This window comes from Coenobita brevimanus, chromosome 14 (assembly GCF_032717465.1).
Source record: "Coenobita brevimanus isolate Jiangsu-jjx chromosome 14, ASM3271746v2, whole genome shotgun sequence".
In the NCBI taxonomy this organism is placed as follows: domain Eukaryota; kingdom Metazoa; phylum Arthropoda; class Malacostraca; order Decapoda; family Coenobitidae; genus Coenobita; species Coenobita brevimanus.
In genome coordinates, this window is record NC_136967.1 from 23,154,289 (window position 1) to 23,298,467 (window position 144,179).

At 40.2% G+C, this 144,179-nt stretch overlaps 1 protein-coding gene across 1 annotated transcript; it reads right to left on the minus strand.

The window, feature by feature from the left end:
* Window positions 1–3,165: 3,165 nt before the first annotated feature.
* Window positions 3,166–109,194, minus strand: axo (axotactin). The gene is given in 42 exon segments (XM_080265183.1): window positions 3,166–4,326; window positions 10,891–11,330; window positions 11,388–11,994; window positions 14,589–15,188; window positions 15,977–16,140; window positions 17,529–17,610; window positions 20,470–20,522; window positions 21,712–21,814; window positions 26,799–26,971; window positions 30,880–31,033; window positions 32,861–33,053; window positions 37,059–37,212; window positions 41,309–41,455; window positions 42,333–42,471; window positions 44,102–44,328; window positions 46,686–46,955; window positions 49,259–49,502; window positions 50,714–50,949; window positions 53,649–53,825; window positions 57,320–57,517; window positions 59,253–59,373; window positions 60,538–60,648; window positions 61,614–61,789; window positions 65,119–65,239; window positions 66,568–66,677; window positions 68,557–68,686; window positions 69,453–69,548; window positions 71,354–71,518; window positions 72,231–72,379; window positions 78,179–78,358; window positions 80,650–80,758; window positions 84,328–84,531; window positions 85,440–85,546; window positions 86,662–86,780; window positions 91,663–91,834; window positions 92,678–92,854; window positions 93,895–94,015; window positions 99,225–99,294; window positions 99,877–100,000; window positions 100,881–101,069; window positions 105,927–106,253; window positions 108,816–109,194. Coding segments are annotated over 42 exon segments (8,979 nt in total).
* Between the last annotated feature and the right edge of the window lie 34,985 nt (window positions 109,195–144,179).

Genomic DNA, 144,179 nt, shown 5'->3' on the forward strand with positions numbered 1-144,179 from the left:
GGCACAGGGCGAGACTGGCCACCCTCTGCAGCTAGAGAAGGAGTGGACTCAACAACGTCCACTTCAGCCGAGGAGTCTGCTGACACCTCCTCGGCCATTGAGATGGAGTCAGGAGAGTCCTGCCCCTCCTCATGTACAGACGACTGATGGTGGTCAGTAGGTTTGAGAGTCTAGGTCATGGCCTATTCAGGAGCCAGGTTATTTTCCTGGTGGCAGTTGCTCCAGTTCAGTAACGTTTCCAGCCACAGCCACTTCTGTTGTGTCTGGCGGGGGACAGTAGGCTGTGGCTTTTGGGCCCGATGCTCTCGATGATGGGAAGCGGATTGTATGTCACAGGCAAAGTACTCAGGGATGACAAGGTGAGGCAGCCCATCCCCCTCAGAGACCTTGGGGAGAAGAACGCACAACGCCCCCTAATTGTCTCCCCCCGCAAAAAGCCTTCGCCGTCATAATGCACATCTCAGTGATGGCGCTAAACTCATCAGGAGTACCAGGGACCCTGGCTTAGTGTCGCTGGGCAGGTCGATGCTGTTGCGCATGGACAGAACCCCGCACGAGCGCCCCCCCGGCCCATTAATGTCCAGTGCCTCAGAGCCCTTAGGGGTCCCAAAGACGGAAAACTCCACTATTTCACCATCCCCAAGAGATTGCTGGAGGTGCCATGGAGTGGGAGAAACTATAGCCTGGCAGTGAACGAAAACATCAGCACCCGTGTCATGGCGCTTGATGAATCCATACCTTGCCCCACAGTTAAACCAAACCACGGTTTCTCGAATCAGCGATGTTAGCATGTTGACTGAAAAAAGACCCCCCCTCAATGGGTCGAAGGCAAGAGAGCATGAAGACATGCACTCTGGGACGGCTGGTCACGTTCCTCCATGGGGTATATAAAGTATGTGCAATACAAACAAGATCTGAAGACCCTAAACTAACTTCGTGTGTAACCACCAAGATCTGAAGACAAATGTGTTGAAGAAAGCATACGTAAATTGTATGTTTGTCTCAATAACTGGCTAACTGTATACTTAACTGAAGCCATAATTCTTTCAAATCATAAGAGGGGCCACAACTATATATATGGAGAGTTACAGCTTTCAAGCTTTCGTGGTTTTCTCTAAAACATGTTGGAAAGAAAAAACTGAGCAGAGTTGAATTCGGTACTTTCCACTAGGATAAATGGTAAAATGTTCAGCTAGAATTATTCAGCAACCATTTTTACCATAGGATTTTCAATCAAACAGCTGCATCTATATTAGAGTTTGAGATATTTCAATTTCAAATATGCAGTTTTTAGAACAAAATGAATATATTATGACCTTTAAAAGGAGGTGAAGGCCATTTATATTTCGCACAACGTCTTGGGATCCCCTACGGTACCTTCATGTATAACATCATCAAGATCGTAGAAAAAAAAAGGTGGGGGGGGGGCAAAGAAAAAAAGTAATTAGTTACCTACTCTAGTTGGGTAGTCACAGCGAGGATTCTTCACCATTAAACGTGTATGGTATATAAGGTATGTTTAATATAAACAAGATCTGAAGACCCTAATGTAATTTCTTGTGTAACATCTGTTCATTTCGATTTGTTTGGAAACATTTCATTGAACTCAAAAGACTGGAGGTTAGAAGCTGAGAGAAATGACGTGATTCATTTATCTGGTGCCATCATTTCTCGCAAATACTAGGGACTCTTCCAAGCTTTCTTATACAAAGCTTCCTCTATATCAGTATGTCACGTATAATAGTCAGGTATAGATGATTTTTCGTGTCTTTGTAAGCTCTTCATCATCAACAAAAGCCCGTCAGATGAAGTTGAAGTCTGACAGCCTGGACTCCTGGGAGCATTCTGAGAGTATACAATTTAAAAGATTATTCCTTATGCCAGTTCTGTGCCTGATTCGATATCTGAGTCCAGGTCTATAAGGCTTGTTAGATACGTTAATACCAAGCGAACTGGCAATGCCTTGCAGCGTGGTACAGTAGATGTAAAAGAAAATAATAACAATAAATTAACAAAAATGCCCATAACAGTACCAGCTTCAAATTATTTTCGCTTCAGCAACTCTGCTAACAAAACCATCCATATTTTTGATGGTCTACATTATACTTTCTTTGGGGTGTTCAGAGTGTTTTTATGGCCTCCAAGAATATTTACCTGTCTTATGACATCTTTCCGGTACGTGGGGTCGTCCTTTTTTCTGGTTACTTAATGAAGTGGTGACTACAATGGGTGACAGGCCAAACAGTTTACTGCTATCCAGGAAACCATTTACTATATTGAATGGCAACCATTTAACCAAATGGCTTCTGGTGGTCTTGTGGGCTAAAGGCGCTCTAACCTGGTACTGGACTCAAGGGCTTACATCTGAAGAGTGGTTGAGAGTTATTGTTCACAAAACTTCACTCGGGAGAGTGATGTTGGTCACCTTCATCTTAAATATTGGGACTGAACAACATAGCCCCGGCCCCTACAGTCCCGGTGAGGCGAAAAAGGACTGAATGATGGCTGGACAGATGATCGTTTATAACCTTTATTTAGTATTTATCCCAGTGAAAGCATATTTACATATTTCCAAAGTTAGGAAATTTCTTTAGAAAAAGAAATATTCTATAAATTATTATGATGGAGGTATATACGTCCCCATTAACATCAATGGATGACTTAAGTTTTTTATGTCCGTTATTAAAGTGACCTATGAACATTTTGGCAGTCAATTGATGTTATAAACTGTCAGCAAAATGGTACCTTCTACTGTATACTACGACTGATCAGCAGAACAAAGAGAAACATTTAAAGATCATAATTTCCTTAAGCACGTACTTTAATCCTATCTAAGTAATGACAATACATAAGTGAACACACCACCTGAAGTGGCTTCAGGAAATACACACCTGAACACAGATAAACTAGTTTTTTTTTTTTTTTTTTCTGCTGTATTCTTATAAACTCATGTCGAGCATATCTCAGTCCTCTAATAATTTAACTAATAACAAAAACAACTTCAAGTTGCTCCGTTTCATTGTACTAGGAAAGAATGATTAATTTTCTTTGTCATCCATCCAAACCTAATCATAAAGCATAATCAAACATTACAAGTAGGGTTGATTTAACTGTCACAGACATGGAGGTAAAAGTTAAAATTATATCGCACACAAAAAAAGACACTTAATCCAGTGATGCAGTAGAAACCACACTGTCATTCCTCTTCCTGCCCTCTCTTTCTGTCTCTTCGTAGTCTATGCTGGGTCCGCCGAGGTAACTGACTGGATTGCTGAAGGTCCTCACGCTTTCAGACAGATATATGGGGCTCTGTTTGTCCTTCCTAATATGGCCTTTCTTAGTTTGCAAGGGCATATCATCCGTAGGACTTTTTGCTGGAAAATCTTTCTGACTGTCATCCAGAGATGCTTCATCGGTGGAGCTTTCACTTTCATCAACATCTGAAGCATTCTTCTCCAGCTTTTTATAATTAGCAGAAGCTCCTTCTTCATCAGAATGTGAGAGATCATCATACTGTGAGAGACTGTCAGTAGTTGAATCATCTCCTATCGCATTAAGGTCGATCATGCCGGAGGAAAGTTTGGATTTGAGGAGGTTTCGTGAACTGTCCTTCTCCTCGACTTCGCTCTCGTCCTCCTCACTGATCGGCTCGAGGGGTGTATGTTCCCCCTCTCTTGTAAGCTCTATGATGCTTGGGTGGTGAAGTGGGTCTTCCAAGCTGGCATCACCATCACTGACAAAATTTAGGTAGGTCGGAGAATCACTGTCTTTCGTTTCCCTCCAGTCACCCTCTGGAGTCGCCTCGCGGTGGAACTCTTCACCTTCACTGCTTTCTCGACGTGCCAGAGGGAGCTGCTGCATTAGTGTCAGATCCTCCTCAGACAAATCTTCGGGTAGCGTGCCTTGTCCTGGGTCGTCTGGATCTTCTTGCTCTTGAACATCGTCATCCTGGGATGTTGTCGACTGAGAGTCATGATCCTCTTCTTCGTCCGGCTCACTAATGACGATTCTTGGCATCACTTGATTCTGAAGATCGTTTTCACTTTCTTTCTGCATTTTTGAATGTTCTAAAGTTTGGGGAACAAAAGTTGATTCTTCACTTTTCTCTGGATCGTGGTCTCTTCTCATTCCATTATCATTACCTACTTTATTTGAACCTGCCATTGACTTTGCTTCAATCTCTTCACTAGATTGTTTGTCATGGGTAGCGTCGTTTTTTCTACCCTCGTCATCTTCACAAACTTCCACGCCTCTTACATTTCCTTCATCGTCCAAACACTTGTTGTGGGACTGAGATGGTTTGTCTACATCGCTTTGTTGCAATGTCTGCCAAGAGAGGTGATTCAAGGTCACTAGAGGGGCATCAGAGGGGCACCATTGAGCTGTTATTAGTTAGGCTGGAATAAGAGAGGGGAATGCAGTTAGGTCACACACACATACACACGGAAACAGTCACAAGCTAATGTTAGTTCCAGTGCTTAATTATTAGGAGATGAGAGTAATTAGTTCGTACGAAAAAGTATGCAATATAAGCAATGCATTACTCTTGGTGCAGATATCTCTTGGGATGGAGATAGAAAAAGCTTGTATAGATTAATACTTTCGCTTGCCATGTAAGTTGTTGGGGAATGGATGGGAAGGGATATGGATATGAAAGATGTGCACATTGGCCTACTCGTAGGAAGAAAGTTGAGTTCCTGATGTCTGCAAGTTAGGTATAGCAGTTTTATTAAACAAAAGAACAAAGGAAAGAGAAGTGTGTAGCAATTATAGGGATATTTGTCTTCATAGAGTAATAGGAAAGATTGGTTATATGGCAGGATACATACCAACAGAGTTAGGGAGGTAACTGTGGAATTAGGTGGTGAGGAATAAAGGCGTTTTAGGAAAGAGAGGGGAAATACAGACTAACTATTCCAGGATTTTTAATGGAAAATAATTTAGAGTAAGGAAGATGGTTATCTGTTGCTTTCATCGATATGAAGAACGCATATGACACTGAAAACAGACAAGGAATGTGGAGGGTGATGAAAGTATAATTATGCAGTAGATGAGAAATTATCAAAGGAATGTATCCGGTCGCACGGGTCACAGTGCGTGTGGAAATTGAACTTAGTGAGTTCTTTTATGAATGTTGACTAAAATATCGATGTGTCATACCACTATGATTGTAAAATGTATATATGGATGGTATTATACGAGATATACAGGGTAGGGCAGTGGATGTTAGAGTGTTCTCAGTGAGAGATGGTAGGGTTTGGAAACTGTCTGCACTGTAGTTTGGGGATTATGCTATATTGTTAAATGCACGTGTGTGGAAGTTACAAGGCTTTGTGAATGGGTTTGGAGAGAAAATAAAAAAAATAGCTGTGTTCTTATGAGAAATAAATTTACGGAGTACTCCGTGAGGCTTGATAGTCAAATAACTTGATACTTCGATTGCCTTAAAGTTTTAGGTAATTTGTAAGTTTAGAGGATTAAGTGGATGACGGGGATAGTAGGGTGGCTGGTTCACTATGAATAGTGATAAGGAATAGGGAAGTAGGGAAAAAAAAAAAAATCCCTGCATGACAGTACTAAGATCCTCACTGTAATATAGAGACGTGAAGCTTGGCCATTGTTGGAAGGAGGAAAGTCAACAGTGAGAGTAATAGAAATGAGTTATCCAAGAGTAGCATATAGAGCTACGTGGAGAGACATGCAAAACAATGAGGAAGTGAAGGAACGTTGTGGTGTTGCTGCGGATGTATGATAAATAGTTGGAAGTACTTAGAGATGGTTTAAACATATGTAGAGAATATATAAGGGGAGACTGACTGGGAGAGTGTATTTGAGTGAGGTGGAAGGGGGTGAGAGGGAGACCAAGGGTGAGATATGGACGGATAAAGCGCAAAGTTATATGGAAAAGCGGGTGTGAGTTGGAAAGAGGGTGACCTGATGGCAGAGTATAGGGTGATATGGAGCGATTCGCTTGTGGCCACCATTTCCGGGTTTGAGGAGTCTTGCTATAAAAAGCTTCCTAAAGACGCATCAAGTTGTTTTAGTCAGACCTCTGCAATAGCTCACTGGTTAGTGTTCTTCGAAGCTGCCAGCCTGTTAGCGCCCGGGATCGAATCCTGGTGTGGACAGCTAGTGCGGCTCATATCTGGTGTCCATCTATTTATTTATTTATTTTTTTGACAGAAGATGAACGGCGGAAGGAAAAACAGACTAGATGTAAAAAAATCCATACACCAGATTACAGGTGTCCTCTGCTCAAAGGAAAAAAAAATAAATCTGTAACGGTTAAACTTGAACGGCAGTAGGTTGACATTAGCGGGGAACTAATCTGGGGAAGCAAGTTCCAAAGAGGAGTTCTGGGAGTAACTGAAATTTTGATAGGCAGAAGTTCTTCAATATAGCACTGTGACAGCCAAGTCATTATGCTCTACAAGTTGCCCGAGTATTAGGGGGGAAGGCGTGGAGAGGTGGCACAATGACTGCACCTTCATCTGGGCATTTGCCATTAAGCATCTGTAAATTGAAACAAGGGAGGCAATGTTTTGTGTTAATTTATAAGGGGGGGGGGTTGTTCATTTATAATTGCTGGGTTATTAGCTATTCTTACAGCTTTCCTCTAAATTTTTTCTCTATTGTTTGATTGCAGCCTCTTCACATCCACTCCACTAGGTTGGGCAATATTCGAGCCGAGGGCACACATGGCTCTTGTAAATTACAGCTAACTACTCATCTGTGAAGAAGTTACGGATTCTGTACAATGATCCAAGTTTCTCTGAGGCAGTTTTAACAAATGATCTATTATAAGAAGTCCAACTGAAGATATTTTTAAGGGAAGCACCAAGAATTTCAATACTTTTAGAGACAAGAATATTGGTTGTACTGAAAGTGCTATAGGAATCAGACAATACATGTCAATTAGTACACTTGTTATATTTTGTATTCTAGCAATAAATGAGGCTATGTTATTTGTCCCCATTCAGTGATCTTAGATAAGTCTTGATTTAAGGAGATCGGTGTGCTGAGTTGGGAGTTAGAGATATCAAACTTTGTGAATGTGTATTTAAAGTGTGAAGGAACTGAAAAGCGTTAACTCGTCCCCATATGAGTGAATGAAAATATAGGTGACAAACTAGAGATCATTATTATGAACGAGGAACAGGGTTTTACTGATCCTTGTGGCATACCGGCATAACTGCATGGCAATTGGAATTTACATCATCTACCTTTACTCAAATCTTTTTGTTGTTGAGATATGAGGAAATCATTTGGACAACAGATGATAGGCCGTAGCAAAGAAGCCTGGATTATTGGGAACGGTGCCACACACTGTTAAAAGCTTTAGAAATATCAAGGGCTACTGCATGGGTGTCTACATGTTGGTCACATGACTGATGGATGGTATGAGTAAAGAGGTTGAATATCAACAATGGATCTTTTGTGGGGAAAACCATACTGTTTGTCACTAATTAAGTTGTTGAATTCAATGTGCTTAACTATGTACTTCTTACTGACAAGCTCAACAAGTTTTCCAAGAGATATCATAGTTACTGGTCTGTAATCAGAGGGATCAGACGAATTCTTTTCTTTGGAATTGGGGTGATGTTGGCTTCGTTCAAAGAATTAGGAAATGCAAATGAGTATATTCTTAAACTGAATAATTTCCTAGAACAGGACCAATTTCTGAGAAACATTTTTCAAAGCGACTGGAGGAATTTCATCTGGACCTGGAAAGCTGTTGGTTGGTAAATTATCTTGGATAGATTTTATGTATCCAGTTTGTATCTGTTGTGGAGCAGTTTCCGGAGAGTTAAGTTCTAGTAAAAGAATATTTTGACTGGCTTCCTCTACGGTAGAATTTTTGTGAAACGTACTGGCAAGAATGTTAGTTTTTCCACATGAGCCATTTATGGTGTTTCCGCCTGAAGATATTAGTACGGGAATGGGTGATGGCTTGTTACCGTTACTACTGTATGAACTGAGAGCTGACCAGATTATTCTATTGTCATTAGGATTATTTAATAGTTTGGATTCTTGGTCGTAAAGAAAGTTTGAGTTAGCGAGATTTAATACTGCTTTTGCATGGTCTCTAGCAATTGTAAAGTGACTGAGGGATTCGGTTGTCTTCGACTTTATAGCCTTTCGGGTCGTTGCTCTAGCAGAATTGCTGTCGAACCATTTTTGGGAGTCAGATCTTTTAGTGAATCGTCGAAAGGGTATGAACAGTTTCATACCAACTTCTATTAAGTCATTAATGCTGGACTGGGTAGAACCGATGTCAGCTGAGAAGATAGACTGCCATGAAATATCAACTAGATAATTTGTAAATCCATTCTAGTCTACCGTATCAAAGTGCCATCTGGTCACCCTGATGGTTGAGAGGGGAGAGGTTTGGGGAAACTGACGAGTGTGGCTTTGATGAGATTGTAGTCAGAGGATCTAAGTGGTGATAGTACCTCTATCCTGTATTGTTCTGGATTATTTGTCAGGAATAGGTCCAAGAGACAGGTACCTTCGTCAAGATTATCTTGTATTCTGGTTGGTTGTTTTACCAGTTACGTAAGATAAAATGATTCTGCAAGCAGTTGGCACTCTTAACCAGTTCCATCATCCTATTGTACATTATGGACGTTAAAATCGACCAACACTGAATTTCAGAATTAAAGATGAGGTTAAGGTTGTCAACTGTGTTCATATAGAGTCAAATATGCTACGTTCTGATGAGGCATGGGGACAGCGATAAACTATACACTTATATTTGGCTGTATTAAGGTATTTAGTTTCTAAAATGAGTAATCAAATTTGGTAGAAGTGGAGTTAATTTTTGTGTCAATTGCGTATTCTGATTTTATATAGCAACAAGTTTCACCCTTGTTACGAAAGTTTGTGAGGTGATGAGTTGATAGGTAAAATGGGTACCTAGGATAACACCTCGAGGAGGTAATTGTGGTACCCGGATGATACAGTCGCCTTGGATCTCAAGGTAGTTGGTCATAGGCTCAAAAGTCTATGCTAATATGATAAGCACCCCGGGTAGGCGTTCCATGGCGTCTGTCCCCGCCTTCACTTATTTTTTTTCTTTGCTCAGATACTTCTTACCTGCATAAAATGCCCTGGATTTATCATTAATAAAACTTTCAAATGAATCTATGGCGACGAAAGTGTTAATACATACTGCTTTGATATTTGGGATTTTTTTAAGAATGAAAAGGCTACCCTTTACCATTATGAAGACCAAAGAAAGGAATAAACGCAGTATTAGGCAAAAATAATAAGCGTATGAAAAACAGTGAACTCAAAGACGTTATGATTTAGTCAGCTGGAATAATTCAGGTCAACATATTATTATTTTTTCTTTATCTGATAATGCATAATATCATAGTACCTTACTATATTCCCCCTCATTGACGAAGAGAGTTTATGTGAGTGAGGTGGAGGGGGGAAGAGGGAGGGGGAGGCCGAGGATGAGATGGAGGGATGGGGTGGAGAGGTATATGAGAGAAGGGGGTGTGAGTTGGGAGCAGGGCAGTGAAATGGCGGGGGGCAGGGCGACGTGGAGGCGATTTGTTTGTGGCCACCCCAAACGGGATTGAGGCGTCTGGCAATAAAATAGATAGATAGAGAATGGTTTATGGTAGTAACCTATCGGTTAGATTCCACAAGTTTTTTCGCAGCACACTGTTGCTGAACGGATTAGAAGCACGCACATATATTGCAAATGGTCGACGCGCAACAACACAAACAATCCCGAAGAAAAACAGAATATGTACATTCCATGCGTATATTACAGCTGTCAAAATGTTACAAAATAATCATAACAATGCTCTGGAAGTAACAAGTATATACAAAGAATGTAAAATAATTATAAACAAAATAAAAAAAAGATCTTCCAGAAAGCAAAAAAGGGAGCATCAGAAGCTATAACAACAATTATAGTTTGCCTTTTCCGAATATAATCATGCAACACACAATCAACACAACGAAGGAATATAGTGTACAGAAACAAATCTAACATCGGCTGAGGATGGCCTCTCTCGCCAAATGGACTACGTTAATATTTTGTTCAGGAGTAATGATAGACGTCGAATGGTGTCGTTAGATTTATTTCTGTTAAAGCAAAGTAGCAAAGTTCATAGGTAGAGGTCACGTTAATTTTACCAAAAGGTTTGTTTAGAAGTATTTTACAGAATATAAAGAATAAACAGTAATAAGCGAACAAGAGGCTTCGAGAGCAATACGTATTGTTCATGACAACACTGGCAAGAAAAGCAGTTGTTTACATTTCTGTAGCAATGATAAGTATATGGCCATATCAGCTGCAATTAATGTTTAAGTATTTCATAAGATCTTTCCATGAGATGTTTAACGAGCCAAAACACTGATATTAAACTCCATGTAATGACTCCTGCTAAATAAAAGGATGATCAGGATACCAAATTAATTCAGAAGGCAACTAACTAGTAAAAAGTAATTAATAGCTACAGTCATGTACAGGAACATTAGAAAAATCATTGCGCTCATTATCGAAGAAAATAGCAAAAGTGTCTGATAAGAACGATAATTGGTGGCCTCCATTCAAACTCACTCATCCGTATGTTGATATGATAGTTAACAGTAAATAATGTAAACTTAGTATTGCACTGAGTTGGGATATATTCCAAATACTGTACGTGAGGACATGAGCATCAGCTGCTCTCAAATGAACAGCTTTATTAAGATCTTACGCTGTTTCACTTGCAACGCGAAGAAATTTGCCGAATGTACTAGATGACATATAAATGAATGATGGATGTTGTTGTGTTCTGAAACAAGCATTATATAAAAATAATACCATAAACAAATACTTATCAGTTATTTGTGATGCTTCTCCTTGGGAGGGAGTGCAGGTGGAACAGAACTCTTTTTCTTAAGGTAGTATTTCTGTAAATCAATGCGATTCTCAGCCTCAGAAACAAAGTCCTTCCCTTCTGACTGCCGAGAGAAGCTACTGCCCCCCTGAGCTGTGGCCAAGACGGAGTTACCACTAGACTCTTGGAACGTTACCTGTGAGGTCATCCTACGGGCGTCCTGAATGTTCTCTTTCTCAGGCCGCAACTCGATAAACTCTTCGTCGGTGTCGGAGGAAGACGTTTGTACGGTTGCCAGTTCTTTTGGTGTGGCTGCTGGTTCTGCTGGTGAGGTCTCTGTCGGTGTAACTTTTGCCCCTTCGGCTGGTGAGGTCTCTGTCGGTGTATCTTTTGCCCCTTCGGCTGTTGTCTCAGGTGGAGGTGGTGGAGGTGGCAAATCTGAAATGTCCGTGAAATTATCCTCTGCCCCATTGCTTTCGGAGTCAACTGCTGGTGGAGGAGGAGGGGGTAAATGTTGTGTTTCTTTCTCCTCCTCATCGGAACTGACAATTTTGTCTTCAGATTTCGTAACTTCTCGTGTAGTGTTTTTTTCTTCATCCTGTGGTTGCTTGTGTGATGGCGATTCTGTTTCATCCTCAGCTTTAATGTCTTGTGATTTCTGCTCTGCAAGCTTTGGAGAGCTTTCTGCGTGAATTTCAGCCTCGGTTACTGCTTTTGGTTGGCTTTCCTCTGTTTGCTGCACCTGGGCTTCTTCATCGGGTTCAGTCTCTTTCTTTTCTAAATCTGCAGTTTCTTCATCACTTTTTGGCTTTGTGTCTTGTTCATTACTCTCACTAGTCTCTTGTTCGTCATCTACAATAACATACTCGTTTTCGTCATCACTCATAACTATCTTCTGGACTTCTCCCTCCTCGAGTTTGGTCATCTTTTCATCCCCCTCTGAGCTTCGTGTTTGAGCTTCGACCTCGCCCTTCACTTCACCTTCACTGAATTCTGCTTCAGGCAGAAGCTCGTATTTGATAAGCTTGGGATCACTGCCCTCTTCTTGCTCGATGTCAACGTCCTCGTCAATGTAGAGCATTGTGTTGGATCCCCGTTGGACCCTGGTCGAAGATGGGGATGACTCCGCCATGGACGGGTTGTCCTGCAACTGAACAAAAATAGAATGTTGACGGAAACTGCCTGTGATCTGCATTCCAGGGTGTGTAAAGAATTTCTACTTTGTTCTTTCACATACTTGGGTACTGTCTGTTACTGGGAAGTCAAAAGAACATGTATAATGGAACACAAATGTCTAAAAAGAATGGCAAGAAAAAATTATGTCCATTTGCACAGTGACATTTTGAATAAGAACAAAATTTGAAGCACCAGTTCTGTTGCCGTCATGCTATTTTACGTGTAGATAATGGTTCTATAGCCACAGAGCCTATAACCATACACGAATCTCTACTGTTTGTCAATGCATATAGATCTGGTAAGTCCAGTGACGTAAAATGTATGAAAATAGCCGAAATATTAATGTTCAGCTTGATTTAAAATTTTCAACAGGAAATCATGATGAGCCTTTCAAATAATCAATAACCAGGAACCAGCTCCATACAACTTTTACATTAGACAACCGAGATACTGTTGTGTTTACTGGCTCATATCTGAAGTCTACATTTTTTGTGTATCCTTTCTGTACTTTCCATATGAAGATCAAGGATATATTTGCTTTCTTTCTCCGCTGACGTGGTAATAAAATGGGGATTCTTTTCCAGTTAGTTGGTTATTCAAACAAAGAAGTTTCATGTTTACTTTATTCATATGAAAAGTAACAGACAAGTCAAATGAGATTTGAATCAGGTGATCAAAAAAGCTACAAAAATACAATCGTTACAATATTGAATATATCAGAGTTAAAAGCTCCTCAGATCATAGTATAATAATCACTCCTATCAATTTAGATACTTAAAAATCATATAGCAGTAGTAACTGTGAGCTCTGTGGGCAAAAGACGAATGTACTTTACGTTGAAAGATGTTGGTTAGCATTGCATGTTGCTTCTGACAACAGCCGTTACTTACAGTATTAAACTTGAGCGTAATGTAAAAAATAATAATTTCTTTGCCAGCTCTGAGTGAAGTAGAAAAATTATTTTTCACAGTGTGATGTAAAGTGAAGGAAGTTGCTGGGTCTTACCAACCACTATAATAACTGATAAAACACTTGCCATTAAGGTATCAGGTAAGTTAATACTAATAATTCTCTCTCTCGGTAATGTGGTACTGATTTGACTGTTCATGTAAAAACAGAATATATATATATATATATATATATATATATATATACAGCTTTCTAAGAAAGTATTCCATAGTAGAAAAATAAATATAGGCCCAATCAATGCTATAACATCAGATAAGGCTAAACTCAATCACATTTTGGAAATGACTGATAACTTAGTAATACTAATACTGCTGTATAATACTTTACAACTTTGTTCCGTGGGTATCATAAAAGTTCCAGTATTCCAAGAAGGATGACTGAAAGGCCAACAAGTAACAACAGGAAAAGACTCTCTTTTAACATCCTTGATATAGGCTGGTTGTATGGAACAGAGGGAGAGGGGGAAAGCGTTGAGGTGAAAGTTAGTGTGAAATGGAGAGGTGGGAGAGGAAGAAGCAATCGCTAAGCAACACAAAAGATGTGTAGAAGATGGCTCAAGAGAATGCTATATCTGCAGCCTGAACTATGCTTACTAGATATGCTGCGTGCCTTCACTTACCACAGCATTATCAACATTACTTAGTGGTTTATTTAGGACTGTGGAAAGGATGGGTTCAATAAATGGACATCGTTGACCCCAGAGACTAAAAAAGCAGGGGGCAGAAGAGTATGATACTGGTGTATGGGATTCATTGCAGGTCTTCTGCCAGTTCTCATTCATATTATTATTATCATCATCATCATCATCATCTAATCCTGTGTTGCCCCATGAAGAAAGTAGGAGCCCGGGGCTAGGCAAGTTGGTCCTGACTAAATTAGAGTGACCAGCGTCACTCATCCCTGAGTGGCATTACTTGAGCAATAAACCCCTACCATCCCTTGGATATAAACCTACACAGGTTCAATCCGGCTGGAGCGCCTTATTTACCCACTAAACCACCAGGTGCCATAATTTGGTTATATGGTTACCATCCAGCATAGTAAATGGTTTCCTGATGTACAGGAAACCATTTGGCTTGTTACTCAATGTTGAGTCACCCGTAGACAGAAGGAAGAGGAAAGAATGAAGGAAGGAATGACAGAAGTGGAAGGAAAGAAAGAAGGAAGGAAGAGAGGAAAGGGCAGTCACCCGAGAGCAGCACTACATCGAGTGAGTAAATTGTGAGCGCCCCCACCTACCACTCCATATTATTATTGTTAATGTTTTTTCCAAACACTGGATTGAGTTATCACAATATTGCATGTTATTTCCTTTGAAAAGGAGAAAGAGGTGGAGGCAGGAGTCCTGGCAAAGTAAACGAAACCATGGTTATATCTATGTTATCGTAAGCGTTGAGTACGGTAAATTTTGTAAAGAAAACATGGGGCCTCATTGATATAATTGATTCCAGTAAAGGAAAATCAAAATAGTTTTCTGTTACTCCATTATACGCGTTGTAGCTGCATTAAATTGTGCTTTGGGCTCAGGATGCAACTTTGTATAAGGCCAGGATATATTTGAAGTTGTTTTTTTATTCAGCATTAACTTTCTTCTGATACTTTATCATGGCTGTCTTTGCATTCTCGAGCTTCATCTTCATCGTTACTGTTAATATCAGTGGGGATACTGCCATCATTTTCTGTCTGTTCCTCTGGGCTTAAAGAAAAGTGAGTAATTGTAAAGCTATTACTCCTGCTTGACAAATTGTCAATGCTTGGGACAATGCGAATGTCTACCTTCCGATTAAGCACGTCCAAGTCGATACTTTCGTTGTCAGAGGATGCATACATATCACCATTAAGAATCACATAACTACTTGGGATATCTTGATCGACTTCAAAAGTATCTCCACTGAACCTGATCCCTTCTGAAAAATCGTTTTCATCCAGCTGACTGACATTAATAGTGCCTGTGCGACAGCATTCTTTTTCCAGGCAATGAGAACAGTTCTTTCCTAGCCAGTGTGACTCTGTCCGTGTCCCCGCCAGCATTCCACTGCCCGCGCGGCCGTGCTGACTACACTCTGACACAAACGGGGACAAGGGAGGGCTTACCGAGGGTCTGTGAGAGGAGCTGGGCGAGTGGTTAAATTCTGCAGTGGCCTCCAGCGAGCTTTCAGAGCTGGTATCTGACGCCTTTTGGTCAGTTTCTGTCTCACCCTGCAGTGAAAAAGATAAACGATTTACTTGAAGCCTAAGTAATTATTAAACACATTTTGTTTAATGATAAAATATAAAACATGTCTAGTTTTCTGCATCTTGAAATAAATTTCTCTGGTCTGATTTACTTAACTGTTCGAGCAAGCAAACGAAGCGAGCGAGTGCGAACACCAAAATTATTCCAGTTTGGACCTCTGACATATGTACCCGAGCGACAGACTTCGCATCAACAAGAAATGGGGTCAGGGGTCGAGAGGAAAACTCTATAGTAGGCTACAGTAGCGAACTTTTTTGGATATCAGCCAGTTAGGTTACAAGAAAGATAGACACCAGTTTAAAAATCACATAAAAATCCTCAATTATTTTCATTTCATAGACAACCCGTAATTCACAAAAGTTTTTCCGTAAATCGAGAAAACAATTTTTTTTTTTTTTTTTTTTATAAGGCAGATTAGCGTAATAGCCGGCTGCTCAAGAAGTAACGGTCTAATGTTGCGTGAGTAGCGCAGCAGTATTTTCCGACGCTTGCTGAGAGCAACCAGGTTTTGCCTTTTCAAAACAAATAATACCTTCTGTTTGGCTTTTTTGGACATTGTTCAGGTCATGAAATCAGAGGAAGATTATGAGCCACATGAGACAATATTCAGCACTGCCTGACTTGTTCGCTCGCTCGCTCGAACACGTTTCACACTTTCAGTGCGGACGCCTATCACATGTTATTTTAAGAAATTCATAAAACGACAGAGAGAGAGAGAGAGAGAGAGAGAGAGAGAGAGAGAATTACCCACCTGACTCCCAATGGTGAGTGGAAGGTTGTCTGCAGACTTGTCCCATGAGAGAGGTCTGTCCCCACCCTCGCCAGCCTCTCCAGGTTGCCTCACCTCCACTTCCTCAGCTCCATCCTTAGGTGCCTGCCCTTGTGGGGTTTCAGCAGTACGTATCTCCTCATTACCTGTTGCACAGAACCACAGAAGTTAGACCATTCACATCAAGATGTGTCTTCTTAGCTGAAAAATGCTGTGTGGCTGAAGCAAAAAAGACAAGGTGCAGAGTGTGTTCTCTGGGCCTTGTTAACAACGAAAATAACGACATTATTGCAAGGAAGTCGTTAGTGAATATTGTTTCTGAGTCTTCACCACAAGAGGTCACCCCTAAGGTGAATAAAGTTACCTGACCGAAGCTTAAATATTAGAAAAGACGTCATCATACAGATTGGTTTAACTCCTCTGCCCCAACGAACATTTATGTACAGGGGTGACCGGGGACATTGTGTCAGGGAATAGGCAGGTAAATTTTCGCTTCTCCTGCCGATTTTAAAAGTTAGATGGTTCTAGTTTCCATGGGGGACGTTCTCACATTCTTAACGTTCCTCATCTTGCCACTGTTCATCGACCACCCTCATGTGTTTTCAGAGGCAACAGTGTGTCTGGTGTCTTTGCTCCACAATCGGTAAATTGGAGGACAGAGAACTAAGAAATACATTAAAAATGAGTTATGCAAAAGTTAGAGAATTTTTCATAAATTTGAATTTTGTCAATTATAAGGTAGTTTGTGAACATAAACTTGGGTGATATAGTGACAGAATGCGTATCAGTCCATATTTACATGTTTCACATGAACTAGTGGTGGTAGAGGGGGACACCTTCGCATGATTGCACTGATAAAACTAGGCAATAGAAATGTCTGGTCGTGCGCACATCTTTCAACTTTCTCTCTATCCTCAGAAAGAAGAATGTTGGAAAACAAAAGGGCAACTTCAGCCTAAAGTTCACCAGGTTCATATCTTGACGAACCTGGAGTCTCACAACGATGACAACACCCTGAACCAGTGGTGCTTCAACATATTCGGCAATGGTTTTTATGGTGCTTTGATTTTTGTTTCTTTATGTGTTCGACTTTTGGCATAGGCATCTCAGTCTGTCCCCAAGGATCATTATTCATCCTACATACCATACACCTCCATCTATCATCATTTCGGTGCTAACTCTCACCATCCAGATTGAGTACATGCTAGACCTGTCTCATGCAGGACTCATGTGTTGGTATTAGAGGGGGTATTTTTATTAAATGTCAGTGAGTCTTGTGGTAGATCAGTAAAGTCTACTTTTATGAAATTCAAATCTACGAACTGTTCCCGAACCCCTACCCCAGAAGGGATTTAGACCTTGGCACATTACTTTAGGACTGCAGGCCACCTTTCTACCAATTCAGACACTGCCTCCCTTTTATTATTATGCAATTACTACACACTCAGAGCAATAATACAATGAAATTAGTGTATGTACGAGTGTACAGGGCAATGGCTACAACAACAAAACAGCAACGGCAACAGTGACCAACCTTGCTTGACGCCATCTGGTGCTGACATGAGGGGTACCATCTCGCTCTTGGCTCTTTCATTTACACGCATGTAATTGGACCTCTGTCGATGAAAGTCATGAAATTAAAAGTGACGTAACTGAATACATGAAGTTATTTTTGCACGTTACTGAATAAATGACCTTTTGGCATTAGTTAAACCGGATAAAACCATCATAAATGCGTTCACTAGCCTGTATGAATATCTCTTTGTACAGTACTTTGGAAACAAATATCCCTATGGCATTACTTCTTCCCTCATGAAAGATGCAAAGCCACAGGGATATTTGGCCATGTGGATACTGGACAGCATCAAGTTATACCGTATTTGTACTTAATGATAGGGAACATACTTCGGTGATAAATGAGCGAAATTAGATCAATTTGTACCTCATAGCTTGAATTCACACACACACACACACACACACACACACACACACACACACACACACACACACACACACACACACACACACACACACACACACACACACACACACACACACACACACACACACACACACACACACACACACACACACACACACACACACACACACACACACACACACACACACACACACACACACACACACACACACACACACACACACACACACACACACACACACACACACACACACACACACACACACACACACACACACACACACACACACACACACACACACACACACACACACACACACACACACACACACACACACACACACACACACACACACACACACACACACACACACACACACACACACACACACACACACACACACACACACACACACACACACACACACACACACACACACACACACACACACACACACACACACACACACACACACACACACACACACACACACACACACACACACACACACACACACACACACACACACACACACACACACACACACACACACACACACACACACACACACACACACACACACACACACACACACACACACACACACACACACACACACACACGTCTAGAATCAGTTCAGTGTCTAAATTAAAATATATTTTAACAGAATGGGCAAAGAGAAGGAGCTGCAGTCTTCCCATATCACTTTTTCTTCCATTAAAAAGCCACCACGGGTATTACTCATGTTTGCTGGTGAATCTAGAAGCGAAACTATTGTAAAAATTTACCATTCAGCCCAGTGACGTCATTTGTATATTATTCATGCTACTTCCAGCCAATTTTAGTTTACTTAGGGAAGACCTCTCGTGCTGCAAGGGCTAATGAGTACATCTAACCCCTCCAGTTCCACAAATCTTTTGAAAGCATAGTTAAATCGTTTGGAGATGGTATGAATATAATACAAATGGCGTACTCTGGTTGAACGGTTGAAGTACTATAACATCTGGCAGCCATAATGCAGGCCGAGATGTAACAGCAAGTTAATATCTGTTACCAGTCATAACTGTGATTTGTTTTTACGAAAAAGACAGGGAGAGTGTATTATGTTTTCTTGGCTGCTGTCCTTTACACAGAAACAGATTTTAGTGAGAAGAGGATAATTATCATTGCCATTTTTTTTTCCACGCCGGTGAAAGACAATAGAGAGCAGAAACTTCATGGAAATAAAAAAAAATTAGTTACTATCTATCTCTATACCTAGGCTGCTTCCCCCATGGAATGGGAGGTAGCCGAGACAGGACGACACACTCCCAATTTACTCATCCACTCAGACGCATTCATTCGCATCTTAGCCCCAAAGGGGAGAAGGGACAGATCCTCACCGCAGCACACCGCACGAGGGTCAACTGCGAAGTGCAATCAGTGACATCCGCAGCAGGGCCCGACAGCAAAGTTGGTTTACCCGTGCCACATCAATATAGACCCATTCCCTTACCCGATATAGACTTAATTATACGTGTATTTGATTCTTGGCCCAGTATGACACAAGAATAAAACTTTCATCAGCACCAGAAATCATCTCCTCTATCTCCTGTTGCTGTAAAAAAAAAAAAAAAATGTAAATCCTGTAGGTACGCAGAAAACTTAAGAGCAAGTTGTCTACCTTAACTTTCTCAGTATGGTGAGGTTTTTCATTACACCCATACCACCGCCAGAAGATTTTATTCAGTTTAGGAAAGCCTTACAGAGACGAAGGGGTTATATAAAGACAATATCTATCTCCTCCCGATTGAAAAGTCACTTCTGAGCTAAGTAAAATTGTTTGGTGGTGGCAAGAACACACACACACACACACACACACACACACACACCGTGTCAAAGTGGTTATGATCTTGGATCAAACTCAGTACCAGTTTTACAGTCATTTCCGTTTATAATCTAGATTTGTCTTTTGCAGGAAGATCCAAGAGGGGAAGATTATGTAATCTCCATTCCAAAGTCTTCCTGAAAAAATAAATCCTAGTCAGATTGTGCAGTTGAACACCTGTGTGTGTGTGTGTGTGTGTGTGTGTGTGTGTGTGTGTGTGTGTGTGTGTGTGAGTGTGTGTGTGTGTGTACATCCCAGCACTTAGGTCGGATTCAAGTACTAACCTACAATCAATAATTCCATTTTGTTCATATTTTCGTATGCAGGAGGAATAAGAAGTAATAAGTTTTTGCACTCCCTTTTCGGGAACTCTTCTGCAAGCTTATAAAAAAGTTCATGATAATCTTCTACTCGTAACTAAGATCTGATTTTGCCTAAAGAATAAAGGACATGAAAGGACACAACAGCCTCCTTGTGCTCCCGGCAAAAGTTAGGTATAGCAGGGAACTGATCTTAAATATGTTTGTGAAACCCTTCCTGTGTTGTCCCCTCACCGTGTTTCTGGTGCCATTGTAGAGACGCACGTTTCTGTTTTGCTTCTCCATCTCCTCCTTCTTTTTCTTTTCGTCCTTCTTCTTCTTCATCCAAATGCTGAAGCCGAAGACCACCAGGATAACCGCCACCACGAGGAAAATTGCCCCACCGACAGCAGGCACCACTGTGAGGGCGAAAAACAAGAAAATGAAGGCCTAGGTTTATGACTACCAAGTGGAAATCATAATTGTTCATTAACTTTGGAGCTGACTTACACTACAGCATTTTCCTTATTTGTTGATAATTTGTCATTTTTTGTACTATAAAAATTATTAAGCATTTTATATAACACAAATATTGTATATATTCAGAAAGATTAATATATGGTTACCATAACCTAAATTATGAATCTAGTAATCAAATGTTCTGTCCCTGTATTTGATGATGAATGTACGTAAAGCACTTATATATATATATATATATATATATATATATATATATATATATATATATATATATATATATATATATATATATATATATATATATTACCTAGTTTTAAAGAATGTAGTTAACCAATAGTTATATACTGTTATATGTAATAAGGTATTTTGAAATAAGATATTTTATATATTACATATCTTGCTTATTAAAGCTATTGATGATTACTAACGTAGTATTCCACCCGCGTTTTGCGTTATATAGCATGATTAATATCGACGCTCGAGGAAGCTAGGGCAAGAGAGTATAAATATTGTTTCTTTGGCCAAAAGGTCATAATGCAATGCCAGGGGCCGCATTCATACACTTTTACGAATTTATGTACAGTACAATAGTCTGGTTATACTGTAATCTTTACAGCGACATGACACGTCGCGACCGAAGTCGAATTATGTACTATCCACCAGTATGACTTCGGAAAATATTCACTTTGCGACGACACAATATAACCAGAAAATATTTATTCGCTTCACTCCGATAAAATATTATTCAATTCGTCCTTGCAACCTTTAGACGATTTTTTTATTATATATATATATATATATATATATATATATATATATATATATATATATATATATATATATATATATACTTATTTATTTATTTTTTATTTTTTAGGAGGGACCTTTCGAACTGGATAAGTTAGATACAGTGTTTACGTGCTCCTTCGTTTCTAGAAGGCTCTCCTAACCTCAACAAAATCGTTAAGAAACAAAAAACGCAAGCAAACAAATAAAACAGACATTATCAGATTTAAAGGACGAATTGTACAACACACAGTGTGATTTTAGGGGAATTACTATCCGTTACTTGTACTTGTTCATCGAAAAAAATAGGCAACACTCTTTATGAAAGTTTGGCCAGCATACCATCGTCCATGGGTGTGTCTCTCTCAGGGTGTGTGGAAGCCGCGGCCACAGTCTCAAAGTGTGCTCGTTCTGCAGGTAAGTAGACCCATTCGGACCCCATCACCTGTATCAAAAAAGGTCAACATCATTACCCTCTGTAGCACACATTTTATGCTATCATCATTTAATAATTATGAGTGTAATAATGCAACACTCGGAAGTCTGCCTTACTGACGTCCTTTCATATTGTATTTTTGCTACCTACAGTCGATTATTAGTATTATTTTATGTTTATGGGACATTTTTAGTTGTCAACGAGTTAATGAAGTGCAGAACTGAGTTCCCACCTCTACTGGTTGTAAACTCACTCCAAAGCTAATTGAATTCGTCAGTCGATAACATGATAAAAAAAAAAATGTCATCAGGATGAAGTAGATAGATACAAGACTGAGAAGCTGCACACCTTGGCTTCTCCGTGTGAAGACAGCCAACCTCCACAACAGATTAAATCTACGGGATCATAATACAACAGTTAAAGAGAATCATAGAAAACTAACATTTTAAAAGACAGACTATAATATACTCCTCCTCAAATGCAGTATGTCTATGGCTACATGTGCGTGAACATATACATAATATGTATAGTTATATACGTGTATGTATGTGTGCATATGTGCCTCTCTCTGCATATGTATGTACATACGTGTGTATCTATGTGCCACTTTAATCATCTCAAAACATGTAGTGATAATTTCTCTAGCAACTTTGTACTGTGTATGTATCTTTGTATGTTTTCGTTTATTATTGTGCTTGTAATGATAATTACTTCTATACCTTCTATGCCCTAAGATACTGATTCTGTTTTCCTCATGCACCCCTCCCTGCTTGGCCTTCAGGGACAGTGTTCCCCAGAGTGTTGGGGCTTGTACTGAATGGTAAATAAAGAACCTTAAAAAAAAAAAAAATGACGAATAGCTTTATGAGTCCCAGAGCTTGGTCTATGGTCTTAATCCCATCTACATTCTATCCTTTTCTAGTAACTTAACTTGACTGAGAAGCACACACACACACACACACACACACACACACACACACACACACACACACACACACACGTCGATCTGTTTAAATGAAGTCTAATAATGATGTATCCTCCTTTTACAGGTTGTTTCATACTCTTATAGAAATATAATGCGTTTCTTTAGTAGTGTTTTTGCAGTAAAGCTAATGATTTTTTAACCTATGCTGACATGTGATAATGAATTAAACTATTTAGTAGTTGCTGCCTATTAATGATGGGTATCATCTTTATTCGTGCTATTCATATTAACCATGTTGTACACAGTATAATCAAATAGTGTTAGCGAATGCTGCCTCCGCAGTGCAAAAGTATGTTCTGTTTTTTTCTTTTATTTACTCCAGCCTTCTCTTTTGCCCTGGAATAAGATTAAATGTAATCTTACAACAGCTAAGTCTGCAAGCTGTATAACATCAAACGAGTAACACAAGGGTTCACTAGTTTAGTCTGCAATGGGAAAGGTTTAACACAATGGCGCAGTGCATTATTATAGTGTAAGGATTGTAATTTGAGCTACCGCAGTGATAAGAGTGTGTCACGGTAAGGCAGCACGATCAGTGGTACAGTAAGTTATGAGAGTGTGTCACGGGAAGGTAGCACGATCAGTGGTACAGTAAACTATGAGGGTGTGTCACGGTAAGGTAGCACGATCAGTGGTACAGTAAGCTATTATCATCATCATCACCATCACCATCACCATCACCATCATCATCATCATCATGAGAGCGCTTAACTTCACTCACCCTCCGACTCCACTTACGATGGGTCCCTTCGTTCAGCTCTCCAGGCAGTGACTCTTCCCCCTCAAATTATCACTCTTTAGGAGTAATCGCCCTGCTCCAGCCATGAGTTCTTTCCCCTTGGTCTCCTTCACTTTGGATTAACTCTTTCAGAGATTATCCACTAAACAGAAACAACCTCAGGAAAACGGGCCCCGTGCTCATTACTGAAGTAGACACTGACGTACTATGTGGGTAACAGGAATCGACTGAGTCTTCCGGAATAGTTGATTGTTAGGTATCCAGTTGTACCTGCGATATACCATGGTCTTGCAAAGAAATACCAAAGAAGTCAGTTCGCCATTTCAAGTCACTGTTTTAAAAGCTCATGTCTCACATCTATAGAGCAAGACAGGGAGCACCAGTACCTTGAAGATACTTTTCTACAGAAATAACGACAGTGCCAAATACCCAAGTTGGGTGAATTCAAAACCACGTAGGAGAAACTGATGTGACGAGAAATCCCTTCATCTGACCTACCGCAATTATGGACCACACTAACAAGATAGGTGAATATTACCAAGACTTCCACTTACTCATCATATGCTTGGACTGACTGAACTGCTTCATCCAACAAGCCACCTAATGCCTGGACCTTAGTCTTGTTCAAAGAGACGTTTAATCTCAGTGGATTCCCATTCTTGTGAAATTCTTCGAGGAAACTCAATTGCATTTCCAGCAACTTCACTAGGATAACTGCATCATCAGCAAAGTCAAGGTCAGTTACACTGAAACTGCCAACTGATACTCCACTGTGACTTTGATTCATAGCCAGGGCAAGTACCCAATCCATCCACATGTTGAAATGTGTGGGAGCAAGGAGACATCCCTGTCTTGCACCAATAGTTACTGGGAAGAAGTTGGGTGTTCCCCCTTCACACTTAACAGCATTCTTAGCGTTTGAATACAGGCCAACAATCAGTCAGATTATCTCAGTGGGGATCCAACGGAGTCGGAGAAGTTCCCATAGTACCTCCCGATTTACTGAGTCAAATACCTTCTTATGATCCCCATAGGCTGCAAGCAGAAACTTATCGATATTCAAGGTGGTGTTCCACAAAAACTCGAAGAGCTAGGATACAGTCAACTATAGACTTCTTATGTATGAATCAGAATTTATCAGGGGTCTGAAGCTTTAGCAAATGGTCCCCGCCTACGCATCAGGAGTGTGAGCAAGAACCTTGCCTGGCATACTGAGCACTGTAATACCACTGCAGTTACTACAGTCACACTAGTCTCCTTTCGCTTCACAGATAGGGGTGACCAAACCCTTTGTCCAGTCAGGAGGAATGATAAAAGTCTGTCAGATGGCCTCTATGACTGCATACAATGCACTGATCATGGTTTCACCCCCAGCTTTGATAAGTTCCGATGGGATTCCACAATCAGCAGCTGCTCTTCCACTTTTTAGTGTAACCACTGCCTTCTTAATTTCTTCTAGCGAAGGCACGATATCATCGGTTGATGGGAAGGCGGCCTATGGTTGTACATCAGCCGACAGAAGCTTCCACTGGGTGGTTCAAAATAGTGAACCTTCCAAGTCCTATGTAACTGGCCCCCAACATGAGCCTGCATCAGCTGTCCGAACAGTTACCCTGAGAAGTGGGTCTGGAGTGGAGCTTCTCCAGGGCTCAGTAAGCAGGTCAAAGGTCATGTGTTTGCAAGCAGCCTTCTACCTCCTCAGCAGTTTCCCAGACAGCAAAACTCGCCCCTGTCTAGACAAAAGTCAGTGCTAATCCTGATCCCCAGCCAGTCAGGCAGCACGACTCTCCTCAGTCGTTGCCAATATTCCTGACGAGACAAAACTCCTCTTTGATCTTGGGCACTCTCCATCACACTCATTCGCCACTGCCAGGGTAGCACGCTTAGAAGTACTTCATTGTTCAACAAGGTCCTCATCAGAATTAAGCACCTCAGACTGATTTGAAAGTGCCACTGCATACTAATTAGCACACTCCTCATCCCGAATATTTCAAGATGGAACTCTTTTTGGTGGCATATGAAGCTTCTCTCAGTTTTAATTTGTAGCCTTGGGACCGCAACAACAGGTCTGTGATCAGCAGCAAAGAACTCTGTACTCCCCCAAACCCTGCAGTTATGAAGGATCCTCCGGCGAGTACCAACAAGCGTATGCTCAGTCTCCTTTGCAATCCCTCCATTAATGGAAAACCAAGTCTACTGGTGACGATCTGGTCACTGGAAACAGGATCCAACAATTCTACTTGAATTTCTGGTCCCAGAGCAATGGGAGCCTACACATTTCTTGAAACTTTCCCTGTCAGTGACAGTAACTGTAATGAAGTCACCCAGACCAAAAGTGTTTCTCGCGAAGGGCACTGTTTCGTGAGTCAAGTTTGACGTAGAACAGTTTTTTCACTTCAAGATCACTCATCTCATTTGGCGTGTACACTACAATAAGAGAAATGAAACCCAATGAGTGCTTCAACCTCAACAGCATTATACACTCATCAACCAGAGTAACCCGGAATTGCCACAGCATCTCCTCTAACTTGGGAACCATTATCACAACAAGACCAGTAGTATATGTGTGTAACCATTCCTGCTGATCTCGCTATACCCAGGTCGTCTCACCTCAGACAGTAGAGTTATGCCAATCCCAAACTGCCCGAACTCTCGTGGCAACAAAGCTATAGTTGGCTTGTTTTTACCTGACGGAACTGGGCCACTCGCTCAGCTTGAACACTAAGTAACAGATGCGTAAACTTCGATAAGTCTTAAGTATGAAGCAGGAAAGACTGCCCACCTAATTTTGACGGAGATTTTCGTCCCTTCGCAGCTTATTTCCCGAAGTTCAGTGGCAGAATATGAAATATTTTGGCTCTATATCCCTCCCATAGCAATTCTCCGTGACCAGCGTTAACATCTCTCTTTATCTTAGTAATCATGTTGGAGACATGGCAACTTTATATCAAGTTAATTTGGTAAGAGTATATTTAAATCTACCCTCCAATATAACTATTCCAGGCTATCAACTAAAAAAAAAGTGCTATACTCAGTGTGAGAATGCTGACATTAGTGGAGAAGTTAAGAGTGTCGCTGTGAGCCAGGACAATCACAGGTACAGCATGCTATATTCGGTTTGTTATGAGGTAAGACCGAGTCTCCTTGGTGGCTAGCCCAATCGATCCTCCAATTTGACTATTCTTGCACATCAAGTGACTTGGAATGGGTTAAAGATCTTCATTAGTTTAGAAAAATGCGCTATAGTTCATGAGAAAAGGTGGACTTACTGCTGAGATGTTGAGGGTGTCGCGGTACTCCAGCACGATGCCCGGCGAGGCCATGGCGGGAAAGCCAGCGCAGGAGTCCAACCCTGGAAGCCCCTTGTTCCTTAGGTGACGGTCGTTCTCACTGTACTCTTGTAATGGTACTGCCTCGCCCACGGGGTTCCTCACACGCACATCTGCAGGATATACGTAGATACACAGATACAGAGACCCGACACACATTTGCAGCTTGAACAAAAACGGATATTCAGAGATCACACGTACAGTCGTGGCCATAAATAATCACCTATCCTCTTGTGCCCCGTGCCTCAGGCTGGCTCCCTTACGCACGGCAAGTCACACGAGAGTAAGAGGGGCTGAGAGGGAGGGGCCAGAGAGAGAAGGGAAGGTGGGTGGGGGGACGAGTGATGGTGGTTAGGTGGAGTGAGGGAGGGGAGGGAGGGGAGGTATGGCAGGGAGAATGAAATGCAAAGTTGTGGCCACATGATTTGTCTATTTTCTTTCATTCAGGGCATCATATAAAGGAGTTACTATTCGGTAGATAAAGCTGCCTTACACCTTGTATAGCGGCGCCAGATAACAAGCTTTAGATAGGTGGTGATATCAAGGGCTGGCTTGTGAGAAAAATATACTGACGTGAGAGATCAATTATTAGGGTAGAGCCATCGAGATTGCGTGGGTCAATGCGTGGACAAGGCGACAGACTCCCGCCTTTAGGCAGGACAGGCACGCTTTTTTTTTTTTTTTTTTTAACCTCTGTCCCGCTTTTTTACTTGTGACTAAAATGTCCTGCTTTTTGTGCAAATTATCTAAAATGTCCCGTTTTTAGAAAATTACTATTACATTAGATATATCATGACCTTTTATGAAATTATGGTGAATGAGTAAAATTATGCATTATCCAAACCAAATGAAATACCAAATTGTTAATATAAAATCTGTAATACTAACTGGTAACTTTGGTCGGCCCATTCACCGTACCGTACTGTAAAGGTCATTGGAGTTCGTTTGAGTTGTTAGTGTTTGATTAGCAGCCTCTGGGTGAGGTGTTGCGTAGAAGTCGTCACTTACACTCGCATGTCACTCTCTCTCTCTCTCTCTCTCTCTCTCTATATATATATATATATATATATATATATATATATATATATATATATATATACACACACACACACGTGACAATGTCCCGCTTTTCTATCTATCTATTGCCAGAAGCCATAATCACGTAAGAGGTGACCATTTGACTTTGAGTTATTTTGCTTTTAACTCCAATAAATCTGGTCACTTTACGCGTGGAAGCCAGAGAACGACAGGACACTGGCCCGCCTCCTCCAGCACACCAAAGACGAGTGGCAGCTGTTCAAATGAAACCAGCAAACCATCAACAACATTGTTTCCCCGGTGCCTCGACGCCTGCTTGAGGTTTTTAGGGCATGAGGCCACTGGCCTAGTTATTAAGGCTTCTCTGGTTGCTTTGGCTTGACCAGTGTCAGTAAACATTGACATAGATATATTTTGGGAGTTTGGGTAGGATTTTGTTTCATTTTCCCTCTAACAGATTATGAGGGATACCGTTACCATAGCCACCCACGAGCACAGACATCAAATTTATTTACCTTTTATGCACAATAATTTTAAATAGCCTTTTCATATAGAGAATGTCATTAAATAATTATTGAACTGACATGATGGTGAATGTATAGAGGGGGTGTATACTGCGAGGGTGATCATATTTACTGTGGACAGAGCTATGTCAAAGGTTGCATATAATATTTTGTTCCAAATATTAATTACATGTAAGGGTAGAAGACGTTTCTTACACAAACATTACTGAAGTCAAAGCCATCTAGATTCCATTCTGCGTCTGAAGTCAAAATACACGTATAAACACAAATATCTGGCTCCGCACAAATGTTTGATCTGTCACGTCAGTATTTTTCTCTCATGAGCCAGGCCTTGATATCACCACCTATCTAAAGCTTGTTATCTGACGCCGCTATACAAGATGAAATGCAGCATTATCTACCGAATAGTAACTCCTTTATATGATGCCCTGAATGAAAGAAAATAGACAAATTATGTGGCCACAACTTCGCATTTCATTCTCCCTCCCCTACCTACCCCCCTTCCCTCCCTCACTCCATCCCAGCACCATCGCTCTTCCTCCCACCCGCCTTCCCTTCTCTCTCTGGCCCCCTCCCTCTCATCCCTTCTTACTCCAGTGTGACTTGCCGCGCATAAGGGAGCCAGTCTGAGGAACGGGGTACAGGATGATAGGTGATTATTTATGGCCACAACTGTACATCTGCAGTTTGGACGTGGACATAGATGCACAGGTCACATAGACTACACGTCGGTCTGCAGGTTACACACAGACATAGATACACAGAACATACAGACCACCCGGATTTCCGAAGTTTACGGATATATGCACAGACCATAAAGACCACGTGTACGTAAACAGGGTACACATACACACCGATGGAATGACCTTACAGATCACACGCATGTCTGCAGAGTACATGTTATTACTGTACAATGATTCTTGCAGGTTTTCCAACACCTCTCTCTCTCTCTTTCCTTCTGAGACCTGATCTTTTTTATTACACTTTCTGCGCTGTTATCCTTTTTTCACTTTAAACTCTTCGAATAGATGCCTTAGCTATAATCTACCCAGTAACAAGTGTCCTTGAAGAGATCCAAAAATTATAATGCAATGAAGAAATAACCAAAGACTAGACAACAGCAGAGTTGTTAAAACACACACACACACACACACACACACACACACACACACACACACACACACACACACACACACACACACACACACACACACACACACACACACACACACACACACACACACACACACACACACACACACACACACACACACACACACACACACACACACACACACACACACACACACACACACACACACACACACACACACACACACACACACACACACACACACACACACACACACACACACACACACACACACACACACACACACACACACACACACACACACACACACACACACACACACACACACACACACACACACACACACACACACACACACACACACACACACACACACACACACACACACACACACACACACACACACACACACACACACACACACACACACACACACACACACACACACACACACACACACACACACACACACACACACACACACACACACACACACACACACACACACACACACACACACACACACACACACACACACACACACACACACACACACACACACACACACACACACACACACACACACACACACACACACACACACACACACACACACACACACACACACACACACACACACACACACACACACACACACACACACACACACACACACACACACACACACACACACACACACACACACACACACACACAGGAGCTTTGAAAGTATTTCTTGTGATAGAGTTCCCACTATGGTATACATATCAACCTGCTACATTAACCCTTTCACTTCGATACTTTCTCTTAACGTTATTCTTGTTGCTCAGGAATATTTTGTTCAGCTTGGGAGGGGCTTTTTGAACTGGAAGGGATACTGTAGACGAAGCCTTCATTCATCTCTTCACCCCTAGATGTCTTTCCAATGTTGAATGAAAAATCGACTAATCAGACCTTGAAGCCTGATGACGAAAATTTCGTTTTATTATTGCTCTTAAATTCAGGGTAAATTTCTCAACAGGACGGCTTAGCTATACCCTTCATAAGCCCCCTGTTTACTGAGTACTCTCTTAAGCAGAATAAAATCGCCTGACTGCAGCAAAAGCTAAGTGAGATTAAATATTACGGCTGAACGGGACAAAATGAAAAGTACGTCATCGTAGCGAAGGGGCTAATTCACTTGGAGGAAGTGAAGAAGAGAATGAGAGAAGGGGGAAGTTTGAGAATGAGAGATGAAAAAAGGGAGAAAGTGGAGTGATTGATGGAAGGAGAGAGAGAGAGAGAGAGAGAGAGAGAGAGAGAGAGAGAGAGAATAAAGGAGGAAGGAAGCGACTGATGAACTGACTGGAGATGCATCCGTGGAAGCTGTGGTAGTGATCGAAGCGGCTGTCGATGCCCTGCTCTATGCCCCCCAGGTAGAGGCCAGTCGGGGTGGTGGTCACTGCAGGGAAGGGTTCTATCGTTCTTAGTGTCTCCACCTCGTGAGCCTCCCTGTCCACCTGTAAACGCAATAAGTTTCAAGATTTATAAACATCAGAGAGTCAAATAGTAAGTGTGTGATGACCAGTCGATAAAAACACCCAGGAAAGCTGTGAAGAGGAAAAGTTTTATATAATTCTCAGTGGTAGCATCCGTCGAGTCTCCCTGTCCATCTGAAACACAAATATATATCAGTTTTTGCATGATAGCAAAATACAAAGAGGATCAAACAATGTGATGTCTTATCCTCACTGACTTCTACCAAACTTCCTTGTTCACACTTTATAAATTAAATTTTAACAGGCCCGTAGCCAGACTATTTGAAGTGGGGGGGGGGTAGGGCTTTTCTGCTGAATCTGGACTTGCATAACAGCCGGCTGGTCAAAGGTCTGCTGCATGCTTGCTATGGGAGTCTGAGTGTAAGCATAAACGACGTTGAGAAGCAGCACAAAACTTCTGAACATCGGAGGGTGACTCTTTTTGCAGTGATTTTAAGAAAGACCGTGAAACAGTGAACCATTAGGCAGGTGGGGCGGGAGGCGTCCGACCCTCTCGACCCCTTCCCTGGCTACGGGCCTGTTTAACTCACACGGGGATGTTAATAAATAAAATCAAGATAGGTACAGATTAATGATCTGCAGTGAGAATTGGTATTGCACATATTCATTTCACTCTTTAGTCCTACATATCCGTATACTATAGATGAACTGAAAAGAAGACCCAGCAACGTGATCCAGTACATAATGTCTAGGGAAATACTATGGTCTTGGTGGAAGAGCATGCTGGACCGAGAAGTTTGTGTACTCAGAATGGTGGTAAGCACTTTCAGCACTCCATATAAGGTGGTAGCTGCTGTAGTTCTAAGAATATATTTCTTTTAAAACGGAGTTCAGTCAGGCATCTTTTAGATGGAGAGACTAGAATGCAATGATCATAGCGATACACAAGTGCGATCTCGCACTTGCTCCTGTGGAGGGCTCTCGCGCTGTGCACTCGCTTTTTCGTGCTTCGCAGTCGTTTCCTCGTGCTTCTCACTCGATTCCTCGCGCTTCGCTCGCCCGTTGCGATCATTTCAGGTAATCCGAGTCACGTTTATTTAAAGCCATCAAAAACTACTGTGAACGCAACCCTAATTTCACGCACTCACGCTGGGAGCGGCTTTTTTGGTCAAACTTTCATCGCTCATTAAATACAGTAAAAGTTTTTCAATCGTGATGGGACCAAGGTTTTTAACATCAGCGAATTTTTTACGATTTTTGTGTCAATTTTGGTGCGATTTGAATGTGTAGTTTCGGCTTCCCAGAATACACACACACATAGACACACACACGGCTAGTGCTATAGTATATTAGATAAGACTTGAGTGTCATCAACGTAGAATTCATCACATAAGAGTGTCATTACAATACGCTTCATTACATAGAGTGCCAACATCTGACTTCATCACATAAGTCTGCCATCACTGCAGTCTTCATTTCAAAAGACTGCCATCATCATTGATTTCATCGCAGAAAACTGCCAGCATAAGACAGCCATCATCGTAACTTTCATCACATAAGGTTTCCATCATCGTAACCTTCAGCACATAAGACTGCCATCGTCGTAGCTTTCGCCACATCAGACTCACATGAAGGTAACCACTGCCACATAAGACTTGACTACTAAAATCGTAGCCTTCACCACAGTCATGCTAGACTGCCATAATCTTAGCATTCACCAAATAAGATTAAGCTTCCATAATCCAAACTTTACCTTAACCCTTAGCTCACCTTCAGTCCACATAGGAATACAGAGTACCTTAACTGCAGCTCATTTCCCAGCAGACTATACTTTCATATTACCCTTACCTTAACCCTCAGCTCTCCCTCGGTCCACTGAATGACAACGTAATGGCGGAGACCATTGTAGGCGGACATTCCCTTGATGCCCGGCGTGACCCTCACCCCCAGCACGTTCTCAGTGTCTAGGTCCTCCAGCTGCGCCTCCACTAGGATGGCTCCGGTAGGTTCCACGGCAACCAGCATATAGTCGAAGGGCTTTCTGTAGGATGAACCAGTTGCTCTCGCTTCACATTCCGCTTTTTGTAATGATTAGTGCTATCAGAAGAAATTAAACATCACTTCATTATTATCGTCTTCACCTCTATAATCATCGTCTTTATTGTTTTATAGTTCTAGGTCATGAATCGTTTGCTCATACTTCACATCTCGCTTTTTTAAGTCATTACTGCTGTCAAAATAAACATTATCATCGTCACAATCTGTGGGATGAACTGATTGTTCTTTTTCGACATATTATACATATACCGGTAAACATATATATATATATATATATATATATATATATATATATATATATATATATATATATATATATATATATATATATATATATATATATATATATAATCATCATCATCATCATCATCAGCCATAACTAGTCCACTGCTGAACAAAGGCCTCCCCCAGCCTTTTCCACGAATTCCTTGACTGAGCCAATCTTTGCCACGTTTTCCCTGCAAATTTCTCCATCTCATCTCTCCATATCATGTCTGGCCTTTTTCTGCTCCGCTTGCATTCTCTTGGTGTCCAGTTCTTCAGCCTCTTACTCCTTCGGTTATCCCTTATAGTCCAGGCCCTTAGGGAGTTATGAGGAGGGTTTTGTGCAGATTTGTCTACAAGTACCAAATTTGGCTCAGATGTAGACCAGAACGTACTTTTTTCATTTTTGGAGAGCGCCAAACCCAGCGGTCACTCGGGCCGCCATGTTGGCCAAATCCAAAATGGCTGCCAGCCAATACATGATTGTATCACAACTTCGTAACCAAAAGTCGTAGAATCATGAATGAACTCAATGACGATACCTAGATTAGAATCAATTAGATCTTGCAGCAGTGATGTTTTCTTATAGTTCCTATGTGATTGGTGCTCAGCACCCTTGTAACACACTTGTGCAGTAGCATTCTCGCAAGTGCCCACATTTATGTTGTTCACATCAAAAGGTAAAGGCCTCCAAAATTGAAATCAGTCTGTTCTGGTCTACATCTGGCCCAAATTTAGTGCTTGGAGACAAATCTGCCATATAGGGCCTGGAGTATTTCGGGAGTTGAACATTAAATGATTTAAATAAAACTTTGTGTTTACTTGGCTTAGTTTTGATCTCATTTGACGTTTTATATGCCATTGGGGGGTTATAATGACCAAGAATGTCAAAACAGAGGTCAAATTTGGAATCCTTGAGGTCAAAAACCTATAAAAAGTGAGTTCATTCATGATTCTACGACTTTTGGTTACGAAGTTGTGATACAATCATGTATCGGCTGGCAGCCATTTTGGATTTGGCCAACATGGCGGCCCGAGTGAGCGCTGGGCTTGGCGCTCTCCAAAAATGAAATAAGTATGTTCTGGTCTACATCTGAGCCAAATTTGGTGCTTGTAGACAAATCTGCACAATTTAGTCCCTAAGGGCCTGGACTATTATTCTTGCTACGAGTATATGGCCTGCCGACCTCCATTTCTGTTCTTTTATAACTTCTATAATATCTTTGACTTTAGTCTGTTCTCTCACCCAAGTTGATCTTTTCCTGTCTCGTAAAGATATTCCCAACATTGACCTTTCCATTGCTGTCTGAGAAAGGATTAATTTATTTTCCATTGATTTTGTCAGTTTCCAGGTCTCACAACCATACGTCATAGCTGGAATTATACATTCGTTATATACTTTTCGTTTCATACAAACAGGCAAGCTACTTTTCATAATGTCTCTATGTTTACCGAAAGCTTTCCATCCAATTGTAATGCGTCATTTTATTTCGCTATCATGATCTTTCGTTAATTTTAGTCTTTGTCCCAAGTAGTTGTACTCCTTAACTTCTTGAAGAAATTCTTCGCAGATTCTGATAACGTTCTTTGGTGTTTGTGGGTTAAACATTACTTCGGTTCTTCTTTAGTCCTACTTTCAGACTTTCTCTGTTCAGGTCATTTAACATTTCTTGCAATGCCTCCGCTGTTTCGGAGATTAGGACAATATCATCTGCAAATCTTAAGTGGTTTAGCTTTTCTCCATCAATGTTCACTCCTTTGTTTTCCCAGTCTAGCTTTCTGAAAATACTTTCTAGGCATGCTGTAAATAATTTTGGTGAAATTGTATCTCCATGACGCACGCCCTTCTCAATCTTAATTTTTTCTGAGTCCTTATGTAATTTAACTGTAGCAGTTCCCTCTTTATATATGTTTTCGAGCAGGTTTACAATGTTCTCATTCACTCCTAGTTCTCGCAATGAATTTATAATTGCTATGTGCTCCACTGAGTCGAAAGCCTTTTCGTAATCAACAAAACCTAGGCAAAGTGGTTTATTATATTCTATAGTTTTCTCAATTAGCTGGTTCATTGTATGTAGATGATCAGTGGTCGAATAGCCTACCCGCTTCGGAATCCTGCCTGTTCACGAGGTTGGTTTTCCTCCAAAATTGTTGTTATTCTGTTCGTAAGGACTTTAGTGAAGAGTTTGTAAATGACTGATAATAAGTTAATGGGTCGATAGTTACTAAGATCTTTTGAGTCACCTTTCTTGTAGAGTAAAATAACTATTGCATTACAACATGTTTTGGGAATTTTCTTCTGTTTTATACAGTGGGTAAATAAGTGAGCAAGCCTATTTTGTACTTCTACTCCGGCATCCAACAGTAAATCTGTTACTATTCCATCTTCTCCCGGAGCCTTCCCACTTTTCATATTTTTAAGACAAATATTTACTTCGTCTGGTGTTACCTCAGGTATTTCGCTTGTGTCAACTGAAAAGTTAGCTATTGGTACTAGTGTCTTTGATGCATACAGTTCTCTGTAAAATTCTTCAACTCTCTTCACCATCTTATCTCTGCATTCAATTATTTCACCTTTTTTTTTCTTTCAGTGATGTCATTTGTTGCTTTCCTAGTGCCATTTTACTTCGGACCTGTATATATATATATATATATATATATATATATATATATATATATATATATATATATATATATATATATATATATATATATATATATATATATATATATATTGTCAAGTAAGGCAAAGTAAAAGTATTAGTGACGTGTGATGATACCTCTGCTCGTATTCGACATCTTGTTTTTGAGACTGATAGGCATTGTCAGAGTAAAGTAATCATTGTTTCATCATTATCATCTATATGTTCATCGTGCAAATCATCATGAACGTTGCCATTCGCATCATCTTATGCAAATATCATCATCATCATCATCATCACAATTATTATCATATTGGTAACCTAAGTGTTTCTCTATTTTATATAACTTAGGCAGGATTCAATAGGTGCTAAGGAAAGCCACTTTCATGTGGTGGCATCGATATAACTGGGCGGCTCAACTGCTTGTTCATACAGATGTCATCTGATTATTTTTCTATTCTCCCAAAGGAAGTCAACAATAATAAACATTTTTTACAATAGAAGCAGGAAAGCATGACAGGCACATCATCTATCAGCTAAGTGCCCAGTGATGTAACACACACACACACACACACACACACACACCGAACTCCACTCCTCCCTTGTAAGGCGCAGGAACCCAGTGTTAGGCTATTTCAACCTATGGTAACATTACGATAGAAACTCCAGTCGCCTCTCTGTGACTCGAACCCCGACTGTTGCCCTACACCAGTAGACTACCAGGCTTTCTTCAATCATGCAAATTTTAAGTATACAACTGAAGAAAAGGACGTCTACAAAACTTAAAAGACAGTAGGCTACAATTCTTGAAAATTTATCTCGTTCATCACAGTACAATGACCGCCATCACTCATTTACTGTCTGAGCTGTTGGATTGGTGAAGGTCGAAGAGAACTGTCCCTGATACCTCAAAATCTACTAACACCGATTGTTATTGTCTCACTGGCGAAAAACAGGGTCATCATGATGGTGGTGAAGAGGACGATAGTATTAATAAACGAGAGAGAGAGAGAGAGAGAGAGAGTTCAACTCGTAAAACTAAATCTCCTATCTGTTCAACCCATCATGAAGAGCAGACTTACTCTTTGTCGGTGGATCTGAGTAGTGCCACGAGCTGCGGCTGTTGGTGTCGCTTGGATGCTGAGAAGGCCAGCTCCATCGTGACCTCCTCCATGATGGGCGACACTGTGGCGTAACGGCTGATCCACTCACGACCAGAGAACGTGTACGCAATCTCTGAAGGGGAATAATATATAGACAAGTGAATCAGTAGATTAATGAAATCATAAAACGAGATGAATAAACGAATCGAAATAAAATATTAATCGTTTTAATCTTAGCCCCTGGCCTTTGGTTCCTTCTTCTTGCATTAAAAAAAAAGAAGAAAAAAGCAGCATCATTTACTCCCTCTGTCCGTCAGCTGTTGTATACAAAAGTTTGCACTGAAGCAAACTGAAACATCTACATGCACGCACCGCTGACCACTGAAGTTTACCTAAGATATATCACTTCTTGTCTGTTTAAGAGTACTGACAGAGAGTTAAGCCCGGGTCACACGAGCACTTTTTTCGGCAATAAATAATCGGCAATATACAGCCAAGCCGATTTTGTGAGAATATGAAGCCGAGTCTGGTCACACGTAGTTAGCCAGGTTTGTTCCTGATTTCGGCTCAACTGTTTATTCGGTGCCAGACCGAGTCGTACGTGCACAATAACAAGCTAAAGCAGGTCTGTTTGATTTGACTGGAGGGGGTAGACAACAACATCACAGATATGGATGATAATATAGCTGCTTATGCTATGTTATTACTTCTGAAGAAAAAGAAGCAAAAGAAGAAAGGAAGGAAGCGTCTGTGGAGTCGTGAGTGGCTACAGAGAAGGAAAGAAGAGAGTATGGCTTTCAGACTGATGAGGGAGCTAAGAGAAGAAGATCCAGCCAGCCTGAGAAACTGGATTAGGCTAGACCAGGCGCAGTTCCAAGAGCTCCTTACCTTGGTCACTCCAGTAATTGAAAAGCAGAATACCAACATGCATGAAGCAGTGACTGCCAACGAACGCCTAACCTTGACACTTTGTTATTTAGCATCAGGTAAGTTTGTCTGGTACCTTGTTGGGCAGCCCAATTAAGAAGTTTTGGTGTCAACTTCAATTTTTGGGTGAACATTTGTGTGTGTGGGTGGGTGTGTGATTCAGGGATAATACTGATTTCTATTAAAAAAAAAAAATCTAACCAACTGAATAACCTATCCTTGAACTGAATCTGAAAGTCATTTCATACAGTGACTGCCCTGGTAATTTATGATGGTTGCTGTTGAAAAAGGGGTATTTACCATTTGACACTAAAACTTCTTAAATACTCATCCACATCTAGGCCTATTAAAGAAACCCATATGAAGTATTTCCAAATTTTGGTATTTTTGTATATTATGTCCACCTGCAATAATGTGGACTAAGAGCAGATTTTGCAAAATTACGTATTTCCAATACAAAAATGGGAAGAAAAAAATTACTCATCAAAATACACCAGAAAGTGTTGTGGAAGGGGGGCAAGGGGTGTACTGGCTACTTGTAAAAGTTTACCATCCAAGCTACCTTCTTTATGATAAACATAATAGTAAATACAGGTAACTACAGTCTTAGATACTATGAAATATTTTCATATGTAAATTGTTCTCACCTCCATTTAGCTGTGAGAGTTCTGGGTATTCTTCCATGATAGTGGCTGCAATATTTTTGAAAATCTCCTGCCTCAGCTTGGTTTTGTGATAAAGAGGATCTCTTGGGTCCCACAGACATGGATTCTGCCTCACATATGGAAGTAATGAGGCCTCAGAAGACCGACACCAAGCCATTTTCTTCTTTATGTTTGCCATCACGAATTGTTTTGAAGAGATGTTCACTTGGAGTTTGCTGCACGCTGGTACACCTTTGTTTTTCGTACTGTGACTGTCTTGCTTTCAGCTTAAACAATAGATTGTATAATATTTGGATACTGTGCCTGTACTTGAATCAATAGCTGACAAAATAGCATTTTTAAACAAATTTTTTTTATTCTCACACAACAGGTCTCTATGATTGTCTTCTCACAATACTGTACAGAGGTCAAGACAGTACTCACTATGTCTGCCACCCTCACATATATATAATATAACTTTTTAATGAGCATTGGCTTGATTAATCATATATAAAAGCTTCACAAATTTCTCAGGTGAAGCATCAGTTGTCAATTCTGCTCCGTAGTATTGCCGAAAATCGGCAATAAAAGACGGACACGACCGACTCACCAAAATATCGGCAATTCTAGCCGAGTTTCAGCCGAGTTTGTGTTGCCGGCTATTTATTGCCGAAAAAAGTGCTCGTGTGACCCGGGCTTTATAATCTCATAGTCTACTTCATTCCAAGTTGCTCTGTTCCAGTCATGCCTCTCACTTTCCTGAGTGATTAGACTACGTTTAATATCTTTTTCACACCATCCTTTCATCTCTTCATCGGTCTCCCTCTTCCTCTCACTCTGACAATTTCCAGTATATATATATATATATATATATATATATATATATATATATATATATATATATATCATCTCATCATCCGTTTGAGTATCCACTGCAGGGCAGGCCTAACCCGACCGAAGTCGGGACGATACAGCCAAAGTATCTCTACCAAGTGGCTTAGGCTGTCTTGTAGAGATTGTATGTAGGGTTAGAAGTGCTTGCAAGTGTAACTGTAGTGTTGGAGTGGCTTTGGATGTGTGTGTAGTCTGTGAACCAAGTATATTCGGCCCGCGCAAGCCGACTGGGTGCAAGCATACTTTATATTATGCGACACTGGTTCAACCACAGCACCCCTTATGTTCGCCAAAGTAGTACATGGCCAGAAGAACGCTCCCAAAGTTTATTACCCTGGCGGGGCGCGAACCCTCGTTCTTCATTGTACGAAACGCACACTTTACCACTGTACCACAGAGGTGTGTGTATATATATATATATATATATATATATATATATATATATATATATATATATATATATAAATACCTCCGACTCCTCCCCATACTACCATTATAAGTCCTGGTCAGCTCTTTCCATGGTGATGAAATGATCAAAGAAAATGAAACATATCATCATCATCATTCCAGCCCCTCCTTTCCTCCAATATTAATACTGGAAGGTAGGGGAGAAATGTGGGTTGTAGGGTTACGTGGCTGCGGCTGGGGGGGTGGGGGTTGAGGTGTGAGAAGGATGCGTCAGTAGCCTAAGGCAATAGGGTTAGTTTGTCAGATTCAAGAGACTCCTTACCAAATGCTTTAGGTAGATGGTGGCGTCCATCTTCCTCTCACATGCTATAGTGCAGCCTACTTCTTCCTTCCCCTTCCTCATTCTGTCTCTGTGTCTTCCCTCCTCTCTTCCTTCTTCTCCCTTTCCTTCCTGTCATATTTTAATACTCATCATTCCACTTCAGGTGGCTCTACACTACGGGACAAGCCTCATGGTTTCTTGTAACTTAGGAAACCGCTCTCATCGTTGGACGGTAGCTATATAAATAAACTACGGAGTGAAGTGGAGTCTGCTATAGTGCCCCTGTTAACTGGGGGGGAAAGGCAAATGTGGCGTCCATCCAGGAATCTCCACACTTTTCCCTGTGCCTAGCTGTAGCGAGGCGCTGTTTGCCGCAAAAGAACACCCATTCACCACACGGGATGGCCCTGCGGGGGCATTTGCGTGCCTGAGCTTGTTGTGTCTGCTCGGCCAGACAGACTGGGGTTGATCAACAACAACAACAACAATATGGTAATCCCTTCCTTACCAAGACATCTTTCTAGTTTTAGTCAGGTCACCAAAAGACAATATGATTAAAAATAAGGGGGATCCCTTGTAGTGATGGTGTTACTAGAGATTGTAACACCTAACCTGTCCAGTATAAAAAGTGTCTCGAAGGGTATATAAAATCGCCTAGAGATCGCAAAAATAAGATAAATCGAAGTCATCGGAGTAAAGACGTTTATGTTTTGCACGAGGAAGAAATTAGTGGTGTATAGTGAGAAAGAATATTAATTATGATAAAAAGTGAAATATTATTAGGAGATTGTTTCTAATTCCTTCAATATGGTCACTCTCCGGCACAGAATTCAAATGTCTGGTGGATGCAAGAATGAAATACAGTGTCGTAATTTTGCCGGAATGGAAATGCAAAAAGAAAAAAAAAAAGGAGGGGTTGCTGTATTTTCTTTATCCTTTACTACAGGGCGCTATCAACAACGGAATAATTTCGTGTGATAGTTGCAAAAATAAAATACAGAGTTATTATCATGCTCCAGAGGAGCAAAACTCACCTGAACTGCATATGGGGCCGGTGTAGGAGGTGCCGGAGCAATCACAGTGGAAGTTATTGAAGTACTGGAAGTCCTCAGTGCATTTGCCCCCATTCAGACAAGGCTTCAGGTCACACGCCATGCTGCAGGTGTTCTTCACACTCTCCACTGCACAACCACAAGGAAGAACATCATTGTCGTAAGCTAACATCATGCTAATGCATAATAAAAGACACTGAGTAGTTGCAGTTGTCTTTCACATCTTCTACACTGCCTAAGGTAGGGAACAATGGATTAGGCGGTGCCACGAAAACTAGTAACAAACTCGCTCATCCATTGTATACCTACATAATGACAGTCCATTACAATGATAAACGGGTGGATCCATAAACTGTATACCTATGTAGGAGAAACAAGATGCTCCTGCCTAGTTCACCCACAACACTTTGCCTTAGACGAACAGTGATGTCAAGACTCATACCATTATCATTTGAAGCTAGTTCATAAATTCTTTAATTAAGTACATTTCGGTCTAATATGAATTTCATATGACTTAATAATTCCCTGCCGTAACAAGGATTGCTATTACAAGGAAACAAGAGATTTCAAAAGGTTCTGTGTCCCCCCACCCCCTCCGTGTTGTTTAGTTATCCGTAAATCAACTGGCTGGAACCGGATGCAAGACTTATTCCAGCCGAACGACTGGAATTGGGCCTGGATTTACGAACAAACTTTAAATTCCCAGCCATTATTACCGTTTGCTTTTACAGGAATTACAAGGAAATGAGAATGCAGAATCTTCTCATCTCTATTCTTCCTCTTAAAGAATATATATATATATATATATATATATATATATATATATATATATATATATACACGACAAAAATTACTGTAGGTTCGTCATGAAGACAATGGAAAAGATAATACAGAAATCCTCCCTGTGTCTTGTTCTTCCTGAATGAACAAATAAAAGTTGTGACATGTAAGCAATTGTAAATGTCTGTGAGTTCCACTGCTGGACTGCTGTGAGACGTTCACTAACCTGAAAAGTCGGATTTGGCCAATAAGTTGCTGAAGGAGATGATCCTTGAGCCGATCTTGAGGCCTCTGACGCAGCCTACCAGGCCCATGATGGAGGACCTGACGTCGTAGAGGTAGTCATTGGCCGAACCCAGGTATATCTGCAACACAACACGCGCCACAGGACAGTCGTTCATAAATGATGGTAGAAATAAGGATGTTTGGATTGTGTTATACATCTAAAACTAACCTTTCTCTTGATTAAGGCACTTTACTTATTAGTGCCAAAGTAAGAATAATGAATAAAATTTTGAGGCAATATATTTTGATCCATGCATCCATCTATTCGTCTTCCTAACCCATATTTCTATTTTCAAATTATATTCGGAGATGAACACGCTCAATAATCGCCCCAAAACATAGGTTAGAAACCCTGCTGTCGGAGGCCCAACAGTGCTTTCATGTGCCAGTAGATGGCACCACGAATGTTCATGTCACCGGCGGTACGAACTGAGTTATGCAAGGGATATCTCATTCAGGTCTGGTGTGGTGGTAATGACTGGTATGTTGTTTTAAAGTTTGTCGAGGGTCATGGAATAGAAGACTGACGAAATTCGGATCCTTAAGCTATTTCCTGCCACAGTTAGGACTAAACCCATATGCCTGCAGACCATAGTTCGCTCCACTGACCTCCCCTTATTATCATCATCCTCATACTGTATATCATACGTTTTGCAAACTATAGAAGGTAAGAACTGTTCACTACCATTATATGTTCATAAGCCATTTCTGTCGCCTCTTTGAACCAAAAGTTATGCATTGTTGTCATATACTGGGGCTGCTTATTGTCAGATGATAATATCATCATCATCATCATCAGCTAATCTTGTGTTGCCCCATAAGGAGGGTAGGAGCCCGGAGCTAGACAAGTTGATCCTGACATTTTAGATGACAGTGACCAGCCTCACTCATCATTGAGTGGCATTATGTGAACAATAAACCCCAACTACCCCTTGGACATAAACCTGTCCTGGCTCAATCCGACTGGAGCTGCTTGATTACCTACTAAACCCCCAGGTGCCATAGTCTGGTTATATAGTAACCACCCAGCGTAGTAACTGGTTTCTTGGTGTACAGAAAACCATTTGGCTTGTCACTCAGTGCAGAGTCACCCGCAGACAGAAGGAAGAGGAAAGAATGAAGGAAAGAAAGATAGAAGTGGAAGAAAGGAAAGAAGGAAGGAAGACAGGAAACGGCAGTCACCCAAGAGCAGCACTACATAGAGTGGGTGGATGGTGAGCCCCCCCCCCACCTACCACTTAAATAGTTCAAATAGAGCTATGACATTTTCTGGAACAGTGCCAAACGATCGATACTAAATTTAGTTTTTATATTATTTTGTGGTAGATATAAAAACATCAAAAGGATAAAGGGATATTATATAGAGGGATGTTCCAGTAAAGGAGAAAAACAGAAACTGCACGGCAAGAGGGGAAAGGAATAGAAGAATGTTATGGTAAAAGGGAAAAACAGAAGGATGTTATGGTAAAAGGGAAACATGATGGATTTTAAGCTAAAACGGGAAAAAGGAATAATGATACGGTAAAGTGGAACAAAGAATATAGAAGGATGTTACGGTAAAATGGAAGGATAGAAGGACGCAACGGTAAAAAAAAAAAAAAGGATAAGAGAAAGAAATATAAGGATGTTAAGGTAATATGCAAAAAAAGATGTTACGGTAAAATGGAAAAACAGAAGGATGTTACGATAAAACGGACAGAGGGATGTTACCTGAAAATATGGATGAGGTTTTGTGACGGAGTGAGGGTAGTAGACCATCTCAGGCACAGGCTGGCTCTGGCCGAAGGGGAACTGCTCGTAGTCCTCCTCCTGCAGCAGCAGGATACCAGCGTCGACGGAGGCGTTGAAGAAGGAGCCTTTTGTGTAGACGTGCATGCTCGAAGAAAACTCGGTCCGCTCAACGACAATCTGCACTGACTGCCCTTCGTTGAACACCACTGCAAATACGAATTAGATCAGGGTCAATGAGAACAAAGAAAGTACACATGGAAATTATGTGAGATGCACAGAAATCCACCATTAACCCTTTCGATGCCACGAACACATTTAGATATCTTATTCAGGCTAAATCCAAACTGTTTTATTCAGACAGTCCAAGAGTATATTCAGATAATTAAGAATCATTTGGTCACTAGAATTTCCCTCAGCTGGACAAAATCATTTTGTGGTAGCCTAAGATAGAGAACTCAGTGCGTCTACAGATGACACAAGTATTGTTGTGTGCTTACTGTACAATACGCACATACAACAATATACAGTATATCTAAACACTGACTAGATATAATGCATGTTACTAGCTATGATTTTGGACCGATATACTCAAATCACTGAAAATTTTTTGCTATAAGTAACTCTTTTACTGCACTAGCGCTCGCAAAGCTTTGCGAGCGCTAGTGCAGTAAAAGATAACTAGCGATAGGTTTTGATCAGTCTCTCTCTCTCTCTCTCTCTCTCTCTCTCTCTGTATGCAAAATAATTGAAACAGTTTCTATCCCGTAACCGAACTTAGAAAAAATGGTTCAAGGACAGCCAGTGAGTAAGCCAGTTGATACTGACAAAATAGGTTAAAGGTCAGGGTCACGGGGTTTGGTCAAACGATGACTCAAAGAAATCAAAGTAAAAAATTTATTATCCAATTCAGACCGAACTATGGGGAAAGGCTGTGGGTAACACAAACGTGAAATGACAATTTTGAAAGCAATCAGTCAAGGTCAAGGTCAAAGTTCGACCTGTGTGTTTGTGTGTTAACAAAATAACTTAAACAGTTCTGATTCGATTCTAACTAAACTTGGTGGAATAACAGAGGATCAGTCAAGCAGTAAACATTTTTTTTTTTTTTTAACAGTAACTCAATGATCACGATGACAGAGAAGGTCAACTTAAACTGTTTTTATCCTATTGAGAATTAACTTCGGGGAGGGGCTGAAAATAAGGCAATAATAAAAGAGTCGATTTTGAGAACAATCAGTCAAAGAGCAAGGTCACAGAGAATGGTCAGAGTTTAAGGCCACAGGGCAAAGTCAGCTCAGACGCATCTGATCTGGGCTTAATCGAACTAGGTGACAGTCTTAAGAGGCAAGCAGTAACAAAGGGATTCAGTTTTTAAGACAACCAGTCAAAGGTCAAAATCACAGGGCAAAGTCAATGTCCGATCCACTTGTCTGTGTGTGAACAAAATAACTTAAACAGTTTTGATCCGATCTGGATCAAAGTTGGTGGATGGGTTGAAGATCACGTAAGAGGCTGACCTGTTGATTTACAGAACAAGAGTTCAAAAGTCAAGCTCACATGACAAGGTCAGTTTTTACACTTTTTTATCCGATTTTAGACTAAACTTTGCTCTAGGGTTCAAGGTAAAACAAGGATAAAGAGATTGAATTTTGAGAACAGTCAATCAGGTCAAGGTCTCAAGGAAAGGTCAAATGTCACTGTCACTGGGCGAGGTCATCTCAAACAATTTCTATATGATTTGAACCAATGTTGTTTGAAGCGTTATGGGTTAGACAAGAATGAAGTAATTCGATTTTAGAGTAAGTAGTCAAAGATCTAGATCGCAGGGAATGTCAAATATACAACCCTTAGACCAGCTGGTGAGCCAGGTGTTGCACTCTCTGAGTGCTTCTTCTTGTGGGTAAATGATTTTTTCAAGTAAATAATATAATTATTTAACGTTAACCAAAAAATAAGATATTAGGTATTCTACAGCTATTGAAAATGTTAACTGTGGTAGGTCTGCATCATTCCGTTTGTATGGATCTCTCTCGTTCCCTCACGTGAAAAAAAAAAAAAAAAAAAAAAAAAAACAGTAGGTATAAGTCAGAAAGGAATTGCTATCAGTTCCATGACAACTACAGTTTCAGCCCATTCACAGTGATGGCCTGTTAGTTTAATTCATTCTTGCTACCTACCACCAAACAATCATATTCATATTTGCAAGGTTTACTCACAACTGAAAAGTTTAATGAATTATCTAACCCCTTCACTTCGAACTATCTCTACTGAGCTTTATAAAATCGTCTAGAGATATAAGGAATAAAAAAAAAAAAAACATCATCAGAGTCATGTGGTTAACACTTTCGCTACCATAAACGCGCTTGGGTATTGTATTCAGCTTTATTTCAGATCATTTAATTAAACTGTGGAGTTTCTAACACCCTAAAGTGTAACTGACTACTAGCTTTCTTCCGGCTGAATAAAGTCATTCAGTGGTAACCTGAGAAAAATGACTTAATGCGATCATAGAAGACGAAAGGGAGAGAGTTCGTCCGCAACTTTGGTCATCTGGTTCCCTTACCTTCGTCGGTGGCCACAACGCTCAGTTTCTCAAAGTCCTTCCCAGAGTTGAACAGGAGTACCAGTTCATTGGGCGCGGCCAGATGCAGTTGCAGGAAGTTGTGGAGGTAGTCGTGGGCGAAGAGGATCATGCCTTCGTGGGAGTGGGAGCGGAAGTTGAAGAGAAAGCTGTTGTTGAGCAAGTTATTCTCACCGAGGCTCTCAGTGTCGTTAACGAAGTACCTGAGTCTGGAGTCCTCGTGTGTGAAGGTAACGGCGTCTGCGTTGATGTCTGGCAAGTTGGAATAAATGGCGAGATGATAATTTCACATGCCATAAGGAATTCATTGCTAATATCTGGAACAAAAGATGAAATACTGAACTCGTATACCAAAAAACTGAGTAAAGATGGAATAAACTTGAAACTGAATATAATGGCGTCAATGTTGATGTCAGGTAAGGTGAAGTAAAAGGTGAAATGATAAACCTGAGTGGCAAAAAGGTGTCTGTGCTGGAAACTGAAAGCTGGAAGAAAAGACAAAATGTTAAATTTGAACACCAGAACGACGTTTGTATCAAGCTGTTGTCTAGAAAAGTAAAGTGCAATATTATATCATAACTAGAGTACCAGGAAAACATCTCTGTTGAGAAAGGTTGGAGTAAACAGTTAGATGATAAACTCATGTACCAAAAAGGCGATTTATTCAGATCTTGCTAGATTCAAGTACCAGAAAAGTGTGTGTTTATAACTGGTGTCGGAAACGGTAAAGTAGAATGTGAAATGTTAAACCCGAGTACGACAATTACGTCTCAGACAATGTCTGGAAAGTTGGAATAAAAACTGAAGTACTAAACTCTTGTACGAAAAAGGCTGCTTTATTGAAAACTTGAAAACTGGGACAAAAGGTAAGATGCGAAACTCATCTGCCAAACCAGACGCTGTGTTTATGTCCGGAAAGGTGAAACAGAAGATAAAATGCTCACTGAATTACCAGAAGACATCTGTTAAATGACTTCGATTCGCAGTTCTCGCCAAGAGAAAGCGTACGTTATGCTTTATTCAACGTGTGTGTGTGTGTGTGTGTGTGTGTGTGTGTGTGTGTGTGTGTGTGTGTGTGTGTGTGTGTGTGTGTGTGTGTGTGTGTGTGTGTGTGTGTGTGTGTGTGTGTGTGTGTGTGTGTGTGTGTGTGTGTGTGTGTGTGTGTGTGTGTGTGTGTGTGTGTGTGTGTGTGTGTGTGTGTGTGTGTGTGTGTGTGTGTGTGTGTGTGTGTGTGTGTGTGTGTGTGTGTGTGTGTGTGTGTGTGTGTGTGTGTGTGTGTGTGTGTGTGTGTGTGTGTGTGTGTGTGTGTGTGTGTGTGTGTGTGTGTGTGTGTGTGTGTGTGTGTGTGTGTGTGTGTGTGTGTGTGTGTGTGTGTGTGTGTGTGTGTGTGTGTGTGTGTGTGTGTGTGTGTGTGTGTGTGTGTGTGTGTGTGTGTGTGTGTGTGTGTGTGTGTGTGTGTGTGTGTGTGTGTGTGTGTGTGTGTGTGTGTGTGTGTGTGTGTGTGTGTGTGTGTGTGTGTGTGTGTGTGTGTGTGTGTGTGTGTGTGTGTGTGTGTGTGTGTGTGTGTGTGTGTGTGTGTGTGTGTGTGTGTGTGTGTGTGTGTGTGCAAAACAACTCAAATAGGTTTTATCCGAGTTAAACAACTCACACAGCTTTTATCCGATTTTAACCAAGCATGATGGAGATGCTAACGGTCAGGCAAGGGGTTTACCACCTGTCGATTAGAACAGGGCTAGATCAAAGTATGACCATGCAAGGTCATCTTAAACAGTTTTTATCCAGTTTATATCAAACTCTGGGGAAAATCTGAGAGTAAGGCAAGAAAGAGGTCCTCGATTTTGAGAATACCCGGTAATAAAGATCAAGGTCACAGGGCAAGGCTAAAGACTGAGCCGTGTGTCTGCGAGCTAAATAAACAGTTTTCATCTGATTTTTAACCAGACGAGGTGGAAGTGTTGAGAATCACACAAATGACTGACGTATTGCTTTTCAAGTCATAGGTTAAGACAGTTTACATGACAAGGTCAGCTTAAACAATACTTTCCCTTAAGATCTGCCTCAGTGGAGGGCTTCAGAGGTTACCAAGGCAAAAAGGATTAGATTTTAAGAACAATCAGTCAAACGTCGAGGTCACAGGGAAAGATCAAATGTCAAGGTCAGAGGACAAGGTCAGCTCAAATACTCTTGATTTAATTTAGACCAAATCTGATGAAAGCGTTCCGGGTCAGGTAAGGGTGAAGTAATTGTGTTTGAAATCGGTTGCAGGTCTCACTTGGCAGAATCAAATATTAGCCCCTTAGACCAAGACCAATTGGTGGCGCGGGTGTTGCGCTCTCTCAGTGCTCCTTCTTATACTGGACTTGTGCTTGAAGTTTTTCAGCTTGTCTGTATTAGCTGCAAAATTCGATAAATGACTAAGGGGATGTCACAGCCATGTCAAGGAAAAAATCCAGAACCGTTTACCTACATTGTTCACAGTTCTTGCCGAAGCGGGCAAAGGAGATAAATGTAACATGTAAAAAAAAAAAAAAAATCTATATTTGAGCTTTACTTACTATGTTCACAGTTCTTGCCCGAATGAGCGAAAGGATTCTCGCAGACACACTCGTAGGACCCCCACATCTCTATACACGCGGCCCCGTTCTTGCACGGGTTGGGATCGCAGGAGGGTTCGCAGTGGGCGCCCACCCCGCGAGGTGCCCCCCTGATGTACCGGGTCAAGTCCATCACCTCGTCGTTTAGGGTCAGGCCTCGGATGCAACCCACCAGAGTCTCCAGCTCCTCCTGCTCCTGCTCCTCCTCCTCGGCCAAATGTTGTCTAATGAATAAATTCAAGATGAATATTCTGATCATGCTGGAATTTTGTCATTTCAAAATGCAGTGAATTTTTCGAATGGAAGAATTATACTCATATCTGGATAAGTTCCTTGTGAGAAGATGTAACTGCCGTATATTCTCAGTAAAGAACATATCCATTTGTGGGTATTTTTATGCAGGTATAAATGAAATGACGTAACACTTTTAAATGATTCCTAATTACCAGACATACTAAATGATAAAAAGAAACATCACTCGTGCCGACCTTTTGGTAACTTAGAATTGCAGAATACATTAATGATCACGCGATTCCCGTGCAATGGTAAACCTAACAACAAAATGGATGATCCATATGTAGTACACATGTTTCGGTTATAAGGTCTACAGATAGTTGTCATTGCCAAAACCAAGTTGCCTACTAATAAGAAATGGGCAAAATGAGCTATATAAAGGTTCATGTATGTCTCTCAAGTTCTAAGCATCCTTGTGAATGTTGATTCACCGAGTATATTAAACAAAGAATGATTAGCATCTCTTGTAGAATAAATAATATTGTAAAGAACTTTCACTCATCTTGTGTGGCACTGTGGGGAAATATATTATCTCCCTAATATTATCTGAGAATTTTTTGATATAGTAAAACAACCAATTTTCACTGGGCTATGGCTTATCTTAGATGGTACGATTTTACTTTGATACCTTCACCAAACCTTAGGAAGATAACCTCGCCAAATGATTTTGCAGTAACGTGTCTGTGCATGAAAACATGATACTGACGTGTTCAAAAACTTGGAAATGCATGCCTGAGAGATAATACCAAGGGATAACATAACTCATTTACTTCAAGCATTTGGTGGAAGGGCTTGATTTACTGATTCTAAGTTACTGCTTCCAAATATAGGTTGAAAATTACAAAAAAATAAGCCTGCATAAACTTCAATGTGAGGAGTCTCCCAGTATGTAAATACAGTCGTTTATCGGTCGTTAGCAGGTACAAAGACTAAAACAAAAGCACAACATAATATCTAAGAAGTCAGTGGAGATTATTTTCAACCCTTTTGTTAAAAAGTTATCTCTTATCATTATTAAAATCGCTTGGCTGTGTCAAGGATGATTGGAGAAAAAGTATTCTTACTGTCTTACTGAAAATATTGAAAACCAGAACGATAGTACAATGAATATTTCTGATCAGCAGTGATTACTCACGGAGGAACACCACCCAGGAACAAGGACCCGTCGAGTACGCCCAGATTAGCGTCCTTGTCTATATCGATTAATTTCTGCTCCGAGTTGACGACGAGGCGCACCTGGTGATCGTGAATGTCGATGAGTACCTGTTGCCAGCTGCCCGTGTTGAGGCGGCGGGAGGTGGCCAGGGTGTGCCGGTGTGTGATCCCATGGAACCTGTACATGAATTCCACTTCTCTGTCTGTGAAGGGGAGGTCCAGCAGCAAGTTAAGTATTTCAATGCAACTTTTGGGGGAAGAAAAATATATGGCTAAAGCTATAAGGCATTAATAACGTGGCGATGCTTTAGGAGACATTCACATACATTTGTATGTGGACTTCACCCCTGTCTAGCGGGGGGGGGGGGTCAGACACTAGGTTCAGTACTGCAAACTCAGAGATGAGGATTATCGTAGGCGTCACTATTATCACTGTGTAATACAAGACACTACCACAGCATACACACATTTCACACTTCACATTGCCACACCTTGCACTTCACACTGCAAAACCTCACACACACACACACACACACACACACACACACACACACACACACACACACACACACACACACACACACACACACACACACACCTCACAGCCGTAACTAACATTTCACGCAATCCATTACACAGATTTTTAAAACATACTTTACTATTATAGAGTGATGAAATGATTTGTATTCTTTCATGATTTTGTTCGGGGATATCTTCATCATTAAATTGTATTTTACAGCTCATGACATGTTGTTATCCTCGTTTTCAGATGTATGAAAAAAAAAAAAAAATAGCTAAAATACTGCATCACGTCTCACTTTTTAACTGTTTTGGTGGCAGTTTACATGGAAACAGGGGCGTACCTAGAGATTTGGGACCCCGGGGGGCTAGGTTCTTTGCGGGGCCCCCAAAAAGCTAGGGCCAGCCATAGGTATACTGTAAGAAAATTGTGGGCAGGCTTTATAGTGTAAGTTTAACATTCGTAATCCTTGCCATAACTGGTTTTTAATTGCCAAAGTACATTTTTCAGGTGTGTTTTACAGTGTTATTAAGGAAACTGGTAGAAATTTTTTATGCTGATGTTACGATGTAGCAAACCACCTAACCTCACCCTACCCAGCCTAACCTAATCTAAGGTAAACCTAACTCATCAGCACCAAAAACAATTATCAGTTTCATTAAAGCATTAATAATATTGTAAAACACATCAGGAAAATGTATTTTGGTCATTAAAAACCAGTTATGGCAACTTCTAAATATTGTCCCGTAATCCTCTCAACTCTATAAAATTACAAAAACGAGAAATATATATATGTTTATATACGCTATTACAGTAGAAAGTATATCCAATTATAATTTATACTCACAGTTAGTCGTAGACAGTACTGTTGTTTGTTATAAAAGCCAATTTTCAAGAGCCGGCGGCGTTGCACCCACCGGTTTCAATGTCAGGTGACGACTGAGACGTGTCTCGAATGTATCGGAACTTCGGAAGGTTTAGGCCTACAGCTTGGCTACAAGTTGCAGATATCTCATTCTCAAAAGTTATCTAATATCTCAGCCGGGATTGTCGGGATGATAAATATATATATTTTTAAATATTAATAAAAAGCTTATAATTTTTAAGGCTTTTGGGGCCCCCCTCAATTGGGGGCCCGGGGGGCAGTTTCAAACAGCCCCTCCCCCCCCCTCAGGTACGCCACTGCATGGAAATTATTGGAGGTAATATGTACAGTCACTCATAAAAGAAAAGACCCCCCCTGCCTTAGAGGCAATATAACTCGGGGTATTCAGTGTTGGTAACAGTGTATTTGACGTCAGCCATCTGGGGGGATGAGGAGGGGTGTTTGAGAGGAGGGCGGAGTTAATCTGCACGAAACACTGCTTCAATCCACATTTCGAGTCAAATATACTTTATATCTGACTTGTTATGTTGTCCTTCACACATATTAACTTTATGCTACAAGATCAACGAACTTTCAGGCGATAACACAATCCCATACCCGAACATTTATGCATTAATGCCGCACATGATGCAAATGAAACCCCCGGCCTCAGGGGTTAAATGAATGGGCTCGACACACTTAGAATGAACTTTGAACTTCCCCCAAACGCAGCTTCACACCCCCACACCTGACGTCATTTACAGTGTTACCAGGACCGATATCATATTGGTTGAAAGGTGTCTTGGCCGGGGGGGTCGTTTCTTTTATGAGTGACTGTACATGTCTAGTATAGCTCTGAAACATACATAAAAGTGTGCGTGCGCACTGTGATTGTAATGAAGATCAGTGTATACTGAATGAGTGCTAATTGTATGATTGCATTCAAACAATCAATAATGATGATATTGATTGAAGTAACAGTACAGTATGTTTCATCTTACAGACATGTATGCCTCTTACAAATGAGTTCAAAAACTGGAAAGATGTCTACACACATATTTTCTTTTCTGGTAACACTCTTGCTTTAGGCCAGTAAACACGCAGATATTCTAATAATTCACACCTGCTGAAGATTCATAGCATAAGAATAAGTCTACATTCATTGTTTTCCTTTCAATCACACTTTATTGTGTTCCTTGTGCGTTAAGTTTAAGATGGGGGTCTTTGGTGTGGAATCGCAATTGGGTCTGGAAGCAACAAAGAATCCTTGATATTTTGCAGTAAGTTACAGATAGAACTTTTTGTTAATTTTCATTTCAGTGTGGTTCATAAAAACACCAAATACTTCTACTTCTTCTTGTGTATGTTAATACTGTAAGATAATAATTCTTTTCAGAGTGACAGAGAAGGCAAGTTTATGTTCTTTTACACTTTCAGCTTAACAGTGTAGGTATTCAAGAAGGCTAGGAGAAACTGCCCTACAAAATTAGTCCTTCCCATCTTCACATCTCCCTTACCTCCAACCAGCGTGATCCTGAAGGTGGCGTGGCTGGGGTGGTATGCTGGCTGGTAGGCGACGACGGCCCTGCCCTGCCTGTTGGTCTTGAAGCTGAGGAACAGATTGCCCTCACGCCACGCAGGCACCTCCAGGAAGCTCCCAGGCTGACTGAAGCTTACTGTCAGGCCCGCTTTGACTAGAGGAGAGGTAAATATATATATATATATATATATATATATATATATATATATATATATATATATATATATATATATATATATACAAATATATATATATATATATATATATATATATATATATATATATATATATATATATATATATATATATCATCACTAGCCGTTGAGGTCCACTGCAGGACCGGCCTATCCCTACCAAAGCAGGGACGAAACAGCCAATGTATCTATGTATCTTTACTCAGTGGCTTAGGCTGTCTGGCAGAGACTGTATGTAGGGCGAGAAGTGCTTATGAGTGTAATTGTAGTGTTGTAATGGCTTTAGATGTGTGTGTAGTCTGTGAACCAAGTGTAATCGGCCCGCCTTAAGCCGATTGGGTGCAAGCATACTATACTCAGTTTTTTTTTATCGAGGCAAAGATGCACTTGAAAGATTGGTGGTTATTGGCTGAATGCAACATTACTTCATAATCTAGCATTATTAACTGACAACAAATATCTGAGAGGGAAATTTGGGTTAGTAAATATTTTTTGGACATGTTGCATTCAGTCAATCGTCATCAACCTGTCAAGTGCATCTTCGCCTCAATAAAAAAACGGAGTATAGTATGCGAAATTGGTTCAACCACAGCACCCGTTGTGTCCGCCAAAATAGCATGTGGCCTGGTGAACGCTTCCCAAAGTTTTTACAACTCTGGCGGGAGACGAACCCGCGCTCAGAAGTGTGCGAAACGCACACTCTATCACTGTACCACAGAGGCTATATATATATATATATATATATATATATATATATATATATATATATATATATATATATATATATATATATATATATATATATATATATATATATATATATATATATATATACATATGTGTGTGTGTGTGTGTGTGTGTGTTAAGTAAAATTAGCAGCCAGAAAAAAATAACCATATGTATTTCTTTTGCCTGGTTATGTATGCATGTACTGTAGTGTTGTAGAGATGGAGAGAGAAAATACAAGAGTGAATTTTTCAATTGGTTAAAGGATTGTGTGGGAAAGACTGAAAGTTAGATTACGGACGTGGGCGATTGTGTGTGTGTATGCCCCAACGCAAGATCGTGCAAGCAGAGTGAGAGAATAGTTCTGGGCAAATAAGGAACGATACATGGAAAAGTCCGAGAGTGAGAGGAATGAGAGAGTGTTTTTGATTGGAGATATGAATGGAAAATAGGGAATATGAAGGTGGATGGAGTAGTTGGTGAGTGTGGTGTGCCTGAAAAAGTGGATGAGAATGGTAGTGCTCTAGAGGGAATTTGTATGGGGAGAGGGATGGTGATACCTAAGACCCTCCTCAGGCACAAAACGGTCGACAGGTATACGTGCTGAAAGATGAGATGGGTGGTTTGTGAAGTGAGTGAACGGAAGGCAATGATTGATTACGTGTGTGTGGATGAGAGAATGAGAAGGTCTGTAATGGATGCAAGAGCCTACAGAGGTTAGGGGAGTGAACTTTCGTGCCACCACTTGGTGATGGCGAAAGTCAAGGTTGACGTGAGATTAAGTAATAACGGGAGGGAAGGACGGGAGGAAGTAGTCCGACATGGCGGGAAGAAAGGTTGCAAGAGAATGAAAACAAAAATGCAGAATATAAGAGAGAAGTGGAGAAGCGATTGGGCAAATATGATATGGAGTAGATGGGGGAGGTGGAAGGTGTGTGCAAGATATTCACAGATGAAATCTTTTTGGCACGTAAATGGCATGTGAGGTGGTGTGTGGGGTGAAGAGAAGACGAAAGGGGGTGAAATGAACAACATGGTGGGATGAAGAGGTGAGACAAGCTGTGGCCCAAAAGAAAAAAGCATATAGTGTGTGGATGGGAAGCAGAGGCATGAAGGAAGTAGACAGATGGAAGAGACAGTTATAAATAGAAAGGAAGATAGCTATGAAAAGATTAGTAAAAGAGAGTAAGAAGAGAGTGGTTGAGGAATTTGAAAGGAATCTGAGTGTAAAGTGGAGGGAATGTAAGAAAAAGTTCTGGAAGGAGGTAAAGAGAGTTAAATAGGGTGGTAGAAAAGTTTGCCGGGGAGTGAAAGATAAAAATGGCAGATTGATTGTAGAGAACGGAGAAAAAGTGAGCAGATGGAGAGAACACTTTCAGGAACTGTTAAACATAGAGAACGAAAGTAATTTGAGTATAAATGGCTGGGGAACGGCTGGGAGAAGGAGAGAGATGAGAAGGGGGGGAGAGATCAGTAGGATGGAAGCAGTGGAAGCACTGAAGAAAGTCAAACTTGGGAAAGTCCCAGGGATTAATGAAGTGTGTGGTGAAATGCTGAAGCATGGGGGAGAGATAGAAGTAGCATGGATATGGAAGATGTGCAGATTGGCCTGGGAGGAAGGGAGAGTCCCGGAGGATTGGAAGTCAGGTAAAAATATTCCCCTGTACAAGGAAAGAAGGAGACAAGAGGTGTGTGGTAATCACAGGGGCATTTGTCTTTGACCACTTCTTACGGGATTGAGGCGTCTGGCAATAGACAGATGGGCAGTTTTAACAAATATGTTCTCATCCACAGGCTCGTAACCTGGAGCAAATGGCAACTCATGTCAGTGCTACCAACCGTCCATATGACGCAAAGCAGAACGCACCAAAACTCTAGCCTTTTAGCAGATGTTTTCTTCAAATTTTAGGACACGACTTCTGTCTTTGTACATAATCGTTCGACACAGTCCACCAACACTCCACTTCCAACACTCCACTTCCAACACTTTACCACTAACACTCCACCCCAGCACCCACCACTCATATTCCATCCAAACACCCACCTCTAACACCTCCAACACCGCACTTCCAACACTCCACCTCCAACACCCCACCCCCAACACTCCATCATCAACATTCCACCCTTCACACTCCATCTCAATACCCACCCCTTTCATTACACCCTAACACCCCTCCTCTCACACTCCACCTTCAACACTCAACCCCTAACACTCCACCCTAACACCCACCCCTCACACTCCATCTCCAACACTCCACCCCTCACACTCCAACCCAACACCCACCCCTCTCGCTCCAACCCAACACTCCACCTACCCCTAACACTCCACCTCTAACACTTCACCTCTAATTCTCCACCCCTAATATTCCTCCTCTAACACTCCTCCTCCAACAATCCTCCTTCAAGACTCCACTCCTAACACTCCAGCTCTAACACTCCACCCCTAACACTTCAATCCTAATATTCCTCCTCCAATACTCCTCCAACACTCCACCCCTAACACACTCAACCTCTAACACTCCAGCTCCAACACTCCATCTCTGACACTCCATCTCTGACACTCCACCACTAACACTCCACCTCTTACACTCCACTCTTACCAATCCACTGACACCATCTCTACTACCCCTAGCACCCCACCTTCAATACTCCACCTTTGATAATCAGCTCCAAACTCTCCCTGCCAAATACCCAACCGGAACACTCCACTCCCAACACTCCACCATACCTTCCCTCTCGCACTTGAGTGGGCCGAGAGTGATCCTTCCTTCGCTGTCCTCGGCCTCGCTCTTCCTGTCTTGAATGAAGACCATGGAGGTGAAGGGGATGAGCTTGGGGTTCTTCATGATAGTGACGTCTGACCTGGGAAGCCCGTCAGCCACGTCGCAGTTACAAGCCACGTCGTACTCGTCGCAGGCGTTCACTTCTGCGGTGTGAGGGAGAGGGATTAGAAGTGGGTGGTGGTGGTGATGTTGATGATGATGATGATGGTTAAGTAAACTCAACAGGCTTGAGGTATGGAAAAAAAAATTGTGGTTACGGTGGCGTGTTTTATATTATTCTTGCAACTGGTCGCAGCCTTTTTTTCTGGTACATGGAGGAGGAGTTAGAAATGGGAAGTGGGTTAAACATAACTGGGCATGGAATGGTGAAATCTGTTATAAGCTGAAGAATATTATGCTGAGTATCCGAAATGACGCAGAAAAATCGTTCGTCGTAGTGAAGGGTAAGGGTTACAGTTAGAGGTTTGGGGGCTTGAGTACCGAAATTAAACGAGTTGAATAAATTACTAATTACACTTCAAATAACGACTTATCAGTTTTATTCTGGTTAACGCCACATCATTTAACGTACAATTTAACAACTCCTGAGGGCTGAGAGTTAGTGAGACTAAGTAAAGATTACAAACTAACTGAGTTAAAAGATTAAAGAGGCTGAGCAAAGAAGGTAAAGATAGATCAGCGTCTTCAAAATTAAAGGACACTTTTTATTATACTCTAGGCATATGTTGGTGATATTCTTAAGGTCATGAAATACTTCAAGCTGGAAGGGTTAGTAGAAAGTATAAAGGGGTCAGGTTTAGAGTTTAAAGGGGTTGGTTGAAGACTTTGAAGGGAATGAATATAGAAGTTAAAGAGGTTCAGTAAAGAGTTTACAAAGGCTCAGCAATAAATGAGTAAAGATTTTTAGAGTGAAAAAAAAAAAATCTGAAACAGACTGAGCACAGAATTTAAAGAACCGAATGAAATATTAAATGGGTTTAGTATGGAATATGAGTTACATTAAATGATGAGCATGTTAGCCATGTTATGGAAGCAGTTTTTCATTTCAACAGATTCACGTCCACTGGAGGGGAATGCCACTGAGTTGACAATGGGATAAGTTTTTCAGCTATAAAAATTAATGTATGAGGTCGTTATGCCTTACCATTGTTAGCCTACATATGGATTACTGTTCAGTGTTATTGATTAGACTGCATGAGGAGCTTTTATAACATCTTCCTCAGCGAATTACTTTACAGACAATATTACACCTAATATCCTCGTGTTTGCTACAAATAGGTATATGTCGATACTGAAAAGAAACATATTGCATACAAGAGAATTTTAAGGGGTAATAAGCTCAACAAATGGCTAAAAGGAAGTGTTACTAAGTCCCTTCAGCCAACGAGAATACGGTCGACGGTAAAACAGTTTAACTACTAAATTCCATGTCTATGGCAGAAGAAAAGTGAGGTTCATTAATTTGGGCTGTCTAGGTTTTATTTTGCTGTTTTTCTGTCTTCATAGTGGCTGTAATTCTGTGAGTTAATGCATTAACATTTTTCTGAAAAATTTACAAAGCGCGACCAGGATGCTGAACAGCAAGATTTCAGTCATTATATTATAATAAAAAAATAAGGAACAAAAGGACTGGGGAAAGTCCCCTATACTGTGTTCACTTTCACTTGACCTAAAACAACCATCTCTCCGTCCTGCATGTTGAAAGGGAGCAAGAAACGAACACTAGTAATTGATCATAGCCAATTAGTGCTACAGAGAGGGTGCAGTCGTAGAATTATTCTGCTACTAAACTATATAATATAAAGAAACCCCAAAAGAACGAAATTCTCCTCCAAGTTAAGATGGACGAACTGAAGTGTTGTTGTTGACGTGACTGACCTCTGCAGCGGCACATCCCAGGCTTCTCTGAGCTGAAGCTGTAGACCCTGGGTGTTGATGGGGAGGAGAACCAGGTCCGCGTGGAAATGGCCAGAGGAGAGCGTCGGCAGTCATATTTCGCCTAAGAAAAGGTGAACAGCGAGTTGGCTTTGGAAGCATTTTAAGAACAAGCTGAAATGTATTAGATGTGGGAACATCAAGGATCCTAACATAAGGCTTTCCTACATACTGCAGGAGCTAAGCACCTCGTTGCCGAAAGGCTTTAGTAAGTGACTGACGGATAGCCTCATTTCTAGAGATGCTTCCTTATTTAAAAATTCGGTATGTTCAAGGATAGTCAGGAGGTGGGAGAGTTTAGGATTTTAAGAGACCTGAGCTTCAAGGATTGGATAAGTTATGAAGACTTAGCCCTTATGCCCCGGTTAACAGATTATCTGCCCTACTCTGAACAACGCCAGATTGTTTCACTAGCCACCGGAAAACATCCTGAGATCTAGCGGTTATACTAGATATGCATGGTAATTTAATATATGTGCATAGAGTTAGTCAACATCTAGTAAATATGGTGCAGTGTTATATCCTGCTGTTATTTTGCATCGCCATTGACATAAATTTTCAAACTATTCAACATTAAAATGAAATGGCCAGCCAAACTCAGTTAATGAAGAGTAATTTTGCTACAATGTGCTTTAGGATATACTATTTTTTAAAATATTACAATCGATTATTTTGGTTAACATATTTTAGCACATTCGTGTCGTCATCTTCAGGCATCGATTTTGTAGACTAAGGAAAGTTCGCGTAATGGTGGCTTTGATTATGAAAAACAAGGAAAGGCAATATAAAGATGGAATTAATGATGAAGACCAAGGAACATCAGCGTGAATATGGATCTAATTATGAAAACCAAGGAAAGTCAACGCAATTATGGATCCAATTATAAAGATCAAGGAAAGTCAGCATAATAACGGCCATAATTATGAAGGTATAAGAAAATCAAAATAAACAAATATTTGTAATAAAAGACTGGCAGCTCCTTAATCGTAGACGGCAAACGCGTATCTAGGAAGTAAACACGTCCCTCGACCCCCTCCTGTCACCCGAAAGGAGGATGATGGACAACAGTAAAAGAGATACTTCAATCTGCAGTCCACCGGGTTTACGTCCAGATGAACCTGGGTTAAACCAACAAACACTGAAACAATGGTAATAACAACGACGGCGACAACGACAACAAATAACAAAAAGCAACACACGAAAAACAAACATTAACAACAACAAATACCTCCTGATAGCAGACGTCGGACTGTACAATGAGAGACTTCAGCATGTCGTCGTTGAAGTCCCGGTACTGTACGTCAATCTTCAAGTCGTCCATGTCCGGCCGGCGCACCAGCTGCAATACGGCGGGTCACGGCATCAGTTAAGGCCTTCAACAAGATGATAAATACATATATCTCACTTTACTTAGGTTAACAACATACGTTTTAACTAAATTTCATAAAGGGCCTCTGGTAGTGAAGAGGATAATGAAGGCTCTAATTTATCTAATCCATCCAGTTTGAAAAGTCTGCCCTTTAATTAAATGAATTGCCTGGAGGTAGCAAGAATTAAGAATATTCCTACGTACTCGAGGTTGCATCGAGTGACTCCCTTCAGTCCAAGAACGTTTTCCACACTCAGCCATTTCCCTTCCGTTGACTAAGACGGATGACTAAGTTTCCATTATTGACTTTTTCCCATCCACACATCATAGAACACTTCCTTTTCCACCTACCAATCTCTCTTGCACTGGCTTTCACTTTCCTCTACACTCTACCACAGGCCACTATCTTCCACTGCCCCTATTGAACCACGTGTCTTTCACTACCCTCTGATTTTTTCCAGCATCATCAGTTCACTGCTTTTGCCTGTTTTCACCCATCGCAAAACTCACCTACCCATCAATATCTCTTTCACTGTTTACCGTTAACCCTAACTTCTCCTCTATCATGGACCACTTCTTTCCACTTTCCCTCCTCCATTCCACTGTCCGCTGCTTCCTCTCAGTTCATCACAAGTTCTTTCCCTTTCACCCACTAGTCTTTCTACCACTGTTTATCCCTTCTCTTCCACACTCTCCACTTCCGTTTTCTTTTAAGCCACCAATTCCGCTTCCACACAATGCCATGGCTGTCTCTCTTCCAATTGTCTATCACAGTCATTCATCATTATTTCCCCTTAAACACGACACGATAATGGTCTCTGTCTTTCTGTTTGTCTGTCTCATTCAGATCAGATCAATCTATCTATCAGCCTACTTGCATGTGTCTAACCATCTGTCTACTTATCTATCTGTCTCTCCCATTTGCCTCCACCCACCAGTTTCTCCGGCACATTGTTCTCCACTACAGTCAGTGTCTCTCCCGTGAGCTGGTTGAACTGGCATTTGACAAAACCTGGCGGAAGGGGTCCGTTGCCGTCCACGTCGATCTTGTAGATGCCCGTGGTGTTGTACCCGATCTGACGATACTGCTCACATGACCGCTTGTACAGGGCTGGGATATATGAAGAAGGTAAAATGAGCAAGTAGCAAGATAGGGGACTGGGTTAAATGGAGTTTTTGTAAGAGCGGGTGGCATTCACAAAGTAAAATGAATTGACAAAAAAGATAAGATAGCAGTGTTATATGCGATCTGACGATACTCTCGCATGATCATATGTACTGGGCTTAAGGGGGGGGAGGAGAAGGAATAAAATAAAAATTATGAAAGGGGAGAGGTTGTCATGGAGTCTGTATACTACTTAACAGGCAAGAACGAAACGAAATGAGTGGACTAGAGATAGAGGAGTGGTAGTATAGCCAGTCTGCATGCATGATTTCTTACATAGGGCTGAGGAAGAGATACATAAAACGAGCGGACAAGAAGACAAGGGAGAGACTGAAGTGGAGTTTGTATAGGGCTGTGATACACAAATAAAGGAAATGAGGAGGTGGCTGAATTGGTAGACAGGTGATCTGCAGACCTAATGGACCCAGGTTCGAATCCCAGCTGGAGCAGGAAACAGTTTAAGAATTTTAATTCCATAAATGCTGACTTTACTATCTACCAGACGTCCCGCCATGTAAAAATATCCCAGCTAATACCAGTACACCAGTCCTGTATGAGACAACCCTAGCATGTATTCAAAATGGACGGTGGGTGTTGGGACCGAAGTGGTGACATGTGAAGGTGTATGGTATGTATGTAGGAGGACTACTTGGCCTTTACAGGAGGCTGTGAAACCTATGGAAGTGTTGTACACATAAAAGAAAATGAGTAGGTAAATGAATATGAGAGAGAATGAAATGGAGTAGTTTACAAAGAAGTGACAGTTAGAATAAAATAGGGTAAGAGAAAGAAACGGAGTAGTCTACAGAGAGAGAAAAAATAATGAAACTAACTCGTTCACTGCTTTGAAGTTTTCTTTTTTATTCTTCACTACTTTGATGCTTCCTTTTTTATTCTTGCCATCCAGAAACTTTTTTTCGCATCTTGACTGGGTTTTCAAACTGGACAAGGTAAATACAAATATCCTTCATTAACCCCCTCAGTAAGAGAGGACTCTACCTAGTTAATGGAAATCATCCGTAAGTACCAAGAATATACCAATTTATTACATCATCTGTTTGAAAGGGTCAAGATATCTTATCACCTCAGAGGACAATATTCAAACCATACATGACAGCTGCCTCTCCCAAGGTGGACAAACATATATAGAGCAAGCAAGAATATAGTTACAATATCATGCTCTCAGTGGACTACGACTGAGCGTTGCACATAAAATGATATTAGTAATAATATGATAAAATCAACAAAGGACTACTTTGGCGTACATAGAAGAAAAAGTATAGCAGTTCTTATGGACTCAGTTCTAACCTTGAGGTACAGGCCTACATGTGGTATGGAATTTGGAAGAGTCAGATTAAGGGAAATCGTACGCTTCTAACATAGGAAAACCCGCGGATACCGTAGGTTTGTTATAAAAACATTGACAGAAGGAGCAGAGGTGGGCCAAGAATTAGATAAAAAGAGAAAACTCTGTTAGATTAAGCAAAAGTGGACTTCGATGGAATCAAGGTTTATCGTTTAGCCAAAGTGAATCATTATGGACTGGTGGATGGAATGACATACTGAATTCCGCCCACCTTAACTTAGTGGAGGTTTATGTCATTTCGCAGCTCCATGCAGAACAGTGGTAGAATAGACAATACCGTGGCTCTACATCTATTCCATAGCGCTTATTCTTAACAAGCATCGTAATGTAATATTAACGTCTTGTTACAGTTTAGGAGACAAGATGAAGACACAAGAAGTTTCAGGCAAGTTAAAGAGGCAGGAATATGGCAGATGGCGTATGGAAGAAAATGAAAGAATGACGGATGAACTTATAACTTGCTGGATGAACTGCAGTACTGATGAATCAACTAGCAGGTACAACGATGGTGTGACACACTCATGAAACAATCTATCTTTCTCATACAGATGGTGGTAGGTGGTGGTGACCATCATCCACTCACTTGATGTAGTGCTACCTACTTCTTCCTTCACCTTTTACGTTATTTTGGTTTTTGTCTGCCCTCCTCTTTTCCCATTTCTCCCTTTCCTTCCTGTTCCTTTTTTACTACCCTTCTTTCCATTTCAGGTGGCTCTACACTGAGTGGCAAACTTAATGGTTTCCTCTAACTCAGGAAATTATTTACAGTGCTGGATGGTAACCATATAACTAGATCACGGTGTGATGTGGAGAGCCTACTGTGATGCACCCTGTTATCTGGATGGAGAGACGCAAATACGACATCCACCCAGGAACCAAACCTCCCCACATTTCCCAGCACCTTGCTGTGGTGAGGCGCTTTCTACTGCAAAGGAAGAACATCGGTTAACTGCAAGGATGGCCCTGCAGGGGTGGTTGCTTGCCTGGGGTTGATGTTTTTCTCATCAAGAAAGACCGGCGCAAATCATCATCAACAACAGCAGATAAATTCAACATGATCACGAACTTAATCCAAACCTTAATATGACTGGATTCGGTAGAATCCAAAAACAAAGAGAACATAAAAGCAGGAGAACTGTCAACAGCATGCCCGATGATGTGGGTCACAAAATCATTCACATTTTTTTAAAGCTTTCGATATTCTGGCAACACCTCACAGGCATAATCATTTGCGCAAATGTTGCTATATTTGTTTCTAGCCATGGACTTCACACTTGGAAGGGAAACTCTGTCTATATCTCCCGCAGAAAGAGACGGACATGCCAAAGTAAAAATCAAGAAGAAGCAGCAGATGCCCAAGTCGGAGATGAAGCACTTACTGTCCGTAGGTCCAATGCCAGAGCATTAACAGGCTACCCAGCTGACAAGAAGACAGCCCACCCCTGTTTATATAAACAAACACCTTTTAACTGTATTCTGGCTATCTACAGATTCCTTTATTTACCATATCAGAGACGTTTCAAAGTGAACAGATTAGAAACAGTCTTCATTAACACCTTCACAACCATAGATCTCCCCTAAACTGAATTAACTCGTATGGAGAAAGCAGATATATATAAATAAACAGATAATAATAACAATAATAATAATAATAATAATAATCATGACTCCTGGCCTGAATGGGTTAAGGATATGAAGACAGCTTAGTATTCTGTATATTCCAGCTCACGCGAACAACACTTTCTGGCAATATACCAGTACCAGGGCTGTCATAGACTACCCCATCTCCAGTGAGGATGACATTCCAGCACTCATTTATCCATATCGTCTCTCTCTCTCTCTCTCTCTCTCTCTCTCTCTCTCTCTCTCTAAGCCATGCATTAAAAACTTAAGATACTGTCTAACTCACAAAAGAAACATTTGCTGCCCGTATATCCCGTGCCAGAGCAGTCACAGGAAACCCCGTCGTCAGTCTCTGTGCAGGTGGCTCCATGCTCACAGGCCCCGGGTCGCTCACAAGGCCGCAGCATCTGGGGGAACACCGAAAAGAATGGGTTACTAATCAGTCACAATTTAGGGGACTGATTATCTTCACATCAGTACTGTTAAGAGACTTTGTTTTACTGAAAGACTGGTTATTTTCAACATATTTTTAAGAAACTATTTTCCAAAAGTATCACTGTTTTCGTCTTCAGTATGATGGCCTCTTTTTATGTTATTTTTTTAACACTCCAGTTATATTCAGTTTATGAGAGATTTCCATGTTAACTTGCTGGACACTCATTAACACCATTATTACTCCTTAACACCTTTACGACTACGGTAACAGTTAGGAGACTATTTATAGATTAGTTATCTAAATAATTTCTGCTAATCCTTTGAATCCCGTGACGTAATTTTTTTTACCCATTCTTTCTTTCTAATTTCATGCGATTTTGTTCAACTTAGGAAAGACTTCTCGTACTGACGGGATTAATGAAGGATGTATATAACTTAAGCAATTCGAAAAGACTATCCTAAAGCAACATAAACTCGTACAGAGCTAGCAAGAATACTGTACAGTGAAACTAACAGCATCATAAGGAAGCAGTTAGGAGGCTACTTTTTTCTAAGATGTTTCGGTTAACAGCCTAGAGCGAGATTCTCAAACATATATACAATCGATTCAGTGTAGTAACTTAGATATGTTTTTCCAGGAAGTACAAGACACACGAAGATATTTCACTTCTTTCCCTAATCTTAGTGCAGAAAACACTTATAACCTGCATTGATTTTCGCTTCCTAACTAAGATGCGTTTATGAAGGAGAACAGGAGACAGAGGAAGATCTGACAGCCGCACTGGCCTTCCTGCAAATCAAGGCCTGAATCATGACAAGGAATTGATCGTAAGTGCGTTTGTGCATCCCGCATCTGGATGTTTTTCTGCTACATTAATACTATATAAAGAATTATTACCAAAAGACTGTTTAGTGTTCATGTCGTTAAGAGATTAGTAATTTGTATGGTATTACTGTTAATTAAGAGATTTTAGTTTGTTAAGACTAGTCAGTTATAGTGTCACTGTTAATGTGTTTTGTAACGTTAGAAAACGTTACCACGTACATATTATTGTCAAGATCATTTTGAACTTATCTGACTACTTATTACCTAGGAATTATTAAAACTATTTGTTATTAGTCTACGAAGATGGACATATTACAAGAACAGGGGAGATGTGAAGGGGATGAAAATGATAATGAAAAAGAAAAAAATGTAAAAATAATGAGAGAAGGATAAGATCAAAAGAGAGATAGATGTACTGCACAGCGTGAAATGTGCAGGGGAGAGGAGAGTGGTCTGTGAGATGAAGATGCTTACCTGACAGTTATCATAGGTGACATCACGGTGAGCTAAGGGAGTGCCCGCAAGGGAACGCACATCAACTGGTACTCCACCAACCTCCACCCTTCGCACGCACCCCACCATACCTGTTGTACCCACCACACTGTTACTGCACACACTTTAACCACACACACACACACACACACACACACACACACACACACTTCAGTACAGTATAATAATTTTGTTATGATACCAAAGTCAGTATAATAAATCTTCTTTGGATAAAACATTAATTTCTTGAAAGACGAAACTAGAGAGCCTGACATGGGTAGACTTGAAAAAAGTCAGACCCAGTGAGAGGATATTATATATATATATATATATATATATATATATATACTGTGTATATAGATAGATAGATAGATAGATAGATAGATAGATAGATAGATATGTGTGTGTGTGTGTGTGTGTGTGTGTGTGTGTGTGTGTGTGTGTGTGTGTGTGTATCAATTTGTATCCCATTATCACTATTACTGATATCAGAAAATCTTGGATGAGGAAACCAGTATAATAACTACCAAAGACCGCAATAATCTCCTAGAACTGGGTTTCTCAACTTTATTTATATATACTGTATATTTTTTCTCTTGGCTCCCTCATGAGCCTCATGTACTGTATGTAACTCTGTTCCCCCTCCCCAAGTTGTTGTTAGCTGGATAAGCAATGGTGAAATGTTAAAATAACAACAATACGCTTAGACAAAAATGTGGATACCTCGAGTGCCACCCGACGTTAGTAATTTTGCTTAGGAGAAATGTGGAATCGCCATTAGTGGGATGCCAGGATTGTGCCATCTTTGAATGTCAAAACTACCGTGAAAAATATGAAGTTCAAGGAACCGTCTTCACAGTCGTTCTTAGATACATTCAGTGTAATAATATATTATAAAAGTACTCTTCTTGTTCCATCACATTTATCTATACCACCCGGTTCCACAATGTGACTAAGCATGTGCACAAACTGCGGAATTCACTTGTGGAGTGCGCCGATTGCACGAATGTGGAATGCCAGAATTTTTGTCTACGATACGATCATAATAGTCGTATGTTTGTACAAATATGTGGAGGGCGTGAGTTGCACTCGAAAACAACTGAAATGGTGAAACAAACTGTGGAATCCACAGTTGTGGAATGCAACACTTGTGTGATGATGTAATGCAAAAAATTACTGTATAATTACGTGAAAAGTAGGGAGTTTCTTCAAACTTAATCTGAGATCCAAATGGTACGATGATTTACCATAAACCACTCCTCCTGTATCTTCACGCTTAACAATCTCATCCCATGTAGCAAAAGTGGCTAAGCATACGCACAAACTGCGGAATCCACTTATGAAGTGCGCCGATCGCACAAATGTGGAATGCCACATTTTTTTTTTTTTTTAAGTATATGACTGTATCATTTAAATCATACCTTGTGTTGGGAGAAAACAGTAATCATATGCACATGATGTGTTCCAGTTTGGAGGCAGTTTAGCGACTAACCTTGGATCGCTTGAATTTGACTGAGTTGCCAGGTTTGCCACCTCAAAGCGTTTATAACATTACGGAATGTTCCTCTTGAACATAAAATGCCATTTAATACAAACTACCTTCTTCTCCGAGATATGTATTGTACAACATAGTATTTCTCAATTTATAACCTGGTGAAAGTAGCACAGAGGATGAAATATGAGAATTTCGTCCAGAAAAAAAAAAAAAAAATGATCATATGTCTGGCACTTAATTTTGATTGGCCCTCTAATGTTTCATTTTTCCACGTGGTCCCTTAGAAATGCAGTATGGCATGGCTCCCTGGGGGAGAGGGTATAAGGTCTAAGTTGAGAATCACTGTCCTAGAAAACCAAAATCAAAATGATAATACCATTAATAATAAAACAATGTTCTCCTGGTCGGCCAAATCAATATCAAAACTACACTAAGGACAGCAAGAGTTTCCTGAGAGACCCAGTTGGGGTCCTAACCTGGGTAGTCTTGGAGGAGGTTAAGGGCGAGGGTGACGTTGGTGGAAAAGTGCATGACACTAGGCCGCTGTCTCACTGTTTTGTGGTTCACAGTCAACTCCAACTGCTCATTCTTGTACTTCACCTCAACCTGCATAGAAAATAGAATTCATTAGTCTCTCTCTCTCTCTCTCTCTCTCTGAAGTATAGTAAGATCAATAATATTATAGTCTGAATGATGAACTGCATGTTTAACTGAGCACCCTATTTATAGTTCTTTTATTGTTCGTGGTTTCCAACTTCTGGGGCCTACTTACGCCATTCACTGTTGGTTGATGATGATGATTATGAAAACTATCCACATCATCTATCCTTCATACTGACGACTCAGAATAGCCATATTTACTTTCAGTGCAAGACGTCTAAAGTTCAGTAATGAATATGTAAATGTGCAATAACCCAAATAGATCTTCGCCAGTAGATAGCATCAGGTTACTCTAGACAACATTAGTTAAATTTGTACGTAATTAATGTATTAACTGATTAAATTTAGCATATGTCTTCAAGTTTCTATTATGATATCGAAGAGCCAGTACTTTTGATGAAAGTTATTTATAAAACATCACCGTGGTAAAGATACTGCATTCTAAGCAATTTAACTTGGCCTAAAAATGTTATTCTTCCATCCTGAATGCTCACTTGTAGCACTAGATGGCCATTAGAATACAGTGTTAGTCATGAAGAAGTGCTATGGAATGGATTTAGAACCGTGATATTGTCTTATTCTGCCACTAAGCAACGTGACTTAAGCTACAGGTGTCCGAAAGTTTGGGCCAAAGAAAGGTGAAAAACATATGGTTACTGAGATCCATTAGCCTCTGATGCTTCAACAGATAAACATTTCCCCTGCAACTCACCCACTGCCAGTGGCCAATGGAGATCCTGGCGTTCGACCTCAGGTTAACCAGATTGTCGTGTACGTAAAAGGTTATGCGTTTGTCGTCGTGGCGCAGCTGCAGGAAAACACACATGATCAGTAATTGAATAAGCAACAGTATAACATAGTAATGAACAACCAATAGAAATGGAAAAAGAATGAAATATCTTCAGGTTAAATAAATTATATATATATATATATATATATATATATATATATATATATATATATATATATATATATATATATATATATATATATATATATATATATGAAGGAATAATAATGGAAATAAAAAAAATAAAAAAACAAGTCCATGTGCCTTAAGGCATCCTCCATTCATAAAAAATATTTATAACAACTTAATTTAAATACAAGTGTATTAAATGTTTGTGGGAAGCAACTCCTAGGAAGTGGATTCCAGAGAGTAGTAGTTCTGGGGATAAATGAATTTTGATAAGTAGAGGTTCTGCATTGCGGGGGAGAGAGTGTGAGTTCATGGACGCTCCCAGCTGCCGGAGTATTTCGAGAGAAAATGTGGAGGGGAGCCACAATTGATGAACGTTCGTCAGAGCACTTACGGTAAAATAGCGGTAAAATAATGCTACAGAGGCAACATCTCCTACGTACTGATAGTGGAGGAAGGTCCTGCGTAATGGCAGGATTATTGGTTAACCTAATAGTTTTATTTTGAATTTTGTCCAACTGACTCAGTGCAACCGCTCCACATCCACTCTACAGTGGCGAACAGTATTCGCTCTGAGTAGGCACATGACTTTTGTAAATCGTGGCCAACTGCTCGTCAGTGAAGAATTCACGAACTCTGTACAGAAGTCCCAGTTTTTTAGAAGCATTTTTAGCAAGGGATTTAACATAAACTGTCCAGCTTAGGTTGGTGTTTACTAATGAAGGGGACACGGTTATATACAATATTAGATCCTATGGAATTTACCTCCGAAACTTCATAAACATCAGATCAGATGTGAAGGTGGCTAATGCACGGCAAAATCAGGCAGGCGTATCATTTTCTTTTTTTCCTTTGCGTTGTACAGGTAGTTTAATAAAAAAGAAGTACGGACCAGAACTCAAAACTTATGGCCACTTGCAGATGTATTGCCTTCTCAGAAAGGTCTGTCGTTATTATTAGTCTGAAAGATAATAGAAAAGTTGCAGAGTGCAATATATATATATAATGATTGTATAGCACATGCATTACCTTATATTCACTCACACAGATAACATAAAAGGAGTGACCGAAGCATCATGCTACTAAGTTTATAATAAACACACACACACACACACACACACACACACACACACACACACACATAAACGATTACAAGACAATAACATTTAAATCCCATATCATCCGGAGGGAGGTGTAGGTGCCCGAGGCTAGACTTTCTTTGTCAAGAGCTTCTATAAGTTCTGGACTACGGATTGATCCCCTGGTATAGTATATAGTCAATTTACCTCAGGCTAGTTCCTAAGACTTCGAAGCTTTGCGCAAATAACCTATGCTTCCTCCCAACTAGCGCTTTATTCCCTTTAATTTGATGACGCAAATTTAACCTTATTTTTGCTCTCTTTATACGATTTTATTCACCTCAGTATAGGCTCTCGATTCTGAGGGTGTGAAGTGTAGCCTATATCAAGCCCTCCTTCCTGGGGTGTTCTCTTCATCAGAATAAAATCGTCCGTATCTACTTCACACTTAAGGCATATGAGTCACTCTTCTCCCTGCAGGCGCCATATTAGTGAGAATCATCTATGGCCAAAGTGACATATGAAACCTCTCTCAGGTTAGAAGTATAAGCCAGTTGGGAAAAGTAAGAAATGAAAACGGTGATGAGGCAAACTTCTGTCGCCAATTGTACCCACCTCCCACTCGCTAAGGGTGTCCATGACGTGCACGTAGCCGGATGCAATGACACTTTGCCGCTGGGATGGCTTGAAAGACAACAGCAGCTGGAACTGGTTGGGGTTGGAGTTGCTCAGACGCACGTTGGCCTTCTCGGTGGAAAACGTCAGCAGTTCCATGTGACTCTGAAATATATGTATACATGCAAGTGCAACAGATAACTAAGGATACAGTATGTATATACCATTTATTATATGAATATAGTGTTGAATCTTGAAGAAAATACTTGTAAGAGTCGTAAATGATTTCCAAATGTGATGTAACTTCACACTGACACTGTACTGCAGGCTGAGTCACATGCAACAAACTGAGAGGCAGAGTTGTCAGAGAACGAAGGTAGAAGTGGTCGGCATAATGAATATGGAAGGAATTGGTAGGAGGTATGTGAGGGTGGTAAACTGTAGGAAGACTTGTTACTGATTAGTAGACCAACTTTTAATACTTTAATATTTGTAACAATTGCATAGTAAGAAAGGATTCCGACTGCTTAAGTAATGAGTGAGTAATTGAGTAATCCATTTTATTTTCAGGCTTTCATTTTGTTTCTGGATTCTGCTTTACTTCTTTTTTTTTTTTTTTTTTTTTTTTGACGCGATAATGAAGATCATTATGATGATGACGGAAAGGAGGAGGAGTACGACGATGATGATGACGATGATGATAATGATGATGATGATGATGATGACGATGATGATGATGATGATGATGATGATGATGATGATGATGATGATGGTGATGATGATGATGATGATGAGGAGGAGGTGGAGGAAGGATATGAGATAACGAGCATAAAAAGCTGGAACAGAGCAAAACTTATGACCTGCTCTGGACACTGACATCTTCGCATGACGTGGAGAGAGGGACGTCCTTGCTGGTGCCCTTAAAGCGCGTGGTCTTGTTGCCCACGTGCAGCTCGTACAGGACACTCACGTCGTTGATGAAGACGTTCCTCAGACACCCCACGAAGCCGTTGAAGGAGCGCAGACCTGGGGTAGGAGGAGAAGAGGAGTGGAGATTACCCAAGAAAAGCATTAGTGTGATAGCTGCACCCAAACAGTATGATAAAAGTAGTAGCGTGCCAGTGTAAACTAATAATGTTGAGGTGTGAGTATATTTAATATGAGAGAATGAGTTAGTATCATAACTGAATGCAATCAGTGTGAAAAGGGGAGAGGAGTATGACGAAAGAAGAATATCTGTGTGGAGTAGACTGCAGCACCAGTCGAGCAGGGCAGTACTCCCAAGGTGGATGGAAAGCTGATGACAGGGAGAGCTGGAGCTCCCGTTTCATCAGCCCTCAGGACTAGTTCCTGACCATCCCCCTTTGCTGAACTTTTTCATTGTCTCAGTAACACACAGAGTAGGCCAGCATGCTCTCCAATACAAGTTTCTCTATCAACATCAAACTACATGCACAGTACACACTACACTCTTTTTTCCAAAATTTAAAAAAAAAAAAAAAAAAAAATCGTGGCTACACAACAAACAGCCTCGGAGTCCCCAGGGGGGGGACCATAAATTCCCCCACCTTCCGCCCCTCTCTCGGTGACGACTTGAGCTGCCTGGATCCACTGTCTGACTCACTTCTCCTTCATTTCTGCAGCATTCGTGGCCTTTCCTCTAGTTTTCGCTCTCCTCCTCTAAATCTCACCTTCTTTTTCTAACTGAGACTCAGTTGTCTGAGGCAACTGACAGCAAACCCTTCTCTGTATCCTCCTACTTTCTCTATACTCATTTCAAAGCCAAAGGTGGCTGTGTGTATATATACGGAACGACTTATCTTGCTCTCATGTTCCTGAACTTGATTCTTCTGAATTCTCCACACTCTGGCTTCGGGTTTCCTGTCATTCTCAGACCAAATATATCTACGCTGTTTACTTATCCCCTAATTATACTAACTATCAAAAATTCTTCAACTATCTTACTTCTACGATGGAACACATTCTATCCATTTCTCCTTTCTCTGAAATCTCCGTTCTAGGAGATATCAATGTTCAACACCACCTTTGGCTATCCTCTCCTTTCACTGATCCACTTGATGAACAAGTCTACATCTTTTCTATCCTTAATGACCTAGAGCAGCTTGTACTGCACCCTGCCCATATCCCTGACCTCCATGGAGAGAGCTCCAATATACTTGACCTCTTCCTTACAACTAATCCTTCAGCTTACACTCTTAATCTTCTCTCTCCGTTGGGCTCCTCCGATCACAACCTTATCACCTTAACCTGTCCTATTACTCCAGTACGGCCTGTGGACCCTCCAAAGAAACGTCGTCCGTGGCACTTTGGAACTGAGGATTGGGAGGCCCTCAGGCAGTACTTCTTTGATTTTCCCTGGAATGGTTATTGCTTTCATTGCCGGGAGCCATCTGAGTGTGCCTTGCGCATTACAGAGGTTATTCTCTTGGGCATGAAAGCATACATTCCTTTCACATATCCATCGACTAATGCAAGAAAGCCTCGGTTTAATCACGCTTGTTCTAATGCTGTCCACAACAAGGAGAGGGCCTATTAAAGGTACCGGAGCCAACCCACCATTGAACCACATCATTTTCACGTTTCTGCCTGGATTCGTGCTAAGTCTGTTCTTCGCTCTGCTAAAAATAATTTCATCCGTACTAAATGCTCTCAACTCTCCAACTCGAATTCCTCCTGCTCCTTCAGGCACCTTGCCAAAAACCTTTCTAACAACTTTACCTCATCATCCTTCCCTCCTCTTTTCTACTCTGATGGTTCTGTAGCTATATCTTCTACTGATAAAGCAGATCTCTTCGCTCAGACTTTTTCCTCCAATTCCACCCTAAACGATTCCGGTGCTCTTCCTCCATCACTTCCCCCCCTCTGACTTCCTCATGGCAGACATTAAAATTTCTTCAGCTGATGTATTTTCTGCCATCACTGATCTCAATACTGACAAGGTATATGGGGCTGATGGAGTCCCTCCTGTCGTTCTCAAGAACTGTGCTTCTGTGCTTACACCCTGACTAGGCAAACTCTTTTGCCTTTGTCTGTCAACTTGTACCTTTCCTTCTTGCTGAAAGTTTGCTCTCATTCACCCAGTCTCAAAGAAGGGTGACCATTCCTAACCCTCTAACTATCGTCCAATTGCTTCAACATCCTGTATCTCAAAAGTTTTCGAGTCAATTCTTAATCGAAAAATCTTAAAGCATCTTTCCTATCATAACCTAGTTTCTCATTGTCGGTATGGGTTCCGTCAGAGACGCTCCACTGGCGATCTTCTCACCTATCTTTCAGACACCTGGTCATCCTCCTTTCGGGACTTTGGCGAAAGCTTTGCAATTGCACTTGACATCTCAAAGGTTTTCGATCGAGTCTGGCATAAATCTTTAATTTCCAAACTGCCTTCTTACGGTTTCTATCCTCCTATCTGTGCCTTCATCTCTAGCTTCTTTTCTGGTCGTTCTATAGTCGCTGTAATAGACGGTCATCGTTCTTCTCCTAGATCTATCAATAGTGGTGTTCCTCAGGGCTTTGTCCTATCACCAACTCTCTTCCTTTTATTCATCACTAACCTTCTAAGCTGTACAGTACATCTAACCCTATCCACTCGTACGCTGATGAGTCCACTCTTCACCTTTCCATTCGGTTCCTACAACGTCCATCTCTACGGTTACTTCAACAAACAAGGGATGAGGCTATGGCACACCTAATGTCTGACTTGGCTTGTATCACTGACTTGGGTAAAAATAAACTTGTTGTTTTTAATGCATCAAAGACTCAGTTCTTACACCTATCAACCCAACAAAATCTTCCGCAGGTGCACCCACTAATGTTTAATAATATTCAGCTTAATCCTGCATCATCCTTGAACATGTTTGGGGTTTCATTCACTCCGGATTTATCTTGGAAAGATCATATTACATCTCTTGTTAAATTTGCTTCCAAGAGATTAGGTGTGCTAAGCCGATTCCGCTCCTTCTTTACCCCTGCACAATTGTTGACTCTATACAGGGGTTTCATCCGCCCCTGTGTGGAGTACAACTCGCATGTGTGGGGAGGTTCCCCACACACAGCTCTGCTCTGTAGGGTGGAGTCAAAGGCTTTTCGTCTCATTAACTCTCCTCCTCTTACTGGCGCCCTTCAACCTCTATCTCTTTGCCGCACTGTTGCATCTTTTTCTCTTTTCTATCGCTACTTCAATGGTCACTGCTCCTCTGAATTGTCTGCATGCATTCCTCCACTTCTATGTAGCACCAGTCGAGCAGCAAACTCTCATCCCTTTTCAGTCCAACCGTCTAAAGCAAGAGTTAACCGTTACTCCCAGTCCTTCATTTATGCAACAGGTCAACTCTGGAAGTGTCTCCCTCTGTCTGTATTTCCTGCTTCCTACGATCTCCAGTCTTTCAAACGCTGTGTGTCGAGGCATCTCGAAATGATCGGATCTTGAATTTGGCTCTCTCTTGTATTTTGTTTTTCTCTTGGAGGGAATAGTTATTGCGGGCTTATGGCCTTTGGTTCCTTCTTTCCAGGAAAAAAAAAAAAAATCAGTTCATATGCGAGAGAAGCAGATAATGATACTGTATTGTGAAAGAAACATTCCTCAGACACCCCATGAGGTTGCTGAAGATGCACAGGACTGGGAGAAGAGAGGTGGATAGTGTTACGAGACGCATTACTTAATACCAAGGTCAATAAGGTAGTTTTATTGGCCTTGCTTAATACTAGAAAGATCTCAGAGATCTCATATCTCCCTCAATGCCATTGCCATTAAAAATTATCTTAATCCGGATCCGTGGATATAGGATCCGGATCTGGATCCGGATCCACCCCAAAATTTAATTATTTCTTTCCTTGCTTATGGCCCACCTTCAAACAAAATTGCATTGACATTTATTGAGAACTTGGAGATATTGTGCAGGATACTCTAGATCTGCCCCCAAATTTAATAATTTCATCATTCATCCATGGTCCACCCTTCCAAAAAATTTCACTGAAATCCATAACTTTTTAAGTAATCCCTGATCCATATTCGGATCAGCCCCAAAATTTTTCCAATACTTTGTTGGTCCATGTCGCACCTTTCCACAAAATTTCATTGACATTTACTGAGAAATTTTGGAGATATTGTGTGGGATACTCCGGATCCTGGTGTGGACCCGACCCCAAATTTAATCATCTATTCCTTGGACAATGGCCCACCCTTCCACGAAATTTCATCAAAATCCGTTCATAACTTTTTGAGTAATCCTGCTGACAGATAGACAGACACACAAAAAGACAAACCACCGCGGGGTTAACCATAACCCCCTTGGCGGAGGTAACGATAATTGAAACCAATAGTGCGAGGAGAGGTGAGGTACGTATTACACACACACACACACACACACACACACACACACACACACACACACACACACTCAAGTTCCCTGGACAACCCATGAAACTAATAATGGAACGAACAAGCCTGCGAAGGAGAAAAGTAACAGAATCATCTGAATCCGAATGAAAATAAAATAAGGAAGAAAAGTATTAATATGACAGGTGAATCTTGTGGTGTGTGAAGGAGATGAGTATACTGTGAGAGAGAGAAATATTAGTATGACACCTGAATCCGGTGGTGTGTGGAGATGAGTATACTGTGGACAAGAAGTATTACTATGACACCTAAATCTGATGGTGCGTGAGGGAAATATGTATTAGTATGACACCTGAATCCAAACAATGCGAGAAAGAGATGAGCATACACAAAAAGAGAAGGTTGTCATTGTGCCTGCGAGGTGCTGAGGTGGCGAGGAAGTAAAGGGAACAAATTAAAGTATTAGTGTGCCAGCTGAGTCAAAATAATGAAAGACCGGAAAAATTATCAGCGGAAAGAGTTAGTACGCCAGCTGAGCCAAAGTACAGGGGTGAGAGAAGGTATCACTTGAAACAAAAGTCCTATGTTTGTTAATCCCAGACTATAAAAAAAAAAATAGCATTTTATGAGAGAAGAGGATTAGTATTAGTAACGAAATATGGTAAGAAGGTGAGCTAATTATGAAAGAGAGGTATCTTTATGCCAGCTGAATCCATGAGTGTGTGGAGAAGATGAGCATAATATGAAAGAAAATCATTGGTGTATAAGCTAAATCCAAATACTGCCAACCGATGAACATATGCAAAAGGAGTTGCGTACCGGTTTGCCTACCGAATCCGAATACCGATTAGATCAGGAGTTTTGGAAATTGTAGGACGTTCTATGATTTATGAAAGCTTACGAGAAAAGGATTAATTAAGAAACGAATTAGCATCACCTTGCCCTTGGGTGGGAAAGAGGGGCCGGATGATGATGATGATGATGATTAGCATCACGAATCACCTTGAGAACTTATGCCGAAAATTAGTAAAGATTAACACTACAATCTTAGCTGAGTTACCCTGTAAGTCCATGGCTGCCAGTGGCTTTTCTGAGTTGAATGATATCGTCAGGGGTTTGCCAAAATAAAGTAGCCTACTGTACATAAGTTGTTTCACAGCAGCGAAAACCTTTGGCAATATCTTCACCTTTTTTTTTTTTTTTCTGACGATCATTTCAGCACAGGAAACTGACAAAAAAAAAATACAAACATTTTGTGAGAGTAATGTGAAATGTAGTAATGGGCATAGAACTCTGAATCTCCTCCCACCCCAAATGCCCTCTTTGCTTCTGTGCTTTTACATCTCTTGTTTCTGTCCTTTTTTCATCCCTGCATTTAGAAAAAACTCTTTATCGAAATAAAGTATTAGTTTTCTAGAAATTTTTGTGTCATGTCCCCTCCCCTCCTCCTCAGTTCCATTTCATACCAGGGGCGTTGCAAGTGCTCATGCAGGAGTCATGGTCGATGAAGCGGTTGTCGTTGCCTCCACATCCGCTGTAGTTGAAAGGCAGGCAGGTGGCGGTGGAGACGTTGTAATGGAAACGGGACAGTTCCTGGAGGCACTGCAGGTCCTCCTGACTCCCCCGATCCACAGCAAGTCCGCAATCTGGATACAAGTAGGGTATGAAAAGAGTTAAAAGGATTAAGGAAGTGTTGGCAAGGAGGAAGATCATAGGGGAGACTGTGAACTTGGGTTCAGAAGTAGGGGCGAAGTTTGGAACACACATATGTACTTGTAAAAAAAAAAAAAAAAAAAATCGCATCATTACACACGCGCAAGCTAATACCAATAAATGTTCATTTAAGGTATTGCCCACATATTGAGAATGAGAAGGCAAGAAATTAATTTCGCTTTGGATGTAAAACATACTAATGCATAACACAGCTTCAAAAGCAAATTGCAAGTTTCTTAAGTTAATGGAAGTTAAATTTTATACCTTGCTTCAGTCAGAAAAAAGGTTATATTTATTTTTATTATGACTACTAGTTTGCAGCGTTATATAAATTTATATATGAATTTAGCAGAGATTTCCCGAATTCTCCAGAGTTTAAAATCTACCGTGTATCATTCAGTAATAATGATTTTTAAGACTCGGTAATGAAAACTGATTAATCTATGATCCTATACCTTTGCTTAGCACATATAAATGGCTGACAGAGTAGAATGTGCTAAGCAGCTAATGCATAGACACAATGAGTCTTCGTCTGGTGAGGTTAGTAGAGCTGCTGAAGTAAATATCAACTGTAAATATGACATAGCAAGGAAAATTTGATCTTAGTGCCATATTGGTTTAGAGTGTCATGAGGAATAAAGTGGCTAATGTAAAAGATGATTCAACTTAAATCTAGCGAAGTGGGACTCGGTGCTCAAGTAATCTATCGAAATTTCCCAGCAGTTCGTGCTTAAAAAATAGATTATTAAATAAACTTAACTTTTAAGCACATTTTTAAGGCATCTGAAACAAAAGGTTTTTGTTAATGCATAAATAACAAGTACAAAAGCATTGCATGCACGAACTTCAGAGCCTTCATGTTAATACCCTTGGTGTGGTATGATGCAAGAATGTGACTTTGTGAGGTGTAGTGTGGCGTGGAAGAAGGGTAGTATGGTGTAGTGCTGTGTAGTGTGGTATGGTGTGGTTTCGTTAAAGTCGCTAAAGTCTGCAGGGTTGAAGCACTTAGAGTCCAAAAATCGTAAGTGAGAGGCAGACAGGCAGAGCCGCTTACAGAAATGCTTCCGCATTTAAAAATGAGCTTTGTGTCTGGAGAGGCGGGGTTGACTGTCGAAGGTAATATCTATTGTTAATCCCTCTGTAACATTCATTGCCATATGTTTTGAAAAGGAAACTTCTAAAATTTAGTTTTATTTCGCATGAGTACAAAGTGGCCACAGGGGACAAGATAGCTAATGCATAAACAACGTGGGCCTTGTATCTGGTGAAGTTGAGAGCATTAGCAAAATGAATATCTGTCATAAATCCTTTTGTAATGCTGTATTTACTTCAGCTGCCCATGGGAACAAGGTGATTAATGTATAAGCAAAGACAGCCACGCATCTGTTTAGGCTGGGGTAGAAGTGCCAAAGTAAAATTAATAGCTACCGTAAACATGTCATTCATTCATTCCTTCCCCATTAAGAGCTTAGGAGCCCGGGGCTAGGCAATTTGGTCCTGACATTTAAGATGACAGTGACCAACCTCACTCATCTCTGAGTGGTATTACATGAGCAATGAAACCCAACCATACCTTGGATATAAACATTCACCGGCTCAATCCGATTGGTGCTCCATAATTATCCACGAAACCACCAGGTACCAAAATTTGGTTATATGATTACCACCCAGCGTAGCAAATGGTTTCCTGGTGTACAGGAAACATGCCATGGCAAAAAATTTAGTGTTTCTCTAAGCTAAAACATGAAACAACGTGGTAAATGTATGAACAGAACTATCCTATATCTAGTTGGGTATAACCGGCTGCTGAAATGAATGTTACCTCAACTTTCTTAGTAATGCTGTTGAGAAACTCGTAAACTTAATGTTATATTTGTTTGGGGAACCAGGAACCTAATGTACAAAGTCAGCTTTCCATGTGGTGAAAATGGGGACGCTGCCGAGGTAAGTGCCTTCTGTAAATCCCTCTCTAATGCATAATCCCATGTGTTATGGCACGGAAACTGCTTACCCTAGTGTTATATTTACGTGTACTTAGGCTATCACAGGATGCAGGATGGTTAACGTGCTGGGTTGTCCTAGCAACTGTTTAGGCTAGAGGTGCTGCCGAAGTAAATGTCTAACACAAATATTTCAAAGCTTGTTTGTATTATATTACCTTGGCACATATAAAAGGTTAACAAAAGGGAAAATGTGTTTACCGTACAATCAAAATAAACCTTACATCTGTTGAGGTTGGGGGCGCTGCCGAAGTAAACATCGGGGTCGAGGTGGAGGTAGCGGATCTCGCCAGGCACGGTGAGGGTGTCGTGTAGCCGAGAGTTTATGTATACCTAGGGAGAAACAGAGATCACTGGTATTTCATGTCTCATCCGCTGTACTCCTTTCACCCTAAACTGGCCCAAATTTTCGTCCTTCTGTACGTTACTTCACGTAGCCCAGTGGTTGAGAAAAACAATACCAAGGCACTGCATCCCCTCCATAATACTGTTTCGTCAGTAGTATCATTCTAGTGTTAATCTGTTGCTACAACTCAGCTTTGATGATGAAGAGATGACAATTTTTGAACAAATTAAAGTGTAAAGAGTAAAATGGGGTCGTTTCATCATCATCATGATCATTATCATCTTCCAAACCCCGCATTAATATAATGAATGGGAAAGATCTAGAAGTAGTTACAGGTATACACAAAAGAACTCTCACCAGAGAACCAAATAAAATCGTCCTTCGGTAGTAGGAATAAATATTTTTAAAGCCAACCTATCAAAAAAGTTAATAGAATTTCTTATTAAGGAATGAATTCTGTTACGAAACTAACAGCAACACAGGAATTATAACCCAACATGCTTGACTTGAAGTGAAGCTTGGACGTTGTTGGAAGGACACAAGTCAAGAGTGACAGCAGTGGAAATGAGTTATTTAAGAGGAGCCTGTGGGAGTCACATGGAGAGACAGGCTGACGAATGAGGATATAAAGGAGCGTTGTGGTGTTGATGTGGATGTGATAGGAAGCATTATGAGGAACACACTGAGGTGGTTTGGCCATGTGGAGAGGATGGAGGGTGAAAGACTGACGAAGAGAGTGTATGTGAGTGAGGTGGAGGGGGGAAGAGGGAGGGGGAGGCCGAGGATGAGATGGAGGGATGGGGTGGAGAGGTATATGAGAGAGGGGGGTGTGAGTTGGGAGCAGGGCAGTGAAATGGCGGGGGACAGGGCGACTTGGAGGCGATTTGTTTGTGGCCACCCCAAACGGGATTGAGGCGTCTGGCAATAGATAGATAGTTAGATGCTTGACTTAGACTGTCCTTTTTTTTCCACAGGTCACAGAAATACAAAGGGGGAATGCTACAGAATATGTTTACCCCTTCAGTAGTAGGGTTGCCACCTCGAGCTCAGAAAAATAAGGAACGCAGTTGTGTAAGTAGGGGGAAGAGTTCGGAGAGAGGGGAGCTGTGTCCCCCCCCCACCCCCGCCGAGAAATTTTTGTAAGATGTCTTACTTCAGGGGCATTTTGAGATTATCTGCACTGAACACGAGGGTGACGAGGACATGTTTTAATTCCAGTGACATGTCGTAATATTCATAAGACCAGTTATCACCGACGTGACTAGTCTCTGGAAATTCTAAATTTAGTGATATGCTGCGACAAAGACACTGAACCATCGTGTTTATTTATATTCATTCATGCTCATAACACAGTATGGTGTACTATAAAATGCACAAGGATTTTGTTCATATACCAAATTACAATAGCCTTGAAAATAGTTTCATATTACACTGTATTGTCATGTAATGTAATGTAATGTAATATAATGTCATAATGTCAGATCCAAAATGGCTAAATGCAACTTTTTCAAGATCTGTCTGTTGGAAAATGTGCTCCAACAATCAAGAAAGCCTTAACTTTTGAATGAAATTTTGCAGGTAGTAATTCTTCATTTAAATCTGAGAACTTACAAGTTAGCCACGTAAAAAAAAAAAAAAATAACTACCAATGAACACCATTTAATCTGGCACTGACTAAGATATAGCACACTTTTTGTTTCTCTTACTTCTAAAAAAAAAAAAAAAAATAGAATTCTATCCTACGAAAAATGGAACTTTCTGAGCGAATCAGGGAAACAAATTTTATCAGCCATCCTCTACTTTTTTTTATTTTTTTTTTTTAGCATGAATACTTTGTGTTGCCCCTTGCTGCTGTAAGAAGCATTTTATCTTACTCTACAGTTGCTAGAAAGTTAGCACAACTCTGTTGGAAGTTTAGGGTTACTGGAGTCTGTGGGTAGGGGAGGGTACGACTATCGGGTCGACAATCGAAGACCTTTCGTCGCACATGTTACGTCCAGTACTTCACACGTACCGAAGAACAACCCTGATTGATTGGTAATATATATTGCTGTTGATAAAGGCATTATTTTACAGTCTGGTTTTATAACTGACCGAAAAATGCACTCACTGTAATGTTAAAATATTGACGTTCATCAGCTTGACCATTCAGACAGCTGAATATGGAACAAATGGCGTTCCGTGTAGGTTCAAAACGGAACGCAACACCTCACTCTTCAATACGGAACGAATCCGTATTTTAAGGAACGGGTAGCAACCCTATTCAGCAGGGTGGTTGCTTTCAATTTATCCTTATCCACGGACGATTTTATTCAGATCAGGAGAGAGTATTGGAATGGTGACTAAATATTACATTCATTAACCCCTACAGTTCAATGGGTCTTTTCTGAGATAAATATCGTTTGTAGGTAGCCAGAATTAATACAGTAAGATGCCACCGTACTAAAGGGGTTGAGCAAACCTTAAGAAGCCCTGACCATGTCTGTGAATATCACTGTTTATAGTATAATCCTTAAACTTGGTATATTTTGCATTACAATTTTATATTCATAATCAAGTAGTTACTAGGGGTTTGATCACAACAGGTAAGATACATACTTGTATATCCATCATCCAGAGCTAGACTAATCAGTGCCGAATTTTAAGGCGAGGGTGATCAGCCTCGCTCTTCTCTGAGCGGTATTATATGAGGAATAAGCCCTAACCATTCCCCTTCCGGCTGAAGCGCCTTAATGCACCCTATACCATCATCCAGTGTAGGTGTGCCTGCAGCTATCAGTACATAGAGTATGTGGATGGTATGCGTCCCCACCTACCACAACCACTGTATGAATACGATCAATTGAGGGACAGAAGACTTGTGTCTTTATTCAAATTAATTTAAGTACCCAGGGAGAAACAACAACAAAGGAGTGTCGGTGTACGCTTTCATGAATATTAATTTCTGTATAATCACACGGAGCCGAATGTATGATCACCAAGGCCATCCTGTAACAAAATATAAGATTCTCAGTGACCACAGATTCAAGCGTGGTCATTACTTTTACGGTGTCGTGCTGGTGGATAAGAGTGAGCTTTTACCAGTTCCTCCAGCTGTGTTACTTTACCTGAATGATAGCGTGCTGGTAGATGACAATGAGCTTGTACCAGTTTCTCGAGATGAGTTATATTACCTGAATGGTGTCGTACTGATGGATAAGACTGTATTTGTACTAGTTCTACGCGATGAGTTATTTCACTGAATGTGTCGTGTTGGTGGATAATAATGTACTGGTACCATTTCTACGCGATGAGTTATATTAGCTGAATGGTGCCGTGCTGGTGAATGAGTGTGATTTTGTAATAGCTCTTGAAGATGAATAATAGTATTTGAATGGTGTCGAGCTGGTGAATAATAATGAACTCTTCTCAGTTTGAGGGAGATATTTTGTACCAGATATACAAGTTATATTACCTGAATGGTGTCGTGTTGGTGGATGAGGATCAGTTTGCACTAGCTCTTAGAGTTGAATCACAGAGTGAGTTTGTATCAGACCTTCGAACTGAGTTATATTACCTGAATTGTGTCGTGCTGGTGGATGAGAGTGAGTTTGTACCAGTTCTTCGAGTTGAGGTTCGTTCCGACCTCTGTGCTCACCGCTCCACCCCCAAAGTTGGCCTCAACGTAAAGAGTGGCTGCGTCGGTGAGGGTGACGGCCAGGTACTGCCTCTCTGGGTGCTCGGCAGAGGCGTAGAACAGGATCGAGTTGGCGAATGAGGTCTAAGGGGGAAGAGGAGAAACATGTAGAAGTTTCATATTTAAGGAGGAGGAGGAGAAAGAGGCTTAGATTAATGGCTATCGACTACACGAGGTTCACCGAGTTCGTGAATTTGACTGAGAGGGATTGTGGAGAAATAACTACCATTAAACAAGAAAGCTTAGATGTACAGTACATGAGGGTCATGAAGGTGGGCATTCAATTTTCTGCTGACTCAATAGTCCCGCAAACTACGACACAGGACCATCCAGGGTCTTGATTCAGAAACAGACTTACGATTCTTTACCTATTGTAACCCAGATTTATTTTTGTTGGAAGAATAAGAATGAGCAATATTCAGTACTCCTATTTCCTTATCCTTCCTGCAATAATGAATCTTAATTACAATATTATTTTCCACTCGTAATCAAGACTTGTTCTGCTGGAAAAAAAATATGTTCACAGCATCTTCTTATGTCTTGTTTTTTCTACAAAAATAAAGTTGAGTTGCGAGATGGAACTGATCGCAGCTCTAAACGTGAATTCGAGTACAGGTTATTATTTCAGTTCTAGGTACGAACAGACGAGGATAACATATTTGTCACTATTTACCTTATCTTTCTAGGATCACGAGTGCTGATCTTTGTTTAACAGCCGTTTTTAATGCAAAAAGGAGGGGACCCAGTGCCTAGGGTTTGCTAATCTTGTCCATTGTAGAAAAGGCTGGGCAAAAACGAAGCCAAAATCAAGAACCTTTCATTTCGAGAGACCCGGAAAGGAACGGACGTTGATATTAGCTTCTTGTTTGTCCCACTTCCTTCAGAAAGAAATTATTTTACTGGCTTTTTGCTCAGTGTGTATGAGGTATTTTTTTTTTTTTTTATTAATCAAATACTATTGACTTCTGTGTAGTATTATAACAGCAACTAACCTTGAACTCAAATGAAATGAGGTTGACATAAGATTGAACTCGGTCCATCCATTCGTAGAGGCGGTGCTCCACGTATCCGTCGCTGCTCAGGGTCAACACCGGTAGCTCTGTCGTCAGTGTGGTAAAAATAATTATATTCCCGATTGACACTCAATTTAGTATGGGAAAAGTTAGCATAGAATTACTGTATTTGATATGAATATTGATCTCAGTATAGGAATAGTTTACAATCAAAGCCTGGCAAATGGATTTAGAAGGATTAAGTGTAAATCACCGCTAAGAGAACATATAGCGATTTTATCAGAAAAACGATATAGTCAGCCGGAAGGTGTTGCACCTAACTTGGCACAAGGACATTTAGTTGCGGGCAGAAAGTGTATGGCTGAAATAAAACTCAAGGTGCACCTGCTTCGTAGCCGTAATATGGAAAGTTGTCCACGAAAGGCATTATGGCAGTAAGAGCATGGCTAAACTATACAGAATTCAAGATGAATCTGCTTCTTGCCAAGAGGAAGCAACGTATCCAGAAAAGGCAAGATTGCAGCAATGTCACAACTGAACATACAGAACTCAAGATGGGTAAGAAAACTGTCCCTTGAAGGCAACAAAACTTGAAAAACATTACATAACTTAAAGTACTTATGCAATTAGTTCAGAGGAAATGTGACCAGGAAGAGCATGGGTTTTCTTTATATAACTCATTAAGTCTGCTGTGTAGCCTGAAGGAGGAAAATTAGGTAGCATCATGATGATGGTTAAAGCATTTAGAACTCAAAGTGCATCTGTTGTGAGGCCAGGAGAAGAAAATTAATATAGCAGGATGAGCATGGCTAAAGTATCCAGGAAAGGTATAACATGATCTGAGGCTAGTTACACTCACAACCGTTCTATCAGTTTGCTCTCATAGCACAAACTTGTTTTTGAAGGAAGAACAAGTAGCGTGTAGACAGCAGAATCTTCCCATGCCTCTTATTGTTTCTGGATGAATAATTTTAGTTACGGGGAAAATATTACCATAACTATTACATGTGTATATATATATATATATATATATATATATATATATATATATATATATATATATATATATATATATATATATATATATGCATAAAGATGCTTTTTCATATCTCATACTCTTCCTGCAAAGAAAGATAAGCTTTACGAAAAGGAGATAATCGTAAGTAATGTCTATGAATCCATGTCCTGGGAGGTACTGTACCTGACTCCTCACAACGCCTTCCGTCCTTGTTGGTATTGAAGCAGTTACATGTGCTGTGGTCGAAATGTTCGACACAGTGTGAGCCTCGCATGCACAGGTTACGGTATCGGTCATTGCAGCTGGGGAAAGAAAAAGAAGGAAGAGTCGCATTAGTAACAACGAGGGCGCCAAGATGTGAGTAAATACCTAAATTTAGAGGTCACTTATTTACAGCCAAGGAAAGTTGGCGGAAGCTAAGCCGTAGTACTAAAAATTTTGAGAGCGAAGATGTACCTACGAGTAAACTCATCATTTCTGAAATCATTTATCTGCAGCTAGAGAAACTTAAAGGAAGCAAGGCCGTACTTTTACAAACAAGAGCGTCAGAGTGTAAAGAAGCCCGTAACTATTAACTGTCGTTTGTGGAACACTTGTAACTGCTAGTGTGTTCAGCCTACATCCCACAATACAACAATTTAGAAAGGTCAGATGTGTTTTTTCATCATTATTTTCACAAGCTTCAGAGAATACTGTCAAGAAGGGGGTGGAGAGTTTTCCACACTACTGCGCATTCAGTTTTATAAAGATTCCCCTTAGTTTTATCCATAAGACAACGAGAAGCTACTCTAAGCTGCATAAAACAGTATGGCATGAGCAACAATAAATCAGATAAAACTTACGTAGTTGTCACGGGGTTACTGTGAAGGCTATCGCTGTTAATGAGAATAAGAGAGGAGAAACAGAAATATCAAATAGTCCGTAATAATGTCAGTAGCACTATTAAGACTATTTTTCATGGAACCGATGGATAACTTAACTTACACACACACACACACACACACACACACACACACACACACACACACACACACACTCTCTAATTATCATCAGCCGTTAGAGTATATATATATATATATATATATATATATATATATATATATATATATATATATATATATATATATATATATATATATATATGTAAGAGAATGTTCTGGAAAGAGGTGAAAAGAGTAAGACAGGGTGGAAGTGAAGTTGGCAGGGCAGTGAAAGATAAAAATGGTAGATTACTAGTGGAGAAGGGAGAAAAAGTGAGCAGATGGAGAGAACACTTTAAGGAATTGTTGAACGTAGAGGATGGAAGTAATGCGAGTATAAGTGGCTGAGGAATGGCTGGGAGAAGGAGGGAGGTGAGAAGACAGGAAGAAATCAGTAGGATAGAAGTTGTGGAAGCAATGAAGAAAGTTAAATCGGGGAAAGCCCCAGGAATTGATGGAGTGTGTGGTGAAATGCTGAAGCATGGGAGGGAGATAGTAGTAGAATGGATGTGGAAGATGTGCAGATTGGCCTGGGAGGAAGGTAGAGTCCCGGAGGATTGGAAGTCAGGTATAATTATTCCCTTGTACAAAGGAAAAGGGGAAAAAGAAGTGTGTGGTAATCATAGGGGCATTTGTCTTCTTAGTATAATACGAAAAGTGTATGGTAGGATACTTATTGACAGAGTTAGAGAAAGAACAGAGAAATTAGTTGGAGAAGAACAGGGAGACTTTAGGAAGGGAAGAGGTTGTGTAGATCAGATATTCATTCTTAGATCTTTAGTGGAAAAGTTTCTAGAGAAGGGAAAGAAGTTGTATGCGGCTTTCATGGATTTGGAGAAAGCATATGACAGGGTGGATAGACAAGGATTGTGGAAAGTGTTAAGAATATATGGAGTAGATGGGAAGTTGTTGAATGCTGTGAAGAGTATGTACGATGGTGCGAAGGCTGCAGTGCGTGTGGATGGTGAACTAAGTGAATTTTTCTCTTTGAAAGTTGGTTTGAAACAGGGATGTGTCATGTCTCCATGGTTGTTCAATCTGTACATGCATGGGGTAATAACAGAGGTACAAGGTAGGGTAGTGGATGTTGGAGTGGCCCTGATGATAGAGGATAGTGTTTGGAAACTCCCTGTACTGTTGTTTGCAGATGATACTGTGTTGTTGAGTGAAGACGAAGGGGAGCTGCAAGGCTTGGTGGATGAGTTTGAGAGAGTATGTAAGAAACAGAATCTAAAGGTGAATGTAGGGAAGAGTAAAGTGATGGTCTTTGAGAGAGGTGAAGTCAGTGAATGTACAGCGAGGTTGGATGGTGAGGAATTGGAAAATGTGAGTACGTTTAAGTACTTGGGTAGTGTGATAAGTAAGGATGGAGGTTTGGAGGGTGAAGTGCTTGAAAGGGTACAGCAGGGAAGAAAGGTTGCTGGTTCTTTGAAAGCAGTGATAAGAAACAGGGAAGTGAGCATGGAAGTGAAAAAGTTACTACATGACAGTATTGTGATACCAACTCTAACGTACGGAAGTGAAGCTTGGACATTGTTGGAAGGTCACAAGTCAAGAGTGAGAGCAGTGGAAATGAGTTATTTAAGAGGAGCCTGTGGAGTCACATGGAGAGACAGGCTGACGAATGAGGATATAAAGGAGCGTTGTGGTGTTGATGTGGATGTGATAGGAAGCGTTATGAGGAACACACTGAGGTGGTTTGGCCATGTGGAGAGGATGGAGAGTGAAAGACTGACGAAGAGAGTGTATGTGAGTGAAGTGGAGAGGGGAAGAGGGAGGGGGAGGCCGAGGATGAGATGGAGGGATGGGGTGGAGAAGTATATGAGAGAGGGGTGTGTGAGTTGGGAGCAGGGGAGTGAAATGGCGGGGGACAGGGCGACTTGGAGGCGATTTGTTTGTGGCCACCCCAAACGGGATTGAGGCGTCTGGCAATAGATAGATAGATAGATATATATATATCAGCAGCAGCAGCAGCAGCCGTTTGAGTGTCCACTGCATGACCGGCCTATCCCGAGCCAAGTGCGAACGATACAGCCAATGTATCTCTACCAAGTGCCTTAGGCTGTCTGGTCGAGATTGTATGTAGGGTGAGAAGTGCTTGTATGTGTAATTGAAGTGTTGGAGTGGCTTTGGATGTGTGTGTAGTCTGTGAACCAAGTATAATCAGTCTGCACAAGCCGACTGGGTGCAAGCATACTTTATAGTATGCGACACTGGTTCAACCACAGCACCCCTTGTGTCCGCCAAAGCAGTATGTGGCCTGAAGAACGCTCCCAAAGCTTATTACCCTGGCGGGGAGCGAACCCTTGTTGTACAGTGTACGAAAAAAAAGCACACTTTACCACAGAGGCTCCATACACACACACACACACACACACACACACACACACACACACACACACACACAAACAAACACACACACACAAAAAAAACAAACACACACACACACACACATATATATATATATATATATATATATATATATATATATATATATATATATATATATATATATATATATATATACATGTGGGGGGGGGGGGTGCGAGTTTTAGAATTTTAGTATCATACCTAGAGACATTGTACAATTTTCACCAGTTTTTATTGCATATACTGGAAAGATGCCATTATTTGTACTACATCGGAGATGCTGCTAATCCCAAAAGACTTTTGAAGTATGTCTTAAGGATTGTCATTCCTAAACTGAGGAAATCATCTGAAAGTGGTCATAATAAAAATTTGTAAGACAACATCGGTTGATTAAGTTATAGAGTTTGTCTCCGACCCCAACAGCCCAAAGTGGTGTCTACCAAGCTGAATAAAATAAATAAATAAATAAATCATTAAGTAATAAGAAGAAACATCAACAAGCTGGAGAAGTTAAAGACCGACTTTTTTTTTTCTTTTTTACTGACATAAGCTTAACTAACCCAAACTTCTCTCTAAGTTTTTCTCTTGATTTTCACCTAATCAACCCAGGAGTTTTACTACTAACTCCAGTCTTAACAACCTAGGTTCTGGCTGAGTTTTTTTTATTAATTTCAGTCTGATCAAACAAGATTTTTCTAATAGCTTTCTTACCAAACACAGTGCTGTCTGAGTTTTTAGATACTGAGAAGCGTCTCAAAATCTCTCTCTATCATTGACTATGTAAGTTGGTAAGTGTTCAACATGTAAGTAAGGACCAGGTTGTAGTGAGCTAGTTTTCTCAAATACTTTATCTGATTTTTACAACGCTTGGTGAAAGTATTGAAGGTCGGCCAAGAGGTTCATCGTTTGTTTTTAAGAACACAGTAGTAGGTCACCAGACAAGATCACAAGGCAATGGCAAGGTCAAGTTAAACAGTTTTTATTCGACTGAGACCAAACTTTGTAGAAGGGATGAGGGTAAGGCAAGACCAGGAGTCATTATGAGAACAAGCAGTCCAAGGTCAAAGTCACTCTACAAGGTCAAAGTTTGACCCGCGTGTGTCTGTGTGAAAGAAAAAAAAAAAAACGGTTTTGATCTGATTTGGATCAAACATGTAGGAAGGGTCAGTATCAACTACGAATTTGGCCTGTCTTTTTATACCAATAGATCAGAGTTCAAGGTCATATGGCATGTTAAACTTGAACAGTTTTTATTTAGGTTGGACCAAACATAATGGAAGGGTTCAGAGTAAGACAAAGATGTTGCAATTTGATTATGAGAATAACTAGTCAAAGATCAAGGTCACAGACTAAGGTTGAAAATATTACCAGAGTGCTGTAGGGTACTAGTATTTACATGAATTTTTACTTCCTTGCACTAACTCTAGTAACTGTAGCCAAACCAGTTCAGATCTGAGTAATTTAGTACTTTCAGTCAACTCAACTCGCGTCATGCCTTTCTCATAATTTCAAATCCCAGTTTGAGTTTTTGGAATATATCACTCTGACCAAATGATGTCCTGATTATTTTCTTTCAAATATTATTTCAGTCCAGTCAACCCAAACACTGTCTGAGCTTTTCTCATAACTTCGCCCTGACTAACTTCAGTGCTGTCTGAGTTTTCTGAAAAATTTAACCTAACAATAGCTTCAGTATGACCGATATCCTCTCTGAATATTCTAATATAGCAACTGTTGGGTCTCGACAAACCACAAACTATATACTCATCACAATCCAAGTCCTGTCGGGAGGCTTTCTAACAACTTCAAAGTAAATGAATTTCTGTTCCCTTACTTGTTACCACACTTCTCAGCGACGCCGTGGTACTTTGAGGATCGTAGTGGCTTAATGCGAATCATCTTGTCTGAAGTCACCCCACTCATGAGGCCAACCTTCTTGAGGCACCCGTGGAAGTGCACAATGCCGGCCGTCACTTCTTCCTCCTCCAGGCTGCTCTTGAACACTCCTGCCATGCAACAAAAAAGGAAGTATCGGTGATGTTTAACAACACTACATGTAAGGTGTACCAGATTTCGGGATATCATTTTTTGGTTAATTTTGAGTAACATGTACATGGGCCCAATTTTCAACCGTTATAGACCTACAGTCTACAGTTACATATGATCATTATAGCATCATCGCCATCATCAGTTATTGTAAGTCTACAGCTGATATATTGTAAGCTACAGCTGATTATATATATATATATATATATATATATATATATATATATATATATATATATATATATATATATATATAGTTAAGTGGGTAATTAAGGTGCTCCAATCGGATTGAGCCAGTGCAGGTTAATATACAAGGAGCGGTTGGGGTTTATAACTTACGTAATGCCAACTTAGGGATGAGTGAGGCTGGTTATTCTCATCTTAAATGTCAGGACCAACTTTCCTAGCCCTGGGCTCCTACGCTCTTCATGGGGCAATACAGGATTAGAGGAAATATATATATATATATATATATATATATATATATATATATATATATATATATATATATATATATATATATATATATATGTAATCAACACAACAGGAATGGACCTTCGGCACCTTAATTTCCATACGTCAGTTAAGGATGGAGTGGAGATGACATCAGCCAGCATTTTCCTTAAATGTATTTCACCAAATTTTCGGACACCTGACATGGCCATCAGTTAACAGATGAAAGATCCTTCTTGGCAGGATCCTCCGTCTGTACCCTGATGATGGCCATGTGAAGTAGTCATGAACAGAACTATAATGGGTTAGGGATCTTCGTCAGGCTGGAATAAACGCGCAAGAGTAAATACCTCCAATCCATACGCTGGTGAGGCCCTGGAAGTGGAAGTCAGAATAGTAAGAAGGATCATCCCTGAGGCTGGTGATGGTGAAGGTCTCCTGGATGCCGTCCACTTCCATCACAAGGTGGCCCGTCATGGAGTCCACCTTCACCAGTGCGCTGTGCCAATTGCTTCCCTGCAGCCCGCCTGAACACGCAAACATATCTTTATCATCATCAACATCCCGACACCTTCATCTCTCCCAAGGATGGGATAAGGCATGGTCCAGAAAGCATAGAAAGCGAAAATAGAGGAAGAACTAAACGCAAACTATAAATTTCTTGTCGTAGTTAACATGCTTTTGTTGGAAGGGAAAGGTTAGGACGCTGAAGGACGTTGATGAAAAATAAAAACATTTATGATCAGTTCCCTGCTGTAGCTTTTTTTTTTTTTTTTTTCCCCCAAAGGAAAAGGTAAGGATTTTGGAGGGCACTGATACAAAAGCTAAATTCCTAAGCAAGTTTACGATAAATTCCATGTCATTTCTATGAGTGCGGGGGGTGGATTCACAAAGTGACGATCAATTCCTTGTGGTAGATATGAGTTTTTGACGTAAATTCATTATCAAACTCACGAACAAAGAAATGTTTTAGTAGTACGGAAAAAGAAAAGAGAGTGCAGAATCTTCCCTTTTCTCTTGTGCAACTTTCTGAATTCACTAATAAATTTTCAATCAGCTCTACGTCATCATCTGTTTTGTAGGAAAATGAAAGTAGGAATAATGCAGGACGTTGAAAAACGGACTTACTGTCAGCTCTTTGCCAGAACTAAGATTTGTTTTTGTAGGAAAGGGAAGCTAAGCGACTCAGTCTTCCTGGTTTCACAAATAAACTTAGGATCAACCTCATGCTGTACCAGTAATGAAATGATGTAGATTCGTAAATTCATACCAAAGATTTATAAGTGAGACTCAGAGTAGAGAAAGACACGGATAGAGAAAGATGGAAAATGTGGTGGAGGGTTGGGGGTGGAGAGGTACATGTGCATGAATGAGGGAGGTGTGAGTTGGAGGAAGAGCAAACTGATACGGAGGACAGGATGATTTGGAAATTTTTTGTTTGGGACCACCTTCCCAGGATTATGGTATCTGGTTATAGACAAACAGGTAGTCTTAACATTTATTTCTGTGGGAAGGATATAGGAAACGGTAATGCAAGAGGTAAAAGTCACACACAACACGAACCTACCTTTTTTCATGACGAAAGTTTCAGTTTTCAGGCCGAAAATGTATGTGACTCCAAGGCGGCCACGTTGTAGGTAGACGTAGAGCTGCACTCGCTTCCCCTCCAGCTCAGGCGGCATCCAGTTCTGACGGGAAGAGGGTAGTGATGTCATAAAAAGACTTTGTAGTTACTTGTAGAGAAGTTATATATATTAGACTTGTGGACGAGCGGTTGTTATACTTGAGTTGTTTGTACGTCGATAATCTTGGCTCCCATTTGTCATGTAGTGACAGGAGAAAATGGGAGAAATGGAGTTCCCCCGAGCTAAGCCCTGTACTGGGCTATATAGCCCCTCTAGGGTTACAGGAGGGAGTTACCCCTCCCGGCACGGCAGCCCGGGCGAGGCTCGAACTTGCAATCCCCCGATCACAAGTCCAGCGCGCTACCACTGTGCTACCGCGCCCCCCATGTAGTGACAGGAGAGATAAAGAAGAGTATGGGACTATTTTTATTTGTCTTGGAAATATTAACAAGTCTCTCACTCACGAGTGGGTATAGGTAGAGTCCCTGTCTCCCTGTCTCGCTCTCTCTCTCTCTCTTCCAAGTTGCTAAGCCTTTCTCCCCACTACCTGCCCATTCTATTGCCTCTCTCCTTCTGAGCTCTCTTTCCTAAATTCTGGTGTAGCAGGAGTCGTGTCACGTGTGTTCACTGTGGTTGGAAAGTTCTAGAAGCCTGTGTGTGAGTATGTGTGTATGTGTGTGTATGGTCACGAGGCGCTGTCGTGTGCCTATAAAGCATTCCTTGAGTTAAGAGTGTGTAAGCATGTTTAGCATTGCTCGATTCTCGCAGACACAGTACCTTCTCATCATCTGACTTCCTGTTTCTATCTGTCTCTCTGTCTATCTATTTATCTATCTATCTATTATGATTTGTAATTATAATATGGAGTCCTAACATGTGCTCGGCACACGCAGCTGGAGGTCCTCCGACAGCAATTATCATTGACATATGCTAATCTATTAGTACATAATATTGATTATAATATTGTATACATATAATATTCATAGTAAATTGCAATGATTCTATAATATTACATTTTAAACAAGTTGTATACATATTTGAATAAATGCAATGGTTGTTGTATGACACTTTGTAAGACGTGCATGTACAACAGACGTACGCATATAATTGTGCAATGGCAATACTGCTAGGTTACACATTACATATTGAGTTATCCCTTTAGTAATGTCTAATATTTCACTTAACTTGTAAGATGATTCTGGTAATACAGAATTGTGGTATAATAGTATGACTTTACATAATATTGTAGTAATATTGTGGTAATACATAATTGTAATATTTTATGAATTGTTACATAATATTGTGGTAATGCATAATTGTGTTGGCTTTATAATTGTAGTTACATTTTGTTAATGCAACTGTTACGTAAGTGTCTTGGCCTTATAATTGTAGTTAAAGTTACATAAAAGTTACATCTTGTTAATGCAACTGTTACATAATTGGCAAAGTGTAATATAATGCAATCGTTTGTCGTTACATAATTGTTACATATCGTTTGTAGTTACATAATTGTAGTTAAAGTTACATAAAAGTTACATCTTGTTAATGCAACTGTTACATAATTGTTACATATTGTTTGTAGTTACATAATTGTAGCAAAGGTAACATAAAGCAATCGTTTGTCGTTACATAATTGTTACATATCCTTTGTAGTTACATAATTGTAATAATTGTAGTCCTGACATTAAATCTGGTCATGCTGCGGTCGATGATAGTGATGATGTGCCATGCCACTTGCTTGTGGAGACAACAATTTGCTTTTTCGTTTGTAGTTTATGTGGTATTTTGGCATATGTAGTAACACTTACAATTATTTTCATTTGTTTGTTATGTGATCTTACTCTATTTCTCTCTTTTTTTCTATCTTACTTTTTCTTTCTTTCTTTTCTTTTTTTTTTTTTTTTGTATGTATTGATTTTCTATAGTTTGTTTTTCTTCGCTTGTGTACGCTTTTTCTATGTTGTTCATGGTTGCATAATTACTGGCTAATTTCCTTGGGATACTTTTTAAAGTTTAGTTTATATTGCACAGGTATTACTGAAAATGATATTATATAGCCCCATATTTTGTTATTTTATATAAAAAATATATACACTATATACAGTACTAACTATATACACTGACTTGTTGTTCACTTGTACCTATCGTGGCCAATATATGTGTCAGCACTGTGTGGAAATCATTGTCTTCACGATTGTGTTGATGTTCATTCTTGCTAACGTCATTTGTGTTGGCCATTTTTTTTTTCTGGTTTTCCTTATAATTTAATTTATCTGTTTCCACTAAGTAGCTTTAATTAATAAATGTTTAATACAGTTCTCTTAATCGCTCACTGAGTAACTGTGATGGTATATTTTCTTTATTACTTTATAGATATAATAATGTATAGCTGTATGTATGAAACACGTATTTTATGTAGGTATAAATGGTAACACTGGTTGGTAGTAAAAAAATGTTATAATAAATGAATGAATATATACAGTGTAGAATATATAGTTGTTGGTGATTATTTAGTGTTTGAGTTATGCAGATAATTGAAGTAAGTATGTGTATTTAAGCTGTAACTATACAGCACGTTTTATATGTTTGTGCAGAAGCTTATTGTTTATCACTGTGTATTGTATAAATGAAGTAACTATGTAACTCACTAATTTTTACCGTGGTGGGAATGGTGTTAGTGATGGTGCAGGTGGTGAGTTGACTGACGTGGCGTCTTTTCAGCAAGCACGCATGATGACGTCGACTTCCCACACTGGTAGCTGTGGTGAGTAAATGAGTAGCGATGAGTAACTTGAGTGAAGATGAATGAGTAGGATGAGGTGTGAATATGGACTTGGTATTTGCTTCATCGTCTTGACTTCTTCATTCCTGCGTCAGCGGTGGAGGTTCGGTGGATGTAGCAGAGAGAGGAGGGTGAGGTCTGGTGGTTATTAGTTGTGAGTCGTGTCTCACTCTTCGTTTGTTTGTTTGTTTGTTTGTTTTTTCTTTCTTGATGTATTCTTTTTTCTTGTGATTTACTCGTTGTAGGATGAAGACTGCCGCTACTTGTAGGTGCGTGTAGAAGATTATACAGACGACTCGTAGAGTTGTTACTTGTAGTTGATTGTAGATGGTTTTAGTTCGTTGGTTCGTCGTAGAAATTGCAAGATTGCTTGTATCAGTATATTATTAAACTACTTGCAAGGCGTCCTGTGACCTCTTCACCTCTACATCAGCGTGATGATCGGGGAGACGGAGGGGGGGTTGGAGAGAACTGTCAGTAGCTGGTTGTAAGTTGTTGGTTGTGAGAGGTATTTTTTTGTTTTCAATCTTGATATTTTGTAGGAATTCACTGTTGATTCGTAGACGAGGTTCGTATACGTTCGCTGCTACCAAATGTCATAAAAAGACTTTGTAGTTACTTGTAGAGAAGTTATATATTAGACTTGTGGACGAGCGGTTGTTATACGTGAGTAACTTTGTAAGTAGATAATCTTGGTTCCCATTTGTCATGCAATGACAGGAGAGGTAAAGAAATAGTATGGGACTATTTTTATTTGTCTTGGAAATATTAACAAAATCTCTCACACACGAGTGAAATTAAGTAGAGTCCAGCTACTACCCAATCAGAGTATAGGACACAAGGCAACGCTGTACGCCGGGAAATCCCCGGCTGGACTCCACCCAAACCTTGGTTTTAGATTGGTGAGACTATAGCTACCTCCCTGTCTCGCTCTCTCTCTCTCTCTCTCTCTCTCTCTCTCTCTCTCTCTCTCTCTCTCTCTTCCATGTTGCTAAGCCCCTCTCCCTACTACCTGCCTGTTCTATGGCCTGTCTCCTTCTGAGCTCTCTTTCCTAAATTCTGGTGTAGCAGGAGTCGTGTCACGTGTGTTCACTGTGGTTGGAAAGTTCTAGAAGCCTGTGTGTGAGTATGTGTGTGTATGGTCACGAGGCGCTGTCGTGTACCTATAAAGCATTCCTTGAGTTAAGAGTGTGTAAGCATGTTTAGCATCGCTCGATTCTCGCAGACACAGTACCTTCTCATCATCTGATTTCCTGCTTCTATCTGTCTCTCTATCTATCTATTTATCTATCTATCTATTATGATTTGTAATTATAATATGGAGTCCTAACAGTGATCATCATCATAATGATCGTCGTCGCCATCATCAGCAAGAACACCATCTCTACACTCTCATTATTATGCGTGTGGTGTGTAGGATTCAGAAACAGGAAAATGATCAAACATAAAACAGAACAACCACAGTGTGCCAAATCGACCACATTTCTCTTCTCCGTGCACACATATTTAAAGTTTCTGATATTCTAACAAAAAATAAAAACTGTGTTGTTGATATTGCACTAAATTTGATGACAAGACTATCGAATGATGCGTACTTAATAAAGGTATCAGTGTGAAGGAATGGATCCGGAAAATGTGCAGAATTGGCCTTGGAAAATAGTAGAGTGCAAGAAGACTGGAAGTCAGGTATAATAATTTGTTTTTATACAGAGGGAAAGAGGAATGTATGGGAATCATTGGAGTCTTTGTCTTCTAAGCATAGTGGTCTGAGAGTGAAGTGTATGAAGTTGTTTGAGTCTGAAGGAGGGTAGCCTGATGGCGAAGGATAGAGCAACATGGGTATGATTTGTTATGGCTATCCTATAGAAAACTGCCGGCAGAGTGAAGGGGAGGACAGAGGGAATGGTAGGAAAAGAGTAAGAGGGTTTTAGGAAAAGGAGAGGGTGTGAGGATCAGATCGTTTCTCTAACATGTATGGGAGTGAAATACTTAGAGAAGGGAACGAAGTAACGAAGTGGTAAGTTGCCTTGATGAATCTCAGGCCTCAGACACGTTGCCAGGGGTGTGGGGTTGAGAGGGTCGAACGACCCCCCCACCCGTCTGAGGCTTCACTTTCTCACGGTCTGTTTTTTAAATCAGTACAATCAGAGTCACTCTCCCTTGTTCAGAAGTTTTGTGCTGCTTCTCTACGTCGCTTATGCATACACCCAGACCCCCCTTGCATGCATGCAGCAGACTTTTGACCAGCCGACTATTATGCAAGTCCAGATCCAGCAAAGACCCCCCCTCCCTTTCGAAAGTCTAGCTACTGGCCTGTAATCCAGTTATAAATGTAGTCTAAACACTAAAGTGCATCCAGGAGCTTAACTCATCTATTGCATATCATCATTCCAATGTATAAGAAGACTGCCTTCATATTATACTTGAAATAATATGTTCTTCATGATCATGCAAATCCAGTAAAATATCGCAGAAAACATAATGAAGTACCTGACGAATGAAGGCGATGAGGCCGTGAGGAGAGTCGGTCCTGAAGAAGAATTCCAGCTGGTAGATCTTACTGTTGAGAGAAAATTATTTACATATTTGGTAAATAACGCTCAGTACCTGTTTTTATAAATGATGCCTATGATCGGTCAATCACATTTATATGTAACAGAGTTAACGGGCATAGATCATTCTTTTCCAAAACTGTAAACGTAAAATTTCACATTAATTTTGCTTACAGACCTAACTGTAGAAATCTATTAGTCAGTTTTTATTATCTTCACTACGATTGTATTATTCGTTTTTATCCGACCATTAATGGAATATGTTATTCAAGCTGAAAAAGGATCTCTAATAGAGAAAGGGTTAATAATAAATATATATATATATATATATATATATATATATATATATATATATATATATATATATATATATATATATTTGATGCAGCGACTTTGGCTTAACAGTTCGCTGCTGAAGGCCCAAAGTTCTGTTAAGTACCACCAACCTCCAGATGTCACCTAAACCTCCAGATCAGAAAAGTCTCTTCTAGCCTTAACAGAAACATCTTAATGCCAACAAGAATCAAACTATAATAGCGTTCTCGGACGGAAGGACTTTATACTGGCTAAAGTCGAAGGCTGACACCTACCTCATTGAGAACTCTGTGAGTGCCTCGTCGTCCACTTTAAGTGCAGCGTCGTGGCCTGGGAAGTTGAATTCGAAGGCGTTAGGGCCGGAGCCGTCATGCAGGATGAGGTAGTCTCCCTTGACGGCTGTGCGTGAACCTGCTGACGACGGAGGTAAAATGAATTACTTAACATAATTACAGGGGTTGCTATATTCTGTCAACTTTATCTTGGCCTAAAAATTGGCACTGTTACAAAGAAAATAAAATACTTCCGCTTTAACTTGGCCTAAAACATAACGTTATTACAGGCCTTGCCATACTGTTCACTTTAATTTGATCTAGCATCTAACGTTAATACAGGGCCATTGGACTCAAACCACTTTAATTTGGCTTATAACTTATCATTATTACCATTATTACAGGGTTAACTATACACTGTTCAGCTTGGGCTACAACTGTCATCTCTCCCTGAATGTAGAGCTGCAACAATAGGTCAACAGTACAATATAATAATAGACACAAAGAAATGCTATGGAAACGATCTAGATTTTTAGTATTGTCATATTCTGCCCCTGAGCTAGGTGAAGTAGTTGCGGAAGGACGAAAACATCGGCCATGTTAAGGTGGAAGGAGTATAGCTGCTACTGTAGTCGGCATAAACTGTGGTATTTCATAGACATCTCACGTACTTACTCTCCCTGGTCGGTGTGATCTCGACCTGCAAAGAACCTGAAAGCTTTACCACTGCAAATCAAACTGTTATTACTGTACTAGACTACCATCCGCAGTAGTAGCACCTGTTGCCCCGGGCTCATCTAAATGTGAGTTCGATGTACTGCAGGCTATAATTAACCCTCTTATGTAGTCCACCGTCCTCCTTTCGAGAAATATGAATGGGAGTTGAGTTGACGGTTCTTTAGCAGGGTAGCCAGTTATATAGTGTCACAGTATGAAAGTGTCTTTCTCCAGCACCACTGTCCTATACTAAAGTACATTATTATTTACCCTCCTTCTCACTCGTCCACCTAATTCCTCACCCTTTAGCCCGGCTGGGTAGCAATTGGAGTAGCAGTCTTGAGATGTCTTGTACACGTTACCAGTGCCTTCACACCCACCATACACGAAGGGCCGACACGTCGATGAAGCAGGGTCGAAGTAGAACATGGGGAAGTAACCACGACAGAAGCCACCGTCTGGGGGATCCCTGCAGTTTTCTGTGCCGTCATGGAGACAAGGTTAGCAGGTAGAATGATGAAGGTGGACATAGTAGAATGAATGACTGCATGAAAACTTCACCGTTGAAAGGAGTGAACTATGGATTTGGTTTTGTAATGGATGGCTGGTAAGGTTGTATGTACAATACTTCGATGACTTTGACAAATAAGTATGTGTTATCGATCCTGGCTGAACATATGTAGAACAGAATGGCATAGACTCAGGAATGCTAGAAATAAAAATAACTACAAATCAGACGAACGAGTATGGAGTGCCTTTCGATGCCTAATTGCAGATTCCCTGTGGGTACAACAGGGTGCAGTTAACTATGCCCGATGATGCCAAAGGTTCAAGAAGTAATGCCTTTCCTTTCATAAACTGTAGCTGCTTGTATCAAAATTTCACATTTACAAGATGAGGTTGATGATAATGATAAAAATCTACATATCTATCTATCTATCTATAGCCCGACGCCCTAATCCCGCAAAGGGTGGCCGCAGACAAAACGCCTCCATGTCGCTCTGTCACCCACCATTTGACTACCCTCTCCCCAACTCACCCCCCCTCCCTCAAATACCTCTCAACTCCATCCCTCCACCTCATCCTCGGTCTACCCCTCCCTCTCCCTCCCTCCACCTCACCTACATACACCCTCTTAGTCAGTCTTTCATTCTTCATTCTCTCCACATGTCCAAACCACTTCAGTGTATTTCTAATCTTCTCAACCACATCCACATCCACCCCACAACGTTCCTTCACTTCTTCATTCGTCAACCTGTCCCTCCACGTCACTCCACATGCTCCTCTCAAGTAACTCATTTCCACTGCTCTCACTCTTGACTTGTTCCCCTCTTGCAAGGTCCACGCCTCGCTTCCATACGTTAAAAAAAAAAAAAAAAAAAAAGTAGCTGGTAAAAATCGCTGCATAAATATTCAAATGAAGGTGAGCAGCGTGCAGCTATTGATTTCATTTTTATTGGTTTTGTATAGAAAGATACTGTATATATTCTTATTTCATTATAAAGCAGTAAAACGCCTTTGTCGGCGAGGTACGATCTAGACCATTAAATCCGAATGCACTGAAATGTCGCCTTACACCCAGAAGATGCCTATAGTAGGCCTACGTTGATGACTACCTGCCTACTAAGTTTCATGCATTTTCGACAAACTGTCTGTCCTGTGGCCCTTTTTTGTAGATTTTTGACATGCTGCACTTAGCAAGTGTCACGTGCCACGTGCAGCACCTGGGTGTGATGAAACCCGTCAAAAATAAACTTTAAAGAATTTGGTTATTTTATTGTGCAAACCACGCAGTGATCGGCCCTGTTTGCTGGGATATAAGTTTCTGAAAAGCGTTACAGTCGGGCCGGGCAGGGTTGGGCCAGTCCGGATTGGGCCGCTCATATGTAAGAAAATGCCACTAGTTGATGAGAGACTCGCCAGGGCTTCGCCCTCTCTCGTAATAATTTTCCTAATTTCTTTAAAACCGATAAAAAGAAATCATGAGTTAATCAACATCCATATACAGATGAACGATTCATCATCATCATTATCACTTAACACAGAAACAGGAACAAGAAAGCACCAAAGTACTTGTACAAACAGAGCGCAGGTAAAATGACACACACATCCTTTTATGTCGACATTCAAATCCTCTAAATTTATTAGCTGCAATTCTCAGGCAAAGATTAAAAAAAAAAAAATGCTACCCTGGCCATGTGCATCGCTATACATAATTCATCCATATTTTTCTCCATCACCCCATCGATTTATCATCACTGTCGTCGTCTTCATCCTGATCTCATTTGCCTAAAGATTTGGTGATGTTGGGTCCCAGAACCATGGAGGGTGAAAACAAAGATTGAGGAAGAACTATTAAAAACATGACCAGTGAATTAGTTCACACACTCATTTTATCACCATTCAAGACCCAGGAATCTTAGCTTTCCTTCACAAGCCTAACCATCTGCATATATATATATATATATATATATATATATATATATATATATATATATATATATATATATATATATATATATTTTTTGTTTGATAATGGATGAGCTTCATATTATCTGACAGACAATCGATCCTCCAATTGTCAAAAAAAAAAAAAAAAAAAAAAAGAATCGCCAAACCCTTGTCATGTATTCCTCTCTACATAAACCAACCTAAAACTCTATCTCCTTTCAGCTCTCTATCGTTGTCAACTTCCACGCCTTTCCTACACACTTATTTACCATGACCACCCACCTTTATCTACCACACTACCTTCCACCTTCATATTCACTCACATGTACCACCCTATGAGTATTCTCTCCATTCTCTCCATTATGACACTCTCTTCAGTCCTGTTATCAACACACATCTCTACTCCATATCTTTCTCAGATCACATTATTTTTTAATTTGGCAGTGCAATCCATACACATCCTCAGTAAATCGATTTCCATTTTTCTTACCCGTGACTTTTTTTAACCTCACATCAAACCGACTACTCACTCCCAAATGTTGGCACTAGAGCACCATGCAGTCTTCTTGCAGCCTTCACACTCAAACTCTGCTTGGTATCATGGCTCTCACAGCATCATCCGTCTTCCTTTCCTGTGCCACTCTAAATTCCACTTCCTTGCACATTTACCACTCTTTTCCTAAATTACAGCACCAAAGTACACTCACCATTACTTACATGTTCTACAGGTGTGTCGCTTTGGGGGTCTTATGTGGCACCATCGTATTTTCTTACGCCTCATGGCTGCTGTATTTTTATCACTACATTTTTTTTTTCTGTCACAGTTGACATGAGGTATAAATAAGTGTGCTAGTATCACGGCTGATATCCAACACGCTGATATCCAACACCTGTATGTGATGGCGATTGTATTTAACCTTCCACACCAATCCAAGTCTCTCCATTACGTCAACACATTTTACCAAGTCTCATTCTCTCTCTCACCACAAATTACTTTACTTTTACCAACATTTACTTTCAAACACGACATTCACATACATCCACATAACTCTGTACAGGTCTGCAAAAGCTCTGTCCACGACTGAGAAGCAATACAATATCATGTGCATACAACAGATTTAAGATATTCCACCCTTACACCATTCATTATCATCTCCATCCCTCTCTCCATAGCACGAGTTTTAAACTCGCGTAAGCCTATCAATACTTATGTCATATTTTGAACAACCCTGACAATATTATACTACTTGTCTCTCGCCAACACTTTCTCGTACATCGAAAGTTCACGTACTTATCCACCTGCTCTTACACATGCTTCACTGCCAACATAAGAAAAAAAAAAACAGTATTGAAAAGCTTTCCATATACATCATGCATAAGACCCTCTATAACCCCTTTCTCTGTACTTTATCGTATGCTTTCACCCAAATTAATAAATGCTTTAAGTACCTTACATTTCTTCTCACATGACTGTTTCAAAATCTGTCTTTACTGCATATACCTGATCCACAAATCCTGTACCACTCCTAAAATCACCTGTTCGTCACTCACCAGGCATTCTGACATTTTCTACGTCCTCTATGATTATTTTTCCGTATAGTTTTCCTACAACTCTCAGCACTCACTTCGATCACCTCTACAACACATACTCACAAAGGCACAATCACAACCCTCTTCCACTCCATTGGTAAACATCCACACACCCAAGCTTTCTTGCACTTAATGACACATTTTTCATCCCAGCGAATAATCTTTGTATACAACTCCCCAGCACCTAATTACTTCCAAGTCTTCACCCTCTTCTCAGCATTATTCTCGCTGCCAATTACGTACTGTAGACTTGATCAGCATATTTCATTCTTGTGCACCACCCAGCCAAGTCCCAGTTACAATAATTATGGTATTGAATTTCCAGGTCATTTTTTTTTACTTCTTCCTTATTTCATTTCCACTTGCTACCATTCTCTCGTATTTATCTCTTAGTTCATCATTTTTCCAAGTTTTTTTTCCTACAGTGTTGCACTTCCTTCAAAACTGGTTTCCTACTGTAAAAGAAGTCTGAAGTAATTTTTCTTTCATAACCATCTTTTGCCTTCTCCGTGCTCTGGTCTAACTTTTTACCCACTGTTCATTAATCTAGTCACTTTTTATTGGGTATACACATTCTCTTGTACCATGTTCGTAGCATTTTTTTTTCCGTAAACATAATAAATGAAGATAGCTTTGTACTCACACGTTTACCTGTACTAATAGTCACTGTTATATGATTTGATCTTAATAAATCTACAACACATAACGCTTACTCAAGCTGCAGTATAAGCCCAATTTATTAATATTCTTTTTACCAGTGTTTATAACATATAATACTCGGTGGTATTAAATGTTTGGTTTAAATTTATGCCTTGTTCTGTTCCATATTAAACACTAGAGATTTTGTTTCGTCAAGTATTTTCCGTGTTGGTAATGTTATCACTTATAACCGAACGTCATTTGTTATCTCCAGGTACAGAGATGCACTGTTTAAACAAATTAGTCTCATATGAATTTTGCTTTCGACACAAGAGCGCTTTTGGAAAATCTGTGTAGGTAAAGTTAAAGTATGGTCAGAGCAAAACAAGATGAAACAAACAGAATTAGCCCAGCAATATACGGAATAGTCATCTGCCATGGGTAAAATCTGATTTGTTGACAGCATTCGTTGGCATCATTTGAGCATTATGATTATTCCTCTAAGTACTACGACCGTTATTGAAAGTTTATTGCAGAAAAACAGCATTCTGAAGCTAACAGCCTCTAAACAAATTCAAATGTCTTGTAGAACATTACACTGACATATATGTATTTGCCTTAGTACGTGTACGAAAGAGGGTTCCTTGTGCACTCACTGTTCAAATCCGACCCAGGATAAGCAGGTGTTTGTAGTGCTGCAGACCCATTGATGTGTGAGGATGCTTGGTCGGAATCACCCCCACCAGGAACGAATGGAACGCCTAAAATTATTGGCTTGAGTGGAGGCAAAGCAGGGAGCTCTTGGCTCTCTCCGCCCTCACTTGAGACTGGAGTCGGTATTGAATTTTCCATTTCGATACCAGATTCAGTACCAGTATCTCCAGTGGGCTTAACTTCAACACTTCCAGCTGATATAGCACCAAAAATATCTTCAGGCGAGCTCGTGGTTCCCTCTGGAGACTGTGGGTCCGACGAAGCATCACCTGGTCGGTGCACCTAGTTTAGTCCATTTTAGATTTTCATAAGCTGCTGGCGTGAAGCAAAGCTGGAGAGGAATTCTTGCATGTAGGAATTGGCAGGTGGAAGCGCTACAGATACCATATATGCTGTATACTCGTACAGTAAACATCAGCAGGCAGCTATTTCAGTATGGTTGTGGATTTCGTATGAAATGCGAGAATGGGACTTACCTGAAGAGCAACAAGAATCAGAAGGAAAATAAATCACCATGGCGAAAATTATTTCAAGCAAAGCTGGAGAGAATGGAGTATAGTGGCAGAATCATATTCATCGTTCTAACCGCTGGATATCCCTGGAGTACGGTGCACCACTCCAGAGACATGCTTTGGTATCTGTTTTCCAACCATTGCAATATTCAGTCAGTATCGAAGCACAGACTGAGTAGTTTTGTGTAGCCTGCACTTGATGCCAGACACATTATTGATATTGAGTTTCCCGTTACAAGTACTTTTACTTTCGATGAGTAAAAGTACAGTGAGTTTAATCCAAAACTACATAAAGTTTCCAGTGTTACAGTTTGCTTTTGAATTACAACAGGCATCTCTAGAGTGTATACATGGGATAAGTTGTATTGCATTAACTAAAAATTGTTCTCCTTAAAATCCTAATATTTAATGTTACAATCAGATTCCAAAATATATTAAACCATAGTTAGAACTGAAGAGAAATAAGCAGATGAGGATAAAGGCTGAATGGAAATATTGTGGGTGGAAAATTAAGCTTAAAGCAAAAACAGAAAAAATCAATTGCATAGTACTGTAAACAGAAAAATAGTTAGGATAAAGGGAGATCAAGAGATAATGCTCATAGTACGTCTTAACCCCAACAGTTCTGGGAGTATCTCCTAAATGGATAATATCATCTGGCAGTACCAAGAAAAGGGCGGGGGGAGGGGGGAGATGAAGACATCATCGTGCTGAACTTACAATTGGAGACTTGAACTCTTTCCCAGCAAAGTGTTTTTCTTAAGTTAAATTAAAATGAATGGCAGGAGCAAGGACGAAATTTATAAAAAAGTAATCGTGCTGAAAGAATTTACCCTTTAGTACTACGGTCTTCTTCTTCTTCTTTTTTTTTTTCTCATGATACCACCAGCTGATTTTACTCGACTTAAGGTTCACCTCTTGTATGGAATGGGTCAAAAACAGTCTCCATTATTCTTAAGGGTACAATGACGTCTTGCTAGAGAAATTCTTATTACCGACAGATGATTTTCAGCAGTTTAGAGATGGCGTCACATTGTGGGGGACCAAAATCACAGTCTGTACCGGCAGCTTAAGCAATATTCATGTATAGTATATTTCACGCTATATACAGAATAATTGATGTCATTGATTACATTTAAAGGAAACAAAATATATGTTATTCTTAACTCTGAAATTAAATAACAAAATAGTAGATGTCATTATTCACAGTGAAATTAAATGACAAAACACAATATTGCTCTAAGAACATCAAGGAATCAGTTAAGAAAACAATGTATAACACTGTTCACACGATAGTTGATTAACTAAAGTATCTGTGATATATAAAATAACTGAATTCGAAAACCAGAACATGATGTAATGAGACTTTTTGATGGCTGAGGAAAACAGCTCATGTCATGGTACTTATAATGTAAGCCATTTAGTCTGAAGACGTCTTTTGTATGCTAGTCTTGCCATCTCCTGACAGTTTCATTTAGCTTAACACAGGCTTTTCAAATTGGCGACGTTATTATATGGTCTCCATTAACTTTTTCAGTACTAGAGGTCATTCCAAGGCTGACTCAGGTAGTCTGACGGTTGTCTGATTAAAATGAAAGGTAGGTCATCAGAGTGAATTGGTTAGATTTCAGAAAGGGATGTAGCTATAGCTGGCAGTCTGCAATGGATGCATTCACTACGAAGGCTTTTATTTTTTACCTTATTCGTGAATTTGTTTATATCAATATATATCAATATACTGTGTCTATATATGTCTATATCTATATCTATCTATCTATATATAAATCTCTCTCTCTCTCTCTCTCTCTCTCTCTCTCTCTCTATATATATATATATATATATATATATATTGTTTTACATTTTATTCAAACTTTCATGAATGTATTACAAATTTTAAAAAGGTTTTTGAGGCTTGATGTTCATATTACTTGGTTTCGAACTTTACTGTTTACCTTCTAGTGTATCGTTATGAAATGAAAAAGTTTTTATGACGCCATCTAGCTTAACATCTGTCTTCATTATAAAGTTATCTGCTAGAAAAAAATCATGTATCTATGATTAACAGTTCATAGAGTGACTTTTTCTTACATAATAACCATTTCCTCCCAACAATATTCATATAGTCAGGTGAGATTATAAAACGAAGAAGTCATATATAGCCTTAATTGTCACTTAATTGTCACTGTCTCTACTAGAGTGCTTTCCTTAATTAAATAAAGTCGCTAGGTAGTGACAAGAATAAACTAAAAAGACGTCCTTGAGGATAATATTTGAATAATGATAACAACTACGTGTAAACAAAATTGACATTTTACTCACTAGAGATGGGTGCGGGTTTACGAGTAGTTACAATTGTCTCCGGTTGTTCAGAGGAGGTCTCCGTCACCGCCGCTTCCGAAGCCTTGTGTGTCAGTCCATCCTCCGACACTGCCAAGACAGGTGCCACATCCACGGGTCCTTCTGGCACTGTTTCATCTGACGCCTCTGACTCTTTCGGCACTAGCAACTCTGGCAACACTACGGCAGGCACCTCCTCCGGCTCAGCTATCTCGGGTTCTGGTTTCGGTTCTGGTTCGGGGTTTTCGTTGTAGTTGTAGTTGTAGTCGTAGTAGTCGTAGCCGTAGTCGTCCTGTGGCAGTGGGCCGGGGGTGGCTAGGTGGACGACCAACCCCAGCAGCAATAGGCCCACCCACTTCATCTGAGGAGAGAGGGATTTTTTTCTTTTTATCACTTCACGCCAATATATATATATATATATATATATATATATATATATATATATATATATATATATATATATATATATATATATATATATATATATATATATATATATATATATATATATATATATATATATAGATAGATAGATAGATAGATAGATAGATAGATAGATAGATAGATAGATGGAAATTTATATTTATATTTATTTATTAGGCCCTCATCAGATGATTTTATTCAGTTTTTGAGAGTTGAGAGAGAATTATTTTAATTATTTAAAACTTATGACGTAATATTCTTTTTATTACTTCTACCATACAGCTTTGATAAGCTAAATGGGGATGTCTTGTTGTGAAAGGTTTTGTGCTATAAACAATGCCTTCAGCTCGAGACGGCAATCCAGAAATAAACGAATATTGTCTGAATAGCAGGAGTGTAATATAATAAAAATATTCCTCTGATTGAAGGGGTTAATATTATTTTTTTATCTATAAATACTCATGCCACTCTTAATCACTTTAGCCACAGTACGAAATTCATATTTCACTCATGTAATCACATGACGATTTTGATGAGCTTAGAAAAGACTTCTCGAACTGTAAGGGTTAGATATAGTCCACAAGGGGCTTTTCAAAAGCGACTGAACTTTTTAGCATGAATAAAACTGTCTTGGACTAGCAAGAATAAATAAAGATAACGTCCTCTGGATAATGGAGTAAACAGAGTAACGCATAGTGGTCATTTCCTGAATGTCACTCAATAGGATGCAGTGTACGGCACCATTTAGAAAGACAAGTAGGTAAGTACATGAATCTGGATTTTATGTCCCTGCCATTCGAGAAATGTAAACACACAAGGTGGGTCGACAACAGAAATACCCGTGGGGAATCACATCTTAATACTTGGCTATGCCCAGTAAATATTACTAAGGTTATCTTTTTACTTGTTAATAATATCTGAAATGAAATATCCTTTGTTGCTATATCTTCAAAGGGTAACGGCTAGACTCGTATCACGCTTAAATCCTGGGTCTGAATATGGATAATAGATAAGATAAACGATAACGATGTCTGTATCCCCAGGATAACACATGCTAATAATATCAAATATATTAGACAGACACATGGGTACAGCACAGACATTATCATCCAGACGTTAATTCCCACCATAGGGATGCGGTGAGACAGGATCTAGAAATACAAAGAAAAATCACAAGAATGGGTGAAGTGTCATGCCTGTGATATGCTCCGCACAGTCTTTCACACACCACTCATGGCTTCAGCACCCTGACTCCACTTAACAAGCATAACCATCCGCACATTTTTATCGATTTACATATGCGCTCCTGAGATACTATGCGATATGTGTCGTTCCATTGACTGACAAGCGCAGAATCTCTCTCTCTCTCTCTCTCTCTCTCTCTCTCTCTCTCTCTCTCTCTCCCTGCATGTATCTAAGTGTGTGTGTGTGTGTGTGTGTGTGTGTGTGTGTGACCGTCGCCAAGTGCGTATCCGAACGTACTTAATCCAACCGCTTTGACTATTGATCAGAAATGATGAAATGGTTAACTTACCATGAATGAACATATGTTATCTACAGGAGTGGAAAAAACAAGTGTCGATTAAATTATTACAATACAGATAACGATCATTTATCTTGGTCAGGTTACGATGGGAAACGCCTGTAGTAATGCGGTGTTTGGCATCTTCCACACATTCTAGAGATACTTGTCTAGATATGGGTAATCATTTTTTTTTTTTTTAAGAAAATAAAGAAAATATAATAAAAACTGTGTGTCGGGAAGAAAAGTTTATTAATATAAATAAAATGTCTAGGCAAAGCAACAGTAAAATGGGAAAGCCATCACCGTGACAATGACTCCTGTTGACAATGTTAGAGTTGTGTATGTTCATGATAATCGGATACATACACTAATGAAAGAAAAAGAAAATGAACACTGCGTGAAGTCTCTACTGACTCTACCAGAACAATAAATTCTCCATTCTGAGTTTTAGCTACTTCAGTGAGGGAGATTGATAGCCAGAATTGATCTTTGCCTATACTGGCCACTGAAGAATCGTGCAGGGACGTTTGTAAGGGGGGAAATGCTTATAAAACCGTAAGTGTTGTAGTGGGTTTGTTCGAATGTGTCTAAGTAGGTAACTTTCACTGATACTGTAGAACAGGTTAAATGTAGGTTATGATCTCTATGGTAGAGGTCTATAATGTGTGTCAAAGGCAAAATATCATGATACACTAATCAGTTAAACACAAGTGAGTCTGAATCTACTTCAGCAACTCAAACTTGAAAAGGGACTCTTGACTGTGTGCCTGAAAGCATCTAAAGTTTTGATTTTTTTTATGTATCCGGGGGCAGACTGTAGTTATAGTTTAAGCAATCACACTGAAGTAAATATAGCGTTTCCCAGTGGGAAGACATGGCATTTAATGCTGGGTTCAGATTTCCTAGTAACTCCTCCATTACTGATTATGTCGCACATTTAAACCTTGATATTCTGTTGCTTATTACTTATATGTTTTTAATATTAGTGGTACGATTATCATGTGGGGGAGCCCTACATTCACTCACCTGATGTAGTGCTGCCCACTTCGTTCTTCACCTGTATCATTCTTTTTATTGTGTCTCTCCCCTCTCTTCCTATTTTATCGTATACTTCCTTTTACTTTTTATTGCTCTTCTTCCTAATTCAAGTGACTCTACACTGTTTGACAAGCCTATGTGCTGCCCACTTCGTCCTTCACCTGTATCATTCTTTTTTTTGTGTGTGTCTGCCCCCTCTCTTCCTATTTTATCGCATACTATTTTTACTTTTTATTGCTCTTCTTCCTAATTCAAGTGACTCTACACTGTTTGACAAGCCTATGTGTTTCCTGTAATTCAGGAGTCCATTTACAACACTGGGTAGTAACCATATAACTAAAGAACGGGCTGATACGGAGCCTGCTATGATGTTTCTCTCCACCCTGCTAACTGGGTGGAGTAGCATATGCGACGTTCATCCAGGAACCAAACCGAGACACTTTTTCTCACTCCTCGATGTAGCTGTCTGCCACAGTGGAACATAGGTTCACTGCATGGGATGGCCCCGTAAGAAAGATTGCTTGCCTGCGGCAGACGGTTCGGCTCAACCAAAAAGGCAGAGGTTATTCAACAACAAGAACGATTTTAATATACTTACTGCATAAATAATATAAAACCAGTATGAACATGCTGTACACAAAAGTACATTGGGATGTCGATGCTAAAGTGCCTTCTAACTCCACGGAAACACGGGCCTGAATGGGACAATTTTCGTTACTGATGGAGGGGATAGCATGATCTTTGGCCTAGATGAAGTGTGTTAACGCAATATACGCTCCGAGAAAGCCCTTAGTCGCAGCCACCTACGTCTAAAATGCGCATGTGTCAAAAGCTTGTCACTGAAAAAATCAGTAATGTTTAGGCTTCACTGGATGCGACCAAGTAAGCTCGGTCTAAGACAAATCATAAACGCTGGGAGGGTCTGAGCCACGCCTACACACCTCCATAGTTGGGTTTCCCCTCATGTACATTGTCTTGGCTGGCAGCGAGCACCTTAAGAGTTTCCATGACTGAATAATTATGTAATAATAAGCATATTGGTAGCAAAAACAAAAATAACATTTACAGTATACTTACTCGTATATTTGTGCCTGTCTGGTTATCCATGGTCAGTTAAAGGAAGTTTTTGAAGACCTCAGTTCAATATGGAATTTTTTTTATTTTTTACGCAGTATACTCGTAAAACCTTCACTATTAACGAGCTTTCTTTGTCGTCCAAAGTGACGCTTCGGATTCAAAGCCGTTGTCGGTGAAGCCAAGCTGCGCGTATTATTATTATTATTATTATTATTTTATTTATTTATTTTTTTGGCCAAAAAATAACGAATCCGGAGAGGTATTTTTCATCGAAACCAAGAACATCGTATCTCTCCGAAGCGAAGTCAGAAGTAGTCTTTGTGCAGCTTGTTCTAGCTTGGAAAGATTGAAAGTGGCCAAAAGGGACAAATGAGTAGTAAATATAAAGAAATTGGCAGTATATACAATTGGCTTCATAAAAAGTGGGCCAGCAGTGGTGGAGGTTATGGACGCCGTTCCTGCCTTACTGGCCTGCAAGTTACTGTCTAGATGGATCCAGCACTTAAATTAACGCCGACCTAGCTTACTGTAGTTACTAATTATATATCATTTCTGGCTCGGTAGGGATCCTTAGCAGAATATAACAGTATTATTGTTAGAGCATGGGTCTAGTGACGTCGGCAGGAATGAAAACTAATATAGTGCCTTTACTGCATAACCCACTGCGTCCTTCAGGTGATTCGGAACGGTCAGACGTTTTATTTCGGATGCCGATACATGAGTGAATGTGTAAATAAACAGCTTTCGGGGAAGAGCAAGTCATAGAATGAATAATATTTCGTTGGTTTATTGAAATTCTTGTGCAGTGGGGCAACCGGGCATGTTAACTGAGATACATTAGCTGAATATTCACTGTAACGTGCCAATTCAAGATCCACTCATTTCGAGATGCCTGGACACACTGCGTTTGAAAGACTGGAGATCATAGGGAGTAGGAAATAAGGACAGATGGGGACAGTTTTCTGGGACAGAAAAGGGATGAGAGTTTGTTGCTAGACGGGTGCTACGCAACCGTCGTAGAGGTAGAGGGATGCAATCAGACAGTTCAGAGGAGCAGTGGCCATGGATGTAGCGACTGAAAAGAGATAAAGAGGCAACAGTGCGGCGAAGGGACAGAGGTTGAACGGAGCCAGTAAGAGGAGGAGAGTTAATGAGACTAAAAGCCTTTGACTCCACCCTATTAAGAAGAGCTGTATGTGGGGAACCTCCCCACACATGAGAGTTGTACGCTGCACAGAGGCGAATAAAACCCGTGTATTAAGTCAACAACTGTGCATAAAAGACGATGCAGTGTCAAAAATGGAAATGAGTGATGATGAAAGAGAGAAGTGCTTGAGATGCCTTAAAGGATTACTTCAGGGTGACCCACAGCTGAAATCTCCAGTCAGTTGGATAATGATGATTTTGCCCAAGATATTTTTTCCCACCAACTCCCTTCCTAGTCAGTGAAATAAAAATATCTGTGAAGTTTCATTATCACAGAAGAACACCGCTATATTCTGGTTAACTACTCAAAACGTTGTTTGTTACTCAACATGCTGCGTTTTTTTTTTTTTTTTAAACATTGTAGTCTGTTTACAATTGATTTTCTCACACCATCTAAATGGACTCCTTGTCCTGAAGGGGTCTCTCAAAAGGGGTCTCTCTTGTCTTGCAATAGAAAAAAAAAATACATATTTTCGTATGGAGTGCGTTTGCCATGTTTACTGTAAGCTGTATTCCACGAAGTATTGAGGTGATTAATAAACTTGCTTGGTGATCCAACAACTTTAAGTCCTCCATCCCCACCCTCAACCCCCTGTAACTAGATGTGAGGGTGCAGGTGGGAAGTGTCAGCGGGATACACACACACACACACACACACACACACACACACACACACACACACACACACACACACACACACACACACACACACACACACACACACACACACACACACACACACACACACACACACACACACACACACACACACACACACACGGTGACTTGACAATAATAGTCTACACTCCTTCATGACTTATACCCACGTCCTGGAGTTGGGTATGAGCCATACCAAGTTTACTTCTAAATTATCTATGCACTAACGTTTTATATATCTTGCTGTTTCATAAAGATTTTTGCATTTTATTTATTTATTTATCATTTTTTTCTTGCATGCTTGCGTTCATCATTTTGTTAGTTAAAGGGAAGCTAATAACAACACCAAGGACTTTAAAAATACTCACTGCTGCTTGTGTTCTTCATTATGTAATTTATTTTTTCACAACATCAACAGTTTGCTGCGAAGGCTGTGGACAGAGTTGCTGTAGAGTGATGGGGTCGATAACAATGTTGCCTGTTGGTAATTGGGATGAATGAGTTTGCAAGGTGTATGATTTGCCTTTCTGTAACTATCGATTGAGATATTTAGTTTGTAAATACGAATTGTCAACAGAAGGAAGCCACTGCAGCTTATTTTTGTTTTTCTTAATAAGTTTGAATAAGGTGAAAACTCTGGTTTGCTTCCAGACACTGGCTACGCATGGTGTTGATGCGAGTTGTTGCTGACTCTGTGAGTGCAATGAAGTGTTTCAAAATGATATCGAAGATTGTCAGTGTGTACTGATACTATTTTGTGTGTGTGTGGTTGGTGTGAAAAGTTGTTGTGCATCCTATAAATACAGGAATGAACCTATCAAGGAGTCTCGGATTCCAGTCCCGGCTAGAGCGTTAAAAACTTTCCACATATGTACACAGGCGAAATGAGTTTTTCTTCAAAATATAGGAAGGTGCATTTACTGACTACGATATATTAAAACGTCTATGTCACTTGCCAAGTTGTGTAATGCTAGACAAAAATCCAAATGACCCTGATACATGTCATCACATGGGTTCGGGTTGAAACATATCTCCCATAATGAACTTACCTGGTTCTTCACAAATTTCAAGTGACAGCTTTTAGCACGACATGGCGTAGTGATATCAGTACATGGCTCCTATCTAGAACTCCTAGGTATATATACATATACATACATACATACATACATAGAGAGGGGGGGAGAGAGAGAGAGAGAGAGAGAGAGAGAGAGAGAGAGAGGGGAGGCGGATATCAAATTTTGGATCGAGAATGAACAGCTATTCTTTTTTCTTTTTTTTTTTCTTTTAGTATTGTATTTGTCCATGCTGGTAAGTGGTGTAGCCTCCATTTTAGCCGCTAGTGCACTAAAGATGGATTGGTGTGTGGTGTTGTATTTCAGTGTTTTTTTCTTGGCAGTGTGTGTACGTATCATGTGTTTGAACTTTCCATCCTATATTATATTGTTTGTGAAGGCATCTACTGAAGTAATTTGATTTTGCACTGTATCTGTTTCTGTCTTGTATAATCCTGAGCATGTGTGTGTGTGTCCGTGTGTGTAGTGCAGCCAGAAATGGAGGAAGGATTTGCATGAAACTTGGCAGAATGGTTGAAACTGGATCCCAGATGGACCAGTTTCAATTTTATGTCGAGTAAAATTTTGTGAAGGTGTGTTTTGGTCTCTAATAATTATCCCCATTGGTGCTAAATGGTATGCACATGAAAAAATATTGCTGGGCATTTCCTTGGAGATTCACGCATCCTTGCTCTGTGTGTGTGTGTGTGTGTGTGTGTGTGTGTGTGTGTGTGTGTGTGTGTGTGTGTGTGTGTGTGTGTGTGTGTGTGTGTGTGATTGTTTTTTTAAACTTGTATCTGTAACAAAGAAACATCAATTAAGACGTGTAACAAGTTGTAATTGACTGAATTGTGCGCCTGCCACGAATTATTTCCTTCAGTTCTTTGCGACTGTAGATATTGGCTGTTTTCCTATGGGTGGGTGTCATATCAAACGTAATGTTGCACGGATTAATTAAGTCTCATAGACAGGTCTTACATAAAGAGGACATAATCGTTTGATGTCAATGACAGTAAATTATTAAGAGGGGCCATCAGATTGAATGGGTTACTGGGAAATATTAAACATAAATCTACTGCAGTATGTCAGACTGTAAGAAGTTAAAAAGACACATTAGTATGTTTTCAGCCTTTTGCCATTTCATGATGAGAAGTGTCGCTTAAGTTGATAAGAGTCATGTGGTAGCTATCAGGAATATAACAAAAAGGCGCTTTACAACTAAAGGACTTCATAAATATACTTTCTAATCTCCCTGTTTTCTAATCTCATATATATATATATATATATATATATATATATATATATATATATATATATATATATATATATATAGAGAGAGAGAGAGAGAGAGAGAGAGAGAGAGTATATGCATATACAGGTATAGATGTATATTGCCTAATACCATCATCTGGCAGGAACCGGGATTTTTAAAAATTACATCTTCGGAATAAAAGGGTTAAGCTTGTGCACCAGGATACAAGAAACGTGACTGAGAAAAGTGGATGGCACAAACATCCTCTCCCGCCACAGCCCGGTAAACACGGGAGCAGGGCCTTGTCAGACTTAATGCTGTACATGTCCATCATCAACACACGTCACTTTGTTTTGTGGTCACATACCAATTTGCCTCCATACCAATTTACTGCCATACATGGCACATGGCTGATATTTAAAGTGGGAGATGGTAGTATGTCCCTTCATATGTTTGCATAATTATGGTCACACCCTGCCGGTTCTGCTAAAGACATACTCGTTCACAAACTCCAGGACACATAGACAAAGCTTTTACAGCAGCTCAACTTTTGCGTCCATCACTCATTACAGACACCCTTTCCATTCTCACACTGCCAACATGTGGAAGGGTTAATTCTAAGTGCAGTATCACTCTACCTTCGGAAAAAAATAAGTTCGGTTCTGCAATGGACGTAATAGGATCTGATTCAGGCACAGGCAACACACTGTTATTCGTTTGTATGCCATCTGCTGTTTGTACTTTTGAGTGGCTCAAGATAAAAATGAATGTACAGCTTCAGGGCCGTATAATTAAAACAGAACCCGAAGGTATGGACAAATCCCTGTCTGTTGGCGATAAATTCTAAAGCATGTGATAGTGATAGAATACGTCTAACTATTTTGTATTGATGCTAACTACGCTGCCGTGTGCAGGCTAATCACATCTAAAAATTACAGTTGTTCTAAAAATGACCGTGAAAAACAAGGGCTTGCCTACACTGGCTGGTTGCGCTCTCCTGCAACCTAGGTGGTTTTAGCAGCCGTGGTTCACTGGGTTAGAGCGCTCTGACCGAAGAGTCGGAGGTTCGAGTTCACCCAAGGGTCACTGGTATCACGAAGGGCATCCGGTCATAAAGTGCTACACTCTCCAAAACCAAAGTCCTCTACCCAGTGGCAAAACCTTAGCCCTTATCGTAAAAAGGGTACACGGCAAAACACACACACACACACACACACACACATTTTATATATATATATATATATATATATATATATATATATATATATATATATATATATATATATATTATATATATATATATAACATTGCCTGTCTGTCCGTCCTCCGTGGAAGTCCAGGGGGATTCATATGAAATTCTTAAACAATTCCAATGGGCGTAACTTTTTACGGCGAATCAAGGTGTGTACATTACTATGTACTACCTACATCTTACCAGAAATTATGTGGCAGAGAGATGAGATTATTTGCCATAATCCTTCCAACCAAACATGAATTCTGCTGTTAATGATTATATGGGCGTTCCTGTTGGTTCATCGTCTATTAGAGGTCCAACCGCACTGCCTGCTATGCTTAAGGGTAGTGTGCCACCGAAAGTGAGTAGAGACTGTCTCCACATATCAGAGACCGGGACATTTAACAAGCTGAAATCCATGAAGAACTACACGTACAGTGTAAGAAGCCGAGCAGAAGATCAGAAACTTGGTACGTTAATGACTGAATTAGAAAACATTAATTTGGATATTGAAGCGCTGAGTGAGATCCACAGAAAAGAAGAAAAATTAATTCAGCTCCAAGACGGCAACCACCTATTTTACTACAGAGGAAAGCAAAGTGAAAGAGATAGTGGTGTAGGATTTCTGAATAATAGAAATCTGACAGAGGACATTGTTAAATTCAACAGTGTAGCATGGATTGTAATTCGACTTGGCAAAAGATACACCCTGAGTGTAATACAAGTATATGCACCGACTTCTCAGAGCTCAGCTGAAGAAGCAAAAACACTCCATGATGACAACTCCCGGATTATGGATGAATAAAATACCAGATATACTATACTCAAGGAATATGTCGATGCAAAAGTTAGCAAATCGAGAAATGAAGAAGCATGTATGGGAAAATTCGGAGACGGAGAAAGGAATGACAGAGCAAAATGGTAGTAAATTTTGCTGAAATGTATAACATGGGACTAATAAACACAGTATTTCACAAGACAACAGGAAGAAAATGAACCTGGGGAAGTCCAAATGGAGAAACAAAGAGTGAAATCGACTTTATGAAAGCAGATAAGAATAACACGATCATAAATTTCGCAGTTATCAAGAAAGTAAATGTAGGAAGTGACCATAGAATGGTGGGTTGTACTGCCAGATTCAATTTCAGAGGGCAAAGAAAGAAGCGGATTAAAAATAAAAAAATATATATGCCCAATAAAAATAAACGAAAACAAAGCAGCATTTCATTTCTTTTTTAATAATAACAGAACAGAGGAAGGAAAAACGAATGAATAAAAAAATAATCCGTAAACCAGATTACTTACGTCCTTCATTCATAAAAAATCTGTAACAGTTGGACTTAAACAGCTGTAGGTTGAGGTTTGGGGGGAAACAGCTCCAGGGAAGCGAGTTCCAGAGAGATGCAGTTCGGGGAATAAAAGAATTCTGATAGAAGTTCTGCAATAAGGCAGTGTGATATTCCAGGCATGAGCACTACCACATGCCCATGTAGCACAGGGGAAGGCATGGAGAGGTGGCACAATGGGCGCAACTTCGTCTGAGCATTTGTCATAAAAGTATCTGTATAATAATGCATGGGAGGCAACATTTCTTCTTACTTGTAGGGGAGGTAATTTATTTGTAAGAATAAGGTTATTAATAATAACAACAGCTTTGTTCTGAGCTTTGTCTAGTTGTTTTACTGCAACTTCTACATATCCATTCGACAAGGGTGAGCAATATTCTAACTGAGAGTGCACATGACTCTTACAAATTATAGGTAACTGCTCATCAGTGAAGAAGTTACAGACTCTGTACAAAAATCCAAGTTTCTTTGGGGAGGTTTTAGCAAGTGATCTGACATGAGAGGTCCAGCTGAGGGAAGTGTTAAGTGAAGCACCGAGAATTTCAAGACTTTTGGAGATGGGAAAACTAGTATCATTGAAGGTAATATAGGAATCTGGCAATATATGTCTGTAAGTAAACTGTACAGTAAGCAACAATAATCGTGTCGTGAAATTTGGTGAAAACATAAGCTAACGGGCTAAACGTCTGGTACATTCCACCGTCTGTGATACGGACGGTTCATAATGTTTCACGAGTTACATTTAATCTTCGGACAAAACCGCGACACGACTACTGTTGCTCACTGTATATATTTGGTTTTACTATCATTAAGTGAGGCAAGGTTCTTTTGTCCCTAGTCAGTGATCTTAGATAAGTCGATTTATGAAGATGGCTGCACTGAGTTGAGTGTTAGAGATATTACTCTTTATGAAAGGGTGTTTGAGTGTGAATGAGCTGTGAAGTGTCGGCTCATCTGCATATGAATGGATGTGATAGCGGGTGGCAGATAACAGATCATTAAAATGAACTAAAAATAGGATTGGCGCCAGAACTGATCCTTGTGGCACGCCGGCGTTCATTGAGTGGCAATTGGAATATACATAATTTACATCTGCTCTTATTAATCTGTCCTGAGATATGAGGAACGAGGAGGAACAAAAGACGTTAGTCCATAGCAAGGGAGTTTGGATAACAGGGAATCGTGCCACACTCTGTCGAAAGCTTTAGAAATATCAAGAGTTACTGCATGAGTTTCTCCATGTTGGTCAAAAACGAAATAACGAACAGATTTCAGGCTCTAAGTAATGCTAAGTGTGACATTGATAAGTTGAATGATAGACTAACAAAAGCGATGAGAGAATCAGCGGAGGTAGTAGGGAAAGCTAATGCAACCAAAGCCAACAAATATTCAAAAAATGATCTTCGAGTTCATGAAAAGAAGGAAGGAGGTAAAAGTAAAAACAACGATGAAGTAGAAAGAGCAGAATTAAATAAGTTTATGGACAAGAGGCAGTGAGAAGAAAAAAGAAAGAGAAACATGGATCAGAAAAAATAAATAAATAAATAAAAAGGGAAAATGTCTGATCCAAAGTAAAACGGCACTAGAAAAACAACAAACTATATCACTGAAAAAAAAAAAAAAAAAAAAAAAAAGGTGAAGTCATTAATGCAGAAATAGGATAGAGAAAAGAGCTGAAGAATTTTGCAAAGAACTGTATGCATCAAAGACAACAGTTCCAATAGCTAACTTATCACTCGACGCACGTGAAATACCTGAGGTAACGCAAGACTAAGTAAGTATTTCTCTTAAATGTATGAAAAAAGGAAAGGCCCCAGGAGAAGATGGAATAGTAGCAAATTTACTGTCTGGTGCAGGAGTAGAAGTACAAAACAGGCTCTGCCACTTATGTATTCAGTTTATAAGAGAAAAAAATTCCCCTAACGTGGTGTGATGCAATATAGTTATTTTGTTTTACAAGAAAAGCAACTCAAAAGATCTTAGTAACAATCGGCCCAGTAGCTTATTACCAGTTATTTACAAACTTTTCATTAAAGTCCTTACGATCAAAATAACAACAAATCTGGAAGAAAACCAACCTCGTGAACAGGCAGGATTCTGAGCGGGGGGGGGGGGGGATTCGATTACTGATCATCTACACACATTGAATCAGCAATTGAGAAAGCTACTGAATATAATAAACTAACTTCTCTGTTTAGGTTTTGTTTATTACGAAAAGGCATTCGACTCAGTGGAGCACATAGAAATTATAAATTCATTGTGGGAACAGAAAGTAACTGAAAACATTGAAAAAACTGCTTGAAAACATACATTGTGGGGGAGCTGCTACAGTTAAAGCACATGAAGACACAGAAGAAATTAAGATTGAGAAGGGTTTGAGCCAAGGAGATACAGTTTCACTAAGTTTATTTACAACATCCCTAGAAAGTATTTTAAGAAAACTTGACTGGGAGAACAAAGGGATAAACATAGATGGGGAAAATCTAAACCATTTAAGATTTGCAGATTACATTGCCCTAATCTCAGAAAAAAGAGAGACATTGCAAAAAATGTTAAATGACCTAAATAAACAAAGTCTTAAAGTACGCCTAAAGATGAACTGGAGTAAAGCTAAAATCATATTTAATCCAAATACACTAAAGAGCGTCGTCAGAATATGCGAAGAAATTCTTGGGCAATTACTAGAAGTAAAGAAAGACCATGATAGTGAAATAAAAAGAAGCATTACTACTGGATGGAAACCTTCCGGTAAACACAGAGACCCCTTGAAAAATAGCTTTCCAATATGCATGAAACGAAAATTATATGATGAATGTATGGTCTCACCTATGACGTACGGTTGTGAGACCTAGAAACTGACCTAATTGATTGAAATCAACTAATCCTTTCACAAAGAGCAATGTTAAGGTCAGTGTTGAGAATATCTTTAAAAGACAGGAAAGATCAACTTGAGTGAGAAAGTAGACAAAAGCCAGACACATTATAGAAGTTTTAAAAGAGCAAAAATGGAAGTGGGTAGGTCATATAGCAAGAATATGGAATAACCGATGGAGCAAGAAACTTACTGACTGGACTCCAAGGGACTGTGTGCGTTTCAGAAAAAGCCCAGACAGGAGGTGGACAGATGAGATAGAGAAGTTTGCAGGTATAACGTGGCAAACATTGGCCCTGTCAAGGAATTCGTGAAAAAGGTTGGGGAGGCCTTTGCTCATCAGTGGCCTTGCAATGGCTGATGATGATTATAATGATGATATTATAGTTGCAAAATTTTCCGAAACATTAATAGAATTGCAAAAAGGTGGATTTTTTTGGTGTCCCTCTGTTGGTCCTAATTGGAAATACATGTTTGTGAGTCTAATAACGCTTTTCCGAGCGTCGGAGTTGAGCAGACTGGGCGAGCGGGGCAGTCAGGGCGAATAGCAATTCATGTGTAGGTTTGAGGGTCCCTCTGTTGGTCTATGCTGGAACTACGCATTTTACGTTGCGTCTAACAACGCTTTTCGGCACGTCGAAGCGGAGCAGGCTTGGCGAACGGTGCAGGTAGGGCGAGCATAAACTCATGTGTTAATCTAAGGGTTGGGCCCAGAGAACATAATTCATATTAACTACGAATCATATAAACCGTATAAATATAATAGAGAATGTCTGTCTGTCTGTCTGTACAATGTATGTATGGATTTCTGTCTACAGAAATCGAAAGGGATGCACAGGGAACTTATTACAAGCCCTTACAGGTGTAACTTTTTACGACGAATTTAAATGTGTATATCGTATTTGCAAAAGTGGTGCTTCTAATGGCCAAAGTTAGAGCTAACTAGAAAATAATAATTGCCAACATGGTGGAAACATGGCGGCTCATTACCCTAGATTTTTTTTACTTCTCCACCCGTAACCTAAGTCTAAGTAGACTTAGCCCATAACAATATTAGCTACAGCGGGTCGAATGCTTGGATAGATTGGTAGGGTGGGCCGGGTAAATCGGGTGGGCTGGGCAGAATTGATTGGATGGATTGGCGTGGGGCCGGGTGTGTGGGGTTGGTGGGCAAGGTTGGGTGGGTGTGGTGGGACAGTGTGATTGGATGAGTGGATGGGCAGGATAGGAGGGTGAGTGTAGGTGACTGAGTAGGCGGGGTATGTGGGAAAGTGGGTGGGTTGGTAGATGGATGGGTAGGGCTGGTTGGTGGATGGGTAAGCATGGAGGATGGGAAGGGTTGGTTTGTCGGCAGGGTAGTGGTAATATAGGCACATGGGAGAAATAGATCCATGAGGATTATATCCTAGGGGAAATGGGCTCAAAGGAAGAATATTGGTCCAGTAGATAAAACAGGACGCAGGGGGTCTTCAACCACAGGGGAAATGATCATCCAGGGTCCTATGCAATGCAGGTATGTACTATACGATCATGAGGTTTGACCCTGGCAACGTGTGTATGAGTGGAAAGGATGATGATGATAATGATGACGATGATGATACCTAAATTTTCTCTTGTATGATATATATATATTTTTGATATAGACATATGTTGCACAATCAATATACAGGATAATAATACCGCGGCTAGTTACCAAGCAATGCATGTTCAGAATGAGATGTCTTCCCAGGGTTCAAGATAAATGATTTGCGGCAGCTAGCTGAAAACACTAAATATACCGTTACAGATTAACCCTAGAGTATGATGTTAATCAAAAATTGGTTCTATGGAAAGAATGTAAAGTTTCAACAACGTCTTTATTCTGCCACTCAGCTATGTGAAAAATCTGCAAAAGGACGAAATTGGGCAAAAGTTTTGGTAGAACGAGTAGAGTAAGTTAGAAACAATTCATCTTTCCAATATATCTGAGACAGCGATGGGTCACTTAAGAACTAGAAATACGTATACCCGGCATTCATTTAATTCAGTTTCAGCACATCAATCTGTAAACAATTTACGTGCTTAGAAATTTGTTCGATTGATATGTAATCCTTTCGCTCAGACGATATTATGTTTATTGTGTTCTTGCTATCCTCGGACGATCGCATTTAACATAGCAAAACCCTCTCATACTGAGAGGGTCAGTGAAGGGTGGGCTACAGTATATTTAACCACGTCAGTTAGAAAATATATGCTAAGTTTTATAAAACTGTCTGATGATGGTTAGAATAAACTAAAAGATACGTTATAAACTGGAGTGCTAATAAGTGAACACCGTTTCACTCTAAACAGTAAATGTTCCCCTAAGCTGTGAGTGGTGCGTCACTTGAGAGGAGGAAAGCCGGCTGAACCCCTTCAGATCTGAGTGATTACGTACATGTAAGAGAAAAATATCTGGGTTTTACAGATAAGCTGCCACCCCGCTGGGACCAGCCTCTAAGATGCTCACAGACTCTATGAATCTACGTCGCTCTTGATCCGCATATCCTCATTAAAAGCAGGTATCATCCTACAAACATGATTCTTGCTTTATATTCTTCCATCTCATCAGTTTGCTCCGTCACTTCCAGTATATACCAAGCCCATTGTTCCACCTAGTAATCTTTAGGAGGATGAAGTCACTATGTGTATTCTTTGCTTAAAAAACAACAACAACATTTACTTACATATTTTTGTTGTTATTGAAGCAGACTTTGAAATATACCTCCACTGCACTTTGCCTTCAATGCTACAGAACCCGTTTTCACAGGCTATACTCTCATGGTCCCTCCCCACCTCCCACCACAATATAAGCTCACCCACTTTTTTTTTTTCTCCCTGTCCATTTCTTTAATCCCCTCTCCACAACACTTTCATTCTTAGTGGATATTTTGATAAACTGACAAATCAACTCCATTCCACTCAAACCACACATCTTACAACATCCATCTTCTATGGGTAGCCAACACTTTCCTGCCTCAGTTCCATCACCTACCAACTGCCCCATCTATTCCTTTGTTCAACACACCCATTAACCCTTCTCATCCATTTTACGGTTTCATGGGAAGACGAAGGTAACTGGTGTGTATACTGAATACGCATCTTCATTTGTTATGTAATAGCATACTAATTCGTAATTATTAATATGGACAGCTCATCAATATTTTATGATAGAATATTTGCAAAAAATAAAGAACATGTGGGCATACTGTATTAGGCTGGAGAATTATAAAACACAAAAAGATAAAATTAAGCGACACATTGTTCCATTGCCTAGTCATATGAAATGCCAGGTAAGTCATATTATATCTTAAAATATTGGTACACGATATTTACACATCGGTCTCTTACGCTGTCACTGCAGTAGTTTGTAAAATCCTAAAATCAGAGCTACCCTCAAAATTAATAGCCACAGTGGAAGCCAGTATAATAGTTAGTTACACATGTCCAGATTACTCTCGTATTAATATATTTTCAGTTACGGACAAAAGATCTCATGTTAATCCTCAGCTTTAGAGATTATCGATCATTTTTCTTCCTAAGAGTATGCATCATATCAAAGAGCATCATTTATGACCAGAAAAACACTTCAAGCCATTCTTATAATTTTATTAGCAAGCAGAATAAAATGAGAATTAGACTCATTGGAATACTAGGCTGACGATTGTCTATGACTATACACTTGACCAATAAAGTATAGGTGCATATCCCACATGAAACAATCTGCCACCACAGACGATGCATAATGCGTAATGCCCATTGGTCCCAGTCCCAGTTAGCAGCCTTTTTTTAAAGACGCAGTAGATCAATTTTCTGTAGTACTCAAAGAATGTATTGCTGTTATATGCACAGTCACATGATAATAGATTAATCTTCTTGGAACAACATGACTTGCAGTATTCAAAAAGATATCATCACACGAGTTCTGCGCTTTGCATTTTGATAAGAGTGTACAGTCGCCGACAGGAATATCGCTTCATATTTTTACGAACAGTTATGAAACACTGACATAATATTTTGGAAATGTTGGTTGGGCTCCGAAGATCGCTTCTCCGGATTATGGAAGTCATAGCTCACTGTCTCGTTATTATCGTTATGGAGTGGATCGATATTTATGTCCACGACAGTACAGTCACCAGACTCTCCAGCTTCGTTTCCTGTATTAGAAGATACTTTTACTACGTATATATAAATCTTGCATACGTGATAATTCTGATTAAATAGTGATAACGGCAATCGTATTTTTATCTCTGCAGCAGAAAGACATCTCTTTTATTCTTGCAGCCACCAGAAAGTTTTGCCCTGTTTAGTGGGAACATTTGGAAATGAGAACGATAGATACAACTTTTATGCACTACTTCACTACTGGAGCCCACTAATAGTCTGAATAATATAATCTGGTTTAATTTAGTAGTATCAAGGAAAATATATGATCAGACACCAGACTGAAGCAGTAAACCTGATATTGAATTCTACATCAAAGTACAGAATCACACACACACAAATTTCCACTGTGTGGTGAAATCAAGCAAATTGGATACCCTTACGTAAGAATAACTTTTAAAATACGAGTTTAGTAAAAAGTATTCACTGCAAATATAGCTTATCCTGATACGTGTACGGACTGTATCTGTAGGGTTAAAGCATCCACTGTCGATAGAGAGAAAGATACAATCGCTTCTTCTCTTTATCTGATTAGTCTAGATAATTAGAAAGACATTTCGAGCTATAACACCGTCCCTTTGTTCTAATTGTAACATTTGCTGGGCTCTGCAAAGAAACTCTCTTTACATCATCAACCCAGGGACGGGGCCTGCATCTTAGTCTTGTTTTTTGCAAACGATTTTATTACCCGTCCCCGCCCCAGAGGGGCTTGGGGACGGGTATTGTTTTTACACGTTTGTTTGTTTGTCTGTCTGTCTGCTGTCTGTTAACAATTTTCCGCGAAAACTACCTGTGCGATTTTGTGACTAAAAGTACATGGATGATAGGCTATGATCTGATCACCTGATTAATTTTGGGCAAAACTGGGCCTAGAGCCAGGCTGTAGGCCCCCAAAATGTAAAAAAATAATAATAATAATAAAAAGGGGGGGGACGGGTAAAAATCGTTTTTTGCCATAAATCCTTTCAAATCGTCATATCGACGTGAAACCAAAATCTAACGGTAGCATCTTTCAAATCTGCATTCTATAACATGTTTCATTACATCACGGCGGTCACCCCCAGTCAGCGGTAGGGGGGGGTCTGTGTCAGATGGGTTGAGCCCGAAATTTCAGATAGGCGTAAAATCGTCAACTTTCATCCGATTTGCCAAAAATTTGATACATTGCATCTTTGACTAGAGATCCTGCTGTGTTTATACGTCAGCACAAAAATGACTGCCGGGGACGTCTTTGCTCTCCTTGGCATCGCTTCTTGTTTGATTTGGAGAGATTTTTCGAAGAAAAGTACACACAATAGATATATAAAATAAACAAATTTAACCCGTTGGGTCCCGGAATTCCCGTGCGAGGGATTTTGCTGGAAAGGTGCTACTCGGCTCATAGTCACAATGCTCATAGGTCCCTACCTAGGGGTTCCCTTCTTTATGAAATTTTGAAAATTCCCACTTCCGTCTTATACTGAGGACACTAGGTGCCAATGGGATATATATATATATATATATATATATATATATATATATATATATATATATATATATATATATATATATATATATATATATATAGATAGATAGATAGATAGATAGATAGATATTATTTTTTTATTATTATATTATTTTGGTTTTACGCCAGTCACGAGCGCTACCAGATGCCCGTGTAGCATGAGGGAAGGCATGGAGAGGTGGCACCATGGACGCAACTTCATCTGAGCATTTGGTATAAAAATATCTGTAAAATAATGCAAGAGAGGCAACATTCCTTCTTACTTGTACGTGAGGTAGTTTATTTGTAATGGCAGGGTTAATAATAATTCTATCAGCCTTGTTCTGAATTTTATCTAGTTGTTTTAATGCAACCTCTCCACATCCATTCCACAAGGGTGAGCAATATTCAAGCTGAGAGCGCACATGACTCTTACAAATTACAGCTAACTGCTCGTCAGTGAAGAAGTTACGGACTCTGTACATTAATCCAAGTTTCACTGAGGCGGTTTTAGCAAGTGGTCTAACATCTATCTATCTATCTATATAGGACTACATACATACAGTGTATATATATATATATATATATATATATATATATATATATATATATATATATATATATATATATATATATATATATATGCTTTAGCCTCTTCACTACCAGGGTCTTATCTAAATTAAAGGAAATCGTCTGCAGACAGCAAGAATAAAGTGATACAAGACGTCCTCGGGCTGGAAGACCTAAGAAAGCAACGCTTGTTTTACAGCTTTATAACTTACACGCGAACTCCTCTCAGCCCGATGAATTCTTGGTAATTATAATCTTGCTGCCTTCAGATGATTTTATTCAGAATACGAAAGGTTTCTAGTACTAAGGGGTGAATAACAACCTCCATGAACTCGGTACGATGACCTGTTTTCTATTTCATCCAAGTCATCATCAACTAATTATGTGCTGCTACAGAAAGACTTCTTTCTGAAGAGTTTACTTAATTGACGATAAAAAAAAAAAAAAAAAAAAGCAAGCAAATCTGAGTAAGAAACAAAAAGCAGCAGCAAAATGGGTCCCAAACTTATTGGACTTATACGAGTTTGCGAAGACAAGCAGAAAAGTCTTAATTTATCCTCGCTGGAACAAAAGAGGCTAAACAGGAAACGTGATGATGTTGTACAAGTGTGTAACAAGAAGAGAGGAAACAAACAAAAGGTTCTAGATATGAGCTGCAAACAAGTCAAGAGAACACAGCGGGAAATTGCGTAAGGAATGATGAGGATGTAATTTTTCCTATTAGAGGAACTGACTCTTCTAACCACCTATTAGATGAAGCTATCTGAGTTTAGAGAAATGAAAGAGAAATTAGTAAGAGATAATGGGGTAGTATGTAGTTTACGCAGTCCTGTAAAAATGCAGATATTTAAGAATTAGATAACCACACACACACACACACACACACACACACACACACACACACACACACACACACACACACACACACACACAGCCAGTTTAGCTTTACGTAAGGCCGCAGGAGATGACGAGATTAACCTTCTTAAGGAGCACATGTACCCACCATACGGTTATGTTATGCACAGACCTGCGATGGTTGTCTGAGTCCAGATTCTTGCCATACCGATAGATAACAAGCTTGCCTAAAGTCCGATAAAGTTTGTCGTCCAGCGTCTATGAGATTATCAAATAAGGTCATGCCTGAGATACTTGAATAGTCCACCTCTGCAATGGTGACTTACCAATAGCATAACTGTATCTATACAATTATTGTCATGTCAAGAACCAATCTAACTCCAACATGGACGCTACTAATATTCCAGTGTAATGTTTTGGTATGTTTTCTACTTCACATAAAATTATAAAATCATATGCACAAAGTGGATGTGGCACATCGTATGGTAGAACTTATAGGACCCGACCCACTGCAATAATAGCCTTTTTGCGCAAAATATATTTTCTCCGATATATGATAATGAGAAACCTGAGTCACAAAGCCTTAGAATCAATCAATAGATGCTCATAGCATACAGGCTGTGCACTGGGAGATAGCACTGCCAGAGCAGTTGCAACATCAGCTTATTATAAAAAATGGAGGTGGCGCCTCTCGTTGCGCAATCCGTTTGCCATGCATGATTACCAGTTCAAAACTAGACTTTACGATGAAATTAAACAGTTTATTGCAGCAACCATTTAATTTGCGATTAATCATGAATTATTTAAGTACATCCACCTCTCGTCTGTTCTATTAATATTATTACAGGTTCTTCCTCACTCTCACATCTGAAACAAGGGTTGCACACTAAGCCCCAGGAGATGTTACTCGACTGATAAGGGGAACACACCTTGCTTATCAGTTGATATCTTATCGCTTCGTGTCGAGTTAACCCCCACTCTCTCTCCTGCTGAAAGTTTGGCTAGTGTGGTTTGACACACTTTCTATAAATTCATAAAATGAAAACCAAACTAACATTTCCAACCCTCCTAATGACCAAAGGTTAATGTACGTGGTGTCAGTCACACCATATGAAAGAATGGTGCTACTCGAATATCATGACTGCAGAACATGGTATTGTTATTATATCAACTCAGAATGCACCACCAATGTTTGATTTATCGTTACGAAATGACCTGATGATATTCCCAATTACTCCTTTTTTTATCTCCTGAACTAGACTGTTCGAAATGAGTGAAAGTATCCACAAGGGCGTAACATCATGTTTTAAAAATGAGGAGTACTTTCATTACTATCATCGTTATTATTATTACCATTATTATCATAACCACGATCATCGCAACGCAATATACTTGCAACTAGTAAAACGGAATTTAGATTCAAGAAAAGGAATGTAATGTAGGGGGCGTATCAACGGGCATCACTCAGGACAGGTATCTTTGGCATTCTGAACTCAGCCTCACAGGCAAACTATCTGCACAAAACTGCATCTAAACGCCGGTTGGACAGTGACCATACCACCTACTATCAGCCCTTGTAATGTGCATTTTCGCATATAATTCATCTTTATTTTCCTTTGTAATTTCTCCTACTTTTTCAGCCTCCATTCCTCGCTTTCTCACAGATTCAGTTACCATGCTCAGCTCTTTTCTTCTTGGCCTTACTAGCCTGCTCCTACCCTCTTACTCATATAAAATCTTTCACCATTTTTTTCGTATCTGTTCACTTTACTTGATCATATAGTTTAAACACATCTTCTACCCTTTGATCAGTAGACTTCCTGATTATACTGATTTACTCTATATTTTTTATTCATTTCTACTTGCGCAACCTGCCAGTCTCATTTTTACTACTATTATTTATATTTTGATCCCGCATCATATCAAAGAGTTTCGCCTCCACATCGATACAGGCACTGGCGCAAGGTCATGCGTTCCCTTGCAGCCTCTGTGCTTAGCCCTCTGTATCATATTAAGGACCTCATAGTACCAACCAATTTTGTGAACTATGAAACGCAACTTCCTCTCCCTTTCCTTTTTAATGTACCTAATTTTATAACTGCATGAAAACGCACACTTTTTGATAAGTATTACCGAAAAGCAAATATTATGATAATGCATTTTTAATGCTTTACAAAACAGTGTGACTTGGTACTCTGCCATCTCAAGTTAGGATTGCTGATAGACTATTGTCTGCATTACTACTTTTCTGTGACTTTGCCTATGGGAGTTTACTGCACGCCGACATGAGAACTTTGTCTATTTAAATTGCCGGTCTGTTCTACAAAATATCTGATTGAATCCCAGCCTGCTTATGGCTAAGGCTGACTGAACTCTAGGCTTCCCATGTCCCACTCTGCCAGTGTCACAGACTGCAAAAGTAACAGCCAGCCTTTTCATCTTGGACATACCCCAGCCTGTCCAAATCACACGCTGTGTAAGTTTTAGCTTATCCATATCCCAGCTTGCCTATTCTATTCTGTTTCTCCCAGTCTGCCCATGTCCCTCGATGCCTGTCCCATTTTGCCCATGATCTAGCTTGTCTATTCCCCAGTCCACCCACGTCCCAGCTCACGTATGTTCCAGCTGGCCTACGTTCCAATCAACCCATGAACCAGGCTACCCATGTCCTAGCCTACACAAGATTTAGCTTACCCATGTCCCAGTCTGCCCATTTCCTAGTTTACGGATGTCCCAGCCTGCCTATGCCCTAGCCTACCCATGTTTCAGTCTACCCTAAGTCACAGTGTACCCAAGTCTCTTCCACTCCAAAGTTTCCCAAGCCTGTGCCTGTTCAAAGGCTTAAGTCGCAGCCAGTTTATTTCTCATCCTGCAATATCCACTCTGACAGTTTCCACTGAACCACACTATCTCAAAGCTTTTTGTCATACCTAAGCCCTAGTCTGCTTCAGTATTTAACTACCGGATCCAATACTATCTGAGCCCATTTTATCTGAGCTCAGTGCACTCGGTTCCCATTTTGTCCAAGCGCCTGTCTGAGCCCCATTCCGTTTTATCACTGTTTCGGCTTAGCTCTTTACTCTGTAAATTCCATGTTGCCGAAGCAGCTGTCCAGTGCCCAGCTACGTCCCATTCTATTTTGGCACCTTTCCTAACTGGGTCTCAGAGTATCTGTAATCTGCTTAATTGAATAGTACTTGCCTAACTGAATCATTCTATAGTACTTTAACACCTGTCGTAGTCAAGCCTCAGTATGCCTACGAATATGCTTAACAGTGTCCCAGCCTTCCTTGGAATTTCCAAACGTAGTCCCATTCTACCATAGCACCTGCCCTAAGTATGCCGGAATGAATCACTTCCTGACTGAGCCTCATTCTGCGACAGCCCTGTTCCACTTGAACCGCTGACTGGCTGAGTTCCATTCCACCTTAGCTCCATCCTGCTGAAGTCCTAGACTAACTCCACTCGAGGTCTGTATCTTCTGAGCTCAATTTTACCCTACCACATGGTTAATTAAACCCAGCTTTACCTGATCACCTGTCTTAATGAACCCTAAAATTACATGCGATATGCTTTATTAAATCCCACTTTACCTTAATATCTTTCTGCACTCCATTCTGCCCTAGCACTTGTACTAACTAACCATGAGTCTATATTAGTAGCCTACTGGTCTAACTGAACCTCATTCGGTCCGTGACTGTGTGTTCCAGTTTGCATACTAACCTAACAGAGACCCTCTTTACCTAAAACCTGCGTGTTCCAATGTGTGTCCTACATGGGGTGCCAGGAGTGTTAGAGACCTTAGTCGTTGTCGTCCTCGTCACATCACCCCCAGTCTCCCATTGTCTTATCTGTCACCAGGGTCTTCAACCCACATTTACTTACGGCGGCTACCTTTCTCCCCGTGGATCACCAAGAGCCTAAAATGAAGTTGAAGGGAAGATAGTAATTTGGACACACACACACACACACACACACACACACACACACACACACACACACACACACACACACACACCACTACTAAAGGTTAAAACAGCATTGGTAAAAGAGTCTCCATACTCATAATTTTATGTCTCTATAGTTTATCCTGCATGTAAGAACTTGAATTTACATTACATGATTCTCTTTGGAACATCAAAAATCCCAGCTCATGCTATTTTATCAGTACAGTATACATTATTCTGTCATCGTCATTATGTGTAGTACATTTCGGGAGTACCGTGGCTCAGTGGTTAACGCACTTGTCTCGCAATGCGCAAGCAGCATGTTATGGTAGTTATTTAAAGTGTGTTCTTGCAGGACGTCTATTTATATGCTTACGAATCTTGCATATATTCTGATTCTGGGCCACTCCTACAGCTCTAATACTGTACCAAGTCATGGTTGCACAAACTTCGATGAAAAGAGTATCCTGGGATTGTTCGTCATAGAATTTTGAAACAATGGGCGAGATGTAGAAAAGTATTCTCCAGTGACTTCTCATGTATTTGGATGTCTGCTACCTTTATCAGCCTAGCCTAAAGATGGAACTTTATACAATATAACAAGTACAATATTCTTTGAAATATATTTGACGTAGGAAAATAGGTTATCTGCTACAACGCTTAAAGTGAATTCATCGGTTATTTTCTATAAGATACTTTCTTGATCAAACGTACTTTGCTAAGGTTGCTATAAAACTATATATATATATATATATATATATATATATATATATATATATATATATATATATATATATATATATATATATATATATATATACATATATATATATATATATATATAAAGAGGGGGGGGGGTCCATAAATGATGCTCTTAAGAGACTGGGTAACATGTTCAAGGGCTGAGATATTAGTGTTGCTGTGATCTGCTCTAAAACAAATCCCTCTACTTATCCCACCAAAACGAGCTATCTAAATCTCCTCACCCGGGCCTCAGTGAAAGAGGAGCAGTCATCATGGAACATGAAATTTCCCAGTGTACTAATCTCTAATTTTCCTTAAGGTCGTAAAAATACTAGATTTGTTTTACTTCATGATATCTGCTGTATTTCATTATGAACATTATGAAACATGACAGATGCAGGTGGTGGCGACCACCATCCACTCACTTGATGAAGTTTCGTCTACTTCCTACTCACCTTTATCATTCTACATGTGTCTGCCCTCTTTTCTTCCTACGTCTCTCTTTCTTTCTTTACCTTTTTTATTACTCTCCCTTCTGCTCAAGGTGGCTCTGTACTGAGTGACAGGCCTAATGGTTTCCTGTAACCCAAAAAAACATTTGCGAAGCTGGATGGCAACCATACAGCCAGATAGATAACGGGATGATGTGGTGCCTGCTATGGTGCCCCTGCTAGCTGTGTGGAGAGACGCATATGCAAAGCCTATCCAGAAACAAAAACTCCACATTTCCCCTACAGATACCTCCTCCTCTATTCGTACCTCGCGAGCATGAAGAAGGGTTAATGACGATCACTTTCCCTCCTAGGGGAGGGTTCACTCGTGCAGTGGACCTATTATGGAGTGATATAGATACTCGTTAGAAGGGTCTGTCATAAGCTGAATAACTAATGATATACCGGTATCAAAAATAAGTATATATATTACGTTATCATACTGAAATGATTAGTAGACGTTGTATTCACCTTTTGCACTAGGGAGGTCTCTCCAAATTTGAATTAAGTCCTTAGTCGGTGGTAAAAACAATATACACATGAAAGGCCTCATCGAAAAGAAAAGCTTAAAACGTTAAAACATACTGCGCACTTCCGTCTGAGAGCTGATGACTATGTTTAGAACTGAGAGCGTCAACGTAAATGTAGAGTGAACCCCTCCCTATTATGGTCTTTTATGGAACACAGGAGTTTTTAGACGTATCATCCTGCATCCCACATTACAGAGTGTGGTGAGCAACGATACACATCAGTTATGTTCGGTCATCATCACATGCTTCAGAATTTATCGTACAAAAAGGGGGAAGGATTGTCCCCACAGCTTTGTGCTAATGGCCTCTTCACTTCGATGACGCATTTTTCATTCAATTCTTGCTATCTGTAGATGACTTTATGCATTAAGGAGTGACTTTTATGAGTGCAAGTGTTAGTTCTATCCTTCATTAACCACTTCAATAGGAAAGACATCTTTTAAATTTAATAAAGCTCTCCATAGTTGGCAAGAAAAAAAAAATAAAAGACGTCACCGGACTGAAGGTGTTAAGATTCTAATCGAAATGTTCATGCACCGTGTTCTTACCTTGAAGGGACGGTCTTGACACGGGCAGGGATCAGATGAGTGACTCGGGGGTTGCAGGGGTGGGACAGGAGATTAAAAGGTCAAAACAGCACAGGCCAGGCCAGGTCAACACCACCTGGCCACACGCACCAGTGCCACGGGTCGACTGCGTCCTGGTACCCTGCCCCTACCCAGCTCCAGATAACACACCGCGGGGAAAACGGGGGTTACGAATAAAACTACTAGAGGTTCTTATTATCGTGTGATGGAGTACGAACGTCGACCAAGTTGCTGTTATTATATGCTTGTGATCACCGGTCCGGGGGAGCTAAGGTGTTCTGCCCTTACTCTGCTAATGATAACACTCTACGGACAAACTGGGGGTACATATAAAAGCACACTGGGTCCTTTTTATCGTGCGGTAGAGTACGAGCGTCGACCTAGCGGCTACTGTTATCATAGGCTTGTTATTACCGGCCTAGGGGAGCTAAGGTGTGTCTCCTGTGCCGAAACATGGGAATTCTGACTCTGGGGCCCATTCATGCCTGGCTGTGTGACTCGAGTCTGGCTCGTGGACCAATACCCGGAGCCCATTCTGAGGCAGGCGCCATTATGATTGGTCACGACGGACGGTGCAGATAGCCTTAGCCTAACTGATACTGTTTCCTTATCTCTCCAACCGGTGAGATAAGCGCAGTGTACAACCGGTAGGAGGTAAAGAATATTAAACGGACCAAATACGTGTCATTGTTAAAGCAGTGTTAGTATGCAACTTTTTCGTCTAAATTAGAATGGAAGGTGAATAAGGATGATATTAATAAGTAAGACATACCCCAGCTACAGCGCGGTGTGTGATGAGAACGTAAGGTAAATGGTGGTGATGTAATGACGCCTTGTTCTGATAGACGGCCGGGTTACGAGTGTCTCATATCACCGCGACATCACTCTAACTTTAGGACTAAAGTCACTATTAATGACAATTCTAATGCTAATAAATGCCTTACAATGGGTTTCTGAAAAATTTACTTACTAGTGAAACTATGCAGAAATATTTGATTAAGTACAAAAGTGCGAGATACACTCGGGACCATCTGTGCCGTACTCTGGGGCATTGTCAATGTCTAGAGGAGTGAAGAACCTCATCCTTACGGACACAGCTACTCCAGGAGATGCTTCCGCATTTAACAATTGTGTCCTGATGTCAGAAAACTTCAGAAAGTTTTGTCACAATACACAGAAAATGACAAATTTGATCCTCGTAGATCCAGTCGCATTCACACACACACACACACACACACACACACACACACACACACACACACACACACACACACGAGAAAAAACTATCGGTACGCAATCAAAATGTATAAGGAAACTACCACCAGATTCCTCAGTCTAGTTTCTTCATCCCTTTACTCCTGCATTTCACCCCATTCATACACCGTTTCCCTGTGTATCATTGTCAGGTCGACTTTTAACCCTCTTATGGTCTTCACAGCTCCAGCACTCTATTTCAGTTAACACCAGACGAGTTTGTTCAGTTGAGGGTGAATCACACTAGTCTGAGTGTTAATCCTGGTACTACTGACCGTCATGCTCGGGACAACTCTACTGTTCTATTTAGGGTGACGGCAAACTTTTTTGTTCAGATGACAGTGAGGCATAGGAGCATTAGGTGTTATCCATTACAGTTAGATGACGCGTTTCTCATTTTATTTTTACTACTATCAGACGATTTAATTTTAGCTCTGAAAAACTCTTCGAAGTGAGGAGATTACTGTAGCTTTTACTCACCCCTTCATTGAGGCCTGCCTAAAGCTGAATATAATCATCTGGATGAAGCAAGGATTAATAAATAAAAGACATCGCCTTATTCAAGGGTCTAGGAACAGTACTTCATTTGGGAGATTTGTGCCAAATACCCGCACTCGGGATTCCCGCGGAGAACAACCAATATTTAAAAAAGTTAGATGACGAGATCTTCAACCCTCCTCTCCCCCTCTCTCATATCTCTCTTCAGAAGTATATTGGGCTTTTATCTATCATCTTCAATCTTTTCCATAACTATGATGATCACATTTTCATTGTTATGCTTCTTCATTCCTCTCACTTTCTGAAACATATCGTGTTTTTCTTCTTCAGTAAACACTTGAGGACGAGCGGGCCTAAAGCACGCACACACACACACACACACACACACACACACACACACACACACACACACACAATTGCCCACGCGTCCAGAACAGCACTCAGTTTATGGTGGAAAACTAGTTTGCCAGTGGATCGATGTAGCAGATTGTGAGGTGTTAATTATGATTAACCACTTCATTCCGAGGACGATTATCTTAATATTCTTGCTACAACTGGGAAATTTTATTCAGATTAGGTAAACCACTTTCCAAACTGTAGGGGTTTGGTACGAGTATAGCCAATAATTACCCTTTTACAAGTACAGAGCTCTCCTATAGAGTGTAATCTTTTAACGGGAGCACGGAGATGCAAAATGCCTCATACAGTATTACAGCAGTCTGTAGGAGAATCTGTCACCGGAACTGCTTCTCCTGAAATGACCTGTTGGAAGCAGTGATTAGACTGCTTAATTAATCCGATGAATTGATTTTTTCATTGTTTTCTCCATACGATTTTATTCTATAGGTGTAGACTTCTTGATCTGGAGAGGTTAGATATAATATTCATTAATCCCTTCATAAGTTGAGGTTCTTCCTAATTTGCTGAAAACTGATTGGTGCTGGTGTGAATTAATGAAAATATATATCATCGGCCTGCGGAGGTTAAGGACATAAACTTAGCAGGACTTGAATATTGTGTACCCTGATTACGGTATGAGGATTAACATTGATTTTTTCCATTTATTTCAAGAAGATTTCTCCCATAGTCAACAGGAACCCGGAGATCTATTAGTCTGGCTTCGCTGAACTTTGCAGATTATCAAAACAAATTGTCTTTCTTTTAGACCATGCAACATATTTATCAACAAGTCAGTGCAACATGTTCCATATCTTAGTGAGATTTAACATCAGTACCAGGCACTTAGAGTATTCACATATTACTAACAGGTCTGTGAAGAGAACTGGTTTAGGGCAGGTTTTCAAGGCGAAAAAGTTGGTTCAGTTAAATTTATCTATCTATCTATCTATTTACAGTATATGCATTTAAAAATGCTTACAAGTTTGTTTGAAACTAGCAACAACAGTTTAATTTAGAATCATTCTGCTTTACTGTCATCAGACAAATATGTATACATTTATTCCAGACAAAGGGATTACTAGAGCATGAGGCAAAAGGGGAAGGGGCTCGGATGCTCCCCCAGCCCCCCACATCTCCATGCGTCTGTTCATTAATAATTTCTGTAACACTTCAGCTCAGAAATCTTGTAATTTCCTTATTTACTGTTTGGTCCAAACTCCAACATTCTTGGGAACCATGTTGTTGAGGACCATTCGGAGGTGAGAAAACTGACAGCGGTAAGAATGCAAACACAGGAATATACACGACTGACCAAATAGCAGCGAGAATTAAGATGTATGATATGGCATTAAATAATCTTAAGTTATGAAGAGTAGCAAATGGTGTCTTCATCTTTTATTTTTTATTTAGTTAGATTCTTTTATCTGAATTCATTTTTTAAAAGCTCCCACAGTGGGAACAGTGTCGCTGGATGTCAAGCAAGAATATGAGTAGATGGAATGTGACAAGTAAATATAAAATTAATAGTACTGGGTAAATATTGTTCCTCCACTGACACAGTGGAACGATTTAAGGAGAATTGGGTTCAAAAGGGATTACATAAGACTTTACAAGAATAGAAAGAGCATTTGTCAAGAATGAAAGAAATTAAGGGCAAAGGTAATAGGGAAAGTGCGTGAGAAATCCCCCCTGAATATCAGGCTCAACAAAGAAATATTTACAGTCTATCTATCTATCTATCTATTGCCAGACGCCTCAATCCCGTTTGGGGTGGCCACAAACAAATCGCCTCCAAGTCGCCCTGTCCCCCGCCATTTCACTGCCCTGCTCCCAACTCACACCCCCCTCTCTCATATACCTCTCCACCCCATCCCTCCATCTCATCCTCGGTCTCCCCCTCCCTCTTCCACCCTCCACCTCACTCACATACACTCTCTTCGTCAATCTTTCACCCTCCCCCCTCTCCACCTGGCCAAACCACCTCAGTGTGTTCCTCACAACGCTTCCTATCACATCCACATCCACACCACAACGCTCCTTTATATCCTCATTCGTCAGCCTGTCTCTCCACGTGACTCCACAGGCTCCTCTTAAATAACTCATTTCCACTGCTCTCACTCTTGACTTGTGTCCTTCCAACAATGTCCAAGCTTCACTTCCGTACGTTAGAGTTGGTATCACAATACTGTCATGTAGTAACTTTTTTACTTCCATGCTCACTTCCCTGTTTCTTATCACTGCTTTTAAGGGAACCAGCAACCTTTCTTCCCTGCTGTACCCTTTCAAGCACTTCATCCTCCAAACCTCCATCCTTACTCATCACACTACCCAAATACTTAAACGTACTCACATTTTCCAATTCCTCACCATCCAACCTCGCTGTACATTCACTGACTTCACCTCTCTCAAAGACCATCACTTTACTCTTCCCTACATTCACCTTTAGGTTCCGTTGTTTACACACTCTCTCAAACTCATCCACCAAGCCTTGCAGCTCCCTTCGTCTTCACTCAACAACACAGTATCATCTGCAAACAACAGTACAGGGAGTTTCCAAACACTATCCTCTCTCACCAGGGCCACTCCAACATCCACTACCCTACCTTGTACCTCTTTATTACCCCATCCATGTACAGATTGAACAACCATGGAGACATGACACATCCCTGTTTCAAACCAACTTTCACAGAGAAAAATTCACTTAGTTCACCATCCACACGCACTGCAGCCTTCGCACCATCGTACATACTCTTCACAGCATTCAACAACTTCCCATCTACTCCATATATTCTTAACACTTTCCACAATCCTTGTCTATCCACCCTGTCATATGCTTTCTCCAAATCCATGAAAGCCGCATACAACTTCTTTCCCTTCTCTAGAAACTTTTCCACTAAAGATCTAAGAATGAATAACTGATCTACACAACCTCTTCCCTTCCTAAAGCCTCCCTGTTCTTCTCCAACTAATTTCTCTGTTCTTTCTCTAACTCTGTCTATAAGTAACCTACCATACACTTTTCCTATTATACTAAGAAGACAAATGCCCCTATGATTACCACACACTTCTTTTTCCCCTTTTCCTTTGTACAAGGGAATAATTATACCTGACTTCCAATCCTCCGGGACTCTACCTTCCTCCCAGGCCAATCTGCACATCTTCCACATCCATTCTACTACTATCTCTCCCCCATGCTTCAGCATTTCACCACACACTCCATCAATTCCTGGGGCTTTCCCCAATTTAACTTTCTTCATTGCTTCCACAACTTCCATCCTACTGATTTCTTCCTGTCGTCTCACCTCCCTCCTTCTCCCAGCCATTCCCCAGCCACTTATACTCGCATTACTTCCATCCTCCACGTTCAACAATTCCTTAAAGTGTTCTCTCCATCTGCTCACTTTTTCTCCCTTCTCCACTAGTAATCTACCATTTTTATCTTTCACTCCCCTGCTAACTTCACTTCCACCCTGTCTTACTCTTTTCACTTCTCTCCAGAACATTTTCTTACAGTCCCTCCACTTTGCACTCAAATTCCTTCCAAATTCCTCATCCACTCTCTTCTTACTCTCTCTTACTAATCTTTTCACCTCTCTCTTCCTTTCCACATATAACTCTCTCTTCCGCCTCTCAACTTCTTCCACGCCCTTATTTCTCATCCATTCATTGTATGCTTTCTTCTTTTGTGCCACAGCCTGTTTCACCTCTTCAGTCCACCACGCTGTTCCTTGCACCCCCCTCCGTCTTCTCTTCCTTCCACACACCACATCACATGCTGCACATATTTCTTCTGTAAATATCTTACACACACCTTCCACGTCTCCCATCTGCTCCAATTCATATTTGCCCAATCGTTCCTCCACTTCTCTCTTATACTCTGCCTTTTTCTCATCCTCTTGTAACCTTTCCACTCTCCTTGCAACTACTCCTTCCTCTCTGTCTTTCCCTTCTTCTATTCCTCCATCTTACTTGCAACCTAATTCTGGCCACCACCAAGTAGTGGTCAGAAAGTCCACTCCCCCAACCTCTATACACTCTTGCATCCTTTACACATCTTCGCATCCTTTCATCCACACACACATAATCAATCATTGCCTTCCTTTCATTCAGTTCACCACCCACCCTTCTCATCACTCGCCATGTATACCTGTGGATCATTTTATGCCTGAAGAGGGTATTGGCTATTACCAACCCCCTCCCAGCACAAATGTCCACTAGCGCACTCCCATTCTCATCTATCTCAGCAGGCACACCCCACTCACCAACTGTTCCATCCACCTTCACATTACCAACTTTACCATTCATATCACCAATCAAAAACACTCTCTCACTCCTTCCAAACTTTTCCATGCACACTTCCACATTTGTCCAGAACTCTTCTCTCACTCTTCTAGCACGATCTTGCGTTGGCGCATACACACACACAATCGCCCACATTTGTATTCCAACTTTCAACTTTACCCACACAATCCTTGACCCAACTGATCCATACTGTCTTATGCTCTTCTTCCATCTTTTACTCACACTCCTTCCTTTGCCCTCTCATTCTCATCTACTCCTGCACATATACCCCATCCATACTCCCATTCTCTCACACTTTCTCCTCTCCATTTTGTTTCAGTTATTCCACATACATCCACTTTCGCATCCTCAAGCACCTGGACAATCTCTCTCTCTTTCACCTCATCATTCGCTCCTCATACATTCCATGTACACATTACCAAGTCCTTTGTCCGGTCCTGGGTCGTCAACGTTTGGTCAGTCCTTGTCCGAGGCTTCTTGTTTGTTTTTTTAGTTAGTTGTTTTCCGGGGAGGGGCACTAACCCTCCGCCAACCCTTTTAGTCGCCTTTTACGACAAGCAGGGATACTGGGGGAGTATTCTTGAAAACCCCCCTACCCCCAGGGGGGTTTTCAAGAATGGGTCCAAATTGGTTGGTGGCTGGACAAGAATGAATATGATGGAAAACCAAGTGAGATATGGGAGCCCTTCCGAGTGGTAAGTCGTCCACTTCAACTTTGTTTAAATTTGCCGTCACTTTATATTGATCTGTAACAAGAGATTAACACTAGAATATACTATTCGTTTCAAAAAAATGCTATGGAAAGAATATAACGCCTTTGTATTGCCATACCCTGCAACTGAGATATGGCAAATAGGCTCCTAAGGGACAAATATCTCCTCCAAGAAAAGATGAAGGAACTACAGTAAAAGGGTGTAGAGGATTTCTTAAAATTTTTATTTAGGTTCTCTATTTACCATTCAGTACAAGCCCCAACACTGGGGAACACTGTCACTGAAGGCTAAGCAGGAAAGGGTGCATGGGAGCAGAAGGTTACATCGATACCTTAGGGCATAAAACGTATTGACGTAATTATCATTACAGGCATAATAATGAACAAAGACATACAATGACACATACATGTTACAGAGTTGTTGCAGTAATTATTATTACAAGTTTAGGGATGAGCAGAAGTACACAATGATAAATACATATGGGCATACATATGAAGAGAGGGATTTTTTTTTTCTTCTTCTTAATTTAAGATGTTTATTTACCATTCAGTAACAGCCCAAGACTCTAGGGAACACTGTCCCTGCAGGCCAAGCAGGGAAGGGTGCATGAGAAACAAAATTCGATATCTTAGGGCACAGAGGGTATAGAAGTAATTATCATTACGAGCACAATAATCAACAATGACTTACAATGCCACATGCATGGTACAAAGTTGTTACAGTATTTACAATTACGTGTTTTGAGGTGAGTAAAGTGGTAGCCAACATAGATGGAGATGTATGTGCATACGTATGCAGAGAGTCACATATGCACACATACATATACGTATATATCTGTACATATACTCGTATGTATATATTCACGCACATGTAGCCATAGACACTCTGCATGTACAGGATAGCTACGCATGTATAAAGATATGGGTATGTGTACAGGCGTGCATACATATACATATGAAACATGCACATATATATAGTATATTCATATATACGTAGGCAGGGAGACATATATAAATACATACACATCCTAAGTAGATACACATTCATAGTCACACACAGGTAGATAAATAGACAGAATCGATATGCATTATATAATTACCTCTTGATTC